The sequence below is a fragment of the Drosophila mojavensis genome, unplaced genomic scaffold (genome assembly GCF_018153725.1).
Source record: "Drosophila mojavensis isolate 15081-1352.22 unplaced genomic scaffold, ASM1815372v1 contig_19, whole genome shotgun sequence".
NCBI classification, from domain to species: domain Eukaryota; kingdom Metazoa; phylum Arthropoda; class Insecta; order Diptera; family Drosophilidae; genus Drosophila; species Drosophila mojavensis.
In genome coordinates this window covers 5592-149770 of record NW_025318726.1, presented here as the reverse complement: position 1 = coordinate 149770, position 144179 = coordinate 5592, and the positions used below count along the sequence as shown (strand labels likewise).

Sequence of the window (144179 nt, the reverse complement as noted above, 5' to 3'; positions counted from 1 at the left end):
TCGAGTACTGCGGGGCCGATAACTAGCAGATACCCTGTAGAAAATAAAAGTTGCAGGAAATATAAAATAATATAATATATATGCATAATAATAATATACTTAACTATATATAATATTTATATATGCAAAATGTAACGAAAGAGGTCTTAGTTTCCCAAGCTCATCATACCCATTGTTTGGGCTATAGGGTATAACAATAACGCAAGAGAGACTGAAGAAGTTGATGGGACAGAGCGCAGGACAGTCATTCAGGTAATACTAGCTCCTCATATGGCAGTCCTTCCGGGTGGAGCCAGGCCAATAGTCCTCAGTCAAATTGGCCCACTTGTGAGCTGTCGTCTCACACACACACCCACGCACACCTACACAAGTAAAGAGTAAATGTATATAAATAAATATACAAAGGGGAGTTGGAGCTGCGTAGCGAATATAATAACAATGCCCGCTACAACAACAACAACAACAACAAACAAACAAATATCAATTCAATAACAATTCGATTACTGACAATTGAAATACTTAAAGCAACTGCAACCACAAGCCTCACCTGAGCATTTCCAAACAATTTGATAAAGGTTTTCCATTTCCGCAATGTCAGTTAATAAACCTGAAATTAAAGCCGAATATATATTTATTTAAATTAAACACTCTCAGCTGCGTGTGGCAAAGATTAATTATATGGGAGATTTCCGCTTGGATTTTTATTTATTTTTATAAAAAAATATATATATATAAATTATATAATTATATATTTGTTAAATTCAGCAATCAATGTTATCGATATATATGGATTATAACAACATAGAATTATTCATGTAGCTGAAATTAAAAAATGAAAATAAATTTTAAATAGCTTTTCACCCTTCTTTTCCTTGTAATAACTTTTCTGCTGGCTTGTGGGACTCATCTAATGTTTATATATATCAAGAGCTGTATTCATTTAATTAATTTACTTTTACCAATTCCACTTTGAGGTTTTTCCCTCGATTATAAGCTGATGGCAATGATAATGACTTCATCAGGAGAATTGCAATTCGAAAATCATCATTAGAATAACCATTAATGGCCATTTAATAACCGACTTAATGCCTTAGCATTAAATTAGAGTCTCTTATCAACTTGAGCTCGATCTTAGCAATGTGCTGTCGAGCAATCACTCTCACGGCTGGAATTCTGCAGAGTCCGGTTCAACATTGCCCAAAAACAATCAACGGAGCTGGCCAAAATTGTATGCATCTATTTAATTTATGGACCTTCACGCAGAGAGTTGCGGTGTTAAAAATCAGCGCCAAATAATTTGCATAATTTGCAGATGTATCAGCTGTGCGAGGCGAAACTGGAGACGAGGCTCAGCAAGATGGTGAATTAATGTGGCTAAATATAGACCTAAATAGAAAGCACTCAAGTACTAATTTACGGACTCCACAATTTACATATATGCAAATGGGGCAGCTCACTTGTAAGCAAAGAAAATTATTTTTATACATAATGTAAGAAAAGTTTATATTGATAAATGTATACATATATATATATATATTATCTACAATAATTATACAATATGTATATTTGTTTAAGCAATAGAACCTGTTCAAACATCAATTAGTCCATTCCTAAAATCGATCTTAAAATTTGCACCTTTGTGATATCAGGTAGCGAATAGGAAGTTGTCTGCTCTAATTTAAAACCAGATACAAAGTGTGACAGCATCCATTTATTTTAGGTCCATATGCATATTTAAATTACATCCGCTCACACTACAACCGCTCAACAATCAGTGGAACGTGCTGTGTGGATATTGACACAGATGAAAATACAAAGACAGATACCGATTAGATATGCTTATTGATTAATAGGAATATACAGCTATATAAACAGATATAGATTGATATTGATATCGATGCAAATTTAAATATACAAATGCAGATGCAGATGCCGAGACAATACATATACAAACCTACAGACAGATATATAGAAAGTGAAAGAACAAGTTTAGATACAGGTGCAAAGGTCATAGAAGAACAGATAGAAATAGTAATGCAGATACCGATACTAAATGAAATGTAGCTAACATATATTTATTAAAAAAATATGCAGATACAGATACATTTACAGATACAGATACAGATACAGATACAGATACAGATACAGATACAGATACAGATACAGATACAGATACAGATACAGATACAGATACAGATACAGATACAGATACAGATACAGATACAGATACAGATACAGATACAGATACAGATACAGATACAGATACAGATACAGATACAGATACAGATACAGATACAGATACAGATACAGATACAGATACAGATACAGATACAGATACAGATACAGATACAGATACAGATACAGATACAGATACAGATACAGATACAGATACAGATACAGATACAGATACAGATACAGATACAGATACAGATACAGATACAGATACAGATACAGATACAGATACAGATACAGATACAGATACAGATACAGATACAGATACAGATACAGATACAGATACAGATACAGATACAGATACAGATACAGATACAGATACAGATACAGATACAGATACAGATACAGATACAGATACAGATACAGATACAGATACAGATACAGATACAGATACAGATACAGATACAGATACAGATACAGATACAGATACAGATACAGATACAGATACAGATACAGATACAGATACAGATACAGATACAGATACAGATACAGATATAGATATAGATACAGATACAGATACAGATACAGATACAGATACAGATACAGATACAGATACAGATACAGATACAGATACAGATACAGATACAGATGCAGATGCAGATACAGATACAGATACAGATACAGATACAGATACAGATACAGATACAGATACAGATACAGATACAGATACAGATACAGATACAGATACAGATACAGATACAGATACAGATACAGATACAGATACAGATACAGATACAGATACAGATACAGATACAGATACAGATACAGATACAGATACAGATACAGATACAGATACAGATACAGATACAGATACAGATACAGATACAGATACAGATACAGATACAGATACAGATACAGATACAGATACAGATACAGATACAGATACAGATACAGATACAGATACAGATACAGATACAGATACAGATACAGATACAGATACAGATACAGATACAGATACAGATACAGATACAGATACAGATACAGATACAGATACAGATACAGATACAGATACAGATACAGATACAGATACAGATACAGATACAGATACAGATACAGATACAGATACAGATACAGATACAGATACAGATACATATATATATATATATATATATATAGTTAATTTATCAAGTTTAATTATTGGAGAGAAATACGTTAAAGTTATATTCGCAGTCTGTAAACTTAAATATTTGGTCGCAAATAAAAGTATACATACACATATAGTTGCAAATACATAAACAAATACGTCAATCAAATATTGTTCATTCGATCATATTATATCATATCATCATATTATCATTCAGCTGCAGATACATCTATCATATATCAGCTGTGACCGTGAACCGACAGAGTTCAAATCCATCTGCAACTGCGACCCGAGGCATACCTCAACGAAAACAAAAGTTGCCTCTGTCCCCTAATTGGTCCGCAGCAACAACAACCATAGCAACAACAACAAGAACTACAGCAACTGCAAAACCCGTTACTAAACGTGGCCTAATCCGGTTATTAAACTTTACATTTGCCTGCTGCTCACTGACGTCGCATTGGCTCTGCGTAAATTCTCGCTCTTTAGATGTGCTTCAATTCTTTTCTCAACGGAGATCATTTCTCAGCTTTTGCTTTGTTTTAGTGTTTTAGCTTAGTGTGTTTTATAAAAGCGAGGCGCATGCGCAGCGCATCTTTTAGTCAACCTCAATTCTTCACGCACGCCAGCTCGAAATTCGTTGATAAACTATGTCGCTTCGCATTGTGAGTGTTGAGCATTTGGAATGCAGTTCCGACTTTGTGTAAAGTTTAAACAAATTGAACTAAAAGTGGATTTTATTTTAATGTGTGCTACGAAAACTAGGCCAAGTAGGAATATCCTAAAGATTATAGAAATGATTGGATAACAAACATACAAAATATACTCTATTTTATTGCTGAAGTATTTTTAAGAAATGTTGTATATATTAGGGTAAAATACTGACTATAGTGAAAAATGTATAATTTGGAGTTTAGTTCTTGTTAATATTATGCTTAAATATCATTTTGTTTTTATTTACATTTTCCAACTATCTGACGAACTTTTGACAACTCAAATTTTCGATAGGCAAATATCAAAAACTTGAATTTTCACCTTGCACTGCAAGTCACAAACATCTTAAATTATATCAATTTGCATAGCAGCAGGTATTTTGACAAGCAAAACAGCAATCTAATAGTGAGTTATTTCTTAATGAACTGTAGCAGCAGCTGAGAGCAAAACTCAAAGAGCACGATTCGCCTAAATTAGGCATAACAAGTTATTCAGCCAAGCATCTTGATAAGAACCGACTATAATGGAAAAATGTCAAAAATTCATCTGCATTGCTCAATTTGCATAGCATGCTAAAATAATTTTATATAGCTGCCTAAAAATACGTCAAACAAATGGAAAAACTATGCAGGAATCCAAAACATGGACATAGACCTCGATGTCCAGGCCATTTGCATTTATCAAATCATATATATGTGTATATTATTAAGATCAATTAATTTGAAATGTGAATCCAGTCCATAATAAACAATAATCATATTTTGGCTAATGTTCTGAAACAGGCTGAAAGATTTGTTGCATAATTATGCAAAAACCCGTTGGCCCAAAATATACAAAACGAAGCTAATTTGTGTTAATTTATAGCTAATTTGCTAGGCAATGCCAAAAACTATGCAGTCCATTTTAGACAATATTTCTCTTGAGTTATGGTCTGGCCTAAGAGCATGCTCGGTGTTCTTATTAGGGAGCATGTGATCAATTGTTATCATACAATGCAAGGTCACAGATTTTTCCCCTTCACATGCGTGGAGGTCAGCTGTCCACACAGCGAGCTGAAAACTACTAATCTAGAGCATAACCAAATGAGCTGTGCCATAAAAGAGCAGACTGCATAATTTGTGCCCAAGAGCAAGCAAAGTTAATTATGTTATGTAAACACAAATGGGAAGCAACAAAATCGAGAGAGAGACGAGACGAGCCAAAGACCATCGATCATTTCTATCGCATCGTTTGAGTTAAGAGCATTTCCCAACTATTTTACAGTTATTAATCGCAGCTGCCGCATTGATTTGCCACTGCGCCGCCGATGTGGCGCACATAAATCAAGCGGCGCCTAAGGACGTATTGGTGCCGTTCAATGATTTATTGCCACCGCCGCTGGAAGAGTCCACCACGGAGGCAGCCGCCCCAGCGACAAAGCCAACCAAAAAGTCCTTCCATCAGCAGCAGCAGCAGCAGGCCAGGGGCAAGGTCTCTGATATCAGTGCCGAGAAGCCGGCGGTGCTGCAGCTCGCTACGGACTTGTTGCCACCATTCGTTGATGCTGATAGTGGCAGCAGCACCACCACCACCACCACTCGACAACCACTTGTCAGCATTAAGGCAGCCTCAACTATCGCGACACATGTTGCACAGCCGGTGCAGCAGCACGCACGCGTGGCCGCCCGCCCCAACAGCCTGGCCAGCGAAACTTCCGCCTCCTCCCGCTTCTCAGCTGAGCTGATCCGTCAGTATGCCACGTACTTTCAGTCCACGACGCCGCGCCCGCCCCGTGGACCGCTGCCAACGCTGACGCCCTTTCCGCGTTTCATTAAAAACTAGCAAATTAATTAAATTAGTTAAGCGCACAACAATAAAAAATTAAATTAAATTAAAACAGCACAAAGACAAGAAAAATGTATAGCATTTTTAGCCTTTACTTTTTTTTAACGTTAACCAACAATTTAATTTATATTTTGCACAAAAGCCAAGAGTTAATCGAGCTGAATTTGTAAAGGGCGAAAGAAGTGGGATATATCGAAATTTATGGGGGATACTGTTGGGGCTTTTATTTCATATGTATATGTATATATATATATATATATATATATATATATATATATATATATTATATATATATATATATATGATAAATCAATCATCATTGAATTGAATCAAAGAATGCTCAGAAAGTTCACATTAAAGAGATAACTAATTGATCTCTTTATTAATAACTGTCGGAAAACTAATAATAATAATGATGAAAGCTATGAGAAATCAGATATATGGATAATTTATGAGCTGAATGTTGAATTAATAAGAGAGTTGTATGGATACATATGAATAATTTTTGAGATAAAGTAAAAAAAAAAAAAAAAAGAGAGAGACAGAAACAGATAAATAAAAAATAACAAATAAAATAGTATTTATCATGATATGTCAAGCGACTAATTGCATTTCCCATCTCCGACTAGTTTTAAAGCCAGTTTATTAATGTGATGCTGCGGGAGAACAGTTCACTTGACATATAAAAATAGATAGATTAGAACAGCAGCACATATACTGGATATTAACTGTTATACTGAAGCAAATTATTATCAGATATATTTGAAGACTTACTTAATACACTATCTTTGCTACAGAAACTTTTTGCTAAGCATTTCTAAATACTAGATGATGTATCTAAACATATACATGCATAACATATCTAATACATACATATATACTTTCAAGCTAATAAGATATATTGTTTAGCACTATCTATACACAACACACGTATAAACATACATAGATGCCTTGTAGAACATCTCTAGTACATATGTATAGCTAATTTCAAGCAAATTTCAAATTTAAGCAAATAATATTCTACTCATATACCTATTCCTCCGCCTATATATCACTACTCAGCAGCTTTAATTATGGGCAGCTATAAATTGTTGCCAAAGAACATTCAAATGCCTAACAAATTTGTTAATAAGCCAAGCGCGTGCTTGGCTAACTGAAGCTACTATCTCACATGGCCCATCGAGCCGCCTGGCGGCATTCAAAATTTTTTTTTGGCACTGCGTTTAATTAATTGCTCGGGGCAAATAACTTGGCGCCGCTGTTCGACACTGAAAACCTTTCTGGCTACAGCCAAAAATATGCACAAACAGATACAGATACAGATACAGATGCATATAGAGAGATACAAAATACAGATACAGATACAAGATGCTTGCAGCTGCACAGTGCTCGACATGCTGTCAAGTGCTAATTATGGCCCGCACCCAGCGTGTTCAATGTTGTTGTTGTTGATGATGTTGCTGTTGTTGTTGATGATGTTGCTGACATTCGAGCTACCGCAAATATGTCGCATTTGCATCGCTTTGCAGGCGCTAGACCTGAGCTGAATGGCAAATGCTTGCGCTCTAATCAAATCATTGCCAGACAGATTAGCCATATTTATGGCCAACGTTCGTCACTCGGACGCCTCGCTGTTGTTATTGTTATTGCTATGGTTGCTATGGTTGTTATTGTTCAGTTAACCACGTTAATTACACAGCTGATTGACATTAATGCGTTACTGCAGTCAATTTAACAGCCGATTTAAAATCATTTCTGCCTCTGGCCTCTGGCAAATGCTGCCAACAGTTTTTTCGTTGATTGATGACGTTAACACAAATTTAAACTGGCTTAATATGCATTTCAGTAATATGGCCTTGAAATATATATGCTTTAGCTTAGTGTGAAATCTATGAAATCTTCAAGAAAAGAGATTTCCTATTCGTATGTGTTGCCTGGGCGTGCTAGAAGATTAAGCAATTATCATAAATTTCAAATGTAAAACTGCATGCAATAGTTGTAGCTAAATTTAAGAGACTTTAAATCTAATCCCATTGCCTTTTGCTGGCTAGTTAATCAACTCTTTCACTTGACATTCCTTGCGAAATGCTGCGCAAATTTGACAAATTCATTTGGTTGTGCGAACTATTTCGAATTTGCCATTTCGAATTGCTGTAAATTATTTATTTAATTCGTATGCAAAAATATCATCGTAAAATTGCAATTTTATTTATTTATATTTGCTGCAGCATGCAGCATGCAGCATGCAGCACGCATAAGCCGACAAGTTTTTAAATGCTTTGTCGTTTGTTTGTTATTTATCATTTATGATTCCTGTTTGGCATGGCACAAACTAGCATGAAATTGAAATATTTATGCATTTACTGGGGCTGGTAAAAATCATTTACAAGGCAACGGGCAGCGAGCACTTGATTCAATTTTAGATATGCCCTGGGTAAACAGGCTGTTTAGTTTCAATTTTATTTTAGTTTAGTTTTTAATTAAAGTGCCAGTGCAGCACTTGAAACAATCAAATTGATTCAGCACCAGCAAACTCTTTAATCCGCTCTCACATTCAGCTACACTCCCCGCCCATGGCCAGCTGTGACAAAAATTATTTAATTCTGCTCAAGTGGGCTTCAGCTAATTATGGGACCAGTTCAGCAGCTCTAACAATCTCCCCCGGATTAAACTGGCAATCAGATTAAACATGCTAAACATCGCCAAAAGCGAAAACACTCACAGCAATTGTCAACTTGAGGTCATAGCGAATGTTAGATGCTCTCAAATCTGATTATGAATAAATATCTCATGCAATTTCATATTTGATAAATAAATAAATAATATTTCTGAAAAGCTGATGAAAGCTTCATACTCCCATTGAAACCTACAATCGAAACCGAATCGGAACTTCCATCGGCATTTATTGATTACCCTTCTCTAGAGTATTCCAAATAATGTGTGCTCATTATAAAACGCAAACTTTTGCTTCTAATGCGTGCAAAGGCATTAGATGTGTCAGCGTTAGCTTTGGGCTGCCGAACCCCCCAAATGTGTGTGGGTTTTGGCTGTGAGGGTTGAGTTTTTGAAGCTGCATTAAAAATCGCTTTTAACAAATGGCGCCATAAGCTCTTAGGCAAACTTTTAATGTGCACGCACCCACACACACATACGCAGTGCTTGTGCTGGTATGTGCGTATGTATGTAAGCAAGATTTATGTGGGCAACGCTGCGTATGAGTGTTTTCAACTATAACACGCCGTCTGCAGGGGCCGACAAGGAGCGTAATTCACATGTGCCCAAGGCCAAAGTATTTATAAGTGCATATTAAAAGTGTCTAGACATAGCCACATTATAAAAAACAAGTCAAGCATTCCCTTATTTTATTTATTTCATTTCAAATGCAAACAACTAAGCAACTCTAACAAAATGCCAACGGTAATGAAAACAATAAAAATAACTTCCATTTAATGAGAGCATTGCACAGATAGAGTTAAATTCAAAAAGAAAAGCACAAGCGAAAAAATTAATAGCCGACTTTAATTAATTTGAATTACAATTAGTCCTTTAAGCCTTCGCCAGTAAGATCCACTCCCATAAAATCAACAGCGCACAAAAGTAGGCAATGCAAATTATGAAGCAGAACTATTTTGGTGCTGCGCATAAAAGTATGCAATACTTTTCAACTTCGACCATATGAAAAATTCCCTTTTCATTTTCAGATCTGATATTATTTGATTTCCAACCGCTTGGCATACATCGCTCTCAGTTGATCCACCTTCACTCCATGTCCTCTCAAAGGCGTGTTCCTTCCTTTGTTTGCCCGCAAATAAGTGCTGCCGGAGCAGAGTTTATTCCGCTGGCATTTAAAGTACAATTAAATGAAAATACACCCGACAGCTGCTATGTTAATTTGCTACTAGCCGTTGAAGGCGAAGGCGGGCGCTCGGGCATTGTCCTGCATTGGCCTGCAGGAATAAGCCAAACAGTCGCATCCACAGGACACTTGCGCAAAATTGATTGTAAATACGCGAAAATACCTAGATACATACACACACACATACACACATACGTTAAAGCGTCGACTGAAATGCCATATCCAGCTGCTTTGCGCACGCTTTAAAATGCAATTTTCAGCAACTTTTTTCATTCCGCACATTTTTGCCTTTTTCCTTTCTCCTTTTGGCTGCCACGCCCACTTTCATTTTGCAAGCATATGCAAAAATAATTTTTAATATGTGCATGTTGGATGCCAAGCAAGGACACAGCGGCTGCTCTTCCTGCAGCTCCAGCTCCAACTTTTGATGATAATCACGAAGATAGTTATCATAATGATAACGTTGATGAGCGTGCAGAGCTGCTAGAGTCTGGCCACCTACATATCACTTTAATTACGTACAGACAATAGCAGACAGCATAAGTTAAAAATATGATAGATGCCAGAGCTCGAAAAAGAGATATCCTGTAAAGAGTAGAAAGAGAGGCAAATCTCAGCAATTTTTATCATTGAAGATCTAAGAGATTGAGATGAGAATATTCAATTATGATAAACTACATAAAGAACAAGAGAGTTTCCATGGTACGACCCTAGTTTCAACTGCCCCTGTGTACAGGGTATATAAGCCAGAGTAAAATTGTGCATGCCAAAAGCAGAAAGAGGGAAACAATATTGAGCAGGCGATTGAAGTATTGATTGTTTAATCAACGTTGCGTCAATATTGTTTGCTGGCCATTAACTGACAGCCCTCATAGATGTTTGCCGGATGTGGCCGGGCGTTAATGTCTCGCTTCAATTACAATAACGGAAACGGGTTTTAATGTGAAAATAATTGCATATCATTACAGTGAGCGTGGACGAAAATAAACCAGACCACGCCCCAAAAGAAGCCGAATAAAAACAATGGAGCAAATTGATAAAATAGCATTCAATTTGGATTCATTTGAATTCATTTTCAGTCACGTCTTTAATATTATTAAATTGATTCACTCATATAGCAAAGTTTTCCTTTGATTGGCCATATTTTACGTTTGATTTTCCTTTGTGCGCTTTGTTAATTGAAAAGCGAAAACCGCTAATCCATTGAATTGCATTTCCCTTCGTCGGCTGCCCCTCTCGCCTGCTGCTCTTGACATATTCAAATTAAAGCCTCACCTCTGTGCCTGATGCATATTAACTAATATAACTGAAAATGTATCGAAGCTGCATGTGGGTCGAATATCTCTGAAAAATGCCAGGCATCAGTCAGCTCTCAACTTTGGAACGAATCCGGCAAATGACGAAATAGTTTGTCATTCGATAAGGGAAATGGCTGCAAAAGAAATGAGTTAGCCGAGGGACGGCAATCGGTTAGCAATCGCAGTGGCAGCTTAGCCAAAATGTTTGCCATTAAAATAAATAATTCATAGCAAGTCTGGGGGCCTCTGGGGGGATCTGCCTGGACGCGTCATAGAAATTATTAATAATTTATTTTAGCACATTTCAGGGATTCGGGCGCACCGGCCACACGTTTCGGCAATTTCCGGACAACAAAACCGGAAAAATACTCGAAAATGTAATAAATTTTCAAAGCGATGAATCTGCCACACCCAACCATGAGCCAACCGAGACTTGCGGCCAAGCACCCAGACGGACGAAGGTCAACTGCACTAAGTGCTCGACAAACTGTTGCCTGTTGCCTGATGTCTGTTGCCTGATGCCTGACGCCTGATGCCTGATGCCTGGGCGGGTCAAGTCAATGACAAAAATTACACACGAACGGTTTGCGTTAGCTTAGCTGATGTTTCGGGGCGGGCGTTTTAATTTGAATGCCAGCAAGGAAATGAATTTTCGGCTGGTAATTTTATGTTTACAAACGTTTTGCATAATCGATTTGTTTGCCAAACCCGAAACACTAATGAATGAAGATAAGCCTCGGCAACTGGCGAGATATTGAAGGAAATGCTTTTATGCGACGCAGCTTATGTCACACTCTTTCGTAACTTGAATTAATTAAATTCAAAACTCTTAAGCGCGAAAATTCTTCTTTTTTTCTTCTACTTTTAAATAAGCTCTAACTACGTAATCAGCTTATTTAAACTAAAAAAGTTTTCTAGTCGTAATGAGAGCTGATATAATGCACAAATTTCTGGCTCTTTAGCTATATATGGGGAAGAAAAGTCTCTCGGCTGGCGAAACAATAATGAGTATTTAACAAAATCAACATATCAAAGAAGCGGAGTCGTGGGATAACAACTTTCCGTTCCGCTTTTTCCGCTAGCCCATTAAATATCGCATTGTAACAAAGGCAAATGAAATCAACGGCAGCTTTGTATAAATTATTTTACGCATCGCAGAAGAGCAGACAAAGAAGAAATATATATATAAATATATATGTATGTTTATGTATGTGTAAAAAGTCCTTCTGCAGGACTGGGACAAATCAAAAAGCTTCTCAATTTTCAATGCCGCGCTTTGTGGGTCAAAAAAAAAAAAAAAAAAAAAAAAAAGTGAGCAAAATTTCAATGGTTGGTCGCAATGGAAGGTACAGCGCGACGAGGGGCGTGGCTGGGGGACGCGTGCGACTGACAAGCTTAGCTGAAAAAGACCATTAACAAAGTAAACAGCTGCAAGAGCGCCGTCGAGTAACTGTAAATAGGGGCCAAGAAACCAGTCGAGTCAGCCAAAAAAAAAAAAATACGCGGAAAAAAAATGTGAAGAAATTTTCTTTGTTTTGACACCTCATTGTTATTTGGTGGGCTTGGCGCGGAGCCTGTCAGGCCAACATTTTTTTCATGGTAAATTAAAGCGCACTTTTAAACACAAACTGAATGTGTCTGAGTGCGTGTCGAGGCACTTCAGACCAAAGCAACCAAAGCATAGCAATAACAGAATGATAAACAAAATAAAATATGCAAATTACCAAAACCCAAAGTATTTCCTTTTGTATTGCGAAATATTCTACGCAGTTAGGCAGCTGATCTAATTAAAATTAAATATTTAACATTTTTAATGCAAGTAATTAAATCTACATATATACTATATATGCTATATGCAGTGCACCCTCGGATAACGAACACATTTTTTGCGAAAATAAGTTCTCCTTAACGAACAACAAAAACTTTGAGAACATTTATTATATGCAAAAATTTGGTGTTAAGCAACAAAATAGGGGAAACTCAAAATACACATTGTATTTTTAGCATGTTTTGGCACTGTTTTGCATGCAGTTTAGGTGCAACATTTGTGGTTGCGTTGCAACGCTTCGTTCCGGTATTTTATTTGTTAACCGTGGGTCTACTGTATACTGATCTATTTATAATGAGAGAATCAAACTGAAACCAATTAATATAATTTTAAACAGTTCTGATATAAAATACAGAAATATTTGGAAAGCACACAAAGCTTGGTCTGTATCGTTAGCCATACAGCACATGGATTCAGGAACTACAACAAACTTTGTATATTTTGTACCATTTAAATTTGTATTTACATACAGGCGTGAGCACAAAAATCGGGGTTTATATGGATGCATTGCCATAGGCATAGATAAATGCCCAATGTGTGGACTAAATATAGGCAGATGAACGCTGACCCTTAAATCCACAGCGATAGAATAAGAACATGTAAAAGTCGCACAAGACCTTCCAGTTCTACAATCACAGCACTTTGTACTCTATGCTTGTAAGTTTATAAATTACTCTCTGTTTACAATTTATAGACAATTATTATTATACTTATTATTATTATACTAATACTGCATATTTTCTTATACTATAATACTTATTATTAAAATTAATAATTAATTAATAGTTTAATAATTATAATTTAATTGATTTTGGCTACACATAAGTCATATTAATAAATGGAATCAAAGCGTGATATTATTCTGGAGGTCAACCAACTGTCTTTATCTTATTCCACAACTTTTCTCCACATCATATCCTACTCATACTACTACTTTTAATTCCACTCATAATACTATGAATAATAGGAACTAGCAAAAAACTTTAGCTCTCTCTCTCTCTCTCTCTCTCTCTCTCTCTGTGAAGTTCATTTGTCAGCTATGTCGTAACCTTTCCAGGTCCTATATATGTATATACATACATATATGTATGTATGCATAAGCACACAAATTGAGGTACTATTTGTCTCTTCTAAGAAAAGAATATGCCAAAATCATGACAGAGTTATCCGTGCTCCTTTTTTGCGAGGAGTATGCAAACACATTAAGATTTTTTTTTTTTTTTTTTTTTTTTTAGGCATATATAAGTAAGTGTTTATGTGCAAGTGAGCGAAACTCCAGCTGTCTGTGGAAATTGTAGAAGGCTAAGTGTGCACTTAGTCAGTCTTATGGGTTACTTATATTTCCACCTTACCATATTAGATCCCAGTGTTATATTTAGAATAGAGATTACTTTGGTGAAATATATAGAGAGAATATTTATATTATGCAAGATATTAATATTTTATTATTTGAAACAATTTTCAAAATATTTAAATCTTGCTTTTATTTTGTATATACTTTTTATATTAAAGAAAAATAATATATTTACTAAGTATTTTTTTTTTTTTTACTTTTTTTCAATATTTACTGCGAATAGCGTATTACACTCTGTAGAACTTTAAACACTGCTGTTTTATGCTGTGGCGCTGCTATAGAAAACGAAATTATGCAAAGTCAGCTCCAAGCCTGTTTAACCATTTGACTCACGCGAACGAGTCTAAGTTCTATCGGCAACAATGTTGCGCATACGCCTCGTGTACACAGTTCAGGCGCATAAATAAAAGCGGGGCCATCATCGATTACGTGGAGAGCCACCGCAGGTAGTTGGCCAGGGGGATTCACAGACCCCAAAACGGCACATATTGGTTATTGAAATTGTCTCGCAGGTGTCATTAACGTCTCTCGCAATTCGCGTGGCAGACGGAAGCCAGCAGCAGCAGCAGCAGCAGTGGCCGCAGGAGGTGGAGCAGCAGGTGCGTCCATTTGTGGTCGCTCGTAAACGAAGGCAGCAGACAGCAGGCAGCAGGAGCAGGAGTCCGCGAGCTGTTCTGGCTCTGGTAGTGGCCTATAGCCGGGGATTGGCCAGCGACAGCGTTTGACAGTGTCATTAATTTCGATTTATGGTCATTAAGTTGAGGCGCTGCCTTTCTATATAATATGAAAATATTTAATGAGCGCTTTTAATTTATGCGCAATTTGCAGCGAGCGCTTTTCCAAACGTTTTCCTGCTGTCGATTTGTGTTTGCACTTTTAATTAATGCCCGCCCAACGGCACCGCCCCCTATTGACTTTAATTTTATGCTTAAAGCAGCACATCATTTGCACCCACTGTTCGCGTAAGTGTGTGCAAACTTTTCTTTCATTCCAAAGGGCAAAGACCAAAAAATAAATAAAACAAAAAGAATGTAGCTTCGTTGAGGAAAATTATGAAAGAGTCGCAACATATTTTCTTGCATACTTTTTCCTTTGCTGAAATAACAAACCATAAATAATGTCATACGCTCACAAATGGCAGCCAATGTTTGCCCTAACGCAGCCACGCCCCTAGCGTCCATTTCTTCATGCTATTCCATGCACATATATAAATATATATGTATATATATACTTTTTTTACTCGCTTCGGCTTTGGGCCAAAGTTTTTGAACTACTTGCACGTTCTTCTTTTTGTGCACGGCGACGTTTTTTGGTTTTTTCTTTTATTTTCTTGGCTTTCTTCTTTTTTGGGTTTTTGGCTATCCTGCTGTTTTGTGTCTTCGCCTGGGCAGCGCGCCTTCTGCTTATGGCTGCCACGCCTACTCGGCCTCGTGCCAGGCACTGCCTCCCGCTGCTGTCGCTGCTTTATGTCGCCGTCGCCGTCGTCGTCGACGCGAGACTGAAACTTCAATAGGGCGAAAATGATAAATGGCCACGCTGCGATTTCTCTATGTGTGTGTGCATGTGTGTTTGAGTCAGCGCGCGCACGTGTGTGTGTGCGTGTGTGTGAAAAGCGTAAGAAGCGCCGCATATTGTGTGAAAATAAAAATGACCCAAAATTTGTAAATAAACTTATTTTTTGCCTGCAGCACATTAGCGACACAACTTTGCCAGCCAAACAAAAATTGACAACAAAAAATATATAAATAAATACATATATATTTATTTTTAAATACCAAAAACGAAGCACTGAAAGTTGTATTAAAAATATATATTTCTCTATTTAAAAAGTGCAGAATTGCATTCAATTAATATAATATCTAATCGAAGATACTAACAGCTAATAAACTCACAAAGAGGTTACCCCGTATGGCTTTAATTATTAAAAATAAAAAATAAAAAAATAAATAAAATGGAGATGGGAATATAAGAAATTCTGCTGCTGTTTGACTATTAAAAAAAATAATAATAATAAATCAAAAGTCAAAAAGAATTAATTAAACATAATCATATAATAATAAATTTATATTTACATTCCTTGATAAAATATAACATTTATATTTTTAATTTTTATTATTTATATATATCATTAGAAAATATTTATTACTAATCCTAAAAAGATTTTAAATATTTAAATCATTTTTGTAAGTAAATAAAAAATCTAAAAAGAGCTGGAAATAAAGTATTACAGGGTATCTTAATCCCGCATACACCCTATATTTATACGCTACACATCAAAAATTACATACAATTAATTGCTAAGGATTATTTAATTAAACTCAGTTCTGCCATTTCAAGTCTAGGCGATGCTTAAACGGTTAAATGCGAGCTGCAAAAATAAGCTCAACTCTTGCAATGTGCGAGTGTGTGTGTATGTGCATACGTCTGTATGCGTGTAGCAGCGAGTTGAAAATCCATCCAAGCATTTGCCCGCAATGTTTACACAATTCAACCGCAAAATCCTTTTGCTTGCCAAATATGCGTCGAGTATGTGTGTGTGTGTGTGAGAGAGAGAGAGAGAGAGAGTGTGTGTGAGAGAGAGAGACTGAAAGAGAGAAGGTAAGGGAATTTGCTGAGTTGCATTGTTGGCCTCACCTTCATATGTTTATGTGTGTGTGTGTGTGTGTGTGTGTGTGTGTGTGTACGTCTGTGTGTGTGTGTGTATACCTTGTACCAGTCTTAGCGATAATGATGTTTATTTAATGCATTCCAGGTGCAAGACGTTGTTTGCTATTTGACGTTCCGTACTTAGGATTTCGAGCCACATCTTCATCCACATCCTGCCATACTACATGGCCTGGCACGCTAATGCTCCACACGGCGAGCAGCAAGCTGCAAGCTGCATGTGGCATGGATGCGAGCGTCGCTCGCTCATTATGCCAAACAGGGCGTCATTCCAGTTGCCATTCGCTGGAGCAGCAACTGCGACGTGCATGCGATAAGCGCCAGAGCAAGCGTCGCTCAATGTCATCCTGCGCTGCGTATACGTAATGCCCGCCTGCACTTTAAATGCGGCACACGTTTTTCTGGCGCCGCACTTAACTTGCTCTGCCCCTTGGCCGCGCAGCTCGTAAATAATGCGCATAATCACATTTAAATAAGTAATTTAATTTGTGATTTTCACATACATATGTAGCATTAAGTGCTTAAGCCACAAATCGAGCTGCTGTCGCTGCAGCTGCATGCAAACTTCAGCTCTCCCTTTGACATATCCGCTGCAATACATTTGCATTACAGCACAGCTTATTAGCCTTTCAGCTGTGTGAATAAATGTGCTAGATGCTGAAAACATTTGCAACTACTCTAAGCTGCTACAACTCGGTTGATTTCTGCATTTTGGAATGATAATACTTTAGGATATGAATTATAATGTTTATAAATTCAATCTTTCTTATTTTCGACTCTTTTTTTCTTCATTTTTTTACTCTAAAGAATTTTTAAATAATTATGGCACTACATTTAAGATTATATACACATATCTATATACAAATATTTTTATACATAGTTTGATATCTGTGCAGCTCAAATTTTCTTGTTTTAGCTTGCGCGCTCAGGTAGTTTCCGTAGTGTAGCGGTTATCACGTGTGCTTCACACGCACAAGGTCCCCGGTTCGAACCCGGGCGGGAACATCTTTTGTTTTTTATACATTTTGCCTTAATAAATATTATTTATTCTCATTTTTCTAATTGATTAATTTAATTTTATTTTTTTCATCAATTATTATTCTAAAATTTATTATTATATCACAGCCAATTTATTTTTATTTTTTCTTTCGCAATCGATTAGTTCTTATTAATTATTCAATATTAAAATATTATTTCTTTATTATTAGTTTCATATTTATTTTTAAATTTAGTAGCAATTATATATTTATTTTTATTTCTTTTTTTTTCAAACGATCAAATGTTTATTATTTTCAAATTTTATTAATTTTAATTATTTATTATTATATGTTAACTTATTTAAAATTTAAATTTAAAAACTTATTTTTTTATTTTTTTTTTTTTATTAAATAAATGCATTTTAACTATTTATTATTTGTTTATTTATAAAATAACTTTAATAAATAGGTTAATTTTAGTATCAAATTAATGAAAAGTAATGCTTTATTAAATTAATTTTATTATTATTGGTTTTTTGGTTATTGACTATATCATTTTATTTTTGGCTAAATGCTAACCCACACTTTAATGCATACATATATACTTCTATCTATATTTATATTACTATTAAAACCATAGAGCTTTGCATATTCTATAATATTCACCGTTTGTTGAAGCCGCATCTCTTTCACTTATCATTTAAAGCCTGCATTGCTGCTGGCAAACCTTATCCCAATGTACTCAGCAGCAAGCAGAGGCAGCCAACGCATTTCGGCCATTCAGCTCTGGCATTGGGGAGAAACTTTTGCATACTTTGCATTTTTATTGCACAACATCCGGTAACAAGCACTTTTGCCAGTAAGCATTCAACTCTGATCCCCCAAGCACGCAGCAGCCAGTCAGCCAGGCAACCAGCAAGCCAACCAGCAAGCCAGCCCTCTTAGCCACGAGACCCAACCGCAATATCAGGGCCTGTTGTCCTGTTGGCTGCAATTACAAACAGTTGTTTAACTGCTTGACTTAAAATGCAGCCGCAGTCAGGATCCCAAACCGAAGCCAGCAAACTTGTAGCTGCGGCTGCAGTATCTATAGCTACAGCTATGGCTGTATCTGTAACTGATGCCAAGAGCGTGTGGCTTACAGATTAAAGCGCGTACATCCGTGGCGACGGCGGTAAGCCGGATGATGAAGCAGCCCACAATGGCGCGCATGCGTTCCAGCTAACGGCACCGGGACCGGGACCGGGACCTGCTCTCGGGCCCGGTCAATGGCGTCCGGTGTCATTGCGTTTCCGTTTGAGCTGGCAATTTATACAGTTATTCGGTGGGCGCGGTTCCTCGCTGCCTCGCTGCCTCGCAATGGCAACTTGTCCGCGCATTTACTTATGCGCCTCGCACTTTTGTGGCTCTGCCTGTGTGTGTGTGTGTGTGTGTGTGTGTGTGTGTGTGTGTGTGTGTATGTTGCCAATGTTAAATTGATTTATAATTTTCCAGCGTCGCATTTTAACTTTTCCTGTTGCCAGCCCCGCGTCCTGTTTGCTTTTACCTACCGCCCCGGCCCCGCCCAGCTCGACCCAGTTCGACCCTTTCATCGAGCCACACGCACAAACTATGTATACGCATTTTTCTCATGGCTTTTGTGGTTGTATGTATGTGTGTGTGTGTGTGTGCTTTAAGCCAAATTGCCAACGGAGCACAGTTGCAAGTCGCTGGGCGTATATTGTCTGTGCGCGCTTTTTAATTAAAAGTCATGAATTCAGCAATTGATACTGTAATCAATTTATGCATTCGCAATTTTTGTTTACTGACTTCACTCATTATTTTAATCCGAGTTAAGCGCATCAGTAGCCCCCTCAATCCTTGCCTTGAAAATAAATTTCAATTGAAATAAGGCGAAGCACTCAATAATGAGAAAAATATTGTAAAGCAAATTAATATGTCGCTTTATTAAAATTATCATATGATAATTTCAAATAAAGAGAAGAAACTGCTCTTACAACTCTCTCTTTTTTTTTTTTTTTTTTTTTGGTACCCAAGACCTTATTGTTTTCATTTTATTAGTACTCTAAGCCTCTTGAATAGCAAAATTTACGCGTCAATAAACTGGTTGAGTTATCGCCCAAGCTTAATTAATATACTGATAGCCAAATAGAAAAACAAAGAAAGCAAAAAAATGAAGTGCTCCACATCAATAACAGATATTTTCCGGCTAAGCCGAAGTCATGAATATTTGTGAGCCATTAAAATAATCTGCGGGCTATGTAAATCACAGCCAAACACTGAATTGGGACAAACGCAAACGCCAAAAGCAAGTACTACACGATGTTGGTTATTAGAGGCGCCTCGGACGGAACGAAACTGTAAATGAAAAGCGCCATCAAAATATCAACGAGTCGGAGTCGCAGCATAATGTGCTGAAAGCGTCCATTTACAAGGGAAGTCACAAATAATCAAAATAATGCAAGCTAGCGAAGTGATCAGGGTGTGTTATGGAACGGGGGGGAGCGGGTGTAGGGGCAGCAGGACAAGGAGCTAAGTAAATGACAATAATGACATAATAAAAAGCGCTCTTAAAATACACAACAAACATGATGGCGAACAGCGAGTGGCTGTGGCAGGACACGCAGTGCCGAGCAGCAGGACAATAAAACGAACGTTAATAATGATAAGATAAAAGCGAAGACAACGCCAAGCGGGTCTGCAAAATGTTAAAACAATAACCAGCTAAATGTGAGCAGCACACAGCTAGGGCATGATTGCTGCCAGGAGTTTGCCATTGACATTTTACGCTGCTCCCAGCCAGAATAGCCCTGTGTATGTGTATGTGTGTATGTGTGTGTGTGTGTATCGTGTCATCCAAAGCCATTTCAGCTCTAATAAATTAATGATAATGCGAATAATTGCTAAAATGGCAGCACTACAGCTCAGCTTAGTGCAGCACGGGTACTTTCAGCAGAGTGATACATTTTTACCGCTTGCTCTTCTTCAGCATTGTAATTCCATCAGCCCGCATTGTAAATAACCAAGAACTGGAGCAGCAGGTGTAAATGCGCTGCTAGCGTTATGAGCATCAATAATTTACAATTTGAAAAATTCATTTAATTTTCCTATTTGCATTTAAAGCGAGTGCGAAACTTGGCTATAAAATAACTCCTAAATACATGTGGCAAATCGAAAAGTTTTATTTTTGTCAGCGCCGCACACACACACACACACTCACACACGCACGCACACACAACACAACTTTGAGCTACACTCGAATGATTTTATTTCTGGTTGGGTCGTTGCTTGGTTTAAGCTACGTAAAACTTTGTTTGCTGTTGCTACGGATTTAAAGTTTATGGCGCAGGTGTTTGTTCTGGATTAGGGTGACCAAAAATAAAGGAAAAACCCCGAAAAGGTAGCGCGACACCTTACCCAATCTGTCTCGCTCTCACTCTCACTCTCTCCCTCCCTCTAACTCCCCTTATCCCTTTTAGCTTTGCATAAAATCGATTAAGTGTTGCCTGAAAATATGAAAATATATATGCTTGTATTTACAGCTGTATCCATCTGTATACGTATCGCTCTCTGTATTCCGAGTCCATCTCAATTTACCTCAGTGTCTCTAAATCTATCTGTAGCTGTCTCTATACGTTCTATTCATCTGGAGTGCTTATATCTCAATCGCTTCTATGCTGGCATCGCCGCCTTTTGGAGCCCACACATATTCTTTGGCACTCTCTGGCCAAAGACTTACGCATTTGCCCATCTGCAGCTGTATCGAGTACGCAGCCGCTTGGCAGCTCAGCCGAAACCGCACTATTCATTTGTCGGCTTTTCAGCAGGACAACCGCAACAAACAGTCCGCATGCCTTGCACAGACACCGACAGAGCCGGTCGCACTCTCGCCCGCCCTCAACGGGGGCCACTCGTGTGGACAACCGCACACGTGCAAACAAACTCAGAATGTTGACGACATAAATGCATCACAAACATTAAAATTGTTTTTAAATTGATGTCGAAAAACAAAGCCCGTTGTCAAAGTGTCACTTCAGTTCAATGGCAAATACATAATACACATATATCTGTCCCTCTGTCTGTCTGTCCTTCTGGCAAATAAGCAAACAATTTCGAAAATGTATTTATTGAGAAAAACAATAGCAGCAAGACAGATAATTTCACAGCGGAGAATGCTTAAATGGTGAAAACAGAGAAACTTTAATATTTGATGTCATTTATTTTATTCACAATATTTCTGTTGATCCGCTTATAAAAGTTATTTCATTGTTCCGTTTATCGCACACATTAATTTCGCACACATCATTTGCTCATCCTTTTATTGACTTTAAGCCATTTGCGGTCCCTTTCATGTATTCCATTCCATTTCATTTCATTTTTCATATTAATATATTTCGCTTGTTTGTTAAGAAACACGCATTAAATATAATTTATGTACAATTGCATTTGCATGCGCTGCTCCTCGTAGATTTATTTATGACTTTGGGGGCTTGTTAATAATTTTTACGTCATAAATAATTAATTAAAAAATACAATCGCTCCGCAATGCGCAGATGAAGTGTGCTGAGCGCCAGAGCAGAGCATTACAAATATCCGATTAACTATACATATAAATACGTATATATGTGGCAGTGAGAATACCCCAATATTTATATTAAAATAATTAATAAATTCAAATGAATATGTGGAAAAAATAATATATATATAAAAAAAATAAATAAAATGAATATTTGAAATAAAATAATAAATAATAATATAAAAAAAAACCTTGAAATTTGAAATAAAATATATATAAAATATACTGTGTTGTAAGAATTTTATTATATATTTTTTATTTTTTTTATATTGTGTTTTAACCTTAAATATAGAAATAATTAAATAATACGACAATACATTTGATGATTTATTTATTAAATATATTGTATACAATTTTTAATTTTTATTTATTATTTTTTATTAAATTTTTCATCATTTTTACATAATATATTAGTTTGAAAATATTTTAAATATTAACATTCACATATATTACATTGAAATTAATATATATATATCATAATATAATTTGCCAATATTTTATATAGCAAATTTCACATATTTATATGCATATATATTCCATCAGTTCAGTCGGACAGCTTATTAATATTATTAATGGCCTTATATGCATTTGCTTGTACACTTTTGCTGGTTTAATCTTTTTAATTAATAACAGTTTATGTAAATTTAAATGTATGATTAACCTGAATTCAATAAGGGACCGAATTGTTATACTTAATTAATAGTGACATGTGTGCGTGCTGGCAGCCTGTTATTAATATTAATCATACTTTATATAAATATGCCAACTTATTATTACTATTATATATATTTATCAAGCTACCGTTTTAATGGATATCTTCGGGCAATGCAGCTCGCCATGCAATTGCAGCTCCAATTCAATTTTTATTGACCCGCATTAAGCGAGCATCGTTTGCATTAATTACTTCATTTAACAAATTACTGCTCAATTGTCATCGAAAAGCACTTGAGCTGACCCGAAGATCGCTTAAATATTCAATGAGTTTAGCTCCGGTCTCTGGCTACGTGAATAAACTTGCAAAAAAATGTTTTGACATCTGCTCGTTATTTGTATACCCTGTATGAATGTGTGAATGAGTCAAAGTAGGGTATTAGAGTTGAAAGATTGTCAGCTGCAATGGAGTTGATTGGTTTAAGTGTCCTTCAAGTATAATTGGACAGCTTTCACTCAGCTCTAACTAGTATTATTTACTCAGCATTATTATTATTTACTCATTATTGTTTTTAATAGTTCAAAAAAATTCCAAATATTATTATAAGTTCACAGGATTGAGCTAAAAAGAGGGTAACTTCTAGCTGCTATAATTCAGGTTCGCGTCTAACTCTTGCAGCAATTTTTTAGTTGTGCTGCCAGCAAACTGAGAAGAAAAATATACGAAGAAATAATGCATAAAAATGCTTTTATTGACAGTTTTTATCGTTCCAGAAATCGTTTTGTAGCTACTTTCTCAATGAATGCACAAAAAGCAGCCTGCATTTGACAGCAGCACAAAACTGATGCAAAGACAATGGATTAAGAAAGAAGGAGAGAGAGATAGACCTGAAACAGTTGATGAGGCTTTGGTAGAGAGAGAAAGAGAGGGAGAATAAAATGCAATTGGCAAACAGCCTCAAGGCAAATGCGAACACAAAACTAAAGAGCCATCCAAGATTTTATACTATCCATTCTAATGCGATTGTCTGTTGACATGCCGGGCCAATCTTTAGCTTAAGCCCAGCGCCCGCTCATATTCGATTTGATTATTTTTGCATTCGTGTTGGCAAACTTTTTAATTGCACTTTATTATTGTGGACTTGTGAACTTTTGCACAAAAGCTGCTATTTTTTGGGGCAAAGGTGAATGGCTATAAAAGTCAAATGCATTGCATGCATTGTCCCTGTCATCGGCTTTATCAGCGACTTCGTAATCATTATCATTGCCATGATGAGCTCGCTCATCATCGCCAATGTTGCAGTGCTCAAGCGCATGGCACAAGTTTGTGCAACACTTAAATTTTAATTGTGCAAAGTTTTGGCCATGTCGCCAGCATGTCCTCTGTGCCACCACTCTCTCTCACACACTCTCCCTCTCTCTCTCTCTGTCTCCCTATTCATGTTTGTGTGCGTGCTGATAGATGGTATTCTAAATTTGGTGAATGGGGTCAGTCTCTGTCTGGGGCACAAAATGCATAAAGGATTAGAGCCACACACAGACACACCGAAAAATGTGCGCGTGTGTGTGTGAGTATGTGTGCATCTGTGTGCGTAGCAGTTGCTGTCTTCAGTTTGCCAAATGACTTAGCACACTTATTGGGTGCCAGCCACAAATTCAATTTAGCCGATAAGAGAGAGCTGGAGTGCTTCACTTGCTTGTCCAAAAAGAAAGGTACAAAAACACAAAGGCCTCAACCAGTTGCTGTGTATAAATAGCAAAAAAGTCCAGCTATAATCTAATGTTAAAGTCGAAGCGAACCTTTCACAAGTGCCCTTTGCATAGTCAAACAAAGAGAAGTTCGCTTTACATGAAATCAAATTAGACAGAGCTCAAGTAAGTTCAGCTTTCATTTATTTATTTCTGGAAGACTTCCAATTAGCCGTATATATGTTTATAAGTAATGTATAATAGTAAGTGAATATATATTCACCTGGCAGGTAGACTAAATATTAAATATAAATATATTTTCAGGAAAACTTCCATAAAACTCCCTTATACTTTCAAATAAATAGAATATAAATTTATGCATTTTATATTGACATAGTTTGAGTTAACTACGCCTTCATACCAGACTTAAAAAGTTTTTCTATTACGTTTCAGCTAAACGCATTTTACTAAAGTGAATAATGAAGCACAAATATTTTAATGACACAACCAATCACTTACACACACACACACACACACACATGACCACATGCAGGCCATAAGTTCATTTATTTAAACAGCTTTTCGCCCACGCCCCACGCACGGGTGGGACGTTTGGTTCCCAAGTGAGAAATATTGTTTTAGTTTATCATGACAGCACTTTTACAACTTTTAACTGCTCATACATTAATTAAAAACTTAATAAAACTAAAACGGAAACGAAAGCGAGCAAAAAGAAAAAAAAGTCCCGGACTCTCGCAGCTGGGCAAAAGCTGTTGCAGCACTTGAATATGGGGCGTATGAGCAATATGCAGCTTAGCGCATTTGCGTGCGAGTGTATGTGTAAACGTATATGTGAAGGTGTAAGTGTGTGTGTGTGTGTGTGGGCGTGTGCTTGTATGTGTGCTAAATTGGCAGTCCACTCGGTTGGCCAGTGCATGATTCTCATATGATAAGGGACAGAGGAGAAATTTGTAATCATATTTCCGAGCGTATTGCTAATTGCGACGCGCAGTTGTTGACACTTTTTTTGCAGGCAAACGGCAGCAGCAACAACGTAAACAACAACAACAACAGCAAAGGCAAACAAACACAAATTGTTATGGCCCGAGCAGTGTCAGCAAAAGAAGCCAACAGAAACTGCTGAGCGAACCAAAGCGGAAAGCCAAAATTTCACTTTTGTGCATTTTTCCCAAAATGTTTTCACACGGGAAAAGGAAAGTAGTTAAAAGTACAAGCCAAAGGGAAGCAAATGCTGCCAAAAGTATTTTAAATGGCTAAGCATAGAGTAGGAGACTTTAATGCTTATATACAATGAAAAGTATTATTATTATTATTATTTTTTTTTTTTATCTAAATTTGGTAATTGTGAATAAAATAAAAATAATATTAAATTCATTGACATATGTATAAATTGCAAAATTAATTAAAATAATTGGCTTATAAATTTCATAGATATATCAATTCCAGCATCACTAAATTTCATTCTGAATATTCAGTAAAATCTACATAAATCATAGCTTGATTGGTCTCCCATTGATCTCATTAAGTTGAAATATTCATCTGACTCTCATTTCACGAACATTGTTTAGAGAAAAATTTGATCGACGCGACGCACAGTGGGGCCTTTGCCCATTTTGCGTTGCAAAAATCATAACTTTTGAACCAAGAAAGATATTTCAAAAATTTAAAAAGCATTCGACAGAGAATTCTTAAAGCTATAAATAGGCCAAAATACAGGGTGATGCGTTAATAGGGTGCTTCACAGTTTTACCTCAAACCAGAAAAATGTGATTTTTGTCCTAAAATGTATGTTTTTGTATGAAAAACTACAATTTTTTTTGTTGAAATTGATTTTATTTAAATTATATGCAATAAATATAACAAAACAAAAAAAAATTTAACAAAAAAAAATTTTTTTTTTAAATTATTTTTTTTTTTATTTTCTATAAAGTAGTTATCTGCATGCAAATTTGACCTGTTTTAGTACATTTTGTGCGGTTTTATGCCGACTTTGGGTTAGTTTTTTGCTATAGAAACTCAGGGTGGCACCTAGGGGCAGCAAAAGTTTTATTTATATTAAAGAGGACATATTCAGCAACACGTGTGTATAAATCGATGCTCGGAACTCGGCGGAACTCAAAAGATATAGACTACTTTAGGTAAAAAAAATGGTCAAATTTAGAGGTTTAGTAAATTTAAACCAGCTCTGCAATGAAAAGGCGTATTAACATAATTTTGTATTCTATTAGTAATAATCCATTCTTTAAATCGCAACCAACACTGCAAAAATTGGTGCAAGATTTTTTTTCACAAAAACTCGCTGCATTTCACAACTTTGCGACTTTCCCAAATTTTGAAGGGCTATAACTACCCTAAAAATTGACCGATTTTCAAAAATCTTTCGGCTACAAACCAGTAGATCGATTTATTTTCATATGATTTTTGATTTTTGCCACGCTCTGCCGGCAGAGGCCCCACTGTGCGACGCTTGTAAACCGAGATTCAAGGCAAACGGTGCTCACACACACATACACATAGTCCATTTACGTACGCTATTGATATTTCTAGCGAATGCAAGCCTCGCATACATACATATGCATACACACTTATGCGCATTAAGCTCAACCAAAAAGGTTTAAGAAACACCATAACGGGAAAAATAGCTCTCTGGCCGATACTAAATGAACTTATTATAGAATCGACTCAAGTGCTTGTTCTCTTAATTTTTGGTCGAAGTGGGAGTGCAAGAGAATCATTTGCAGATATTGAGCTATTTGCGTGCTATGATAGAAATACAAAATATAATAAAAATAATATTTGTAAAATTTTTATAATAATAATATTATATACAATATATAAAGCATATGATAGATGTCAGCAAAAATGAATGTTAAGGAAATTACTATTATGCATGAATTATTTAAGCTTAAGCGTTAAGGATTAAGAAATTGTCATAAGCGATATACCGACTAGTTAGAAACTTTTCTGCATTTAATAAATAGTTTTTACTTATTTAAGGTACATATATGTATATAATGCATTTCAATCATTAAAAAAATATATATATTTTTTTTTTCTGCTTTAAAGTAATTAATAGTTTTTACAGTAATGCTCAGATGTGACATCGAAATAATATTGGAAAAAATTTGGTAAATAAATTGGCTTTTATACATAAAGCATAAATTAATTTGACTTGTTCAAAGAAAATAATAGCTTTTTGTAATATTTAATTTATGCCAGAAAAACTCTGTATTAAAATTGATTTTGCAGCAGACTTTTTTATTTAGATTTTAATTAATTACAGCACTTCTTTTGCATTTGCTTAGGCCACATATGGGATTTCTCTCATTTCTTTTTTTGCTTCTTATCAGAAATTTGTCGGCAACAAAAACAGTTTCTAATCTGCACACGCACAATAATTGCAAAAATCTTTGCATTCAACTGAATTGTTTTTTTTTTTTTTTTCACATTAAGTATGTGCGTGATGAATTACGTCCTAGCGTGTTGACAAAGAGCAGCTCCTTGAAAAGGGTTCGCCTGCAGATTGTTTTCCTGTCCAACGGGGCACAGCTGAATGGGAGGAGGATGCTCTTGATTTATTGGGAAATGCAAAAGTGTTTTGTGTGCTCGTTGCGTGTTATTGTTTTCAGATGCGGACTTAAGATGACAACTTTGAGTTATGAGCTGTGCCACATGGAGTTCAATGCACCCCAAGCAGCCAGCAAAGAGTGCAAAGGCAAAAGAAATACCTAGCAGGCACAGACGGCACAGATGGTATGATATGTGAGCAGCAGTCGGGCTGACAAATTTCTAATTTGTCTGGCAATAAGTTTTCGGTCAGCCCTGATGAGATTATGATCTGGACATATTTCTAAATGCGATGCATGCACATGACAAACTCCAGCAGGAAAATCGTTCAGCTGCATACTCCGAGGCCAACGATCCGAGTGCCGGCACTCAGCCTTTGACTCCATGCGCTTCCTTCTTTCGACATGCGTATCTGTGCATGTCAAGCGCTCGACTTGCTTCCGTTGCCAAACACACACGGACTAACATCCAGGCTAGTGGCTGCTCGTCTTGGACTGCATTTATCATGCAGCCACGCCCACGTTTGGCTACATTTTTATTACAAATTGGTCATTTCCGATCATTTTTGCAATTTTCATTTGTCGCTCGACTGCCTCCGCTTTAACTCCGCCTGTCTCCTGTCTCCTGTTGCCTATCTCTCCAGGGCATGCCCTCCATCATGCAAGTGACTCGAAAAGCTGTTTCCGCTTGGCATTTCGGTATGCACATATATCCAAATGTATATATGTATATTTTCATATTTATTTGTCTGTGTGCATGCGCTCAAAACAAAAGCGATTTTCCGGAATTTGAGTTTTCTTGGCTTGGCTTTGCTTTTAACGAGTCTTCAAGTCACATATGCAAGTTTCTTTTTATTTTATTTATCTGTATTTTTTTTCCCGTTTTCATTTTTGCCCGAGCTCTGCCCACTCCACACATTTGCGCTGTTTAATTTGCATTTTTATCGATTTCGAAAAGTATAAAAATACAGCTTAGCTTTGTCTTTGCCACATTCGCTCGTTACCCACATAAAATTGCCATAAAAATGTCAGCGCATAAGTAACCCAAAGAGCATCAACTTTCCCCTAAGCCGCACTCTCAAAGTGCAGCAATCTTTTACGAGTATGCGTGTATGCCACACAGACACTCTGCACAGGTTCCATTCCATTCCATTCCATTCTACTGCGTCTTAAAACACAATCAATTTTATTAAGCAAATAAATGCTGCTCGGCAGCAGCATGTGTTTATGCTCTGCTATGATGCTACATGCTTATGTATATGAGCGAAAGAGAATAAACTTAATATACTTATTATAAAAGGGAGGAATATCCTGAGCATGCTTTAAGGGTAAACAGCAACAAAAACTCTTTTTAAGTTATTAATAATGCTGCATGAATGAATGAATATTGTGTGTATGCAAAATTTGCCAAGCAAAAGCAAACTAAAACGAAGGCTTTATAATATAAATTATTTTATATATCATATGCACAAATTTTACTAGCTTTATATGTATATTGCCGCAAAGTTTTACAAAACTAGCCTCAACTACTATCCATAATATTTAAAAAATATGTATATAAAATAAAAAGTTAAATAAAAAATATTTAAATGGGAAATATTCCACTTTAATATTTAAATAAAATATGTGAAGCATATTTAGTTTTATTGCAAATGCATCAGTACTTTATATATATGTTACATATATAGGTAATTAAATTTAAACAAACTTCCATTGTGTTATCGCTGTTTTGAGCACTCATCGATAAATATTGACAAATGCCAGCACAAAGCAAATAATTGCTTGGGTCCGTAACTTATTTATGCAGCAGCCAATATACGGACTATGTCACAATGGAAAAGAGCTGGGCTGGGCAATGACAAACTGGGCGACGGACAAAGAGACACAGGCAAACAGAGAGACAGGAGGCAGGGGCAGAGGCGTGGTCAGACAAAATAGTCAAACAATACGCATGCATATTTCACTAGCATATAAAGATTGCATGCGAAAAACAATCATAAACTTTTTGATTTCAATTAAATATAAAGCAAAGTCAGCTAGAGAATGCTCTGTGCGTGTGTGTATGTGTGTGTGTGAGTGGTTGCTTTTGGTGCAAACATTGAAATGACTTTTGTGCTGCGGCTCACAGAGTAGAGGCTGAGGGCAAGTCAGTGGCTTTAAATGAATAAACAGAACAAAATAAAATGGAAGCCCAAGCCCAGATAATGTCAGTACATACGGTTAGCATCCATTAGCAGCAGCTGTTATTCAGTAGCTCCTCGTATCGCTCTGTGGCTGTCTGGCTGCCAGAGGCTTAAGCAAAGCCACTTCCGGCTAAAATGCATTTAAAGCAATTAGCATTTGTCTGCGCCAACAACAGCAACAATCACAATATGACAAGGAAAACGTGCAACAAGCTCAAGGCAATGCAATTATGAATGCGCCCGAAACACACGTTCAGTACAGTGGAAAACAATTTGATTATGCTTTAAAGCGCCCCAAATGGAGAGTTACAGGATATATGAATGTACTACATGGAAGCCAATGCCTGAAAGCAATTGAATAAATCTACTTGCATGTATAGGTGTTACTGGCAACTGTCGAAAAGAACTGCAAGCACAAATTGGGCAAACAGCATCAATGCCGTTGCTTACATTTGTTGCGCGAGCAGCCGAGAATCTTGCAACTGCCACAGCAACTGCAACTGCAACACCCACAGCACAACAAAAAGCCAAACAACTGGCAACAGACCAGCCAAAACGCTGGCAATTATAATAAGCTGAGCAAACCGGCAGCCCAGCACTATAAAGAACTTGTTCTACCACTCAGATAGCACTTACCTCACACACACAGCCAAAGAGAGAGAGAGAGAGAGAGAGAGAGAGAGAGCGAGTGAGAGAGGGAGAGAAATATATACACACTTGGACTTAGTTGGGCAACGTATCTCCTCGCTTGTATTTGTCTTTGGCAACATTTTTGTTTACTTTTGCACATTTCAGCTGCAGCAGCAGCCAAGCAGAATACCAAAAAGTCTATGAATTCCTTAAAAGGATTTCTGCGACAAATCTCACAAATATGCTGTAGACTAGTTGAGGATACTTTGGCAGCGATGACTATTGGCTTATATATTTTTGAAATATATATTTAAATAATAATAATTTTTTTTTTATTTAAGGTTATGTTTTATTTGCAGTCTATATCAACAAATAATAAAATTAATTTTTTGGCATTTTGATAGTATCAGATATCTCTATAGTTTGACCTTGAGTAAGCTCAATCGATATATTTATAAGTCTTGGCTGTTTATATTTAGTAGAAAATAAAAGTTTATAAGAATTTTTATTAATATTAATATTTAATTTACCTTCTATAAGACATTTCTTAAGTCATTTTAACTTACATAGACTCTACAAAGACTTGTGCGCAAGTTGTCTTTAATTATTTTCTATAAGACTTTTCTTAAGTCAGCTTAACTTGCAGAGATACGCAACTCTTCAGAGAATAAAGTGAAGGAATCAGAAGGAAATAGAGCTGTCATAAAGTAAGTTATTGAGAATCCACTCTGACTCTCTTTGTGATGCTATAAACTGTGTGAAAAACTTGCAATATCAATTTCAATATTTGCTTTAATAAAATTTAGAGCTCAATTTAATAGCTGCCATTGAGAGATATTGTTTTTTGGAACATAAAACACCCAGTTGCTGGCCAATTTTTTGGCATGTGCATGGAAATTCAGCGAAAGGCGTGTGTACTGGGCATCCACAGGCGCACAATTATGTGGAAAAGTGCAAGCCGAGACGGACGGACAACTGGGAGTGCAGCAGCAGCAGCAGCAACAGCAGCAGCAATGCACAAGGACAGCCATTGTAATAACAATTACAACAACTACAACTACAACAACAAGAACAGTTACAGTTAGAACAGACAGCCAATGCACTTGTGTATCCTTGAAGTTGTCCATTGCTTGCAAGGACTTCAGCCAGCATTCTGCTCAGCTCTTCACACCATTTTGGCTTAGAGTCTGGCTGCATCGTTTGCTGCCAGTTTGTTGCTATTCAAGTTTAATTAACCTAAAAGTGCTTGCATTATTTAATTTTATTTTGTTGGCATCGCTGTTGCCGCTGCCGCTGCCGCTGCTTCCATTGTTGCTGTTGTTGCCTTTCTGCTGAGATGGACACTAATTTAGTTGAAAGCAAAATTTCATTAGCACTGAAAATGTCGCGTGTGAAAATATTTATCTTAATTCCATTGTTTTTGTGCAGCGCAAATTATACTCAGACCCATTGTTCGCTAACGGAACAATATATACATAACTATCATAGTATATATATAGATATCTATAAAATATTTTATCTATTCAAATCTATGCGCAGCAGAGTTTCTATACTTAATATGCATCAAATTTTCAGCGATTAAAGGAAGGTAAATTGAATACAAAATGAATTAAAGAGAGGAGAGGAGAGAGAGAGAGAGAGAGAGAGAGAGAGAGAGAGAGACAGATAGCCGTAAAGGAACAATGTGTAATAATGTGTAAACATAATTTATTGAAATACTTTTCACTCATCAAAGCATAACATAATGGAAAATGATATTGAAGAGCGCTTATACCTACATACGATATAAAATATCAAGTTGAATAAAGCTTTTGAAACAGTTTAAAATAGTCAACAAACTAATAAAGTTTAAATATTAAAATGATAAATTTAATATCCTCTCGCTGTGACAGAAAGGGAGGCAGAACTAAAACCATCCATAGTACGATAATAAAATTGATATTATACATAGTATAAATGAAAACCAAAGTAATTATTATTGATTATTTTTAATTTCCAACTCGTTTGAGTCGCTCGAGTAACAATCTAAAGCAGAAATTTAAAGTAATATAAATGGATTTATATAGTTGGCCCTGCCACTGCCCCGGCAGACGGGCCGGCAGACCGACCGCCCGACCGCTGAGTCGACGCTTCACTTGCTCCATCAGCAACTCCGGAGTCCGCGTGTTAACTTATATATAAACCCTTTTATCTGTTTCTTATTTTCAAGTTTGATTTCACTTATAGCTATACAATTTTACTAAGCCTCACGAATGTATTGAGTCTCAGCAATTTACTCAGAAATTTACTTCGGCTACTTAGTTAGCTGCAGCCTGGGGAGTGTCCTTTAATCAGGCAACAAAGTGCTGCGTGTCCTTTAAGCAGGACAAATTGATACACTTGATAAAAGTTTGATTTCCCCCATGAGCAGGCGCTGTCTGTTGCCAGCAGTCGCCCCCAGTAGCTGCATTTGTATCTATTTCAGCAACATGTAAATTATATTTTCGCGCTGGCGCTTAAGAAGGAAATGAAATCAGCAAAAGTTGCACTCAAAATTGGCATCAAGTCAGAGTGCGTTCCGGGCCGTATTGCTTGACTGATACAAAATAGCAACCAATTGGCATGCATACATATATACATACATACACGAAGCTGCATTCAATTGCAGTATTGGTAGGGCATGGAAAATACACGTACGTATTGTATGTGTGTGTGTGTGTGTGTGTGTGTGTCTACTCGAAACGATGGCACTTTCATGCTGCTTGGCTGCTCAATCATAAAAAATTTGATTTTCATGCGGCACTTGCCACACTTCACTCCAGCTGCTACAGGAAGTGGGAGTGGAGAGTGCGGGGCGTGCAGGGCGTGCTGGGAGCACGCTGGGGCCAAGGCATGCAGAAGTGGTAAAATTTTCATATACAAGGCAGCGCATACGCACATTTTGATGACGAGCACACTGCATGGCACTGGGTCTTGTCAATTGGCAAGCTACTTGGCATCGTGCATTGCGAGGGGGCCACAAGGAAATGGGCTCATAAAAGCCAACGCCGAAATATTTGGCTATAATTCCCTTAAGGACTTATTGCACACCAACAACAAAACTATTTAAAGAAACATTGAAACACAAACGTCATTTAAGAGAGAACTGAAGAGTCACTGTGCAGAGCTATGGGGAAGCTAAAAATGTAGCATACTTTTATGGGCTTACAAAAGAGAATGCAATTTGAGATTAACTGTGAGATTATATACAACAATTTTAAAGGCGAATTAAATAAGAAGATTGTTTATTCTCTTAGCTCCAATAATAAGCCAATACAGTAAAATATTTGAATAAATAATATTTATAACGAGCAAATTAATAAGCAATTATTTTCAAAGAATTGTTATACAAGCAATGATTATCATCCCATTAACCCAATAAAAAGCCTGTATGATGATCTTAAATCTTTTTTTCTTTCAGCATTTCCAATATTATTGTTTACTACACATAGAGCTATTCATTATATTTATTGTTTGCCCCTTTTATCCGCTAGCATATGGCGCAGGGAATGCAAAAATTAATAAATATTTTATGCAGCAATCAACATTAGACATAACGACCTCAACAAACAACGTGGCTTGGCGCTCCCTTAATCACAGATACAGATACTCGGATGCTCGCGGATGCTTCAGCTGCAGCAACAGTCGCATTAGCAATAAGCAGAAATGGCTATAAAGCTGTGCACACTCAAATACACACCGAGAGAGAGAGAGAGAGAGAGAGAGAGAGAGAGAGAGAGTCATACACGCACACAGCAAGCAGACACATGCTGCATGCAATCTAGAAACGATTCTAAACAAAAGAAATCCGCTTTCATAATTTCCCTGTGGAATGCACATTCTTTTTATTGCCACTAAGCGACCGACGTTGAAATAACAATGCAAACAGACTTGGCACACGCACACAATCAGACCCAGACCCAGACACACACACACACACACACACACACGCACACAGACATAGCTCCAGTCCGACTCTCGGCTCAATTACAATTGCAATTGTTTGCCTGAATGCGTTTTGGTTTCGCGCTGTTCGCCGCACGGCCGCATTCGCAAATGCTGAGCAGAGCTGAAGCCATTTGAAAAAATGATGTTCTGATGCTCTGGCTTACCCGCTCCACTTGCGCCTTGCATCCATAGCCATAGCCATAGCCATAGCCACTGCCATGGCCCGTTCCAATTTCAGCTGTTCACTCATGTCGCTGCTCTTGCGTCACTTTGCTACGATTTGACTTTAATCAATGTGCACGAAGGCTGAAATCGGTCGGAATATTCCATTTGTTGTTGTTGCTGTCGATTGCATTAGATTCCCATGACAACAACACAAACTGTTAGACATTCTGCTCATAATTATCTATTTAAATGAACAGTTCGATTGCCTTAACTAATTAAATTTTTTTAGTATTAATTATTTGTTCCCAATCAAAAAGAAGTTTCTGAATTTTAATACTTGTTATTGGCAGACAAATGTAAATAGAATAAAATCTCACACTTAGCTCTGTTTTATAATATTTCAGCTGACGCAATGACATATCTTGTGATTTATGCGCAGTGACGCAGACATCAAAGTGCATATGAAAATATTGCGCATACGTCGCGTTGTCAATCAAATGTTACTGTATTGACGCTGCGCTGTAATTTATGCAAATGCAAAAATGTTATAAATTGCACGTCTATGTCAGACGCACACGCACACACACACACACACACTCACACTCAAATACACACATTTTTATTTAAAAACAAACAGGCAGCATCCAATAAATCAATTGGCTGCGTATACGCAATGCAAAAGCTGATTAGGAGCAGCAAATAGCAATCGAAGTGCGTCTGTGTGTGTGTGTGGGTGGGTGGGTGAATTTTTATCATTAGACGCCGTCGACTGTCGTTCAGTGACCCAATGGGAATATCTGTGCCGCAGCACATATTACTCAATTGCAGCAACTCAGAGGCAGGCACTCAGCGTGTGCGTGTGGGTGTGTGTGTGTGTGTGTTAAGTGTGTTAGTCTAATAACTCTTTGGCTGCAGCTCCAGTTATTAATAATCAACCCACTCGAGTCGAGTGCGGCTCAGAGAACTGCTGCTCCTGTATATACATAGGCAGCTGGCTGGGCGTTTTTAATTTTCCACAACGCTGCACAAAGAAATAGTTTCGGCTTTTCCGCTTTTCTTTCGGCATTTCTCTTGTTTTTTTTTTTCTTCATTCTACGGGCAACTAGTTAAGTCGCTGCCAGTTGTTGTTGTTGTTGTTGTTGTAGTCAGTCAAGTGTCTCCCCGGGGACTAAGAGGTTGTTGTTTTCTTTTTCTGAACTTCTTTATGAAGCTTTTGATGTTTGCGTAACCGAAAGGAAACACAAAAACAAATCTTAAAACCTCAACACAAAATTTTTGCATAGTTTCGCTTTACCTTATTATATATATATATATATATGTATATATATTAATTTATTCGCTGTTGTTGTGCTCATTGGACCGTCAATTTATTATTAACTGGTTCGCTGATGCATTCAATTTGTTTTTCAGCCCATTAATAAATATTAAAATATCCCACACATAAAATAGACCCGCCCACCCGCTCCACTTGAGTATTCTTTTGAGACGCATATAGATAATCAGCCTAAGTTCAGTTTGTGGTTTCCTATGCATATGTGGCTTTTGTGGCTTGGCCACTCGCACACTAAGAAAACTCTTTGTTGCCTCTGATTGAATTGAAAATTGTATAATTCCGAATCCGTCTGCTTGATCGCCCTTTGTCGAAATTGTGGCTGTGCATGCTGCACGTAATCAATGGGAATTGCAATTGTTGACCATTTGCCATTATAATTGTTTAAACAACAATTCAATTTATTGCACATGTTTGCCAGATCTATTTGTGCCTGTGTCTCTGTGTGTGTGTTTGTGTGTGTGTGTGTGTGTGTGTGTGTGTGTGTGGAGAGCCAGAGCCATTGCAGCTCTTGCAGTCGCTGAAAATGCCGCTTCATTTAACCAGCAATCGAGCAACGCGCATAATTTAATAAGGCACACCAACTGTGCGACCTCGCCTCAACCACTCATGACGATGATAACGATGATGATGATGATGATGATGAACTAGTCAACTGCAGTCGTCCGGTGACGGGCAGACAATGTATGTGGCTGACAGCTGCTGGCATTGTCTGCCGCTTGTCTAGTCACAAAGTAAGCGCAATTGTTCTGCATTTTCCCCCAAAAAGGTTTTGTTCGGCCATAATGCAGCAACAGCGGGATGTTGATTAAAAAATACCAGCTCAGAGGTTAAACAACTCCAAAACAGCAGCAAAAGTCACTTGAACATGCATTAAGAATAGAAACGAAAATTTATTTAAACTTACAATGTAGAGTATTTCTGGTGTGTTGTATTTTAATTATACCCTGAACTCATTGAAAATGGGAAATCAGGGTATATTGGTTTCGTTAAAAGTATGTAACAGGCAGAAGGAGGCGTGGCAGACCCCACAAAGTATATATATTCTTGATCAGGGCTGCAAGCGGAGTCGATATAACCCTGTCCGTCTGTCTGTCTGTCCGTCCGTCCGTCTGTACGAGCGCGTCGATTACAGAATGTATAAGAGCTAGAGACTTGAAATTTTTTCTATCATGCGCATATAGAGTTTTGTTCTAAATATCGATAAAGACTCCCCATATTTTATTATCGATTAAAACCCTTATCGAAAGCTAGTTATTTAATTATATCTCCTACAGCTTTAGAGCTATTGTTAATGAATATCATCTGTTACAATGCGACACGATATATCGATAAACGTGGGTACCATATCTAGCTGATAGGTACCACCTCTAAGTAGTTAGTCACAAATAAATCTTTGCTACGAAAGCATACAAGCACGGATTTTTTTTTTCTATATTTCAATTAAATAACTTCCAGCAACTTGGATAGAGAAGAATCTCCATCATACAGCTATATCTTAAAAATTTTTAATGTAGACTTATATGTATTTTATATAATTTCGATATTTGTTGTTATTTACCCATATACCCATATATCAACCCCCTCACCATCACTTTTGTAATGTATTTCAAATACGAGAGAATTGTACTTTGGCATTGACAAGCACTTCAATGTTATGAAAGTTTTATGAGCATAGCTCATCAACAAGAAAAGTTATTAAACAATTAAATTTCCATAGTAAGCCCACACTGCTCCCAATGTGTAAATTCTTTGAAATATAGATTTGCACTAATGCAGATTAACGAAGCTAACAATCAGTTTCCACGAATTTTTATTTATGAGTGCTCTGTTCTCTTGTAGGCAACTTTATTTAAACAGAAATTAAATTAAAAAAAAAAAATAAAAATTATTTGTAAGTATATGAAAGATGAATACATAATATATAAGCCTAAGGTAAGAAAGAGTTTACGGTTGTAACTATCACAGATGAATTTTAAGGTATATTTGGTATAACTTAGGTGAACACCCTCTCAATTAGATACTGAGTACAGCAACATATCAAGCTGTAATGTCAATGTCATTGTTGCTTTCTTTACTCTAGCAATAACTCCTTCGCCCATCAGCTGGCCATCTCTAGTACCACTGTGAAATATCCCTATTTATCCTCCATATGTCAGCAATTCGGGCCAAACAATTAAAGTACTTAAGGCGTCAGCAGTTACACACAACCCTCTAAATATTCACAGAACAACTTGTCACTCACACACCGCACAACAGAGCGAACCCCCCACCGTGCCACCTACCCTGTAGTTATTCATACTGTTTGTTTTGTTTGCGGTGCACATGTGTTTTATGTGCGTCTGCCTGTCGGCTTGTCACTTACTTTTGATTTCCTTCCCGTCTCGACGCGAGTTTTTGCTGCCCTAAATACCCTGTTAACACAATGCTAAAGGGAATGCAGAAATATATCGAATATGATATGGAATAGAGTACATATATAATAGATATTTAATTTGATTGAGATTCTTGGAATATTACTGATAAAGCTCTCGAGCTCTCGATTTTATAAAGTATATATCAATATATTCAAGGGGTATTTCAAGTGCTTCTCCTTGTAGTATGCAGAAACATATTGAATATTATATTGAATAGACTCGACATAATAAATAATCCATTAGGCAGCGTAAAGATACTTGGGATATCACTGATTAATGTAGAGCTCTCACGTTTGATAAGCATACACAAAGAGTCTTTCAATTATTCTAAGGAAATATACCCAAATGTATTTATATAAAAATATTTATGTATACAAGTGTACATTATTATATTCACAGGGTATTTCTAGTGCCTCACCTTGCAGTCTAATTTTTTCAATTTCATTCGGTTTTTTTTTTTTTTTTTTTTGCAGCTCTTATGTTTTGCAGCTTGTGTTTTCCCTTGCCAAAATTGTCTAGCTTTGATTTATACCACACACATGCATTGCATACTTTCTGGGGCGCAACTGCCAGGCGCTCTTCTTCTGGTTTATGGTCGATTATTATTTTTTTCAGAAGTCTTGCTCGCATTTCTTTTGCTTTTTTTGTCATTCTGTTTGTTTCTTTTTTGTGTTAGAAATTAGATTTGCAACTGCCTTGTGTCTTTTGAGATTAAACAAACAACGACAGCACGACGACTGGGAATTAAAAACGTGTTTCCCATTGCTCACGCACACACGTAAGCAGCGTTGCATGTCTATGTGTGTGTCTCAAAGACGAAGAGAGCAAGAGATTATGCAAATTGGGCTTTTATGAGCGAAACAGTTAAACGATTTAACTAAAGCGTTTGCCGCATAGACCAGGCCTCAATTTGGCACATTTCGACTGTTTATTTAATAGCTGGCAATGATTGCGTGTGCTCTTAGCCATTTCAAAGCCGTTTAAAATTTTCACCACTCACAAAGGAATACGTAAAATATATGCAAAGCTTTGACACAAGTGCATGAAGCATTTGTCATAAACAAAGTCAAAAGAGTTATCAAAGTTTCAGCTCACAGATGCTTAGGCTAAGTAAAGCATTAACAAAATGTTATCTCATTAATAAGGAAATGTTCTCATAAAAATATATATAAAATACATAAATATAATTTTAAAATATTAAAAAAATAATAATAGTAATAATAATTTAATATATATTTAAAATTGAATTTGATTAATAAGGAAATGTTCTCTCATAAACGAATATATAAATTAATAAATATAATTTAAAAATATTAAGAAAAATAATAATAGTTTAATATATATTTAAAATTGAATTTCATTAATTATATTCTCTCATAAAAGGATATACAAAATTAATAAATATAATTTAAAAATATTAAAAAAGTTATATTAATAATTTAATATATATTTAAAATTGAAACTTTAATAATTTAAATTTTATTTTACTTCGAGAGGAACTCAGAAACAGACTTTGAATCTAACGAAATGGAAAATTATAAATAAAATTGTAGGAACAGAGAACAGGGAATAGAACTAGTGGAGCTGGGATCGCAGAAAGCAGAACGAAAATGGCAACAACAGAGATAGAACGCATTCAGATAACAATTAAATTACAACAATGATAGCAGCAACAGCAACAAGAGCAACAACAACAACAACAACAACAGCAACAAATGCAGAGGGAAAAGAAATCTGAACAAGTGTTAACTGCAGCAAATGTGCAATAACTTTGGGAAAATAACGAGGCATTGTTTTAGAGCTCCCAGTGAAGCGATTTTGAAAATGGAGCACGTCTTCAATGCAATCGCTAACCGCCCCCCACCCCAAATACGCCCAGCTCTAAGCTTCCATATTACGTATACGCCCGGCTGGCAATGTGCTAAAATGTAGGGGCGGGGGCTGAGGGGCTGGGGCTCAAACGATTCGAGCAATTAGCGTGTGCCACAATCTCGGCAAAAGGCTAAAAGGAAGCTGCAAATGCCAGCTCGAGATGCACACATGTACACACACACACACACACACACACATGCAAGCCGAGCAAATGAATTGCCAATGCTGCATGTGTATATACTATATATATATTTGTGTGTGTGTGAGCGATTGTGATTCCAAATGAATGTTGCTGTACTTGACTGTGTGTGTGTGTGTATCGTACTGAGTGCAGCTAATGCAAAAGCAGCTTGTGTTAAATGCTTGAATAACAAAAATAATTTAAAGCGGTTTCAGATATACGAAATTTGTTGTCTTTTAATTCATGGGTCGTGAGTCGTGAGTCGTGAGTAACGAAATTAAAGTTTAAATATGAAAATATTTTCAGAGAAAATGTAGCGAGAGAAAAATGTAAATTTGTCTTATTATCTTTTATTAATTTTATAATCATGCATATACCCCATAGAGCTATCAGCCCTTACAGTGGCATTCCCTAGAAAATTGCTACAAGCTGCATTCATGTTCTATGGCAAAAAGAAAAGCATCAAAGGCACGCACCCACAGTAATAGCAGTGAAGCCACAGTTGGTTGTGGCTGCTTCATAATGAAATTCAAGCCACATTGCATAACAGCAAACACACACACACACACACACGCACAGCGATGTGGCATTAACTTTTTCGTTATATTAATTGCCAACATTTGAACTTTTATTCAATTTACGAGCCAAAGCAGCAACTGCAAAAGCCAATTGCTGCTGCCTTGCAGAAGACAATGTGTATATGTATGTGTGTGTGTGTGTGTGTATGTGTGTGTGAACTGCAGTGGCAGGCATTTGGCTTCGCTTGCAGTCAAGTCTTGACACTCGAGCGTCTAACTGAGCGTGTGTGTGTGTGTGTGTGTGTGTGAGTGTGTGTAGAACAAAGCCGGGCTGGCAGCATGCTATTTTAGCCATATATGCTCAGGCGAGGTCTACGGCCAGCTATAAATACATGTCATGTCTGCCAACTGCTCGACACCCCAAATCCTTTGTGAAATTTATGTGGATCCGTTCGGGTTACGCGGGTTATTCGAAGAGACTCGTGATTTTAATTTTAGCCACGCGAAAAGGTTAATTGCCATTAAACTTAAAATGTTTTATGTGAAGGAGGCATTGGGGCGGAGTCTGGATAGGGATGGGTTTGGGCTAAATGCTTTATGCATAACTAGTTTTTATGTTCGGTGCGGGAATTGTCAAGATTTTATGTGCATTCGGGGTGCCATAAAACTTGGCTAGGCCGCAAGAACATCAGCTCAACTACAGCTACTTCAGCTGCCGGAGAACATCAGGTCCCAGGGCCGAAAGCCACATTTTCTTAATATTATTTCATATTTGCTTGTTCGCAGCACAAACTGAAATAATAACAAATATTCAAACTTATAAATAAACAGCGCACAATATGAAGACGGCTTATTTATTAATTTCAACTGCTGCTACAACTGCAGGCGTAATTAAAGTGCTGCCAAGTGGTGTGCAGAAAGGACTTTCGTAAAGCCTTCAAGGACCATTATATCGAAGAACGAACTGACATTGTTAAGATGCAGCAGAAAACATATGTGAATTTCGCTTGCTGCAAAATAAATGGAATTTCTGGATGGAAATTGCATTAAATATTACATTAAGCAAATTGAAACTTATTGTAGAACGTCAGAGCGGCAGTTCGCCTACAATGATAATGCTGATGAAATATTTATAATTGATTGAAAACACGAAAGAAATGCGAACCTTTTCATAAAAGTGCACATGACTGAATCAAATGCGTATTTCAGTTAATCCCATAAAGAGAATCGTAATTGCGATCGAGTAAGGTGTGAAATGTCACTTCACAGCTGCTGAAGTGGCGATTAATGAAGTATAATTATGTATCATGCGGAGGGGCGTAGTGCTTACATTCTGGCTCATGCATCTGTCATTTAAATGAAATCAAGTTTGCTTTACTCAGGTTCTCATATAATTGAATTGTGCTGATGCGAGCTCGTATCTCGCAGAGGAAATTAATAAAGCCGATCAACTGTAGTGCAAAGAATGTTGTCGAATGGTAAAAGCTGTGCATTCTTGGTATCTTTTATTTACCAGAGTACCAGAGTAAATCAAGTTTGTTCTTTATATACAGCTGATTCATTAAATATGTTTTCACGCTTGAGCCCGCATCAAACATATTTGTGATATGACAACTTTTGTTTTATCCTCATTCACGAATGTAAAATAAGTATATTGGTATTGTGCAAAGTCCGTTGCCATTGAAACAAACGACTTGAAGTTTGGAGAATATATATGTCTATATTCTTAAATATATGTAATGACAGCATAAATAGAATACTTATAGCGGATAAATTTACGTCCATTGGGGACGTACCTAAACGGAAAATTGATCCCAAAGCACTTAGGCCGTGAGTGAGTATACCGCAGTCGGTAACACCCAACTGTTCTTATTTTATTTTTAGAGCTACTATCAAAGCAAAATTTTAATGGCTTTATTTGCAAATATATACATTTTTATTGTATTATTTAAAGGCAATTTTATGACACAACACAAAAAAAAATCAAATAAATTAAATATATTTATATAAAAGCGTGAACTGTCATCGCTTTTTGTTTAAATATATTGTATTAAATTTAATTTCAATGTGAAAGAGTCAAATATGTATTTTTTTATTATACCCTGAACCCATTGAAAATGGGAAATCAGGGTATAATGGTTTTGTGAAAAGTATGTAACAGACAGAAGGAGGCGTGGCAGACCCCACAAAGTATATATATTCTTGATCAGGGCGACGAGCTAAGTCGATTTGGCCCTGTCCGTCTGTCTGTCCGTCCGTCCGTCCGTCCGTCCGTCCGTCCGTCCGTCCGTCCGTATGTATGAACGCGTCGATTTCAGAAGATATAAGAGCTAGAGACTTGAAATTTTTTTTCCTAGGTCCGTGTATATCACGCGCATATCAAGTTTTTCTTTTTATATCGATAACTACTCCCGATAATTTATTATCGATCAAAAACCTTATCGAAAGCTAGTTATTTAATTATACCTCCTACACCTTTAGAGCTAGAGCTTCCAAATTTTAAATGTAGACTTATATGTATTTTATATAATTTCGATTTTTGTTGTAATTTACCCCCCACCCCTATATCCACCCCCTCACCCTCACCTTTGTAAAAGGCGTATTTCAAGTACTAGAGACTTGTGCTTTGGAATGTACATACATTTTCACTATATAATTTCGCCCTGAAACTTTCATTAAGATTGTACGTCTAGAAATTAAAATATTCAACAAATAAATCCTTATAATGTTGCCCACACTGCAGCGCAGCACAAGCGCAGTCGCTGCTTACTGCGCAGCTAGCAGAGCGCGTTCTAATACGTGGATGTGTATGTACGTGTGCCGAAAAGAAGTGCAGAGTGATTAGAATATCAGATTAGAGGGTTCAGGGTATCTCCTAGTCGAGCAGTCTCGACTAGAGTCTTCTTACTTGTTTTTTTTTATTTCATTATAATTTAATTGTGACCACGCACATTCTAGCGGTTGTCTTTTTGGAATATAATTAAACTAGATTCCAAATCGTGACGACTTTTTACAATGAATGCACAGTCAATGTTCAGATAATTAAATTTTATAGAGTACAACAAAGTGTCCACGAGGCTAATCAGGCCAATTTTCATAGACTTCTGAACACATTCTGGATTCATAATTAAATTCGATTCGATGCGCATGGCCATCAAATACAAGAATACAAATTCCCCATTTAATGTGAATTCACAGAATGCCATAAAAATGCATTTAATTGCACATTGCATTACGATCATTTTGTGCATATCTATTGAGCTGTCCGTTAATGGCCAGCGCAAGAGTTATTTATTATAGTTAATAAAATTAATGCAAAGCCACTCAATGGCTTTTGCTGTTATTGCTGCTGCTGCCTTTATTCACAGCCAATCAAAGTTAATGCGCTAGTAATAAATAGCTAAACACCTAAATTAATGCAAAGTGTTTAATGCCCATTAACGTATAAGTTTTCATTGTTCATTTAACACTAATTGAACAAAAATTCAATTATTGAGCATTAAATTATAATATAACAATAACTTTAAGTGTTTATCGAGTATTAAAAGCCCTAACATTAATTTATATTATATTATTTTATTTTATTTTATTTTTTTTTTTTAAATAACAATGTTTGTCATAAATTTAAAGCTAAATATAAATACAACGTGAGCTTTAAAAAAAAAAAAAAATAAATAAATAAATAAACAGGAAGTGGAAGAAAACAAACGAATTTTCTTCAAAGGAAAATGTGTGTTTGTATAATATTCATGTATATATATTCTTAATTTTAATAATTCAAATAAAAATAATAATAATAAATTATAAGAAAAATAAATATATTAGATAAAGGACGCTCAGCGTCATCAAATAATAAATAATAAATAAATTGCAATAAAATAAAATTGATGAAGATATTGTGTTGCACTCATATTTATTTAAAAAAAAAAAAAAAAAAACATATATAATACACATATAGAATATCATTTAAGTGGTCAGCAAATCCTGAAGCTCAAACTCTAGTTAGAATCATAATCCCTAGCTAGCCAGCCACAAATTTGCCTCAAGCATTGTCATACTAAAACCATTTTTACGAAAAGAAAATGATATAGTGAGAGAGTAGATTTCCATAATATACAATTCCTACCACTTTTGGCCTTTTTAGGTAACTTTATCGAAGCCATTACCTGCAAACTATAGGAAGACGACATTTTGGTCACTATTCGCCTTCAGCTGTGGGTGGGAGCCCACGTAAATCCAAGCTTAAATGTGTGTAATAAACAAGAAGCCGTTATTGCTTGTAGCTGGGCGGTTGGACGCCAGCTCAAGTCAGGGAAAAGAACTTTCACCTCCGCCACGCCCACTAACTTTGTTTTCGCATTGTTTTTTAGCTTGCTTTTTTCTCGCTTTTAAATAACAGCGAGAAAAGAGCTTGCAATAAAGTTTGTTTCAGGCTCGCCCACAACAGCAGCGAAATGGGGGCAGGAGTGTTTGCAGAGACGCCTAAGCAAACATTGCATACTTTTAGGCGTGGGCCCGGCCCACACGTTTACCGTTAAGCTCATGTTGTGTTAACGCTGTGGCAACGCCGTGTTTGCCCTGCCTGTTGACACACACACAGGAAGAGAGAGAGAGAGAGAGAGAGAAACACAAGGGTAAGCAGTATCTGCGGCCATGTTAAAAGTATTTTGATTTAGAAAATGTAAATTTCCACTGACTTATGCACAGTTAACAATACCTGGGCACAAGGGCCAGCTCCTGCTTAGCTGAGCTGTGCTGGGCCCAAACATTGTTAGTCTGGCAACAAGTTCCGTTTTTATTGCTTACCAAATGAGCTGCAGCTATGCTCGAGCGGCTCCTATCAGAATGCAGTCTTTCTTTTTCGCCTGGCTACGCCCACTCGCACACACGCCCACACGCCCACATGCGAACAAGGTGCGTGCGCCCAACGAGTGTTTATCAAAAACGCAAAGCGCGCATTTCGATTTTCCAGACGTTACGTGATTTGCGCTTTTCCAATTGTTGCCGAGCGTTAAAAATAAAGTTTCGCTCGTAACAAGACATTCAAATGCGGTTGTCCAGAAACGAAAGAAGCGAGCGGTGCAAAAGGCGAATAAGAGCGTTTCCTATTTGATTTTTTAGCTATTTTATTTGATTCCCAAACACATTGCCACAGTGATTGCTGGCTAAGAAAACTAGTTCTAATATATAGCCAGGAAAATAATTATAATACAAAATGTATTATACACATTCTATTCTACTGTATAAAGAGATTCGCTTTGGTTTTTTGTTTATATTGAACAGGTTAATCTTGCAATATTTCTGATGAGCATACGCCCAAAATTCTTACAATAAAAAAATAAATAAATAAATAAATATAAAAAAGAAAAATATCTAGAAGGTGTATATATTGAACTTGTTAAGGCCGAAACAGAAAAAAAAGAATAAATTCATTTTAAGCTCATTTTTATTAATATAATTGGCATTTAAATTATAAAAATTATAAAAATTAGTAAAGATTTTTACTTAATGACAAGATAAGGTATGTATTTGAAATTTACCAAAACTGAAGTTTTCCATGATATATACGAATGGGTAATAAGCCGATCATTATTTCATCTTTATAAATTATCTTGATTAAGCTGAAATTTTAGTATAGTTCTTTACATATAATAATTTAATAATAAATTAAGAAATAATCATTGCTTAAAGATTATTTATTATTAATTTATACATAATATATAGTTATTAATAAAATAATACAAATTTTTTAAATATTTATTATTGAAATTTTTTTTTATTTATTTAATTAAATTATACCTTTATTTAATTAATTAAATTTTTATTTTTATTTTTTTTTTTTTTTTTTTTTTTTTTTTTTTTTTTTTTGAATTTGAACATATAAATATAATAATAAAATAATAAATAATTATTCATAGATTTATTTCAATTATATTTCTATTACACTTAAATAAATACACAAAAACTACTTTTTTATTATAAATTTGATTTTTTAGTTGAACTTAGCGTGTGTGCACTGTACCGCTGTCAGCTGATTTGGTAGCAGTTTTTCTGGCTTGTTTGCACGCTGGCAGCGCGCATTTGTATTGCATTTTATTTACGAGCTGCTAGCAATTTTGTTGCTCAGCGTCCCGTCTTCCTTGCTGTTGTTGTTGTTGCTGTTGTTTTTGTTGTTGCTGCTGCATTTTCTATGCGCGATATGCACTTCCTGTTCTGATACCTCAACTTTGTATATCCGTTATTTCTTTAGCATTTCTTGAGCATTTCCTTAGCTCTGATTTCTATTTTAGCAGCTGCCAGCGCTCCGCTGCTAGCCAATAAATATTTTTCGCGTAGCACGCTATTTTCCTAACGTCTTCCCCACCACCTGCCCTTCCACTCCACTCCCCGTCCATTCACTCGCCGCACGAGCCATTCGTCCTGCCTGCGCGGCTGTACGTGTTTGTGCTCGTGTCTGCCGCCATTGTCTGGCACACAATTTAATGTGTTTACCAGATAATCGAAAGCTCGCTGGAAAGCAAGACGCTTTCTCCGGTTTTATTTGTTGCATCCAGCCCGAATGCAGCTCTGCTCAAGACATTGTTGGCCGCATCTTAAAGGCTTTATATGCATATATATATATATATATTGCAACTTATATTTAGAGTATATATCTACGTGTGCTCTTTCAAATATTCACTGCGAAATGAAGTTTTCACAAATTGCTAACTTTTATAATTTATAGTCAGCCTGCTGAGCTATTAATTAAGCCCAGGAAATGTAAATGTTGCAGGCAATTTACAGCTTTTTAGCAATGAAAGAATATATTGTATAAGGTTGCCATAATGCTCTATAAACGACCAAGTTGGCTGATAGATAGATCTTATGCTGACAATAATTATCATAACTATTATGGTCTTATTTAATTTTATGAACAGCCACTGGCTTGACTTTCACTAGCTGAGCTGATTCAGAATGAGTCATCGGAAATTACTCTTATAGCAATATAAATTATTGTACATATTAAAAATTAAAAATTATGTGAATAACCTTTACTGCATTATGATCTTGATTAAGCTGATAGTCAGCTCGCTTGAGTTGTTTCATGAGATTTTAAACACTGACTAGGGCATTTAATATTCGTCATGCCCAGCCTCGCATTTCTCTATGATTAACCTACAAATTTGCAGTTGCAATTGCCAACTGGCAGCAGGCGAATAATTAGCAGAAGGCGTAATAAAGTAGCACCTGCTGCAGACACTCAGGTGTGAATGTGTGATTCGGTTAGCTTTATCGCAGCTGAGAAGTTGGGGCAACAGGCAAAAGGAAATTGCTGCTGTCTGCACAAATGAAAGGCTCACGAAAAAAGAAAGAGAAAACCAGCGGGAGAAAATGAAAGTTAAAGCACGCCACGTTGCATTCAATGCAGCTGGCAAATGGTACAGTTAAAAAGCGTTGCCGAAACGGAAACGGAAATGCCACAGCATTTGGCTAATTTGATTGCACAATGTCAGCGCTACCCATGGCATGCATAAGTATATATCTGTATGTATGTATGTATTTATGTATGTTTGTGTGTAGCTATAAATAAAGGCTCTGCTTGGGGTCTGTGGGGTGCTACAACTTTTATCATATGGCAAATATTTTGCTTGCACTTTTATTGTTTACCATTTGTTTGCTAGCAAAAGTTGGCACTTCAAATGAAAATGGGCTAAAACAAAAAAAAAACAAAAAAAAAAAGACAAAAGAGGGGAGGGTGCGAGGGGTAGCGGAATAAACCAACTATTGAGCATTGTTTTACTTTTGTTTAAATGCTTGCTTGTTGCATTTTAGCATTGAGCAGGGGCAGGCGCGTCGTGCCAACATTTTCGTAATGGGAAAAGTTTTGGGCATGAGCAAAAGAAGAACGAAAAAAAAAACGGAAAAAGCCGACTTCTTTCTGTTGTCTGCTGGCTTGTTAGCATTTGTCCTTTGACTGAGCCTCAATTCGAGGAATTTCACTTTTAATTAGACTAGAAGCCAAATTGCTGTCGAGCCCATGTGTTGGCAAAGTAATGAAAGCATAGCTTTAAATGTAAATATGGGTGGAATTTTAGAGCTATTTATAAATTGAACTATGGATGGAGACACTGGCAGTCAAATATAATGATGGCAAAAAAAAAAAAATATATATATATATATATATTAATCGATTATTGAATCAAATTAGCAATTTAAGCTACTAATTTCAAATTTAGGATCAAAATAATCGATTAAGTGAATTAATTCTTTTAGTTTTTTTTTTTTTTATTATTATTTTGAAATATATTGTATTGCTTAAAATAAAAAAAAATGCTATTATTTATTTATTGTTTATATATATTTTTTATTATTATTTATATATTGTTTCTAAATAGAAACAATAACTCCGAAAGATGTGTAGTGCTTAAACAATTTCTCTTTTCCTTAACAGTAGCACCTGCTTTAGAGAAAAGGTGCTCTGCAGATATTGAAGTGCCTGGTGCTTCAAATCGAAAATACTTCAACGCGATTTTTTTTCGCCTATGAAAACAAAGTAATCGATTATTGTGAATCAGGTGATTAAACGTGCCACACTCATCAAATATATCCTTTACCTTGAGCTCAACTGCTCAACTTTAAACTTACCTGTTCATATGAATATACATATATATTATATTATATTACAGCAATTGACAATTGATGCATCAAAGCAAAATGCCAGCAACTTTATTCAATTAGCTGCTCGCATCTTTTCTAGATTTTACAATTTATAAATAAGTTGAGTACGTTTTATTGCCAGAGCTATCCGCCCCAACGAGTCACGGCAGGTGTGAACGTGCGTCAGTTGCTTGACGTCTGCCGTCAAACTGCCTGCAACTTAATTAACATGCAACCTGTTTGTTGTTGTTGCTGCCAGCAAAAGTTATGCGTGTGAGAGCGGGCAACTCGGCACGGGACGGCCAGGCCATTTTAATATTGCGCATACGCGCCGTTGCCGTGGGCCACAGTTGCCACATTTTGAGTTGCAAATGAACACAAGTTGCGCTACTTTGAAGCTGCAATGCTGAAGCGAAAATTAATTTGCAGCCAGCAAGGCTTGAGCGAGTGGAGAGAGGAGAGTGGCAAGGCGGCTGCTGTTCGGCAGGCCAGGCACAAGGACTTGGCAGCCAAAACAAGCCGCATTAATTAGTGGCCAAGGACACGCTGCTGCACATTTTTCTTGCTGCCAGGCGCCATGACAAATTAGATATGCGCTCGAGAGTGTCCAAGGCGAGTCCTTTGGCTGCCTTCGCTGCTGCTGTCCCGCTGCTGCTTCTGCTGCTGCTGCGTGTCCTTTTTTGGTCTGCTGTCTGCTGTTTTACGACATTTCCGCCCACAAAAGCATACAGCATGCGGCGCTAAGCCAACTGCTGATATGCATTGAGTGCATGTGCATTACGCTGCGACTGTGTGTGTGTGTGCGTGTGTGTGTGTGCGAGAGTGTGTGCTATGTATTTTGCGCTGACACTAAAAGCTATTTGTAAATTTCGTGGTTGCAATTATGTTTACTGTGTTGTTAGCTAACCGGCACGCCTTTAGTCACCCAACAGTTCCTTCCTCTCCTTCCACTCCACCTCCACACTGCCACCCTCTCTGCACTTTTTTTTTACCCTATTTTCCATGTGGCTTTGCTGGTTATTATTAGTTTGAAGCGGTTTGCTGGCTGGCTCTGGCCGTTTTGCCTCATGCACTCTCAACTGCCCGCTAGCCCCGACTTCGGCGCCTGTTTATAGTGTTTTCTGACCACAGCACACACGTACACACAAACACACACTTTTGCATATATGTGTGTGTGTATGTGCATATAAATATTTCCACTATCATTTATAATGCGTGTATATATTTTTTGGCTTTTATATTCTCTTTGCTGGCACATTAAAGTTTCGCTTTTGGGTTCATTTTTTGGCACGATTTTTATCATAAAACGAAAATTATTCGGTTGCATTTATTACCAACACGTTAGTAAGTGCCCTGGGTCACATTATTGCCCCACTTGCTGCACGCTGCCAAAAAGTCGAAGAGGTCAAATACGCTCGTTGAATAAAACTAAAACTAATTTGAATATTCGACTTTTTGGCTAAAATAGTGATATACATTTTGGTTTTAAATATAAATATATATGTGCTATTGCAAACATATTAGAGAAAATAGTAAATAATTAATTGCAGAGTCTGTTTGCCAGTTTTCCCAATTCCCTTCAATTTTAATGAGTGCCTGAGAACCTGATGTGCTGTGATCTTGAGGCTACTCATATTGAGCTTAAAGAGACAGGGATAGAGAGATAGATTATAGCTGCTCTCAAGTACATATTATGATACATTAGCACGATGCCTAGTGAGCTCATTCCGACAGGGCCGATGTCAATGAAGAAAGAGAAGATGGCTAGAAATTGGCGATCTGAACAAGCTGACTGTAACAGACATAAGGAAATGGTTAAAGGATGGAATGGAATATGGCCACTGTAATATGATTGCAAGCCAAATAATTAATAATTAATTCAAAGATTTGTTTTAACTATAATGATTTATTTTAATATATATTTAGTATGTATGTGTTCATATCAAAGCTTACTCAATCTGAGCTAGCCTAAGGCCAGACTTGCCCTTTAAATTTCATGTAAAAAGAAGAGAGAGATATATTTGATATTTCTCTTTTCGCCTTGCGCCTTGAAACTGAGGCATTGTCGACTCATTCGCTTCTCTTCAGCTAGACACCAAGAGAGCAATCTCATCTAGCTTATTTTCAGTCAAGTAATAATAGCCGAGCCTAAGAGCGAGCTGCAGTTAATCACTGAACTCGATCTTGCATCAGCTGCAAATTATTCCCTTTTCTGTCAAAGGACATGGCGAATTGAATAATTTCAAGTCTTGTAAAGACGATTGGATTACAAATTTTAATATTGTAGTAAATGAATTTAATTTCTACCTAACTCAAGCCTATCGTATTTGTAAATGAATTTATTTTCTACCTAACTCAAGCCCATCGTATTTGTTTATATGTAATTACTTTTTCTATGACGCTGTCCAGCGACTTATATAGAAAACGTACAAGAACGAATACTTAAAAAAGAACAACTTCACATACATTTGCCGTCCATAATTTCAGTATTTTCAATGCCAGCTCACATCATTATTAAGCATTCAGACATTTGCCATCCACATAATAATATAGTTAAATTCTTATTTATTTAGGCTTTTTGTGAGTAAATAAGCCAAAAATATCGAATAATTTAGGTACTCGACAGCTGCTACGCAAAAACAAAAACAAAAACAAAGAAAAATATGGCCCAAAGTTCACTTTTACCTTAAAATATGCCAACGAGCACTTGAAATATTCAGGCTTCGATGCTGGGCAGCCGGGCTGCTGGGTCCGTTCGATGGTTACTCTCCACTGTGTAGGTTGCGGTGGCTTCCACAAATCATTCAGTGGCATGAATTATTGCTGGCGCTTAGAACGTGCTCACAGCGCTAAAGTGTCATTACTGCAGGCTTAATGAGTCTGCCAACAGCATACACAAAAAAAAGTAAAATAATAATAAAAATAAAAAAATAAAAAAAAAAAAAAAAAAAACTCCTAAAGTGTGGGCGAAGCGCTGAAAAAATGTGTAGAAGGCCGGCAGGCGCAGTACTTTGTTCTTTGTCTGCGTCTTATTTATGTAGGTCCCTCGGTCAGACAATGTAAATAAATAATAGTTGCAAATACCCTGTACAACTGCCAATAAGAGAAGGAAAATTAAAGCCGACGCTTTGCTTAGAAAATGTATATATATGAATGTATAATTATAGTTATAAATATAGTAAAAATTAAAAATATATATATGAAAAAAATCAATATGCTTAAAATAAATAAATAAAATGTAATAAAATAAATAGATAAAAAATAAAGAAAAAATATTAACTCATTCAAAATAAATAAATAAAATTTAATAAAATAAATAGATAAAAAATAATAAAGAAACAAAAATTAATAAAATAAAAAACATTATAGATGTATTTATAAATAAAATTCATTTATTCCATAAATATAGTGTGTATTTAGTATATACTAATAAGAAGAGAAATTAAATAAGAATATGTTAAATTTAATATATATAAAATATATAAATGAATAACATATATGATATAGTTAATAATTAATTTACAGCAAAAATATAAGCAGAAATTTCGACAAATAGTAATATAAATAAAAATATAAAAATATAAAATAAATAACAAACTTAAAAAAATAAATATATTCGATAAATGGCAAATATAGAAAGAGCCGTTAATCTAAATACATGATTTATGATAAACTGATAAATTGAGCAACAAAATTAATAACTTTCAAGTATTAAAATATATATATTACACTCTATATATGTAAGAAAATATATTTAAATAGAAATAAATATTTTAATAGCATAGAAATAAATATATTAATAAAATAAAAAAATAAAAATTTGATTACAACATAATATATATAGTTAATAATTAAAAGCTCACAAAGAGGTTATTTAAAAATTAAAATTAAAAAAAAAAATTAATAATTAAGTATTTAATGCAACTAATATTTATATGTTGTACATATTCGATTTTATTTGTTAATATTGACTATATTCAACGAGGGCAAATGCTGTTTACCTAATAGAGTCTACCACCTAAATACCGTTGCAGTGTAACAAAGAGTATTTGGAATCTATATAAAATAAGCAATTAGTTACAAAGTTGCAACTAGTACATGAAATACTTTTGCAGTCTGTTACTGCTGCTGTTGCTGCTGATTAGTTTTGAGGCTGACATGCTGGAAGTTATTAACGCTCATACGTCACGTCGCCTTCTGGCAATGCGATATGCTAAGCAGAAAAGAGCTGCTACTCCTGCTGCTGCTCCTGCTGCTGCTACTGCTGCTCCTGCTGCTGCTCCTGCTGCTGCAGTTGGCTACAAGGCAGTGGCCTTTAGCTCAGAGCCTGTAGCTCAGGCCTTGGCTCTGGCTGTGGCTTTGGCTGCAGCAGTGGGCACCGCATAAATCGTGGCACCCAAAAAGCATAAAGCAAGCATGTCGCGCAATCATTTTCAGCTGCCACGTGCCTGGGCATACATTTTGCGCATTTTATGGGGCAAGCAGTGTGCTGCAGCTACGGCGGCCAGCTACTGCTGTGTGGCCAAAGAAACAAACAACTGCCACGCCCCCACTAAGACCCCTTTGTGCTGAAGCTAGTTGAGAGTTTTAAAGCTGATTACTCAATAACTTTACTGGCGAGTGCATAAAATGCGAGTCGTATCCTTGGAGTGCATAATTCCCTGCCAAGTGCTTGGGTGTGTGTGTGTGCGTGTGTTTGTGTGTCGAAGACAGCAGCAAGGGGGCGTGGTATATTTCAGCCATTTTATGTGCACTTAAATTGTGTTTGTTATTAAAGCTGTGGCTCCCAGTTCACTTTCGTGTTGCTGTTATTGTTGAAACGAAATTTACGCTCAAATTGAGCTGCCTCGAAGTGATTTTGCAGGTGCAGCTCGCCGGCAGTTGCCTTTCTGCAGGTAATTCAAGACACTCAGCTAAATAATTTATGCCTGCAGCATAATAAAATCACATTGGCAGTGCACTTAAGACCGTTAGCACGGCTCCCGTCAGGGTCAGCTAGGTGGTGAAGAATAACGGCGCGTTCAGCAGGATATATGAGACTGTTCAGGCGTTGCCTTTCAGTGCGCCAGCTGACAGCTAAGTATGCATCCATTTAGCATTTCTATATATACATATATATTTAATTTTAATCCACTTTGTGCTGCTGACACTTATGCAATTTGACGTTTGCCAACACTGACACAAAGCGCTGTCGCCATCATTCAATTAATTTAACTACAACAAACAATATTGCAATATAGAGTATATAAATCCAAATTGTTTTCTAGTCCCAATTGTTTTGCATTCTTCATTTTTTATTTATTCAAATGTGCTGCAAATTCAATTAAGCCGCAGCGCTAACAAAATACCAGAATACAACAACAACAATATAGTGAACACGCTGGAGTATTGCACTTTTATAGCTGAAATTCAATTACAACCGCTAATGCCACTTGTTTCGCCCGCTTGCCCTAACCGCAGACAGTTCAGCTCTAAATACCTGTAATCCGGCAAATTTAATTTGATAAAAGTTGAACTTCAATAAATGCCAAAGCCGGCATGGCCATTATAATTGTGGTTGCGCCCGTGTGTGTCCGTGTATGTGTGTGCAGTTTTTGTTAAGCGGCGACCGCAACGAAAAGCCACAAACAAATATGATCAGACATCAAGCAGGACTTTGTCCAGACCAAAAAAAAAACTACAGTAGCTGCAACTGCAACTGCAACTACAGCGAACGTCAGCAAGTGCTAACAGGCGGATGAATATGGCTTATGCATGCACAGCAACACATACAACATCGTGCAACAACAACAACAGCGACAGCTATATTGGCGACATCTGCCAGCCGCGGAGTGCCAGCGAAAAAGCGTTGCATACTTTTGTGCGCCCGCAAAAAATCGCTCAACCAGCATCAGCCAAAATGTGGCAGCATTTAAATATATTCACAATGCTTAAATAATATGGATGCATGTCCAAGGGCACATATTTAAATGTTTCAATTAACCGCTATCATGTGTAAAAAATAAATAAGAATTCAAATATAACGGATCTGCACAGCTTATAGAATCTGCTGTAAAAAAGTTAAGTAAATTTACGGATATGTAAAAAAAATTATCTGTGTAAATATATTTTTGGCATATATGAAATTTATTTAATATTAAAAAAATTAAATAATATTAATAAAACAAATTAAAAATACATACAAAACTTTCAAAATAACATTTAACTAAAAAAAATAATATAAAAAAGAGATCTAAAAAAAATACAATTAAAAAATACATAAATTCATGTTAAGCCGAATGAATGCAATAATATTGAATTAAAATTAAAACAAAAAAAATGAAGAAAATAGGAAGAATAAAATTATAAAAATGTAGGAAAAAAGAATTAAAAAAAAATAAAATAAAAAATTAAGAGTTAAAATTTTAAAAAATAATATTTAATAATAGTAAAAAAAAAATAACATAAAAATTACTCTTCAATTTATCAACTTAAATTTAAGGAAATCGCAAACGCTAAAACTTCAACTATTTATGCAAATGTTTTTCATTTAAGATTAATCTTTTTTAATAACATTTCGAGCTCTGCAAAAACAGCTTCCGCATCATTTACTCATAGTGCAGACGTCTTAAATAATAAAGAGCTCGCAGAAATATTTAATCAAAGAGCGCAGCATTAAACATTTATATAAATGCAGCAGCGAAACGATTCTGGGAAAAAGTGAAAATAAAAAATACACGAAAATCTGCCACTAAAAAATTCTAATTTATTGAGTTCACGCCCATTTTTACACGCTGCGCACATGACCAACATGCGGGGAACACACCCAGTGGCATGTCCCAACCATAACCCGGATCTAGAGAGCTCGCCGAAAATAAAAAAAAATTGGTTAAAAAATATGTAAAGCACGAAAAATAATAAAAACTGTGCTGCAGCTACGACTTGCTGCACGACGCGTCGACAAATGAAATTTTCACGTCGTGCAGGATACGCGCCAGGAACCTGGGTCGACGTGAGCAGCCCTTTTGGATTTACCACACAAACATTTTGGCATGTCCTAAAAATAACGGGGGAAAAAAAAAAAAACAGATTAAAAACTTGCAAAAATTTTAATGGAATTTTATTTTTGCCCAGTTCCACTCACTCTCTGGGGTCGTTGTTGGCGGTCGCGTTGCGGAAATTGTTGCCGTTGTGTTGTACCCTTTGATTGTCAAGCATCGGCTTACACACATAAATGTGTGACACACGAGAGAGCAGGTGGGTGTGTGTGCATGTGTGTAAGTGCGGGTATAGGTATGTGTGAAGACACATAACAGCAGCAAACGGTGCACGCAGTCGGGCCAAATAACAGACAGTTGACGAAAAACTTAGTTGTCAGCTTGGGTGAAAAGTCGTTCTAACCACTGAAAATTAAAGGCAGCAGACAAATTTCAATTAAATGACTAACGAATTAGTCAGCTAAACGAGATGAATTTAAATTAACAAACTTTCGTATCAGCTTACCTGAGGACCTTAGTTAAAATGGACCTCAGTTGAAATGGGACTTTGCTTTTCAAGGTAAAATTGTTGTGCCAGAATTGTCAACTAAGAAGTTAAAATTTATACTTAACAGTTACTTTACAGTGACCCAACAGCCAGTTAACAGAATGGCATTGCTATACTAGAACGGTTTAATAAGTTAAGCTCAAGTTATTTTTAATTCTTATACATTTACAGTCAGTTAACAGTCAATTAACATTAACCAGTTTAAATACTTGATTGAAGCTAGTTAACGTCGGTTCACTACATGTCTACTACATTAGTTCATTTACTAAATTGCATATTAAACTTAGCATTTAGTTCACAGTGACCCAACTACCAATTAATAGATTGGAGGTAATTAAAATTGCTGTACTAGAACTGATCGCTAAGTTCAATTCAAGTAATTTTGCATTCTACCTTGCATATTAAGCTTAACAGTTGCTTAACATAGTTAACATATTCGAGCTAGTTAACATTGTATTACTAGAACTGCAAAGTGGAGTTAAGGATATATTTCATTTCATTGCATATTTTGCTTAACAGTTGGTTTACAGTCACCAAACATAACGAAGTTTAAATAATATATTCCACCTAGTTAACATTGTGTTACTAGAACTGTCTGCTTAGGTGATTTAATTCTACCGCATTGCATCTTAAACTTAACACTTACACTACAGTCGCGTAACAGTCAGTTAACATAGCCCACTTTAAGTTGATTTTCAAGTTTGCTCTTTAATTCATAGAAAACTTAAAGCAAAACTACAAATTACATATGAAGATGTCATATTACAATTTCGCCTGCCTTTGCTTGAAGCAAACCAAGCTTAATTAAGCACAACTCATTAAAAAAAAAAAAAAATAAAACACTAATTCTCGTAGGATGTATTACATATACGTATATATACACAAGATATTTACATGCGTTAAAAGCAAGACCTTAAATTCATGTTAGCTAAAGCTATAAAACCAATTACGACCCACAACTAGACGAGAGCTCAAAGGATGTTCCTAGCATAGAAGCCATCCCAGAGGTGTAATTTCGGCAGCTCGGGCAGCATTTTCACTTCGAAGTCCTGCCCAATGTTCAGGCACTCGACCTTCGTCTCATCCTGCAGGGGCGCAAATTTGAGCTGCTTGATGCTCTCGCAGTTGGGATCCCCATTTGCCGCAAAGCTCGTCCAGATATCTATCATGCCGCTGATGATTTTGTGCTCGGGTGAGCCCGCCGCTGCCTGATTGGACAGCATGCTGTGGAAGATGTAGCAGAGATCGTCGCCATGGCAAACGCCACGCATCTCATTGCCGCAGAGCACAATGCGTATGCCATTGCAGTGCTTGGAGTCGTGGTCGAAGCGGTACAGGTAGGTGGGAGCGCTGCCCGTACGCAGTCGGGAGAGCACGGCCCGGTAGATGGGGTGCCAGAACTCACGATGGGACTCCAGTTCGAGGAACTTCATCATGTTGGCCTGGTTGCACGGCTCATCGCCAAAGTAGGCGCGCTTCAGCTGCAACGCATAGCTCTCGCGCAGCTTCGGGTCCAGATTCTCGCCCAGATCAATGGGCAGCACATTCTGGCAGTCGCCGACCTCATCCAAGGTGGCGGGACGACGCATGACCTCTGCAAGGCAAAGATTGGGTTAAGCTGAAGTCACATCTAAACTCATTCGACGCACCTGGATAGAAGAGCAGCCCCTCGAAGCTGGTGCCGCCAAACATCATGGGAATACGCCGGCTCCAGGTCTGCTGCATCAGCTCGTAGGGCGGCTGCGCGATCAGCGTGTGCTTCGTCTTGTAGGGCTCCACGACGGGGCCGAAGGCGAACAGAACGCGGTGGTGCTTCTCCTCCTTGTTGAGCACCTGGGCCGTTGCCTTGACAATGTCCCCGCCCTTGGCGGCGCGCAAGAACTGGAAAATTTCCCGATCCTTCTGCTCGCCCGTGTAGCCCAGCTTCTGTGCCAGCCGATATGTCCACTGGTTGTTCGGAGGCTGTGTCCAAGGACACAGCGCGCTCCCCGACATGATGATGGCCTTGTGCACAAGACCCTCCGTCAGGGGGCTGAGCGAAAGCAGATGTGTGGATGCGCCGCCCGCGCTCTCGCCGAACAGCGTCACATTGTTGGGATCGCCGCCGAAGGCTTCGATGTTGTCGTGCACCCAGCGCAGGCCCATCAGCTGATCCTTGAGGCCGGCATTGCCGGGCACATCGAGCGCCGGATCTTCGAGGCTGAGGAAGCCCAGCGCACCCACCCGATAGGATATGCTCACCAGCACCACATCCTTGGACATGAAGAAGTCCGGGCTGTACATGTCCCGCGACGCCTCGCCCACCTGATAGCCACCCCCATAGATCCAGACCATCACGGGACGCAGCTTGTTGGGCTGCAGCTGTTAAATAAAAAGTTAAAAGACAAAATATAAATTAGCAGCTGCTGACTGAATCGAGACATCCTCCTCCTCTACTCACATCCTTGGCGTACACATTCAGGTACAGGCAATCCTCAGAGCCAGCGAACTTGCGAAAGAACGGATGTGTCTGCAGCGGCTTATCGCCCGGTGAGGTGCAGTCCAGCTCACGCTCCCACGGCTCCACCGGCTCCGGCGCCTTGAAGCGCAGCTCGCCCAGCGGCGGCTTGGCGAAGGGTATTTTCTCGAAGCTGTAATAGCTGCCGCCCCATATCGTGTTCCGCTTCACCCCGCGCACTGAGCCCAGCTGCGTCTTCACCACCGAGTAGATGGCTGTGGTCAGGCGACGCTGTTCGTACTTAAAGCTGAGCACCCTATAAAAGGGAGCAGAGTGTGAGTCAAGTGTGAATGTATGTGTGAGTGAAAATCATATTAAATTCTGGAGATATTTAGCTCGCTCCAACTGCAACTCAATTTATACCAAGACATAAAAAAAATAAGTTCAAACTAGTTGCGGCACATTGAATGAATTTGATTAAGGAATTTATATGCGGAATATTACATATTCAATAGAATCATCAATAGGAATTTCTAAGAGCGGACAGACTCAGCAAACTCTTCATTTATGAGGCCATAATAAGCACACTTTGAATCTGAAATTCAAGGCGATCGATAGAGATTTTATTTGAGCCAAATCAGACGGAAGAAGAGGCAGACGAAAGCCAAGAGCAATATTTAGCTTAAGCAATTATTATCTATTTTTTTATTTATTTATTTATTTTTTTTTTTTTTTTTATTTATTTTTTTTTTTTTTTTTTAGTTTTACATAGTTAAAATATTAAGCAAAGGGTGTTTCATATTATAAATCAAAAGACATCAATGGAAACTGAAGTATGTTCATTTCGCATAGCCATGCCAAACAAAAAATTGTATTCATTACTCAAATATGCAAATTTTGTTTATTTCAAGCATTTTTTAGTGAGTGAATTTTGAGCTTCAAAATTTTAGCACTTACAATTTAAATTGTTTTTATTATTAATAGTCTGTTAAAATGGTCTTTAACTGAAAAGTAAAAAATCACTAATGCTATTAATCTATATGAGCTTTAGTTAGCCCTAACCTTTGCATGTTATTAAAAAATAGGTTTTGTCGAGAAACAAAATACTGTTAAAAAAAGTCTTGACTTGTTATGCTGGAAAAATCAAGCATTCCTAAACAATAAAAGCAATGCCAGCAGTGGAAGTCCCAAAAAGACTAATCAAAAACACAGCTCCGCAAAAAAAAAAAATGCTGGTTGACCACAAAGTAAAGTTAATCAAGATTACTAAGACTCATAGGAGATCAAAGAACCCTTTTGAATATGGGCAATTCTACAGAAAAGTCAACTTTTTGTAGTACTTTGTAATAATCTTGCGCTTCGTATTGCTTTCTCCTCCATAGACAGTATTCATAAGACCTGGCCCAATGTGACTTATGCCTGTTCTCATATCTAATCTTGCCTGTTGATAAAATGGTATCGTCAATATATCATCTTCGTATTATCTATATTAATCATCTATATTAAATATAAAAATAAAAATAAAAATTAAAATTAAAAAAAAAAAAATAAAAAAAAAATTATATTCTATGTTCCCCAGATTGTCAATCCAACCATTACGCCTAAGAACTAGCGAAGTAACCATTTAAAAGAATTGATTCCACCTCTTTGCAGAGGGGGTTTCATTTAATTTGCCAAAAAACTAGCCAAAAGTCAGTCTTAACATTTCCCATAGTCAATTTTCCATCACTTCATAGAGTATTTGCGCATTCGACTTGTATTCATAGTGTTTAGGGCTCGTTAATTGTTGGCTAAATATTTTCACTCGCTTTGGCCTGGAAATCAGTCACGCACCCAACAAATTGCCGGCTTGCTGGTGGTTGGGTGGCTGAGTGGTTGGGTGGTTCGCTTTCAATGCCACTGTGGTTGCGTTACCGTATGTTTTGTATTTTATTATTATATTTCTATTTACATATATATTTTCGTGTTTTGAAAGTCGCGCCTTATGACCAACCTCAACGCAGCTCGCTTAATATGCACGACCAGATTTCTATTTACTGTTTATTTATTTGTATTTTCATTTTTTTTTGTTTTTGTTTTTGTTTTTGTTTTTCAAATCTATTTCGTTGTTGCTTTGTTTCTAGTTTATTTTTGCATTTAACTTTTATTACTGCGCTCTGGGCGGTGGGTGTGTGGTTAATGCACCTTATGGCACTTTTTTTCACGCTACCTGTCAATTGCGCAGTTCGAAAATTAATCACACATTTTATATTTAACACGCATTGCCCCAATGCACTGACATAGTTTAAATTTAACAACGACCACGAACTTGCATACAAATTGCTAATTTCAGAGAAAGGAGCCAGGCAAAGAGAAAGAGAGATCAGATCGGCCAGATTATATGTAGTATGGGTACGTGTTGGAGCAGCCTATGGAAGTAATCAAAGCACATGGAGTTGCAGTAATAATATGATATACAACACAATTGAATACCCTGCACAAGAGTAGTCTGAATTGAGTATAAGTCAGTGTTAATAAGTGAATACTATATATAGTTTCCTGCCCAATTTGTGTTGCAGTTCATTTCTTTCTAATTAAAAGTAAATAATATAATTCCATCTGTCTATCAATTAGAAAGGAATGCTTTTGTTGCAAATTTAATTGAACGACATGATAAGACCTCATATATACTAAATATAATAAGACAAAGCTTAACATAATTCATAATATTTCAATATTTCTCATATGAAATGAAACTTTGTTGATTGCGCTTCTCTCTTTATATACTATTTAATAGGAAATATTCAATAGATAGTCAATTGAACAGAATATAAATTATTATATTATATGTAGTATCAAATAGTGATAATATACTGCATCTAATATTAAGTATAGTTAAAGTACATTAAATTGTCAGTTCAGTTATTATCAAATAAATTTAAATGATTTACTAAATTATCTAAACAGTCTATTAATTGACAAGATGAGAACAGATCCAGAAAAGTCTATTTTATTTAATTATCTTAAGAATACCAAGAAACTTTTGCTTTGACAAATAGCGAATCTTCAATCTCTTGATAAGCTCCTCAGTTGGTGCGTTTAGATAATTTAAAAAAAAAATAAATAAAAAATAAAAATAAAACCTCAATATATTCTATAATATTTTAAGATATTCAAAGATTTTAATATAATTTATGTTAAGATTTTAACATAATTTATTAAGCTACTTTTACTTTACATATTTATTCAACTAAATATTTGTAAATATTTGAGCACCAATCGTTGCTGCAAAGCAATTAAAATCTTTGGATTCATCTTAGTCAAAGTATATATTCAAGTTTTTTAATTCAAATAGATTTACTTTTCATAAAAATTGGAATTTGCATCGAAAAATCGGCTCGCTGGCCCAATGTGCATTCTGCAAATGTCGAGCCATTTGTGCTTTTTGCTTGAATAGACCTTTAAAATCCAAATAAATATTTATGTAAGTAAAACTTTTACACAGCTATTTTATAAATTATGTAGCAAGAAATTTGAGCATTTACAGTCACAAAATTTGTAATTTATTTAGCTTAAAGTGATTCAGTAAACATTTAAGAGTATCTCAGCCACAATAATTTCTCGTAAGCGCAGTAATAACTGCATTTATTGCCAATTCCAATTGAGCTCGAGAATGACTTTCACAAAGTGAATAACATATATACATATGCACATCTCAGCCCGTTAGGTTTGTCTATAAAATGTTACTTAACTGGTTTCTCAATATTTCATATACCATATCTGATGTTAATATATGTCTACGATAATTATATTTGCTTAGCCGCTTCAGCGCGAATCTGCCTTGTCATTGTTTTGAGTGAGGCAACTTTTGAGGATTATTGCATTAGAATTCAATGCATTTTCAATATAGACAATTACTATCTAGATGTCATATATATCTACTATCATAGATAGCCATATTCCCTTTTCTTATATTATTTCTCTTACTTATATTCGAGTCCAGTCAATTGAGCGATAACAAATCACTGCAAATTCGTAATATAACACATAATATAAACCAATATCAATGCGCACAGCTGTTATCAAGCAGCTGATAAGGCGTAAGTTTACGAAAACTTGTGCAAAAACTCAAAGGTTGAGCAGAATTCGAAATGCCCCAGAACACGAACAATTAACTAGATACAACATTCATATACAATGCAATTTGCCGGCCTTAGATTACCGTGGCATTTGAACTGAATAATCGCGATATAATGAAAAACTGCCAACTCACGCTTATTTAGCTATTTGTATTTGCACCTGAAAGCGCATTGAACTGTGTACCTGGCGGGCCTCATCAATCTGTTGTCATATTGCTAATTAGACTTGAAAAAATATATGTTTTCACTTTTATTGCCGTTGAGCTTATTTGCTCGACTGGGCGCCTTTCCTTTGTTAAATTAACAATTAACTGGGCTCCAGACAGTTGTCCAAAATCTAATGAATCGCCCACACGAGATGTGGAGTGGGTTCAAAAGTGGGTAGCAAAGTGGGTTCAAATGTAGGTAAGTAATGCTAGACCTCTTTAAGATATAAACTCTTGAGCTATATACTTAATTTCTCACAATTCCAGACTTTTTATGCCTCACGTGTATCCCAAAGTGCTCAGAAATATATTTGTATGTACTTTTTTATGTATATAAAAAAAGCATTAAAAAAAGTGATCTTTAGACTTTTAGTCCACTGCTGCTAGTGACTTAATAAGCTAAACAAGCTCAACAGCTTTTTTTTAAATAGAATTTCTTATCTGGAATATTTGGTATACAACAGCTGATTTCTTGTCAATTATCGATCTAAAAAGTTGGGTTTTAATCAACCAGAGATGGATTTAATCAGTAATTTGTATTTGAAATATGTTACGACGCCATCGACTCATTGCATTTCAGCTTATGCAATATAACATCCAAGTTTAACCAAATGATATTTTAAAGCTGTTGTAATAGCTGGTCATTATAGCCCAAAGAAAAAAAAAATCGCGAAAAACAACAAAAAACAAATTAAAATGTGAGAAAAAACGTGCAAAAAATATAAAAAACAAAAACAAAAACAAACTAATGAATCAGAAATGAAGAAAACAAAAGGCATTGATAAATTTATGCGAAAGGCAACTGCAGAACTTGCGCAACAATTTCACCAACGCAACACCAACACCAACCAAAACACGCTCGCACACAAACACAACATATATGTGCATATGTAAGAGCAAGCGAGAGCAACTATTAAAGCCACTAACGATCGAACAAGAAATCTGCTTTTGCTGCTGCAACATTCTCTGACATGTTTTTGCTTTTGTTTACAGTTAGAAAAAGAAACTTACTTAAAGGTGAGTTTTAGCATATCCATAAATCGCACAGCCATTGCAACGAACTAGTCCACAACTGAACTGAGTAAAACAAACACCTGAGTTTCACGGCCCTATGCTTTATTTCAGGCGCGGCTCTGTAAGTGGGACGGGCAGCGAAAGTAAATATTAAAGACTAATTGATCAAATATCACGCACGCAAAACACCTCCACTACGAACACGAACCGCTCTGCCCGAGAGTGCGACAGCAACTGAGTGAAGTCGTGCGATCGTCCTCTCTTTTTGTTGAGAGGCAGAACTTACTCCAAGTTAGTAGTTCGGCATTAATGAAAGCGGCTCTCATATAAAACTCACACGCGTGCTGACTCTCTCTCTCCCTCTCACTCACTCACTGTATGGCACGCGTTCAACAGGTTTTTACTCACAGCGAAACAGTTGCCGCCAGTGGCACTGTTATTTTTGCCTGCACTGTAGAATTGTTTGGCTGCGAGCTTTTATTTTGAATTCCGATAAACAACTGAAGCAAAGCACAGTTCGCATTGAGCTTTAAGCACAGCACAGCTGCAGATCGCCCGTTTTAAGCTTTGTATTAACATTATTAGCTTTGCGTTAAGAACTTTAGCAGCTAAAAAGAAATAAAAGGAGATTATATTCGAATTCGGCATAAAATATTAATTATAATACATAATTAATTATAATATTTATATATATTTCAAATTCATAGTCTCTTTGAATTGACATTCAAATTGAAATCAACATTAAATATCAATTCAAGTAGCCAAACAAACTAAACACATTTAAAAAAAACGCACAAAAGAAATAAAAAACCGCCTCGACCGTAACGAACGCCCCGCGCTTATTAAAGCCGAGCTAAAGTACTTTCATAACGCTGAGTGCAAAGACCCCAGAAATTAACTGATATACGTAGAGTCAAGTTCGCAGCTGTTTAATTACAGTTAGAAGTTGGTATTGAACTTGAATTTGCACAAATTGCAATCGTATTTAGTCAGGCCAATTAAACCGGATCTCAATGCGGTCGAATGAAAGAAACGTAAGAGACCTGAATAAATGCAAATCAGAGACGCGTATCAGCTGGCTTGTTGTTCCAATTAGCATTATTTGAGACGTATACATACATATATATATATATATATATATATATATATATATATATATATATATATATATATATATATATATATTTTTTTTTTTTTTTTTTTTTTCATTTTATTGGCCAAGCAATTAAGATTCGTAGTCGCTGTTAAAATTATTGGCCGAAAGTTCGATTTTAATACTGTGAGTCGTCTGGCGTCGGGTGTTTGGGTTCCCTTTCAGTTATGAGTTCATTCTCGTCTTGGTTCATGGCCAAATGAATGCAAATAGCCAAAATACTGTGTAAATTATAGATATTATATTGAAGTATAATTCGTATAATAGATATACATATGTACATATGCGATCTATACAACCTGAGCAGAAATAAAGTTCGCAGACTGGAACACATCTTAACTTCCCACTTTGGTTTCAGATTCACTACTAACTGAATAATTGAAATTGAAAAGGCTAAGCTCACTTATATACAAGTCGTACTGTTTAGTTTATGCATTAGCAATAACTTAACGATTCCAGTAATTTTCAGTAATTAATTGGCATATGCACTATGACTAGTGCAGTGGAAATTGCTCAGTTAAGAGTTGACAATTTTCTGAAAACTTAGTTAAGATATATTTATGATATAGCTTTCCATATTGGGAAGTACTTAAAAAGCAAGAGAAATTTTCCTTATACAGTTGCATATTTCAATACATTTCCATTTTGTGGTTCACAAGATAGATTTCATATGAACGAACAGACTGTCGGACAAACATGGTTCGATTTGACTCATCATTATAATCAAGTATATATATTTTATATACCCTGACATCCCATTATAAATATTTTCAGGGTATAGAGTTTATTCCGTAAACATTCTCGGTTCCAATAAAAAATCATAATTATTTGACTATCTTTTTTGGCCTTGATAAAGTCTTGACAAGTTGTAAAGCTTTACCAGGGCAGGGCAGTCAAAGTGTATCAAACTCTATATCTCTATTACAGCTGTTCTATGCGCAAAGACAGAAGATAAAACAGATAACATATGCGGAGATAATGTTGATAAGTGATATTTCTGAGTATTTTTTATGTGTTCAAAAATATTTCGCAAAAATATGAAAGCAAAAATTTAGATATAAGCAATAGAAGTCAAATATAATAACAATATAAATATATATTTATATAGGCATATAAATGTTATATAGTATAAATATATATTTATATATAAAAATATCAAGTAGTATATCTATAGAAATATCAAGAAATATACTCAATGTGTATAACATCGAATTTAATGTAGACTTGCTCTAACAAGCCCTTCAGCTGACCTAGCAAAGCATAATCCATGCCAATTATATGTTGTAAATTTGTATAACTTGAATAATTCGATACATTCAGATTTTAATTCTCTGTAATAGCCTCGATTAAGCAATCTAATGGAATATAATTTATGTTTTATTTGCACTATATAACAGTGAGTAATTGCGCTTTATATGAGGTACCCAATTAACGGCCCACCGTGCGCACTTGAGTTAGTCACGCGACGCTAAGAGTTGAGGTTTTGATTAGGTTTATCTCTAAAGTTCCATGTGGCCCACAAGTGATACGCGCTTTGTTTGAACAAATAAGGTGCAAAAGAGAGGAATGGAGAGAGAGAGAGAGAAAGGGAGAGAGCAGACCCAGACGAGTTTATGATTCAGATTCTGCTAAGCGATAAGTAGCAGCACCCCAAAACCGAAAGAGTAGAGCGGAGCTCTATGACGTCAATGCGCCCACATATTAACGCGTCTCGAGTTGAATTTGATAATTTTTTTACTTACTTGCTTATATAATCGTAGTTGGTGTGAATGCCTGAGTTTTGAGTGGACAAACTTCTCAACTTCCTTAAAGCAATTAGGTATTTTCTCATTATTACGTTTTGATAGCTCTCGCAATGAAATACTGGATGTGTGAAATATTTTAAAATTGTTTGCTTTATTTGAAATACATTTAGTTTGTCTTTGTTTTTCTTTTGTTAGACTTTCTTATTAAAATATGGATTTTAAATTTCTTACTTTTTTTTTTTTCTTGTGGCATCACATTTTTTTGAAGCTTTTAGGAATTAAATTACTTAATCTTTGTTTATAGAGCTCGTCTTAGTTGTGGCTCAATGTGGTTTCCATAAAAACGAATTCGAAACATTTAAGATTAGCGTTTCGTTTGTGCATTCTTAATAACATTGTTTAAAGGTGTTTTTAGTCAACAGACACTTAATTCAATTCAAATTCATGTTGTCCCATGTAAATATACACATGTAAATACATATTTATATAATAGATACTAACAAGAATCATATTCCTAAATATGTAAAACCTGGACTGGTTGTTATATTGTACGCTTATACAAAATAAAACACAATATGAACAAATACGTATCCAAAAATTAGATGATCTTTGTAAAATTGTCACAAATTCAAAGAGCTAAGCAAAAAATAGACTAATATGTAATATATTACTGGATGGGTGAGTGTACTTTGTGCACGGAAGAGAGCCGAACGCCGGATAATACAAGAAAAATTATAGCGTATGGGGCGTCTGGGCAGCCTTTTACATGCACATATTTAAATGGTTAAATATATGATATAACTAGGAATAAAAGGAACATTAGTTCATGCACATATCGACTATTCCTTGGCTGTACGAATCCATTAAAAAGGTACTTCAGTTGCGACTTTTATCATTCCTTAGAACAAATCTCAATTCGTAGCATATACATATACATATATAAAGATAGATAGATAGATAAATAGAATCTGAATCTACTGATCAGTGATCTATAGACATCTGACAGTTTCGGTTCAAACTTGAACAAGCTTAAATAGAATCTCGATTTGTGGACAAACTTAACAACACGCACATACACATAGAAATATATTAATATATATATATAGATGGGTTCTATCTAGGCTTTAAAGCTACGCTTTGCATTGTTTTCAACATAAAGCTAATGCTAATGCTAACGCTAGGCGGAGACCTTGGGTAAGGCCTTCGTATTCACAGCAGCTCGTCGCGCCGGAAGAAACTCTCCCAGACCATTAACTTGCGCAGATCCGGCACATCGATGATCTTCAGATCATCGGAAATATTAAGGCACTTCAGCTGATGCTTCTCGAGTGCACTGGGCGACACGGGCTGCCAGAGGTCCGGCTGCTCGGGATCGTAGTTGGGATTGCCGTAGGTGGCAAAGTGCGTCCAGAGGCCCACCAAGCGCTCGATGCACTTGTACTCCCTCGTGTGGTTCTTCAGCTTGCGCGCCAGCGAGTTGTAGAACAGATAGGACAGATCGTCGCCGTGACAGGTGCCACGCACCTTCTTGCCGCAGCTGAGTATGCGCAGATGATTAAAGTGCTTCGAGTCGAAGTCGAAGCGGTACAGATAGGTGGGTGCGCTCGACGCGTGCTCCAAGCGTGACAATACTGTCCGATAGATGGGGAACCAGAAATACTCGTGCGAGACCATCTACAAGCCAGACAAAGATGGGGCAAACAAAAGATTAGTTCAGCAATTTAGCAGCAGCAGACTTGTATCATTAAATATGCTAAGCTGCCTAGCTGAGTAAACCATGCGAACTGGCTTCTTGAAATAATTATGCGAACAACTTGTTGTGAGCTTACTTCATCGCCAGTCGAATTCTATAACTACATAAGAGAGCTGCTTGCGTGAGCAATGGAGAAGAAACACGCGAATTTTTCGAGTAAAACTTCCTCTCTAATGCTTACACAAGTCCTTCTTATAAAGACATATTTTATTTGTAATATCCACTTACACCCGCTACTATTAAGCCCAACATATCATCCATAATCTAATCCCTTCATTTAAGACAGTACCACTATTCCCAATTCCACTGTTGCATCTCACTCTCACTTGACTGCAGTCATCCTTCATCTGACTTTCACTATTTCTACAATCATTATATATAAACTCTACACTGATTTCCAATGTATATTTCCAAAATGGTTTCAAACCAGAATGGTTTAAAACCTAATTAAATTCTTTATATAATATATAATAATATATTATAATAGAAAAGTTATTCGCTTTAAACCTTTTCGTAGTAAACTAACTCAATAAAATTATAATCTATGAAAAGTAATTTTGATTAAAAATATCTTTGTCTATCTTCATATTGATTCTTATCAAGATTTCAGTCTTATGCAATCTATTTTATTCGAGTTTTCAGATTCTGGTCTACGCCGAATTTTTAATTCCGTGAAAAATTCCCCAGCTCTTACATCAACAATACATTCCCTAATATCCGGTAACAATATCGCTTAAGCGCCATATTCTATGTATGTAGTCATCTGAGGTACTCGAAAGATAACTGTGCCGTATTTCCCTCTACAACACACACACACACATACACACCTGCAGATACTCGTGAAGCGTGTCTAGACTGGGCGTCTTATCGCCATAGTAACACTGGCGCAGCTTTTCGCCGTACTCCTTGCACAGCTCACTGCCCCGATCCATGTTCAGCTCGATGGGCACTACGTAGCGACAGTCGCCGAGCTCGTTGAGACACTTGGGATTCGTCTTGGTTTCGGAGTAGAGCAGCAGGCCCTCGTTCGAGACGCCTCCGAGGATCAGGGGTATGCTATTGCTCCAGGCAGTACGCATCATTATGATGGGCTTGGTGGTCACGACGCTGTGGCTGGTCAGGTAGGGCTCGATGACGGGGCCGAAGGAGAAGCCGATGCGCTCCTTCTTCTCCTCGTCGATGCACAGCTCGCCATTGGCCTTGATTATGTCCGAGCCCTTGGCATTCTTCAGAAACTCCCAGACATCACGCTCCGTATTCTCGCCCGTGTAGCCCGCCTGCACGGCCAGCCGGTAGGGCCAGTTGCGCTGCGGCGTCACGGCCCAGGGCGAGAGCGTGTTTCCCGACATGCAGATGGCCTTGTGGAAGAGTCCGCGCGTCTGCTCCGTGATCATCATGTAGTGCACTGAGGCGCTGCCGGCGCTATCACCAAAGATTGTTATGTTATTCGAATCTCCGCCGAAGCGCGAGCAGTTGGCCTTGACCCAGCGCAGAGCCAAGACCTGATCCTTCAGGCCCGCATTGCCGGGCACATCGAATTCGGGATCTTGCAGGCACAAGAAGCCTAACGATATGGATATCAAGTGTTGCATTTTAAACATTACCAAATATGCATGCAGCTCAACACCTACCCAGTGGTCCCAGGCGATAGTTGATGGATATTACGACGACATCCTCCCGCAACAAGTAGTCCGGACTGTAGCATTCGCGTGAGGCCTCGCCAAACTGGAAGCCACCCCCATAGATCCAGACCATCACAGGCATGGGCTTGATGGGATACAACTATCGAAACAGATATATATTATTTACTGCGAACGACCTTCTCCTATTCTTCTTCCCACTCACATTCTTCGTGTACACATTGAGGTAGAGGCAGTCCTCGGAGCCGTCCGTCATCTCGAATACAAAATGCTTCTGCAGCGGTTTGGGACCCTGCGATGTGCAGCTCTTGACCTCGGTCCAAATATCTGGCGGCTGTGGCGCCTTGTACCGCAGCTCCCCGAGGGGAGGCTTGGCGAAGGGTATGCGCTCGAAGCTGAAATACGATTGGCCATAGATCGACTTCCGCTTGACTCCCTTAATGGGACCGTATGTGGTGCTGACAACGGTCTTCTCGCTGGTGCGGTAGCGACGCTGCTGCACCTTGAAGTCGACCATTCTGCAAGGATAAGAAGAAGAGTGAAAGGATATTCTTTTAGTAGACTTCAAAACATTAATGTTTCTTTTGCTTATATGAGGTATGTTACCTAAGGGATAAACGTCTACTTATTTGTATTAACAGGGTTTGCTTTAAGTCAGAGCTTACAGGGTATATTGCAGTCAAATATGGCTGAAAATTGTCAAGCCACTTGTTGCCTTTCACCTTTTGTTAACATTTAAATTTAAAAATTAATAGTCTCACCTTAATGCAAACGAATAAATAAATATTTAATATATGTATACAAATAATATAAATATTAATTTATAAATAAAGAAAATAAATATATATTATATACACTTCGCGTCATCAGGTTAGCGCCCCCCCTTACACTAATTTTCTTTTACGTTTTTCTCTTTGCCTATTGCACACAACTTCTTGGTTTTTTTTTTATTTCATTATCATCATATGAGATGTCTCTCATACCAAAAAAAAGCGCGAGTGAAAACCCGTTATGTTTTATTTTCTATTCTGCTCTATTTTCGCAAAAAATGTGTGCACTTATTTTGCGTCATCAGGTTAGCGCCCCCAAATGCAATTGTAATTATCTTGCTTATTTTCGCAATTACACTCACCAAATTTTTTGTGAAGTTAAAAGTATTCAATATATTTATAGTATGGGTAAAGAAACAGTTTTATCTTTGGTTGAAAATCAAAGATTGAGGCATACTTTGAATCTAGACTATTCAACCATAAAATTGCTGAAAAATCAGGAAAAAACAGAAAACTAAGTGGCAATTTTCTTACAAATAGGGAAAACTATGGAAAAAACTATATAAGCGGCAATAATCAAGTGATTTCAGAAGGAAATAGAAGAGCATTAGTTCGAGAAGCTTCGAATTCCCACGAATCGACCACCAAGATTAGGGTTAAAATCAGTGTTAGGACGAGCTTATCAACGGTCTAAAGAGCAATTAAGAAAGTTAATTACTTAAAGAAACAGAATGTAAAAAAAAAGACACCAGTCGATATGCTGAGAAAAGAAATACGCATTAATTTTGGCCGGGCGAATATGACGTGGTCTACCCAATGGCAGCATGTTGTCTTTTCTGATGACAAAAAATTGAATTTGGAAGGAACTGATGGATATAATTATTATATCCATGACCTACTCATAGAAGAACATTATTTGGAACGGTTTCCAAGCCGCTGCGGCGGGGGTGGTGTGGCATTTGTGTAGGTATCAATATCTTACTACAGCACTTGCAAGCTTCAATTTTTGACATCGCGCATGAACGCATAGGACCATAATATCGTGTTTAAAACTGCTGTTCCGCATTTCTATAACCTGTCTGAAAACCGGCATTAGATTTTCCAGCATGATAATGCCCCAATTCAGACCGCCCGATCCCTGAAGTCCTGGATTCAGGGCCAAAAAATTGATCTCATGGAGTGGCCACCATACTCACTCGACCTTAATATCATTGGAAACGTCTGGGGATGGTTGGTCAGGAAAGTATATGAGTCCGGAAAGCATTATAGTACAAAGACAGAGTTAATCGAAGGTACTGAACACGCTTAATCAACCATATCCTTGAATAATATTGAACAACTTTATAATTCCATTCCTAATCGAATTTTTAAAGTAATTTCAAACAAAAAACGGCACTACGCACTACTAATATTACTTAAAAATAACAATAGCTTAAAATACAGGTGTTATTTTTGGTAATTAACTTAAATAAATTGAATTTAGCGCAGGGGGCGCTAATCTGATGACCAAATTTTTGTTACATGTTTTTTGTACATTTTACAAAAAAAATTATTAAAAAATAATCCTTATTGTTACAGTAGCCATTCTTTTTGTATTTTAAAGAGAAATAAATGGAGTATAATGTAAAAAAATTTCAAAGATGGAGCTCTGCTGGTTTAGATTTTATTTAGCTTTGAGCTTGAGTGTAAAGGGGGGCGCTAACCTGATGACACGCAGTGTACATATATTCAAATGAATATTTATAAATAAATATGCAAATATGATAATATTATTAATAAATGGTTAAAGAAGATCTATCAATAATAAAAACATAGATATCTGAAAGGTACTCTAACTAAGTTACACTATGCAACCCTGCAATAAAATAAACTTTAAGCTATAAATGTATATAAAATAGATTAATAATAAATAATGATAAGGCAATTTCCTTATCAGGGCGTCGTGTCGTGTCGTGCCAGGTGTTTGGCCATTTATAAGGTCTCTAGCCAAGAAAGCTCAGACGCCTCGACGGCCTCTAGAGCCATAAGAAAGATTATAATTTTCATCTTAGCAATTTTTCTAAATACACGAAAAATATGTTTTAAATGAATTTTTTAAAAATACAATAAATAAATGGAGAAAAAGTTTTGGCCAAAATTAAATAAGAGTTATGTAAAAATAAAAACATATATTTTTATTTATTTTATTTTATTTTTCATTATAATTTTTTTTTTTTTTTTTTTTTTTACCAGAAAAAAAACTCGCTAAATTGCAAAACATGAAATAGTTCAAAACAAATGTAAACATTTTCAAGTGAAAATAGTTGACAATATTTGGGGCCCCAGAAATATGTCATTAGGCAACTATACTAGGTATAATAAAATGTCGTCTGCTCTTTCAAGAACCATAGAGATTAATAATAGAGCTCAAGGTTGGCGCATAATCTGACATATTAGAAATATTTCAGCAAACATATATAAAACTTTTATAACGCGCCAATTGCATTTTGCTTGGCTTAAGATTTACACATACATTCATATTTTTTCATTCAATTTATATAAATGTACATTTATATTTATGTACATATATATATATATTTACCATTTTCAATTGAATTTTAGACCTGTATAAAATATATTATTTATGTTATCAGCTGCGGTCAACTATGTTATGTGAGCTCATTTAGCGAAACGTGATTCGATTCGTGGGCGAACTTTAAGTATTCGGCGCTATAAAGCAACAAAAGTCTACGCATAATATTTGTTGTTTCCTCGTGACTTTGTGTTTCGCAAATGAAAGCAAAAGCTACAAAATAAAATATTTGTCATATTTTGGTTTATTTTTAGCCCCTCGAGCTGCTGTAGTTTTCTTTTTGTTGCGTCTATGTAAGGCAATGTTTTCTATTATTATTATTATTATTATTCTTTTTTCTTTCTTTTCTTGTCGATTTCAGCTTTGTCCCTGAACTTTGCCATAGCTGCACATAATAAAAAAAAGAGATCAATAAAAAAAGCTCATGGGAAAAAAGGTAAAAAACGAAATTTCTAATGCTGACATTGCGTGTGGCAAATTAATTTGCCTCAAGCGCTAGAAACACACCTAAAGTTCGCATTTAGCTTCTTTTTTTCTATTTCACTAATTGTTACGAGCAGCTAAAGAACTCAAAACAATCTACAGCTAATTAAGGGCAACATGCCCTGGCATGGAGCAAATAAAATCAATTTGATTCATTACCTTTGAATTATGTCCAAAAATAAATGATCGAAATGTGTGAAAAAATAAACAAAGTCTTGCTAGCTGATGCTGACGACAGCGAAACGAAAACAAAAATTAAATACAGAAAAGAGAATGAACTGGCAAATCAAAGACAAATAAACTATGGACCAGGCCAGGCAGGCAAAAACATTGAAACAGCTTGAACATTTCTGTTTCAGATTTCTGCAATTCAGACATTCCTGCCCATCTCAGACATATATCTACTATATCTATATATATATATATACTCTACTACTACTACTATATACGTAAGATATGCACTCAAGTTCATTTGCATCCCACAATTGGACGAATTTCCAGTTTCAGCTGCATTTGTTCAGGCTAAAACTAGTTTTATGCAATTTGTTGTGAGATTGTCAACTAATTTGGCAAAAGCATATTATAAATAAATTAGGTTTGTTTCTTGGTCAGATCAAATTGCATACGAGCAGAAGTTTTTACTGAAGGTTGGCCAGACCAAAAATGGCAAAAAAAAAAAAAAAAAATATATATATATATATATATATATATATATATATATATATATATATAAACATAACATATATAAAAAAATATATTTGTATGCTGAAACGAATCTTAAACCAAACAAGTTGTCCACATACAACAGAACTGTGAAACCTGAATCGCAATTTTATGCTCCTCAAATTGACAAACATTTTGAGCGAGATTTATATCATAAAGTTCAGCTAAATTTTCAACAGAGTGCAGTTGTGATGTAGAAAATATTATTAGTCAGTAAATTGTACCCAAATATAAATATATATAAATTATAAATATATAAGCAGGTTTTATTCAAATATACATATTTTTTGCATTTACGTTTGTGCAACATCAAAATTTAGGAAACGAACCTTAAGCTAACAGCATATAATAATAATATAAGTGTGAATATAATAATAATATAAGTGTGATTTCCCATTCGAATTTTGCTTATATATCATAGAAGTTTCGTCATTCAAAACTAGAGTCCGTTTGCCTCTCGTCTCAAAATAAATTACTTTAATTTGTACAAAAGCATAATTCTGGGTAAATCGAATTGCACAGATTAGTGTATAAACATATACATATATATTTCTTCGTAAGACTCTACGAAATGCTCTTGGCTCGTTTAGCGCATCTCGTCTCCGGGCGCTCGGCCAGGTTGCTCTGCAAGGCGCCCCTCAGCTGCTCCCAGGGACTGTGGAAATCGGCGCAGCAAGCGCCGAAATGCAGGTTCAGCGCAATGCCCTTCCAGGCGCTCAAGCCGAGGAGGGGGCAGCTGCTGCAGCCGAAGCTGAGACGCAACTACACGGAGGAGCACGGCAATCGTAATCGCTCCCATTTGGAGCACCGGAGCAAAGCGCCCACACTCAAGGAGCGAATGATGGGACCGCCCACCGAGAACGCCTACTCCATGGGCAAGGGCGCGGCAGCGGGCGCCGCTCTGATGGGCATCGTCGCGTTGTGCTACTACGGCCTGGGCCTGGCCAATCAGCCGAGCATCTACGACCATTCGTACATGTGGCCGCAATACGTGAGGGATCGCATCCACGCCACCTACGCCTACTTTGGCGCCTCCTGCGCCGTGACGGCCGCCTCCGCAACAGCCGTCTTCCAGTCGGAGCCGCTGCTCAATCTAATCATGCGCAGCGGCTGGCTGGCCACGTTGGTCACCATGGGCCTGGTCATGGGCACCGGAGCCCTGACCCAGGCGCTGGACTACGAGCCGGGAATCGGCATGAAGCAATTGGCCTGGGCACTGCACTGCGGCGTCATGGGCGCCGTCATTGCGCCCATGTGCTTCATGGGTGGCCCCGTTTTGGTGCGCGCCCTGCTCTACACGTCCGGCATTGTGGGCGCCCTCTCCACGGTGGCCGCGTGCGCGCCCAGCGACCGATTCCTGCACATGGGCGGACCCCTGGCCATTGGCTTGGGCATAATCTTCGCCTCGTCGCTGGCCAACATGTGGCTGCCGCCAACGACAGCCATTGGCGCCGGCCTCGCCTCAATGTCCCTGTATGGCGGCTTGATTCTGTTCAGCGGATTTCTGCTCTACGACACTCAGCGCATTGTCAAGGCAGCTGAGAGCTATCCCGAGCATGGCTATGCCCGCTACGATCCGATCAACCATGCCCTGGCCATCTACATGGATGCCCTCAACATATTCATACGTATTGCCATCATTTTGGCCTCTGGAGACCAGCGCAAGAAGAAGTGAGCGAAACGGCAGTCAGATGAAGAGAGACATTCCAAATTGCATTAGTATTTTATTTCTGGTTGAGGTTTATTACAAAATTGTGCATATTTCGATTTAATCAGTACAGGAACTTTAACATCAATGTCTGAGCAGTTTGATTTCAACATGCCTAATCGATGGTTGCTTGCGAAGAGGAAGAGAAATATTAGAATAATCAATCAGATTTATAGTTTCAGCTACAAGGCTCAATTAGAACTTTTATTCAGTAAAGCTTTTTATAGTTGCCATAAACTTCAGACTTAAGTGTGACTTTCAGTACTTTCAAAAGCTTAAGTATATTATTACAAAGAGACTTTCATTGTTAGATTCATTTGGGTTCACCTCAGCTCGTGTCATTACTAGAACGAATTGAACGATAACCACCTTTAGCTTCCCGGACAAGCGGAATCTTTGTAATGTGTCTAATAATTCATTATTTTGATCTCTATGATTTTCACGTCTAGCAATGGAATATGGACCCTGGTGATAAGCAACTCGTGTAACAGATTATGTCGCATTGATTGCATTCATATTCCACAGCCAGACGAGCTGACAGCGCCAGCTCCCCTAATAGCCCCCGCCACATAGTTATCAGGCATGTGTGCGAGCAAGCGAATCCAGCACGCAGTCTAGGCCGCATTACATATATACATTTTATTATAATAGAAAAAAACACAATGTCTGAAGCAGACACGATTTCCATGAAAAAATATTCCCCACGCACACATTCTCATAATTCCCGTGGAAACAAAAAAGTTGGACAATGTTAGTTTAGCGCTTACATGTCCATTTGGCTGGTTATTAACGCGTTTTCGTTGACCTTGGCAGGACTGACACGCAACGATGCCAGGCGAAAGCTTTCATTGAGAGCTTTCCGCGCACAGCCGCTCATGAATGAATCGCCCGAAAAAGCTCTCAAGTGGCGCAAGGATAAAACACAAGGTAAGCGTTACTTGCATTTTCAGCCCTGATGTCGGCCAGGTCAAGGAGTGTTTACAGCGCCAACTGCTGTTGGTTTTTAGTATATGACTAACTGAAATTATAACACTGCTCGAAATACATACATAGTAAATGTATATAAAATTACATTGTAATATAAAAAATAAATATTTAAAAAATACTTATATTTTATTAAAAATATATTTTGTATTAATATAAAAAATAATTATTTTTAAATATTATTATATTGTGTACATATAATCACTACTTAAGAGAAATATTAATTACAGCTGGTTTCTGTTCCTTTTCTTCTTTTTTGTCAGCTCATGATTAGTTTTTAATCTAATAAACGAAAAGTTAAGTAATGTAAGAGCTGATAAGAATCGCATCTATATCGATATAATGCTCACAATACACTTTAGGTATATACGTCATATAATTTTTTTATAGATTGCTGTGGAGTCATTAAAAGGCTTAAATGAAGGCAATGTTCGTAAAGCATAAATTATAATATAAATTATAAATTATAATGTAAATAACAAAGATTTCTTTTTAATTTTTGACCACGTTGAATAATGATTTTTTTGCATTTTTATTTTTGTTAGTCCAAATTATATAATAAATTATTATCATACAGTTTTATGTTAAAATATGTCTTGTTTTGTTTCTTTTTATACCCTGAACCCATTTTCAATGGGAAATCAGGGTATAATGGTTTTGTTGAAATGTATGTAACAGGGAGAAGGAGGCGTGGCAGACCCCACAAAGTATATATATTCTTGATCAGGGTGACGAGCTGAGTTGATTTGGCCCTGTCCGTCTGTCTGTCCGTCTGTCCGTCTGTCCGTCTGTCCGTCTGTCCGTATGTATGAACGCGTCGATTTCAGAAGATATAAGAGCTAGAGACTTCAAATTTTTTTTAAAATGTCCGTAATTACAGCGCGCATATCAAGTTTATCATTAAAAATCGATAACTCATCCCGATCTTTTTTATCGATAAAAAACCTTATCGAAACCCAGTCATAAAATTATATCTTCTACACCTTTATTGCTAGAGTCTCCAAATTTTTAATGTATGCTTATATGCAATTTATACAATTTCGGTTTTTGTTAAAATTTACCCCCCACCTCTAAATTCACCCCCTCACCCTCACTTTTGTAAAAAGCGTATTTCAAATACTAGAGACTTGTGCTTTGGCAAGTACATGCATATTCATGTTATAATCATAATCTAAAAGTTTCATGAAGATCGTACGTCCATAAAAAAAGTTATTAAACAATTAAGTTCTCATAGTAAGCGCACACTGCAGCCCATGCGTGTTTATGCGTGGTTGCTTGTATGTGTATGTGTGTGTGTGTATGCGTTTGTGTCTGTATGCGTGTGTGTGTGTATGTGTGTCTATATGCGTGTGTGTGTATGTTTACCTGTGTGTGCGTACGTGCGTGTGTGTGTGTGTGTGTGTGTGTGTTTCTTGTGTAAGCTGAAAGTCGCGAAAAAGTATTGAAATATCTATTGCTCCAAGGGTTCAGGGGATCTCGTAGTCGAGCAGTCTCGACTAGAGCTTTCTTACTTGTTTTTTTATTTTTTTTTTTTATACACGTTTTGCCAGCTGACTTAAAACCTTGGAATTAATATCAAAGTTATGTATTGTTATCTCTGTATTCCTAGTCATTTTCTCAGACTGCGCGTGTGTAGAAAACATTGATAATAATATTAGCAATCACATAAAACTTAGGCACTCAAATAGTTCGAGTATAGAAAATAATTTATAGACTGATCTTCAATTAATAAACCATTTCCTTAAAATACTCCAGAACGAACATAAAGATTTCATTCAATAGCTATAATTTATCTGTCGCCGTCAAAATGCTATGAGCTAATGTAAGATTTTGCACATATTTAATATATATGTATTATAATGATAGATATAAAATAGAATACCAAAATGGCCAGGGTGTCAGGCAATAAAACTCATTTACGCATTAGCAAGCGAAAGATATCAATGGATATACGGAACAAGTTTTATATAAAATATTGTTGCTGTGCCTATGCTCTTTTATTTTCTTCATTCAAGCGACTTTTTTTTGCGCTGCCTACAAAATATACAAAACGCTACAAAAATTAAATAAAATTGACGGTGTGTTTGTGTTTGTGTGTGTAGCGTGGGCGAGCAGCTCGAGCGACAGCGACAAATGCACGTAAAGTGTTGCCGTGGAACGCAATACGCGGCGAATGAGCAATATTGAATAGCCCAAAAATGTGATGAGAAAAGAAAAATACAGAGATGGCAGCAATAATATATATATAAATCTCTCTATATATAAAAGATTTTTTAGCCAACGCAAATATGGGAAAATTTGCGTTCGTTTAACGTTTAGAATGAACAAAATCACAGAGAATTAAACAATAAACCAAACAAAATGCAAATATGTCGCTGCACAGTGGCACACATCAAATATTTTGTCATTGACGAAGGCCAATTTCTAAGTTATTTTATTGCCAAGCTGGCAAACATTTAATTCGATTTGATCAAGTGCCAAACGTGCGCCCAGAATCGTGTGAGAAATTCAATAAAACTGAAGGTTAATAAGTGTAAGTGATGATGGCTCTCATACAAATATATATATATATATATATATACTACATCGCATATATACTCTACATACTATTGTCGCATAGCAAAATTGAACGAATTAAATTATTGCCACAAGCTAAAAATATATCAAATTTGCGTTCAAATTGACAATTTGAAGTTTTACAGTTGCGTTTTTTCAGTGACGAGAATTGAATGCTTTATGAATATAAATGAGTGAGTGCTCTGCTCAGATGCAATGGCATAAATCACAGCAAAACAATAAATATGCAAATTCATTCTAAAGTGAAATAAAAGCCGCTCAACAAAATGTTGTACTTAGCTACAAAGTAAAAAAAAAAAAAAACTGAACGAGCGAAAAGAAATTAAAAGAGAATATTTAAAATAATATTTCACGATTTTTTGACGAATGCCTAAAATGAAAATAGCTTTTGTTTCTTTCATTTAATATTGTATTTATAAACACGACAAAGTGAAGATAATTGATAGCATAGCAAGTGGGAACCACACTGAATTCATAGCTGCCACAACTCTTTGGGAATTCCAAGCCAAGATCTTTTTTTTTTTTTTATGTCAACAGTTTGATGAGCTCAGCTAAAAGAAGAAGCTTTTATTCAAGTACTGTGAGTAAAAAAAAAAATCACTTTGTAATTAGTGCCACAACAATTACAGTTATATCTGCACTCCTTAGGGCACACAGTGAGGCTTCATGATAACGAACTTGTTAGTCATCTATGCCATGTGAGTGAATGAAAAGTGTTTCACTCACATTCAAGTAGTAGCTCTGCTTCTATTTCATCAGAGTGGTCCTCCCTCCATATATAGCGTGTTCTTCGTTATCTTTCATTTAGAGAGAAATTTTTTATCAAATTAGGCAAACCTGTTGCTGATCTCATGGCACAATCTCTTTACTCGTTCTCTCAAACAGTTCGCTTTGACACAAATGACTCAGCTTGACGTTTCGTACAATAGGCAAAATTTGCATAAATAGGTTGCTCTTGTAGTTGTTGTAACATACCCTATATAACACTTGAGGAGGGTAATTAGAGTGCATAGAAGATGTTGTTCTGAACTAATTATTTCATAAAGATTACATGACCTGTATTCTTTTTATAAGAACTAATCGGTTTCAGTTAACATATTTCGCTTATATTTATAGTATTATTGATAATATATTATTATGAATACCTGTATATATAACTTATCTATATATAAACTTTTTCCTATCATCCTAAGATAATTCTTATCAATAAAAAAGCACACACACACTCATTTTTCATAATAGAAACCAAATGAGAATCTTGCCGAATGAGTTAAGTTACAGGGTATTTGTTAGTCAGTCGGACCATATAACGTTTTTTCCTTCTATGTTTTTGCCCTAGCTGCGAGGCGCTTGTAGAGCATTTCTCTACCTAATTATTTGCGTAGTTAAAGTGCCAGCAGCGGCAGACAATGGACGCCTCTAATGACAGCCGTGCGATGAGCGATAGCAGGCACTGTCATGCGCCGTGTTTACGTTAGCTCGTTATGTAGACAAATTACAGAGTTCCCGGGAATCAATAGAGTGCTTCTAGCTGTGCGAACAATATGGACACAGGTAGCACGGACATAAGCTGTCAGATAATTGGAGGCCCTGGCGTAAACATATTGTTGTTAACGGCTAACGCACAGCATAACTCACTTGCCTTTGTCCTGGCCAAGGGACATGGGCTGCAGAAGCCGAGCGCACAAATTGCAGCAATTTGCTTAAAAAATTCATTTTTGTTGCTGTTGAAGCCCATTCGCGGACACACCCACGCGAAGCCGTCTTTGTTTACTATATAAATATTTTATCTTCAGGGATTTGCTCGACTTATATTTGCCCCGCTTATCTGAGCAAATGTGTGCGCATATACTATATACACGGCTACCGATTTGCCTTAATTAAGTTGATTTATTTAAACTATCGTTTAGCTGACGTGAATCAAGCCGAATCGTATAATATATATAAACAGACCGTTTCTGTTTATAAACTGTCTGAAGGAACTCGGAGTCTATGAAAGTCAGAGATTGTAAATTTGGTAGATATGCAAGAGTAGGTGATACTCTTTTAGAAACCATTCGAAATTTTCGAAAAAATCGATAAGATAACTAGATCTGGCACCACTCTCAATACCAATAAAACAGATTAATAACACAATATTTTTAGATAATGTAGTTCTGGGTAGATAGACAATAGCAGGTTTACCAAATTAATATCGATGATATATCGCATTTTTATAGATCTACGTAGATTGTAAACTGTTGAGTTAAAATGATATGTGCATTATTTAGGTATTGTATGTATGTATGTATGACACAATTGGTTGATGTCATTCGACTGACTGTAAAAGGCGGCCATAATTAAATGGTCTAATGCACCAAAGTCTATTAATTACGTCAAGTACTAGACAATAGTTTTGTGCCAAAATCAGAAAATGAATCTAGCGATGATCTAAACAATTTGAATTGGTTAAGCCTGCAGCTGATTTATGCTGATTAATCGTAAAAATCGGAAACTTTACTCACAAATCTCTTTATGATTAACGAATGTTTCTTTGCGGTTTTATATGGGGGTTTTATTGTGCTACTTACTTGAGCCCAATTTTGATTTGATCAAACGCAGCCATGGAAGACATTTTGTTGTGAGTTTTGTTGTACTTTTTTTTTTTTTTTTTTTTTGTCAAGTTCAATAAAAAATATTTCTTTTATAAAAAATCAATTGGAAAGCTTGGCTAACTATTGTTTATTTAACCATGAAAGTGAATTTGTGCTTGCTTTGTTTCCCTTTCAATCCTTTGCCAGCTGTTGGCTTGACCTTGTTATGCGCCTGATGATAGCCACGAAATCATAACAGGCTGCTGCGGGCAGCAGCTACAGACGCTGATAAGCAGCTTTCGCTGGAGCACGTCCTGCGCAGTTGGACACACACACGCACGCACGAGCACACGCACAGGATAATTGTACTGCGAAAAAAGCGCACAGACAGATTCACACACATGCACACACACAGAGACAATTATGCTTTTTGCTTATCACATAACTTTCGCTTTCAAAGACACACGCGAGAAACGTTTGTTGTTGTTACCAGGCGGCCCGAATTTAAATAAATTCTATTATAGTTTAGTTTATATTGAGTTGATGTTGTTGCTGTTGCTACTGCTGCTGCGTCTGCTGCTATTATATTATTAGCAAGCTGTTGATTTTATTCAAACAGTTAGTCTCTCAGCTATGCCTCGTGCCACGTCCGTTTGACTTGAAGGCAGCTCATCAACTGTTTTCAAAGCACACGAACGAAAAGCTACGCGCGAAAGTTCTAAGCGCATGGCACATGCGAAAGCTCTATCATTGAGCATAAAGAGCGTGCGAAGCTAGTTGCTCTATCTTGCTTGCTCTTATTGTTGTTATCTGTTCTTCTTCTTGCACTTGTAGCTGCTGCGTTGCGCTTGCTCTTATTGCTATTACTATTACGAGCTCATTTTCTTGCTCTTTCTTGTAGCTGCTATGCTGAGATTACTGTTCTTATTGTTGATGTTATTATGTGGTCTGCTTATTCTTTCAGCGGCTGTGTTAGGCTGGCTCACATTGTTGTTGCTGTGCTTACCAAATAGGCTGCTTGTTGAGCTTCTAGCAGCTGTTATTGTGCGTGCTTCACCCTATTCGTCTTGTTCTCCCAACTTCTTCTGGTTTGATCTTCTTTTTGTTGCGTAAGCCTACTAATCCTCTTTTTAGTGGATCTTGTTGCTGTACGCAGCTGAGTAAATCTCAAGGAGAGCGCAGCACGAGAGTTAGCTGCCATTTCTGTAATCAGTGCAATCAGCTTTTTCCCTCTCGACTCTATCGTACTACTATCTCTCCTAATTCTCTTTATGATTGAGATAGTGTTGAGTTTTACAGCTCCGTTTTGCATAGGTCATTGCGTACTGAATCATAGGTTATTAGTTGACTCACGGCTACGATGCAATTAAGCTTCAATCAGTGCGCCTTATTGTACTCGCCTTATCAGAACATATTGATAAATGCTGAAGATTATTTTCGCACGACGGCAAGTGCCAGCCCACTGAAATTTCGCTTGTTCCACTGACATGCCTTCATAATATTTCTGAAAAAATAATGATTCGAAACAAAAAAAATACTTATTGTAGGTACACAAATACATACATATGATGTACATGTATATAAATCATATAGATAAGTTTGTTCAACTGTGCCTTACTAACTTCGAGTAAAAATGAATCATAGCCGTCAAAGGGAATACCGCTCGAGAAAGCTCACTGATATTTATTGCTGGTAATAAGGCAAAGTTCATGTTTACAATAGATAATTATTGAAATCTACATAACACAGTACTAGAAATATTTATCTTATCGAGCCGTGTCGTTAAATATCATTTGCGTCTAATGTAAGCTGAAAATGAAGTCATCAATTTGACCACTTAGCGCTTTTTATGCTTGGAATGGAGCTTTCTTACCGTAGGGTAAGGGTATACGCATGACTCTCGCTACTCTACGGCTAACCAAAGGACTGGGCTATTGGGCATAGACGGTGGCTGCACGCCGGAACTTTAGTCGCGCTTAAAGTTCGCTGCGGAGCTTTAGCCGTGCTGCGCTTTTGAACGTACGTATTAATTTTGAAAATGGGGCCAGTCGTTTGCGCTGACCGGGCAATTATAGTTAGTTATGGCCTGTTGCCGTTAGTTAGTGTTACTTAGTCGCAGACATGCAAATTGAGAGCTAATCGCAACAATCGCTCGATATGTGGCACTCACACGCGATTTGCACGCGGACTGCCTTAAATCAAATTTGATTAAACTTAATCAAAACAATGATGTACCGCAATATTCTCTGTTCGGTTATGTTTCGTTGTCGCTTCCCCCCATCCTCCCCCTTATTTTTTTTTATATACATATAACTATTTGACCTTGAGCAAAAAAGCGCCGGCTATGGCGAACCATAAACTCTCGTGACTTATGTTGCCTCAAATGCTTTGCAGCTGTCGCACTCGGAGCTTTTAAGAACTGAACTTGATCGTACTCTCTGTCTCTCTCTTGCTCTCACTCTCTCGTCAACATTTGCTGTGGCTCTCTTAGCGATCGCGTGCTCAGTACTTGTTCACATTTTTTTTTTTTTTTTTTTTTTTTTTTTTTTTATTTTTTTTTTTTTTTTTTTTTTTTTGCTGTAATTCATTTAAATCAATTGAAAATTTGCGTCTATTTCTGGCTCATTTGCACTTTGTTGAATTCAAAATGATTTTGATTAATGGAAATTAAAGCTCTTCATGTACTTTCATGGATTTACACATTTATGGTTGTGTGTGTGTGTTCTTGTTAGCTGATCGTTGCCATCTGTTAACGTTTTACACATTAAAAAATAACAATTTCTTTGCAGACAAATAGCTTTGCGTACAATATTTAATGGATAATTTGGTTGAATCATTTGAACTTTGCACATTTCACGTCAGATGAACTAATAAAATAAACAATAAATTTTATAAGAAACAAACAGAACAACAAAATTGTTTTTCAGTAGAAGCGAATAAGAGAATATACTCATCAAATTATTTCATTTAATTTTCATTTCAGAACTTAAATGGCCCAAGTCTCGTTTTTTATGCTAAAATGTTGAAATAAATAAAGTAATTGTTCATAGGCTAAAAAAAAATATAATATATAAAATAATAAATAATAAAATTAAAAAATATTAAAATAAAATAAGTAAATAATAATAATAATAATAATAATAATAATTTTATTAATAATATATAAAGAAAAATATATATTTTTATTTTTATTTTTAAATTTATGTTTTATTTGCGATCTGTATTATATTAACAATAATAATTTCACGTATAATAATAAATAAACTTAATTCATAGACAGTTAATAATGTTAATCATTAAATGTAAATGTAATGTAATGATATTGTTTGCAGATTTTCAGTCCGGTAAGCTGTAATACCTCAACATCTGGTAGCCTTTCTGCCTGTTCCATCCTCAGAGCTGCAACATGTAAGTTCATACTGGCTTTATCGCGGCCGATAGACTTACTTCATTCTCAAGGCTTAGCTGCTAATGCAGTCCTAAGAGCCAGTGCACTTTATAGGTCTTATACTTGTGCCACCAAGCAAACCTCCGATGCAAATATTCCATCTGTTTTGCTGACTGGAATTGAATCAGCCATAGAATGAATCAGTTGGACACTTCCTGCATATTCAAAAGATACCAAGTTCTTATAGAAAGAGGTTGGATACAAAAGTAAAGAAAATACATTAAAAAAAAAAAAAATTATGAGATTCTGTTTACACTCGAAATAATTTTTTAAGATACAATTGAATATATATATTTTGTACTTAACTTAATCCTTTCATCATCATAAAAGCATTTACTATTTTACCATAATTTGTTTAATCATTTGTTTACTGATCAGAAAATTTCTAGCTATTTTGAGTAGAGTTTCAATTCATTCAAGGAACTGTTTTTACACAGAATTGTTGAATATTAAACCGTTTATTGGAATATTAAATCGTTATTTGGTATTTACTTCCGTCAAAGACTGTCACTCAGAAAAGTATGTACATGGCCACAGTTTGCTTTTATATGTCAATCACATTGATAAAAAGTGTCAGAAATGGTTAAAGCCCAATAACCAAATATTTGCAGCTGAATTGAATAAAATGTGGGTAGAAATTACCGCAAGTCTCTTAAAATATTCATAAGAATTGAGACTTAAATGTCAAATTTCTTCGTAATTAAATGTTGTGCATTTCATACTGAACCACACATCCAGGAGGCCAGATAAGGGGGCGAAGCCGTAAATGCCAGCTGTCACACAGTAAACAGCGTGACAGTTGTTCATAATTTTGACAGGGGGCGGGGGCTGGCAGTTGGGGTCTCCCGGAGGGTCGCAACTTTTTTCGCGCACTCGCTCAATGTTGGACTCATGAATTTTTCAAAATCAAATCAAAAGTCCGGCCCGCCACGCCCCCTTGTGAATAGCAATGGCTAACCCCGACAGCCATAATTTTCAGACAGTTCAACAATCTCGCGTGACTTTTTTCAAGCCATTCCGTGACTCGATTATGGCACACGGGACACATGCGTCTTCCTGTTGCCCCTGCGGGCTGCGACGCCAGACGCCGACGCCAGAGCAGCAATGTGGAGCATGGCTTACGGCTTGCAAGTGTGTCTACGAGTGTTGCTGTGTGCGTGTGAGTGTGGGTGTGTGTGCGAGTATCATCCGCTACGCCCACACGCACACACACGTGACAATAAAACAAAAAGTTGAAAAAAAAAACTATTGTCTGGGATTTTAAAAATTTATAAGCTTTTGACATAGTTAAAGCCTGTTTAACTTGGATGACGAGGCAGCTTAAGCCGAGTGACTTCAATCTCATCGTAATATGAAAATTAAAGTTGTCTATATTATAATTTAGTATATATTAAATATAAATAGTTGCTTTAGCTTAGTCTTCAGTAGTCAAAGCACCTGTTTGCCTAGTTAAAAGCTACAGAGAACACTAAACAGAAATGTAAACAGCAATTAGCTCTATTAGTCAACTCCTATTATCATATGTATATCGCTTTGCCAAAACAATGGGTATACAATAAATATTATTATTATTATTTTCTTTTTTCTCAGTCCTCACAAATTGAGTGAGGTTTGGCTCTAATTTTATGTATATATATGTGTTGTTAAAGTACTATATGTGATTGTACAGTTTCTACACTTAATAAACCAAAATTTAAAAAAAAAAAAAAAAAAAAAAAAATCATATGTATATCAAGCCACGCTCAAATTCGCATTAGCAAAAAGTTTGTCAAAAAGCGCTGCATACTTTCAGGCGGTCGCAGCTATACAGCGAATGGCATTCAATCAGCGCCTAAGAGCGCGCCACGCCCATTGAAATTTTTGGCAATTTGCAAAGCAACTGTAAATAATAATTACAAGGAAATATACATGACACAAATATGTATATGAGCACCATTTTTGGAGGCCGAATGTCGGCCGGCTTAGTGCATGTGTAGCACGTGTAAGTTGTTAATTACAATTAATGCCGGCAGACGGCGCGCCGTCCAGGTAGCAAATGTGGCCCGTGTGTTGAATTTAAGCCAGACAAAACAACTTTTCAAATTGCCACAGAGAGACAACGCAGCACAAACAAATTACAAAATGTTGCTTCGGTAGAGAGGAGAGAGAAAATGAGCCAATAATTAATCATTTTATCGAGTAACAGGACTTTGCTGTATGCTGTGCTTTGGCAGAAAAAAAAGAACGTATATAATACCAATTTTTTAAGAAGAGACTCACTTTTATGAATTTTTATAATTAAAAAAAAAAAAAAAAAAAAAAAACAGTCATGAACAATACAATCGAAAAAAATAATAATAATAAAAGTAATTTTAATAGTTATTGATGGATGATGATAAAAACAAATTTTTTTATTTTTTTATTTTTATTTAATTTAATTATTATTATTATTATTTTTTTTTTTTAATTAATTTTATTATTTCTATTTTTTTTAATATTTTAATTTTATTTATTTATTGTGTATTTATTTATTTATTTATCTATTTATTTGTTTATATAGTATGCCTAATAAGACATACAGGGTACTCCGAAAACCCCTTTGTGCTTTGATAGAGCATAGAAATATCGTTAAAATCCAACTGCGTTTAAATGTAAGAAGTGAATATATATTAATGAATGTAAGTAAGAGTGTGTGTGTGTGTGTGAAAAAGGAATATGTAAGCTTTGGCCTGTCAACAGCTAAAGTGTGTATTCAGTGTGTATGTGTGTGTGTGTGTAGGTGTCTGAAAATGTTAGGAATTTTTAATAAAATAATGCGCTGCATAGTTTACGCTTGGGTTTTTCCAATTGATTGGACTGAAGCGACTGAAGAGTCATATGTGTATGTACGTTTCGCTCAGCAAATAAAAAATTCAAACTGCAAAACATAATTATATATATATATATATTCGATTTATTCGTATACGACGCATTAATGTGATATTAAAAAATATAATAAAGTAATAAAGTCTAAACAATCTAGATGCATAAATAATTACTTATATACACAAATTTAAAGCTTAAACATTGATTATTTGTTTCTATTTGGTTAAATGGACTTGTGTTTACACTAAAATGCCATTCGATAATAACTCAATCGGAATATAAATAGCCAAAAGGACTTTATAAAAAATATGCTCATATTTACAAACACACACGCATGAATGTATCTCTGAGTGTGTGCGTGTGCTAGTGTGTGAGTGTGTATAAAAATATGTATATATATAAATTTACATTTGCTGCCAAAGCAAACAGTTTTGCTGTGCATTTAGGGCCAAGCCGAGGGCCATGACTTAAAGCTACATACGTAAATATTAGGTTGGTGTGGAGCGGAGAGTGGAGAGTGGAGAGCGGGCTGGATGGGGGCGATGTTTGGTCTCTAGTACAATAGTTGCTTGTCGGCGTACATGCTGTCCCAGAGCCAGAGCTTGTCGGCCTCAGGTAAGTCAATCACGTGCACATCTTTTGAAATATTCAGGCACTTGAAGACCGCATCCTGCCGGGATATGGGCAGCCAGACCTCTGGCTGTACGCTAGTCGTGTTGCCGTCCGGCTCCTCCTGCGGATAGAGCGCAATGCTGGGCTTGCCGGTCGCCGCGAAGTGCACCAGCATGGACACCAGACGCTTTATCGTCCTGAACTCGTCCGAGTGCGTCTTTAGCTTTTTGGCGGCCGCATTGTAGAACAAATAGGATAAATCATCGGCATGGCACGTGCCGCGCACCTTGCGGCCGCAGGTAATAATTCGCATTATGTTGAAGTGCTCCGAGTCAAAATCGAATCGATACAGAAATGTGGGCGCTTGCGGCGCGTGCCGTCTGCGCGACAGCAGGGTGCGATGGATGCCGTGCCAGAAATATTTATACGAGCAGAGCTGTAATAAATTCAGTGCATGGATTAAAGCCAGACATCTTAATACTTCAGTATGGGTAAATATATATATATATAGAGAGAGAGAGGGAGATTGGAGGTGAGCTGTATATATTCCTACCTGTTCTATGCACAGTATCTATCAAAGAGCAGTAAAATGAATTTATAAATTCATGTTTATACGTATCTATGCTTTAATGTTGTGATTTATTGTATTTATTATTTATATTTATATATTTTTACTGCTCTTTGATAGCTACTGCGCATACAACAGGTAGGACAGGTGGAAATATATACAGCTTAATTCTCGTCATTTATTTTGTATGCTTGGCTGCCGCACTCAAGTTGATTTATATTTAAATATCATCAAGTCACTCTTCTAGTTCTATTTCTTTTGAACCAATTGCAATATACAAATATTGGGCTATGAAACGTGTCCAACATGTTTAAGCATTAACATGAAATTTACGACCAGCCCCAATGTGAAAGCGATTGAGTCTGGGGACATGCGATTAACACTTGTGTCCTTTGCTTCAATCACACGCCATGGGAGCAATTGGCAATTTAGATTAATTGTTTATGAGAAAATAAATGTTCACCTGTTCCTATAACAGGAAACGGACATTCAAACAATTCTCTAGCTCTTAAATCTTCAGAGATCGACGCGTTCATATATAAGGACGGACGGACAGGCGAACAGACAAGCTGACTGCGGGACAGGTCGCCTTGATCAAGAATGTTTATACTTTATGGGGTCTGTCACGCCTCCTCCTGTTATATAGTTTTGTGAAATATATTATACCATGATTTCCCATTTTCAATATGTTCAAAAGGCATCGCCCTTACCAACAGATCAGCTAAAGTGGAAATAGCTCACTCATCGATATATACCTGAAGCATAGATGATTCCTCAAACCGCTCTCAATGTTACGAGACTCAGAGAAAGACAGCAGCTCAGCATAAAGACTTACTTATATTTAAATTATCAGACTCATCTGCTCATCTGTGTGAGGCATTGATGGCACAAGCTCACTCATCTGAGTTTAGCATAGCTGACACATCCGCATTGACTTTTATATCTTAATCATCTGAATACAGCACTCATCTTAATTTTGCGTCAGTGGCTATCGTTCCACCATCTAGTTCTTTGAGCCACTCTGAGTATTCCTCATCAAAGGCAAACATACTCAAAAGAAGAGAGTGACCCAGAATAAATTATTGTCCCTCATTATTATATCTCAATCAGCTGTGTATAGCATAGGTCTATGTAGCTCATTCACATCACACACTCTGTATCATACACGACTGTATATCAACATTCGGGTTCATTGAGCTGCGCTGAGTATCCCCAGTATCGGAAATGTTCATTTTATGGGATAACCTCTTCATAAAGAGCTACAGACTTGAGTATAGTAGAACTTGGAATATATCTTTAATAAGACTACTCTTATGTGGCCAACTCTATTCTACTATGCCGCAAATTCCATTTATACGGCATCCCAATTTATTTATAACTTGGTAAACAAATCAGCGAAAGAGCACAAGCTATTCCATAACAATCAAGTAACTTTTTTTTCCAACTGTATCACATCTACCAATCTATATTTCACCTTCGCCTTTTACATTTCTTCCACCGATTTCCTATTGATCTTTAGCCATTTATGTCTATACTCTCCTACTATATATATATTATCTAGATATAGATCTAGATCTACTATATATTAATATATTTTCTAGATCTACTTACATCACAGTATTGTAGTATTGTCTTTGGGCTGGGCTCGTTGTCTCCAAAGTACGAGGACTTCAGCTTCCTGCCAAAGGCTCGTCGCTGGTCCGCATCGAGGCCGGCATCCTCGGGCGTGAGGAACTCGCAGTCGCCCAGCTCGCAGAGCAGATCGGGCCACTTGCGCACCTCGGGAAAGACGAGCAGCCCCTCGAAGGAGTTGCCGCCCACGACCAGGGGTATGTCGTTGCCCCAGCAGTTGCGCATCATCTCCAGCGGGTGCTTTGGTATCACACAGTGCTTGGACTCGTACGGCTCGACGGTGGGTGCAAAGCAGAACATGACCTTGCGCTGATGCCGCTCCTCCATGGTGACAATGTGCTCGGCCATGCGCAACATGCTGCTCGCCTTGCACTGTTGCAGATGCTTGAATATCTCCCGGTCGATCGGCTCGCCCGTATAGCCCGTGGCCTTGGCCAGGCGGTACGCCCAGTCGTTCTTGGGCGTGACGGCCCAGGGCGACAGAGCCGAGCCGGACATCATCACAGCCTTGTGAAAGAGATTCCGTGTCTGCTCCGTGAGCATCATGTAGTGCGTGGAGGCGCCTCCTGCGCTCTCGCCAAAGACGGTTATGTTATTCGGATCGCCGCCAAAGAATTGACAATTTCGTTTGACCCAGCGCAGGGCGAGCACCTGATCCTTGAGGCCCGCATTGCCGGGCACATCCAGCTCGGGGTCGTCTAGCGTGAGAAAGCCCAGTACGCCCAGGCGATATGTAACGGTCACCAGCACCACGTGCTCCATCATGATGTAGTCAGGACTGTAGAGATCTCGCGAGGCTTCGCCCATCTGGAAGCCTCCGCCATAGATCCAGACGAGCACGGGCAGCGGCTTTTGCGGCTTCAGCTGTAAAAGAATAAATGCCAATGAAATCTAGCTTCACCTTGAAGTAAACTATTCATTAGACCCACCTCCCTGGTATACACGTTCAGGTACAGGCAGTCCTCGCTGCCCTGCACCTGCTTCAGCACCAGATTCACCTGGCAGGGCTTTGTGCGTACGCGCGTGCACCGCCTCACCTCCGTCCAGGCATCCGGCTCGACGGGCGCCTTAAAGCGCAAATCCCCCACCGGGGGCTTGGCAAAGGGTATGCCCTCAAAGCTGTAGTAGTGCGGGCCGTACACCGAGCGCCACTTCACGCCCTTCACCCGGCCATAGACCGTGTCCGCAACGACCTTATCGTTGCTGCGCAAATGTTGTTGCTTTGTCTTAAACTTGACATAGCTAGAAGCAAGAGATAAACAAAGGTGAGCATCATTAATGCAATTCTCATCCGACAGGTGAGTGCACTTCCAGCCAATCAAACTGACCAAGTGTTTGAAAAAACATTCGCCTGCTTTGTTTGTAAACATTCAATAGACACTTTACGCGGGCCTCCATAGCCCGCAGTAGCCAAACCACATGAACAAATTCAAATGATTTCATCAGCGGGTGGCATACAAATGGGACTTAGAATAACTAAACAATATTATAATAATTTACTTTATATCTTATATATACTATATATCGATGTGAGTTGCTTCATCTATTATTATAATAATTTACTCTATATCTTAAATATATTAATCTAATCTAATCTAATCTTAATCTACAGCCCTAGGTTAGTTACATACATATGTACTTAATATATAGAATAAATATATTTAAATAAAACAGATGAATATAATTCAATATACATATAATTCAAAACAGATTATATTTTATCAATTTTATTTAAAGACATTGTCAAAATATAATTTTTAATAAATTTAAAAAAAATTCATAGGTACTTCACATATAGGAATAAATATGTTTAAATAAAACAGATGCTTAATATAATTCAATATATAATTCAAAACAGATTGTATTTTATCAATTTAAGTAAATAATAATAATAATAATAATAATAATAATAATAATAATAATAATAATAATAATAATAATAATAATAATAATAATAATAATAATAATAATAATAATAATAATAATAATAATAATAATAATAATAATAATAATAATAATAATAATAATTTAAAGACATTGTCGAAATATAATTTTTAATAAATTAAAAAAATACTACAAAAAATCCTCTTTACTTGCAATTAAAAATAAATATTTAATGAAAAACAATTCCATGCTTCATACAATTTGTCTTGAATATTAAATAATATTAAACCTGATTAACTTTATGGAAGACAAACAGATATTTTTGAATATAAAAATTTATTATTATTATCTACCTTTTCTCTTAAAATACTTTTAAAGAAAATTCTAAAATTAACCTTAATATTTATTAATTTAATTCCTATCTTAAAATACTATTTAGACTTCCACTAATTATTTTCCTTTAAAATTAATTCTTTTAAATATTTAAATTTACATTTAACTAATAACAAATAATTGCATTCATAAATTAGTTCATTTATCATTAATTAGACAAACTTAAATAATTTACTAGACCTTTATAAAACTATGAAAGATCTCATTTTCTAATTTTGTAAATTAAATAAAGGAATTTTCAATAATTTCGAAATAAATTGTTTTTAATTATTAATGAGTTTGCTCTTAATTCCTTTCCCTCTTCGCTCTGTCCCACTCTCAGTGCAATTTTGTTGATATTTAATGAACAAAGCAAAAATTTAGCGTCTTATCAATGCTATCAAACACAACCTTAAATTCTAATCAAAATAAAACCAATTATCAAATCTACTGAAAATAACAAATTCACTGCAAAGCAAGTAAAACACCGTCTAACGCTTTACTTGTTGTCGTTGTTGTTGTTTTAGAACAGGGTATTACGCGTACGTGAACGCCAGAGAGCGAGCGCCCCCATTAAGTATTTCAAGTGCGTTTCCATTTAGAAAACGTGCCAACCAAACGATGCGTGAGTCGAGCCACAGCAGGCCGCGGCGCCTCGATAGAGATTTTCAGATATGGAAATATTAAAAAAATTTGCTGCTCACACAAATCACTCGTAAGCAACAAATTAATTAGCAGCCGGCGAAGTTTATCATCTTCTTCTACTATTTTTACAGAGCAGAGTGCAACCTTGAGGGTATTTTCATAATTCAAGCACTCTTCTTAGCACTTTGTGTGAATTGTACAACACTTATACAGTGCGCGCTAATTGCAAGCATTAATTCTAGAATTTCACCAGGCTCAAGGTCAGCGTAGGCTACATAAACGAGCTCACAGCTATAAACTAACCTGCGCTAGACTATAGAACTGGTTATTCCAAGCTGAGCAACATATAGCCCCGATACATGTATGCCTGTTATATATATGTAAATATATATATTCATATAACTTTTATTTTTATGACCGTCTGAAATGAAAACAATCATGCGGCAGACGCAATATCCCATAGCCGGGCCGCATCTGCTTCTGGGTCTGCTGGCGATTTGCATGCCGATTGAAATTGAAATCACAAAGCAACGACGCTCGCAGAAATCTCTGACATTGACTTTGCATACGAAACTAACCACATAAATTATTTACAGTGTGCTAATCAGACGTGCATACAACATATCTAAAATAGATATACCCGAGCAGCAGCAGCGGAAGTCTTTATGTCAACAGCATTAGTTGGTTGCTGTCTGAGCGTTTGGCAGGTGCGAAATGTCTGTGATTATTAACGCAAATTTAGAGTTTCAAATGATGAATACCCTTGTAATAAAGTTAATTTATATATACATATGAAAATATGAACAACCTCAACAACCTCGTCTGCTGCCATCTAAACAAGCTTAACGACCATCGCTGAGAATTAGCAAATTCCTTGTCAATTAGCTGGCAATGCGTTAGCTTTTTAGAAAATGCATGCCTCAATTAAAATAAGTGTGCCATAACTCAAACGAAGCAAACATAGTGGAAGAGATCCGAAATCAATCAATATTTCAATTCATCATTTCGACTGCAGCGCACTGCAGGTCAACGACATTTTGGCCCAGCACATTTTATTTTGGCTGCCAAAAATGTGGCTGAACAAATTTGTAGCCATTTATCAAATTCGTGCAGCGATGTGTAAAGTAATGCAAATGCAAAGTCTGAAATCGCTTGCAATTTTAGCAGCCATTGATGGATTTCATTTCGCCAAAGAACGATTCCAGACACAATACGCTCCACTATAATATTCAATTTATTATTTTTATTTTTATTAATGGATGTGTGATTCCGTTTTATTGCGATAGAAACAGGTCGACAGCAAGAGAAAATAATTAACAAATAAAATATACAATATAAACCTATCAAAATTTTGGTTAAGCTGCGAATTTTGCTGTTCAAATCGAAAATCAAAATTTAGCTTGAATTTGCCACTGCAGTCACTTAGCTTCCTATAATATTTCAAGTAAAGACGCTGCAGTCGGGCATTACCGAAGACAGAATACTCATTCACTGCCCAAACGCCCCCATTTGGTATTTATGTATTATTTCAATACCAATAGAGTATGTCAACCGTATTTTAGTTGTTTTTACCTCTAAGACTATAGAAAATAAAGTTTTTCCCGGTTTGCCACGCCCATAATGGGCTGTCAGTCCGAGTAAGTTTTTCAACTCTCTAGCATTTTAACTAGCATGGTTTCAGAGATACCGGAAAATGCATGTTCGATTTGTCATGCCCATAATGGCTCAAGAAAATCTTGACAATCTTACAAATCTTGAGTATATAACTCAACGGCATAAATGAGTAAATGCTACAAATTTCAAATCTCCAAGTTCAATTGCGGCAAAATGCTTTGCATTCAGACAGACAGATGGACGGCCAAAGGGACGGACAAATGGATGGATAGAAGGACACACAGCAGGATGGACATTACATAACACCAATATGCCCATTTCTCTTTCGTGAATGTGTACAACTTTTAGTTCACTTGCATTTAAAGCCAAAATATTGAGTAAACTTTATTACGATTCAGATAAAATTTCTAAGTTTCATGAAAAGCTATTTCCCTATATTAATAATGAATATTAAGAGTGTTTCATTAATGACTCGACTCGAATTATTTTACTTGCATTTATTATTCAAATTGCTTGACTAATTAATTATTTATACAACAAACACAGGCCTGCACAGAAAATGTTCAGCTTTAAGCAAGCCAATTAAATAAATGTATTACTAAAACGAATACAATTCAATTTAATGGCACTGAGACTAGGTGTAAAAATTAGTTCTGCTGTTCGCAGCTGTTGTTTTTTTTTACTATACGAATACCTGGAATAATTACCCAAGCGTTAATTCTCAATTATTTCCTAAGCGTCGCTACCATCTGAAATTGTATTCAAGTCTTGCGAAATAAAAAACTCGACGGAGCCCCGGCCAAAACTCCGCCAAAGACTCGTTTTTTGTTGTTGCTTTTTTTTTTTTATGCATCTACGCAAACAGTTTGTTGACATTTCGAGCTGCTGACACAGTTTGGCGAGTCGGCAGAATTTTTACAAAAATAACGCTAAGCTAACCCTGACATTTTGAAGAAGTAAGCCAAACGTGTGCATAGCAAATTTTCGCTTTGATCTTGACTTTGGCCAGTTAGTCAGAAGGTATTCAACTGCTGTTCGATTCCACATAAATTGGCTTAAGGCAGCGTTGATAATAGAATGGGCCGTGTCACTTGATAAGCTAACTAAACTTTGATTTATGTAGCGAAGTGTTCAAGCAAAACTTACTCGGCCACAGTGACTGCGCCCTTATCAACCGATTTCGCATTGCTATACATATTCTATAATAGTAACATTAAATTAGGCAGACAGCTGATAAAAACTACGTACAAGAAACATTGGTAAACCTTTTCAAATTACGTTTACTCATTCTGACTGGTCACTGGGAACAAAGTTCACTGTAGTACAGTCAGACTAGACATAGTGACGATCTTATCGGTCGCTCGCTCCGGCTCAAGATCAGCCGGATCATCAAGGTGAAACGTAAGTGCAGACAATGCGGATGCAGATTTATATAGAAAGACCTCCAGCTGTATGTATATGAACCGGATTCACAGTGCTCGATGAGTCCAGCCTCTGTGGCAGCTCTGCGATTGCTACGGCTGCTACGGTAGGCTAACTGATGATAAGCTCAATATTCCAAGCTCTGACGCAGTAATCTCATACAAATTTATATTTATAGTTATTTTTATTTTTATTTTTAATTTTTTTTTTTTTTTTTTTTTTTACTGATGGGCGATAAGCCGTACTCATGCGAGTGAGAAAGGTTCAACCGGCACTTGAACTATTCGATAGATTCCTATTAGGCCAATCAGACGGCAATTTTCATTTGCGAATCGATTGCAAATGTCACAGGGCACGAATGTTTCTATTATATAATAAGTGTGCAATAATCAAGACTAATGTCGTAAAGACTAATGAATGTGACCTAGATTAGTTGTAATATTTTCTGGGTATGACTAAATTATTATTTTCTATTATATGACTAAATACAATTGAAATTATTTTATAATTAAGCTACGATAAAATTCTTATCTATAAATATACACAGCAAATTGAAGTCACCTTTGCAAATCGCCTATTTAATTTATTTATTATAAAAAAAAAAAAAAAAAAAAAAAAAAAAACGAAAAAAAAATTGAACCAAATTGAAAGAAGTCGGAATTTTCTTAATGATCGAATATACAAAATTATAATTATTTTTAGTAACTAAAATTGTGAATTTAAATATAAATGTAAAAATGTTTTAATATTAAACATCTAAATATATTTAAATTTATATACTAAATATTTATTATTTTATTAATAAATACAAAAAACTCTTAAAATTCTTAACTTAATACTTTTAATTTGAAATATTAGTAGACAACTTTTGTATTATGAAAATTCGAATATTATGATATTTTTAATAAGTTTAACCCATTAATAAAATGGTTTTTTTTTTTTTTTTAACAAAAATATACATTTTTTTAACTTGATTTACTTTTGATCAAAATATCTGTAGAGAGATATTTTATTTCTATTTAAAATGTATAAATGAGTTTTGGAAAACCAATTAACTTATAAGAAATAATATTTTATCACTTTAAAAAATTAACCAAATATTTTATTACCAATATTTTAATACATATATATTTTTAATTTATATATTTGAAATTTAAATATTTACAGATAAATTTTGTAATTTTATGATATGTACATAACATCAAAAAATAAATAAAATCAAAAACAATTTATTTATAATACATAAATTAAAGATGTGTTCATTTGAATTGAAATATTTGTAGCTAGCGTTAGAATAGTGTTATGTAAATAACATGTATTTGTAAATATAAATTTAATATTATTTACCGAAGCTTTACTTGAAAATGTATGCATTTCATGTCATATATAAATATTTGTATTCACTTACTTCAATGCAATGCGCATCTGATCGGCGATGGCAATATCGAATGACATGTTCTCTTGTGGCTTTGCAGCAGCTCGCCAATGCAGCGCAATTTGATTCCTTGCCTCTGGGCAATTAGACACACTCACACACACACACACACGCACGCGCGCACACACAAACAGGAAAAACAATTCTAAATCACAATAGATATCAGCGTGACAGGTCAAATTGTTTTAAGTGGCAAATGGCAAATTGCAAGCGGCAAGTGGCATAGAAAAAATATGAAACGCCTACGCGGCGTATGCGTAACGTGGCCTTTTTGCAGGCTTTCGTCTTGGTTTGAAATGCCCGATTGATTTGTCGTTTCACTTATTTTCTTTACAAAGGCTTTCGAATTTGCTACTTGATTGAAATTTGCACTCGTTCGGATTTTGTCGTTTCTCGCTTAATTAGCTGTGCTGCTGCGCCTCATTGATTGAGATTGATTGAACGCCGGCTTTGGGGCCTCGGGCTTGACTTGCGTTATACTCAGGGGCTGCGCGTCTACTGAAGCATTTGAAGTAGGCGCTGTTTAAGTTTAGTGGTCGAGCGCTCGACGCTGACGCTCGACGCTCGACGCTCGAATGCTCGAGCGCTCGGACGTATGTACGTAGCGCACGCACACACACAGAGAACCGCAATTTTTACACTCATTTAGTCTGGCCGGTCGTACGAGTGATATTCTCAATGTGTATGCTTGTGTGCGAGTGTGACTGGGTGTGAGTGTGAGTGTGCGCTGCCTGGTTTCGCACTCAAATGCCCATGGCATTGTCTGCTCGAGTGAGTTCGCTTGCTGTCTCTGCTGGACGCCGTTGTTTTGTTTAAACGTTATCGTTCTTGTTGTTGCCTTTTGTTTATGGTTTATAGCATGTGCACACACATACACACATACGTACACACAATAAAACACACACAAGCACGAGCACACAAAATAGTTTTCACTGCAGTTGCCTTTTTGTTGTTGATTTGTTTGAGTTTTGGTTTTAAAGTTATTTTATTTTGTTTATGCACATATTTCACTGTGTTTGCACTTTATATATTGTCGCACGGGGCGTATGTGCAACAATTTGTAGTACATTGTTTTCGGAGCGGAAGCCATGTTAATCAACAGTTTGCGACAAGTTTAGAGCTCAAAATGTGTGCCAAAATAATATGCACACATATGTATGTATTTATGTATGTATGTCTGTATATATTAACTATATTTATTTTTGTCAAACTGATGCGAGTGACATTCCGTTCGGGTAAGCCTCACATTATATTTATAAACTCTAATGTGGCCAGTGCGCTCGCATAGAAACTCGTTTGAGTCCTGCCTCACTAATTTTAGCATAGTTTTCAAGCCCTCAACAAAGTAAAGAGCAGACTATCCGCCACGATTAGGCTCACAGCAGTGCAAAGCAGTTTCTCTCGCTCCCATTGAGTGATTTCCAAGTAACAAGTGCTCAATTTATTCATTTTGCACTCGATTGGAAACTGTTGCATGTGCTGCTCATTGTATTAGGATATTAGGGCTCAGGCGCATCATTAGCGCAGGCAATTAGTGTTATTAAAGCAGTCCACTCGTTTCAATTAGCTCGCCACTGAACGTCAGCTGAGGTGCATATAATTAATTTAATAAACTGCCCATCAAGGAATATAGATTTAATATTCAATCTACGATTACTGGCGCATGAGAGGGAATGCAGGTAATGTAGTATACGTATGCATATAAGTGGACTATTGACTTGTCTGACCTGTTTTCGATATTCCACGGCATATTTTAAAAGCGAACTTTATTTAATTAATTATAAAGCCAACCGGCTTACAATCAAATGGCCCACGTAATTGTTGACTGATATATGACGAGTGATATTATATTTGAGATAAGGCCTCGTCAATAAAACAATTACAGCGTTTAAAAGCTATGATTAGTTATAAGATTATATAAACTGTCAATATAAACTACAGGTATTACAGCTTTCCACATATTTCAAATTACAATGTGAATATTATTTCAAGGTTCTACTATTTATTTGTATGTTTTAGATACAACTAATATCGTGTAGCGTGTATTCAATTGAAACAGCAAATTATAGTAGTACCTGTTGAGGAGGTATGATAGCGTCACGCTACATATGTGTACATATATGATGGCCAAATTATGGAATACAACACAATCCCAAAGGGGAAGTCCATTTGCGCACTGTGTGGGTGTTTAATTGAATGCTGATAATTAGATATTATTAAGTCAAATATGATACAAGCCAATAATGGTAATAGTAATAAGAGTAAATATTCAATTATTGATTTTAACGCATCATATTAACATAACATAATATGTATACTAATACTAGAATTAATGTAGTGAACAGTAATTCCATCAATGATACATGAATTCAAACTAATGATAACAATAATAATACGAAAACATATATTAAGAGTAATACTAACACTAATACTAATGCTAGTGCTAATACTAATAACAATTATAATAAATATGATGGCAAGTGTTGACAGACGGATGCCAGGAAAACAAAGACTCCAGATGGAATCGACAAATACAATCATAATATATGGTAGCGAAGTATAAGAGAACTCTTTAAAATCTGAAGCAAATGCTAACCATGCAAAGAAGATCAGCCGTAAGGATAGCTTCACCATACCGCACAGTCTCTGGAACTGCCGTGATAGCGATAGCAGCAGTCAGTCTAGTTGACATGCTTGCGCCAGTAAAGTCGAGAGTTCATGAAGTAAACAGCAAAGATCATTCGACAGCTCAGTACAGCCTCATAGAAGGCATGATGCTCATACGAAAGGTACTGAAGATGGACTGCAAAAATCATTCCAGTTCTCTGAGTAGTAGATAGCACGGCGAAACATGCCCGTATTCCACAGAAACGCTCTCGCTCATGAAAAGCTATCATTTAGAAATCTAAAATAAAATGGGGAAAACTGCATGCTAAATTTACTGTGAAAATGCAATGGACGATGAGCACACCTTCTTTAGCTGCGAAAAATGGCCAGAAGAAAGAATCAACTTGGCAGAAGCTTGATGAATATAGTAGAGACTATAGAGAAATTAATGTGCAGCAGCATAGATACTTGGAAATAAGTCTGCGACTTCGCCAAAAAGATTCTGCGGCAGAAAAAGTATTACCAGGACACAGGTAAACATGTGACATTGCTCAATAAGAGCAAGAGCTCCACCTTGAAGGTTAATGCGGAATAGCTCCTGAATCTAAGATTGGAAACAGCCCTAAAATAAGAGAATTTTAGCCGGTAAAACAGTATGACACAATAGCCAGAGTGACGACCTGACTGATGCTGCAAAATGTATATTTACTTACCTCTACCACACACACACACAAAACTAATAATTACGTATGAAAAGATTAACAAGTGTAGTAGGAATCATACTAATACTAGCACTAGCACTAGTACTAGTGGAATCATTACACTTATACTAATTCTAATATTTAAGTAAAAGCAGTATCTGAACAAATAATCATACGAATCTAATACTTACTGTAATCTTGTATTAAAAGTATTTGTTCTTATACAAATGCTGAAACTTAGCCTGATAATATTACAATACTAATAGTACTAGTACTTATTTTAGCTTAGATGCGAATTCCAATTAACAACCAATTCTTATGTTACGTTATACCTAATAAAATACTTAACTTACTTAAAAATAGTAGTAGAATCATACTAATATAGACTAGTACTTATTCTTAATATATGCTAATACGAATAAGATAGACAATTTAAATGAATTAAACCACATAATTAAGCCACACAGACAGGCATAGCGCTTGGCATTAAATTCAGGTAACTCTGCCTGGCAGATGCTGTGCCAAGCAGAGAACTCGACAATTGTCAGAGCTCGCAGACGGTGAATAATGTAGTACTAGCCTGGCTGGCCGGCTCTAGGCATATAAATAACTGGACAAGCGGAGCACGTTCGGACTGAGGCACAGTTGAATACGTTGAGCTGTATCCAGGTAATAGCTCAGCTTGTATTTGTGGGATTATGTGCGTCGAGCAGCTTGTAAATTTAATTGAATCGCCAACAAAGGACAGGAATAATTATTTGGGATACCACATATATATATAAATATATATGGAATTTAGGTTAAACGAAAAGTGAGTGTGTGTCGCCCAGGCCAGGCCTATATGTATTTCAATTTATTGGGGACGCTTTTCGGCATTCTTTTTGGTAAACTCCTCTGCGGACTTCATGAACTTCTTGTGATCTTTGACAAACTCCTCGGCCAAATCGGAGCGCAACGGATGCTCTGGTTGGGGATTGTGCACAATGTCGATGAGAGCCTGAAACACCTGCTCGGTGCGCGTTGTTGGCTTCCAGTTATCGGCCGTTATTATGGACAGGCACACCTGGCCCTTCTCATCGACGTTGGGATGATAGATCTGGGTCTTGAACAGTATTCTCGGCGGCATGAACGGATACTGGGCAGGGAAGCTAACTTCGATGCGAAAGGCACCCTTGTTGTACGGCGCCTTCTCCGGCACCAACAGTCCGGTCCACAGCAGCAAGGATTCATCTGAGGCTTCCACATTGCGCAGGACCTTCGACTTGGCGGCCATGATATCGCTAAGCTCGCGACTTAAACGATGCGACGCGGACATAGTTTTAATTTATTATATATATATTTTTTTTTGTATTTTTAGTTATTTTTTGGGGAGCTATAGAATTTCTAAATGCAAATAATTTCGGACTATTGTTGAGTGAATTTTGAAAGCCTACATTGTAAAATATTGTTATTCTATTTAATTGTTAAAACAATCCACCAATTGTTTATTTCGATCAACTCAATACAGCCGGATTTATGTACAAATTCGTATAACAGCAATTACATAGTTTAGTTAAGGCATTCGTCTATTAGAACAGCAGCGCCCTGTTATCATCGTAGAGACTCTCCCAGATCTTCAGCTTCGGCCATTCGGGCAGCTCAATAAACTTCAATTCATCGCTAATGTTTAGGCATTTGATGCTCTCATCGCTCTTCCGCACCGGATCCCAGGTAATCATGTCCAGGCCATTGATCTCCGAGCTGTACGGGTTGCCGGTCCTCGCAAACTGTGTCCAGATGCCCACCGTGCGCTCAATGTTGCGGTACTCCCGACTCTCCTTCGGCATGCGGTGTGCCAGGAGAGTGGCGAACTGATACGTCAAATCGTCCGCATGACTGACGCCCTTGACACCACGGCCGTAACGCATGATACGGTAGGGGAATATCAACTCCTCCGAATCGAAGTCGTAGCGATAGAAGTATACGGGCGAGCCAGCAGCATGGGCGTGTCTCGAGCGGACCACGCGCAGAGCAGGAAAGACAAAATAATAAATGGAACAGAGCTGTATGAGAAAGGGAGAGAGAGACAAATATAGTATATGAATATGAGAGAGATCTGTAAGCTGCTGTGGTTCAAGCTACATCAGAAAATCTGTCAGTAGAGCGGTCATATATTAAACGGAAGGCTCAAGTTGTCAGTGACTAAGCTTTAAGTTAGTCTTAATTATAATATATATTAATTCTAATCTCTAATACGCAAACAAAATAAGTTTATTGCTCAATCACTGGCCGGTAATATAGTGGGTCTATCAATCAAATCATGTATTCATCTATTCATTAATGAAATATTTAATTAGTCAATCAATCATTTGAATAGCACAACAAACAATCAGGCCATCAGGCAATACCAATACAATAATGGACTCTATCAATCAAGCAGTAATGTGAGTTTTTGTCACTCAGACAATCATTGAATCAATCAAAGCAGCCATTCAATTATATCTGTCTCTCATGCAATCTATCAGAGTCAATCAATTAAGTAACTAGATATTATTCAACCAATCTATTGAAGGACTAGCCAATCTTTATTACATCATATAAATATAAGGCTTTAATTCAATCAATCAGTCAGTTACTTGTTATATTGAACTAGGCAATAGCTTCAGCCAATCAATCATTCAACAAATCTGGGATCAGCAAAAGTTTCTATGTATGATATTTAAATTTAAATAAGATCACGAAATGACCAGAGATGTAGAAAAATAATCAGTCAATCTAATCAATCATTTTAGCATAACAATCAGTCAGTCAATCATAAAGTCCGACTGCTAAATCAATCACTCCGTTAATCAATCAATAAGTCGGAGCCCATCAGTCAATCAGTCAAGTCCCTTTTCTCGCTCAATCAAATTGATTGAAGCAACTTACATCCATATAATTATCAGGTGTAGCCTTCTCGCCTGTCAAATGAGCGCTGCGTATCTTCTGACCCCAGCTGCTGACCTTTTCGCTGTTGATCGCTGCCAGCTCGCGGGGAACGAAGGGCGTGCCTGAGTCCACCTGCTGCACCACCTGGGGCATCAGTTTGATCTCTGCATAAGCAAATTTTCAGCTTGTGCTCCAGCGGGAAAATGAATTGCCCACTCACCTGGCACCCAGAGCAAACCCTCGTACGAGGTGTTGCCTATCATCATGGGTATCGAGTTGCTCCACGCGGTCTTCATCATCTCGAGCGGATGCTTCGGCAGGACGCACTCGGGCGTGGTATATGGCTCCAGCGCGGGGCCAAAGGCAAACATCACCTTGTTCGCATGCTCCTCGGGCGTCAGCACCTGCTCCTCCACGCGTATCAGGTCCCTGGCACGCACTGTCTGCAGAAACTGTAGCACATCCTTCTCGTTGTCCTCGCCCTTGTAGCCCGCCAGCTTGGCAATCCGGAAGGCGCGCGACGTAATGTCGCCATTGAAGGCCCAAGGCGCAATGGCGCTGCCCGACTGCAGGATGCCACGATGGAAGAGTCCCTGCGTTTGGTCCGTCAGCATCATGTAGTGGGTGGAGGCAGCTCCAGCACTCTCGCCAAACACCGTTATGCAATCGGGATCGCCGCCAAAGCTGGCGCAATTGTTCTTAATCCACTTCAGAGCCATCACCTGATCCTTGAGACCTGCATTGCCCGGCACATTCAAGCCAGGAGTTTTCAAGCTGAGGAAGCCTTAAAGTAATGCATCATTAGACTGGAACCAGGTGAGATTCAGGTATTCAGTTTTCGAATTTACCCAGAGCACCCAAACGATACTGAATGGTGACCAGCACAACATCCTCCTTCATGAAGTAGTCCGGGCCGTACCAGTCGCGATTGGCCTCGCCAATGATGAAGCCGCCGCCATGTATCCAGACCAGAACTGGGCGTGGCTTGGCTGGACTGAGCTGTTTAGCAGGGTAGATCGAATGTAATTGCCGTTTCTATTTATTCGAGCACTCACTCACATTATTCGTGTAGACATTCAGATAGAGGCAATCCTCGGAGCCCTCGACCTTGTCGAAGACGAAATTCACCTGCACTGCTATGTCCTTGGGCTGGGTGCAGTCCCGTACGCCCTCCCAGGGCGTGGGTCGCTGCGGGGCACGGAAACGCAGCTCCCCAACGGGCGGCTGTGCATAGGGTATGCCCTCAAAACTAAAGTAGGGCAGATCGTAGATGGTCAAGCGCTTAACGCCCCGCACTTTGCCATATTCCGTGTCGGTGACGACCGACTCATTTGTGGTCAGACGATATTGTTGGAGTTTATGCTCGATTGTTCTGTAAAATATGACAAATTTACATAATAATAATAATGGAGTGCGCATTATATTTGCATGTACATATATATTGTATATGTGTAAGCCTAGATAATTTGATATTTTGGTCGCCCCTGAGCTCATTTTAATTATGATACCCTGCATACGCAGCGAGAGGCTAAGTGGAGTGTTTTGAAATGGTAATAGTAAATTTATTGATATATAAATGGTTTCTATCTTCATTTAATACAATTAGTCTTTAATTTGTTTGATGTAAGGAAGGGTATTCCCTTTTCGACGCACAAGCCTCAGCTTTCTTTCTTTTGTTCACACCTTTCACACTTTTCGTTTGCCTACAGGGCATCGCTGTGTCGCTCCTACTCGCCCCTTGAGCACTCTTATTTGCTTTAATTAGCATTAAATTGAAATTATTTTGCTGATGCGGCTGCTGTGGCTACCGTTGCTGCTATTTACCATATCGTCAGCCCATCAACTAGACAACAGCCTCCACATCCGCCTCTGCCGCCGCCTCAGCTGCAGCTTGTGGAGCTAACTGGAGCATTGGCATGCACATCCAGTTAACCGGGCACGTCTGTCAGTGATAAATGAACACCGGCTGACAGGCCAACTGCTCGGTCACGCTACAATGCACTCAACTGCCACTGGACACTGGGCATGTGGCGTGTGCCCCTCCCATACCCAACCATCCCCACTCGGCGAGAGTGGCTCTTAAGGCCGAGCCCACACTTCAGGCTGAACTTTGTGTCGTCAAGTAGCTCTCAGCTATCAGCGGGACACAAAATCTAGTATAAAGAAACGTGCCTCGAGATAAGGCACAGCAGCATCTACGGCCTGTGTATGGAGCCAAGGCGAGATTATTTATATAACGATTGTAAAAGTAATTGCACTTATCACACGGGCATAACTCCCATGCCAAAGGTCGACAAAATAGTAGAATTTATATAAATTTTAATATGTTTATTGTGTCTATTATTGGAACAATTCTCATTTGGAGCAAAGCAAGAGATTGCTGCAAAGCCAGACCGAATGTACAGGCTAAATTCTCAAGATCTTCATTTGCTTTGTCTGTTAGTAAATATATGTTTAAGATATGGTCAGTACAAGTCAATACATTCAAGATTTTTGTTGTATTTGTCAAACAGTGAACTCATTTATTATGTTTGATATTATTAAGTTGATATTTATAAGTATGTATATATATAGATAGATAGATAGAGAGAGAGAGAGAAAGTATAGGCCAAATTCTTTCCTTAAAATATTATATAATATTATTGCAATAATACAGTTCTAGCATAAGTTAGGGTTATCGCAACGAAAATTCCCCAGACAAACTTATATGATAATAGTCGTCATGTCTGGACTCTACTGTATTTTATTGTGAAATCACATACGCTTTCTTTTAATTATAATTAAACAATAAATTAACAAAAATGTCAAACTATTTATATTTTCTACAAAAAAAAAAAAAAAAAAAAACATAAATAAATAAATAAATAAAATTTAAAAAATTTAAATTAATTTAAATTAAATTATATATTATATTATCATAAACATACATTGAAAAAAAAAGCTAAAAACCAAAAAAAAATATTTATTTTATATAACATTATTCTTAATTAGAACCAACATAAGAGCTTAGCTCATCTATCCGTCTGTTTGACCACATGTGCATAATTATATCGAATCTTGGAACTTTAATACTTCCACGTACAGCAAACAGCTGGCCCTCAAATTTGTTTCAACTTAGTGAAAACCTCTTTTCATTTTTACAAAACATTATTATTATTATTATATAATACAACAAATATTTCTTATTTAGACTCTGGACACAGAGGGCCTTAGGATATATTCGTAATAAGCAGCCCTGTGGACTTCTTTGTACTTTGCTCTCTGTGCTCTTTATCTATATATCTATATCGGTAATGTATATATTTCAATCTGAAATATAACAAAATTTATATTTCATGAGACAAAATCTTTTGTACTCGATCACTGCTAATCAGCTCAGGTATTTATGATAAGATAGATCATTTGTCGACTTTAAGTTGGCACATCATCATGTAAAGCATTATATAAATGCAGTTGCATTCAAGCAAGTAATTAAATATAATTGCATTTATTAAACAAATAAAATATCTTGCGTTTATTTGATAAACGAATCGCAATTGTAAAGTTAATTGAATAATTACCTTCATTGTGCTTTACAGCTTGAACTTGAGAGAACAGAAATATACATATAATAATAGTATATGGAATTGAAATGTGAGATTCGAAATTCGAATGGGAAGGGTGCATGACAGGCATGACGGTTTCTGAGGCGGGGGCCCCCGATAGGCCTCGTCGCACTATCGTATTCAATGCGCATTTCGAGCCACATCCCATTGCAACTCAACGCCTTTGGCATATTTAGAGAAAAGTTCTAATAATACATTGAATGTGAATATCAAGTGCAATAGAGTAAGTATAAACAACAGAACGCAAACACACAGGCATAACGTTTAACAATGTCAACAAATTGTGTTTATATCTATGTACATACATATATGTATGTATAGATTTCTATATATCTTCGACTGGGGCAAACTGAGCGCTAATGACAGGCCGTAAATACGAAATATGCTACTCATTAAACTGATTAAGCGATTAATTTGCAAACGTATGAAATAATTGAGAGGTTATAAATTAAGGGATTATGTGACATTTTAATGGTTAACATAAAAACTTTATTGATTTACTATCAAACTGCATTTTATCGGCGGCAACAAAGAGTCAACCTTGTTGTGCGAAACATGATATCTTAAGCTATTCATTAAACGAATCAATATTTATTTATTAGTCAGTTATTAACAACAATTTCACTGCAATTTATCAAAGGAAAATACTTACTTATTATACCCTGAACCCATTTTCAATGGGAAATCAGGGTATAATGGTTTTGTTGAAATGTATGTAACAGGCAGAAGGAGGCGTGGCAGACCCCACAAAGTATATATATTCTTGATCAGGGCGACGAGCTGAGTTGATTTGGCCCTGTCCGTCTGTCTGTCCGTCTGTCCGTCTGTCCGTCTGTCCGTATGTATGAACGCGTCGATTTCAGAAGATATAAGAGCTAGAGACTTCAAATTTTTTTTAAAATGTCCGTAATTACAGCGCGCATATCAAGTTTATCATTAAAAATCGATAACTCATCTCGATCTTTTTTATCGATAAAAAACCTTATCGAAACCCTGTTATAAAATTATATCTTCTACACCTTTATTGCTAGAGACTCCAAATTTTTAATGTAAGCTTATATGCAATTTATACAATTTCGGTTTTTGTTAAAATTTACCCCCCACCTCTAAATTCTCCCCCTCACCCTCACTTTTGTAAAAAGCGTATTTCAAATACTAGAGACTTGTGCTTTGGCAATTACATGCATATTCATGTTATAATCATAATCTAAAAGTTTCATGAAGATCGTACGTCCATAAAAAAAGTTATTAAACAATTAAGTTCTCATAGTAAGCGCACACTGCAGCCCATGCGTGTTTATGCGTGGTTGCTTGTGTGTGTATGTGTTTGTGTATGTGTGTGTGTATGTGTGTGTGTGTGTATGCGTTTGTGTATGTATGCGTGTGTGTGTGTATGTGTGTCTGTATGCGTGTGTGTGTATGTGTGCCTGTGTTTGCGTACGTGTGTGTGTGTGTGTGCGTGTTTCTTGTGTAAGCTGAAAGTCGCGAAAAAGTATTGAAATATCTATTGCTCCAAGGGTTCAGGGGATCTCGTAGTCGAGCAGTCTCGACTAGAGCTTTCTTACTTGTATATAAATATATTTGTGTATCATGGATGAAATTCATACAGATGATATATGGAAAATGTGCCTAGCTTGCAGAGTTCTTTATGATATTAAAACTAAATTCGAATCAAATTATTTATCAACTGGTTCCATGTGTAAATAAACAATAAGTGAATAAATATAGTATCTATATTTGAAACGAAATAAACCTGATATAACAACACTTCATATACCTATATACGTTTATTGATTATCAAGGTGCTGTTGGCATCATATTCCACAGAAATAAATGTTGACATGTTCAAAGAAAAATGTTGATTGAGTCAGACAGACAAGTAAGTTAGTGAGCTAATGAATAGAGCAACCGATGGCCAGAACTTAAACAAGCGAGGTACTTGATCTATTAATAATGAAATAAATTAATCTAGATTAATTGTAGTTCACACAGTCGCACTCACTTCAAACGCCAGCGCAGCCGCTCAACAAAGCCGATGTTTTTGTTCATCTTCAAAATATCAGACACCAACTATATGTAGTATATGCTGTATTAGCTATTTATATATGTATGTGCGTTTGTGTTTATGAATATAATTTCGTTTTCACCGATCGCTTGGACTGTTGCGCGCCAGCACCGAACTGAAACTGAAATTAACAATAATTTTTTATTCCATATTGAGTTCAGTTGTTGACGCGAACAAAACAGGCGAGTAGAGCTCGTCAAAGAGATATAAGCACAGGCACACACTCGCATGCATATATGTACATACATACATATGTAAGTAGTACTATATACCAAGTTGAATAAAGCAAACAACTGAATAAAAACAGAACAAAACATAGAAAAAATACAGCACACAATAAAAAATAGCGAAAACACAACAAAAATTATATATTCTTTTCAAGTGCACAGATACACAGAGGCACAGCTGGGAGCTGGGAGCTGAGAGCTGAGAGCTGAAGCTGGAGCGGTTGCTGTAAAAGGCGTGGGCGGGCGAGTGAGGCTGGGGCCACTTGTTAGCAAAGCGGCTGTATAATTAATCAATTGATTTGCCAATTGCTCTGCCGGCCCAATATCGTTTTTAGCAACTTTTCTATCACCTCTAAACAACACACGCCTCGAATAGGTATTAAAAACTTTACGCTGAGCTAAGGCAAATGCTGGTTGAGGCATTCCCCCACCCGCTCCCTTCCCTCACACCGGCTTACTTGATCGCGCCGGCAGTGTAAACAAAAATTAAAAAATTGTTGTTGCTGCTGCTGTAGCCGGCACATTGTTAACAAGTTTCGCGCGTCGAGGGTAGAAGCTTTCTGGCAAAGCTTTAAGCTTACGCTTTAAGCTCAAAGCACAACACACTGGAGGATCGCAAAAGTGATGCAGCTGTCGATTGGAGCAGATTCAGTCGTTACTTAAAATTGTTTATATTTGTTTATAATTATATTTATAATTTTATGGACTATAAATTAACTCGTAGGGAAAAGTGTTAGGTTTATATGTATAATAAATGATAAAAAAAATAATAATAAAATAGATAATAGAAAAAAATCTTTATAGATATATATAATCTGAATTTAGTAACTAGTTCACTATCCAGGTAATAAATTCTATATACAGTAGTAGTAGGCCAATGAGAGATTCGAGGAATCAGCATTATGGTGAACACATCTATATATAATTTAAATACCACAATTTGAAATTAGTTCACTTGGTCACCAAAGTAACAAACTTTATTCATTGTAAATTGACTCATAAGGAAAAATCTATTCTAAAAAAAAAAGTCACCTTTATTATATTAAATATATATGATTGGAATTTAGATACCACAATTTGGAACTAGCTCTCTTAGAAGAGTTGTCAGCCACCATAAAGCAAGCGCTTGTCATTATCGTACAGCTTATTCCACACTTGAAGCCCTTCCTCCTCGAACAGCCGGTCGAAGGTTAAGTCGTAACTGATGTTCATGGCATGAAAGGGTGTCTTTTTAGTCACGGGCTTCCACTCTTCTGGCTTAGTTTCGGCACAGTTTGGATCTCCGGTTTTCGCAAATGCCGTTAAAATGCCCACCAATCGATTGATAGTGAGGCATTCCGGCGCATTCAGTTCATTTCTGAACTTAAGCTCCCTAGGAAAGATGTAGCCCAGCTCGTCGGCATGGCAGACACCGCGCCGAATGTCGCCTCCGCACAAATTGATTCTCATCAAGTTATGTTGGCTCGAGTCGAAATCGAATCTGTAAAGATAGGTGGGAGCCTCGGCAAAAGCCAGACGGGAGAGCACAATCCGGTGTATTCCATGCCAGAAGAGCTTATAGCTGAATAGCTGGAAGCAGGAAAGCCAACTTGATTTAAGCCCATACAGCGTCTGCATTTCTTTTACTCACATCCAAAAGTTGCACAATATTGTTAGTATGGATTTGTCTAGGCCCAAAATGAAAGCGTACCAGCTGCGCAGCTCGCTCAGTCAGTTCGCGTACCGAAAGCGTCCGGTACAGATCGTAAGGAAGCACTAGGGTTGGCTCTTCCTTGAGTAGATTTAGAATATGACCATTGTTGAGCTTGCTGTAGGGATACATGATCAGGCCTTCGAAGGAGGTGCCGCCCAGCAGCAAGGGCACATTCTTAGCCCAAGCGTCCCGCATCAGTTGCAGAAAAGGACGCTTGAGCAGGCCTTCGCTACCGTCATGGTGCTCCAAAGTGGGCACGAACGGATACAGGTGCCCAAATATAAGTTCCCTCGACCCGAATAGCTTATTTTGCACCAGATCCTCAGCGGGCTGCGAGCGAAGGAACTCCAAGACGCACTCCTCCGTCATTTTACCTCTGTAACCCTTTTCGTTCGCCAGGCGACAGGACAATGTATCCGTATTCGGTACATGCACCCAGGGACAGGTCATACCACCAGACATCATAATGGCTCGGTGGAACAAACCACAAGCCTCCGGCAGACACATCATAAAGTGCACCGAGGCAGCTCCCGCACTCGTGCCCATTATGGTTATATTTTCGGGGTCCCCGTTGAAGTGCGAGATGTACTGCTTGATCCAGCGCAGTGCCAGCACCGTATCGTGCAAGCCCGCATTGCCGGGTACGCCCAGCTTCGCGTTGGACATGCTAAGAAAGCCCATCACACACAGGCGATAGCTGAACTGCGCATAGACGATGTCCTCGCGCATCAAATAGTCCGGCCCATATTTGGTCCTGGTAGCACCGCCTGTCTTGAAGCCGCCCCCGTGTATATAAACCAGCACGGGAAGCGGCTTACCCGAATCAAACTTCATTTAAGTACATATAATAAGCATAAGCAAGTTTTCTGATATTTGAATTCCACACACTCACATGCTTAGTGAAGACGTTCAGGTATAGACAATCCTCAGAGCCTATTGTGGTCACCGTATCCGGCTCCCTATCTTCCTGCTGAACTGGTACAGCACGCTCCTTCAGGCAATCAAGAACCTTGCCAGTCCAAGGCTCCGCCGGCTGAGGTAGGCAAAACCGGAGCTTCCCAATAGGCGGCTTGCCATAGGGTATGCCCTCAAAACTATAGAATCCATGTCCGGTGTTGCCAATCTGATGCTTGCCCTTAACCTTGCCCACTGGCAGCTCGACAATTTTCGTCTCGACATTAGTTTTCTGAGAGAAGTTTGACTTTCTGGCTCCCAACAGAGGTCTAAGTTTTCTCAGCCTTCCAAATTTCAACATATCCTGGCCGTGAATTAAGCATACTAAAGCAAAGCCCACATGGATGCATTACCTATTACCGAGGCGAGACCAATCTTAATTTAAACATTAAAATTTCTGGAAACTTTCTATAAATGCTAAAAGCTTGTTAATATCTATGCCTGCTGAGATGAAATGTATTTTTAGATTTTTCTTATACGCTTTAAAGGAGACTATTTGGCTTATAAATATGTCGGATATTTCTGGAGATTAGATAATTTTGTGGAGTGCAGCGTGTTCCTGCACTGTTGCCCTTCTTTCTCTTGCTAATCAACTGTCCGATTTTCACTAGTACGTTTGATTACATCCATCGTAACCAACTGGCAACCTGGTCAGGACCACACTCGATATTAGTGTTAATTAACATCTCACTCTATCAATATTACCCAATACTATGCATGAACCGATATATCGATAAGATATTCTATTCGAATAATACTGTCATCTCCGACACGGCCATTCTGACGTTCACACGTCCTCGTGTGTTACAAACTAAAGACTAATAAGATAAACTAAACAGCAATATGCATAGCTCAACTTAAAAGACAAATGAAACCAAACCTATTACTTTAAATAAAAATCCAGTTAATTTCAATTTTCTCAAGTAGGTCATTCAACGTCTCTTTCAACGCCGTCTCTACAACTTTCCAACTCAATGGGAATCCCCTCCGCCGGCATACGTCTCAACGACTCACAACGGTCTCCATCGAGAACCTCTGTTACTAAGAACGCACCTTTAAAATTGGGATATAATTTAGTTTGGTGTCTTTCCTCATTCTTGAGCAGTGCATAATCGCCAACCTTAAATCTTACAATTTTTGACTTATATCTGTCGAATCGGTCTTTCTCAAAAGAAGCGTTCTGTTATACTGTCTCTTATTCTTTAGGTCTATCAACATATATCTCTCGTTTTCTGAAATTTAAAAATACCCTCTAACTTTGTCTGATGCCTCTTACAATTATTAACCAGTACAAAATCACACATTTTAAACCTGACTACTTTAGCATTATTTATCCACTTTTTTTTTTTTTTACTTAGCTTTTATGCAAATCTGTCTTTAATTCACCACAGTCAAATGTAATTGGAAAGATTTAACCTCGGAACAGCATACTTATCTTCGGTGTAATGGTCAAAGAATATATGTAGTGATAATAAATAATTGCAGTTCATATCATTCGCGACAATTTTGTCGCCTGCACTGCAATACCAGCTGATCTTGCAAAAGCTTACATTGCGAGAGCAAGCCTTTGCAAGAACCTTCAAAGCTTGAGACACAGCTGGTAAATTGCACCCATCTTCGCTTGGGCCTATAAAAAGAGCCACATGGGTCAAATCGTTCTTTTTCCGGCATCACGAGATCATCAAGTCAAAATTTGGTTGTGCTGAAAATTTAAAAGTATAAACCTATATAATTAAACCAAATAAAAAAAAATTTTTTTGACAAAATAAAACCCACGGACCCAAAGATTAAGAAAGTGCAAGCAATCGCGTTTGCTTTTTGCATTGAATTGAATTGAATTTGCAGCGCGCAGCTGCCGGTCTCAAAATATATGTTAGATATATATACATTTATATATATATATATATATATCAGGTATGTGAAAAAGACTGTTCAGAGAAAAAAAAAGAATTCAAGTAATTAAGAAAGATTTTCCATTTTCAGTGGACTTTTGTCCATTTTTCTCTTATTAGATACCCTAACTTCACGCCAGCAAGGGTCACCTTGAAGAACGGAGGTTAGGGTACGAAATGCCGGCAGAGCAGCATAACGCCTAAGCGACGGGGGAGAGGAAGGGCAGCATCAAAAGAAAAAAACCGAAGAAAAAAAAACCAACAAAATAAAAGAAACTTTAGTGCGTGAAAAAAACAACCATATGAGTTTCTGAAAACGTGAAAAAATGTAACTAATGAAATAGAAATTTTACAATAGAGTAGTATTTGCATATAGAAAAAAAAACTGCGAAATATAAAGAAAAGAACTTAAAATTAAAAATAAAAAAAAGAATTTGTGCAAGACATTTAAATTGCCGACGGCAAGTGAGAAGTTATTTTTTTGTCGAGAGAAAAGTTAAAGAAAACAGAAAAATTAGTGGTTTAACAGCTCAATCATAAAATCTATAATTACTATATATATAATTAACCCACAAAAACGAAACCAATAAATAAATAAATATATATCAATAAATAGATATATATGAATAAATACATAAAAATGAATAAATAAGAAACATAAAGCAAAGTACAGCACATCAAAAGAAAAAAATGTATCCACACACAGTTAATACCCTATAAAGAAAACTTGAAGAGAGAAAAAAAAAATTCAAAAAAATAACTAACAAAAATAACGCCAGAAAAAAAAAGTTAAAGATTGTGTTGTTCCTCCCCTCCCGCCAATATACCCCATTTCTACACTTAACAGCTGACACCACCACGCAGGCCTTTCGTCGCGGGAGTAAAAGCAAACTGTAAGTGATTAACCCCAATGTGCCCTTGTCCCCAAAAATTTGAAAAAAAAAATAAAAAAAATAAAAATTTTTTTTTAATACAACAATGAATAAAAATTTGGGTTTCTTGCGTTTTTCTATTTTTTTATATTATTATATTATTTCTGTGAATTGATTTGTTTTTTTTTTGATGCAGCAAATATAAACATAAATGTAAAGAAAAAAAAATTTTAATTACACTGAAAAAAATAAATAAATAAATTTAAATGAGATTCAATAAATAAATAAATAATAAGTAGTACTATAATAAATAAAATTAATAATGCTAGAACAAAAAAATTAATAACAATAAAAGATAAAAATAAAAACAAACAAAACAATATAGAAAAATTTTTTTTGTAAATCAAAAATTAAAATAAATCAATAAGTATTAGACAAAGAGAAAGGGAGAAAAGAGAAATAATGATTTAGATAAATAAAAACAGCAGAAAAATAGTAAACGTATAATTCTAAGTGAAGTAAAAATTATTATTTGAATGAAAAAATAACAGTAGCAATGATAAAGTTTATATATAAGTCTTGAATATTAGTTGTAAGAACTTTGTTTTTTTTTTTTTTTTTTTTTTTGAGTCTGCGAACTCAACAATAAATTTGAAAAAAAAAAAGAAATTCAACAAGTTACATCAGTTATTGAAAGGAATCATGCAATTTTAAAAGTCCAGTAAATTTGGTTATATAATGGGGTAGGAAGTCGTCCGATTTTTCTCGTTGGGGGTTTTTACCAATTTTAAATAAAAAACCATGGCAGGGTTGGGTGGAGAAGCGGGTGCCAATCGTCACCTAAGGCCTCGCCTCTTCATATTTTTTTTGTCTGGTATATGTACAAACTCTGTGTTCGTCTTCCCCCCCTTCCCCTTCACTGCGGTCATGTGGACCATCTTTAGGGATCTTAACAATTAAAATTTGTGTTCGGAGATTTGAGAGGTAACAAAGAACCCCCTACACTCCCGAATGAGCTAAGGGACCAGGAGATCCCGCCCGTTATCTATAAATCTATGGCTAGCTCTATGCATTATATGAATGTTGGCGCCCGACCAGGGACAGGGAATGCATAGAGCCATATAGCACTCGTCGGCCTTCACACCGCCAACTCACTACATCGGTTCATCTGCCACACATATTTCAGTCTCACAATTTCACTCTACACAATTCAGATGTTGGTTCTCCACTAGTGCCCGTACATGTTAAGCCATATTTGTAAGCAAAAAGTTGATCCCACTTCTGATGTCGGATATTTCTGCAGATTAGATGATTTTGTGGAGTGCATCGTGTTCCTGCACTGTTGTCCTTCTTCCTCTTGCTAATCAACTGTCTGATTTTCACTAGTACGTTCGATTACATCCATCGTAACCAACTGGCAACCTGGTCAGGACCACACTCGATATTAGTGTTAATTAACATCTCACTCTATCAATATTACCCAATACTATGCATGAACCGATATATCGATAAGATATTCTATTCGAATAATACTGTCATCTCCGACAAATACATATGTAAAGGAGAACTACCACTATTAGAAATTTCTGAGCTGAAATTGAAATTTTAATGATTATCAACCAAAATAGGATATAAAATCGTCGATATCCTAAGATATATTTCACATATTGGAGCTTCCCATTTCAAACTGAATGCCAAAATTCAGCCTAGCTCAACTAAGCTCAACCGCAGACTGAGTCCTTAACAGTTCTATTATAGTATATATATTCCAGCATTTACAATGTTGCGTAAAGGGCAAAGGCTTAGCACTATTAACTACATAGTAGTAAATTAAGTTCTATTAATATTTATTAATTTTCTAAATTGTTGTTATTCATTCCAAAGAGCTGTATAATTTAGGTTTATCAACTATTTATATTGCACTTATAGAGCAACTGTGTAGTATAATTGCGCCAGATCTTTTGCAATTAGAGTACCAAGCTTATTAAAACTTGCCTAGCTCTAATGACCATCATCCCTGTGTAGTTACGATCAAATTTTAATATAACCGAGAGGAATGTTGCTTTAGTAGTTGTTCAGCTGATCGTAAAATCTGGTCGCATCACCAGTCACAGCAAACAACAAGCAGTTGTGCCCGATCATGCCGACCGACCTCTGCCAGTAATCGAAGATCGAGTATACGATATTCAAAGCCGATGGGGTTACAGAGTAAAGTATAGCTATAGCTGGCAGCTCATTGTTGTCCTTACAAATGTAAAATAATACTGGAATTAGGCAATAGACGAAACAAGTTTTTAAACTATAAATAAACTTATTTTATACTATAAATATGAAGTTAAAGATTACGAGGTCAAAAAGACATTAGAGCGTATAACGTAAAACGCACAACAATGTATTGAATGTATAAGTCGCAATAGATTTCATTTCTTAAATTTTTATTTCAATATAAAAATAACGAATTACACTAAATTTAAAGCCGTTGTTAAAGCATTTTCCTTAAATTTGTGCTGCCTATTTTATTTTTACAAGTCCTTAAAAAGTGGTGAAGAAAATGATTGGACCTTTATGATTATTCCTAGATTTTTTTTGAAATAATATAAGACCTAAAACTGTTACAGCTCTGTTAACAAGCAACGCCTGTGCAAAGTCTGGCAGCGCCAAACATTTACAGCCGTTAAGGCTGTTACGACTTCAAAAAGGCAGTTCAAGTCTCAAGCTGAATTTTCAACTAGAATAAAGTTGATTCAATGCACTCAACTGTGTAAGTTATGTATGAATCAACGCAACATTGGATGATGTCAAATATGATCTTTCAGCCGGGGTGAGTGTAAAAGTCCACAGTATTGTCGAATGGGTTCCGGCGGTTCGCGCATTAAGCGCTAATAACACGAACAGCTGTCTACAGTGTATGTAGCTGCAGTTGAGCTTTATGTGCGGCCACGGCCCGGTACAACGAGCATTATCAATAAAGTTTTCATGCTCCCATTGCCATATGTTTTTCAATAAGAGCTACAACAACAACAACAACAGCAACAACAGTGTAATCGTCTATAGAGATAAGCGCTCGCTTGTGTCGTTCGTGATTAAAACATCAACAGAGACTCGGAACGATTCGTAGATTGTAATAACTACGTACAGTGGCTACTGAGAATGACAAATACATCCAAAAATAAAAAGCATTTTTGATTAAATAATTCTTCCTACATTAACCTAATATGCTTAGCTGAACACTATTAAGATTTTATAATGTTGTATAAATAAATTGTTTCTCCTATCAATACAAACTCAGCATAAAATAAACATCAATAATAGATAGCAACCTTTGTGAATTATTTCTTAAATCGCTCACTTAGTGAGTGTTTACTGTACATCAGAGTTGGGTGCGCATACGAGCAATTGTAGATTGCTCTATTCTAGTAGAACGTTCAGTTGCAGCTCGTCAATTGGCTGGGACGGAAGTGAAAGCGCCGATAGTACTTAAAGCGGCACACAAGGAGGACTAGTATCCCAGCCAAGATGAATATGCAAATGAGTCTTGGGGATCTGATCAAGCTGGGTGCCAGGTAGGTGACATAAGTCTTTGCAATTAATCGCTGTCAATGGAGTCGTAAATGCCACGGTCTGGCAAATATTGCGTGATAAGATAAGAGCACATCATTAAAGCAAATTCCGACTGTTCTACACTAATCTAATTGCAGGCTCATCGGCCACAAAATCGAGCAGTACAATCTGGCCACAAAGGTCACAACGGTGGTAAATACCCAGCATGGTCAGGTACGAGGACTTCAACGTAAGACCCTCTATGATCACCTCCTCTACTTCGCCTTCGAGGGAATACCATTCGCCAAGCCTCCGCTGGGCGAGCTGCGTTTCCGAGCGCCTCAATCTCCAGATCCATGGACGGGCATCAGGGACTGTACGTTCACGCGTGCCAAGCCGGTGCAGCAGCACTTTGTGATGCATGTGGTGGAGGGCTCCGAGGATTGTCTCTACTTGAATGTTTACACGAAGACGCTTAAGTCAGACAGACCGCTGCCTGTCATGGTTTGGATCTTTGCTGGGGGCTTTCAGTTTGGCGAAGCCACGAGGGACACACACAGTCCAGATTACTTTATGCAAAAAGACGTCGTTCTAGTCACCATCAACTATAGATTGGGAGTACTAGGTGAGTGGACTGTTGAAAACTCGATGATTATGGGAGGTTCAGTGACAGTGAAAGTTATTTTAGGCTCGTGTTAGAGTCTGCGTTGCCATCAATGGAGCCTATACAAATTTTTATACTATATACAAAAATTGTAATAGCGTGCTATTAGCTGATTAGCTGCTCAGCTCGCGATTTTGAGCTGAAAACCGTTTCATTTATATTTGTTTGGCTTTGCTGCTAAAAAGATTAACATCTAATATAATGTAGAGCAAGCTGCTGTTAAGTTAACAGAATAGTTAACATTAGCATTCCGAGCATTGCGACGGTAGAGGCAATTGTGCTTTGAATATACATACATACATACTTACATACTTATACAAATGAGAGAGGGAGAAAGCGAAAGGAAGAGCCAGGGTGGGAGAGAGCCAGAAAGGAAGCAACAGATTCAATGAAATAGGTCAGGAGGAAAGAAGTGCGCTACAAAGAGAGATACAAAACAAAGAGAGAGCGAGACAGAAAGAGTATATGACTCAAAGTAAGCGATAATCAGAAAAACGAAATAAATTAAAATTTAAATACAATAATTAATAATAATTAAATAATTAAAATTTAAATTTACTTTAATAAAAGAAAAAAAAATGCCTCATAGACCAAGAGTTTAGCAAAGAACGACTATACAAATTTCTTTTCTAACTACAGGTTTTCTCAGTCTCTCCGATAGAGACTTGGATGTGCCCGGCAATGCTGGACTCAAGGATCAGGTAATGGCCCTTCGATGGGTGTACAATAACATCGCCAACTTCAACGGCGATCCGTCCAACATAACTGTGATGGGCTTAAGCGCAGGCGGTGCGTCCACTCATATAATGATGACAACGGAACAAACACGAGGTCTGTTCCATAAGGCGATCATCATGTCGGGCTCATCGCTGTGCGACTGGGCCAATTCGCCCAACCACCAGTGGGCCTATCGGCTGGCCTGTCACCTGGGCTATAACGGCACCGACAACGAGAAGCAAGTGTTTCGTTTTCTGCAGCGTGCCTCGGCCAAGGAATTGATCGGCTGCTCGGCGCTGCCGAGTCAAGAGGAGGCACGTGATTATATACTGTTTCCCTTTGGACCTGTCGTCGAGCCGTACACGACCGCCAGCTGTGTTATCTCACAGCCGCCAGTGGAGGCGCTATCCGAGGCATGGGGCAATAGCATACCTCTGATGATTGGCGGCGCCTCGTTCGAGGGCTTATTCTCATACCAGTTCATAATGCGGGACACGGCGCATATGCTGAGTGCCTTCGAGGCCATAATACCCAGAGAGGTGCGCGAAGTGTCCACGCAAGCGGAGCTGAGAGAGCACATCAGACGCCTGAAGGTGAAGTTCTTCGAGGATGCCACTCGAGGCCGCATGGAGTTCAAGGAGTGCCTGCAATTGCTTTCCTTTAAGCACTTTTGGCACGGCATTCATCGCACAGTGCTCGCTCGCCTTGCCTATGCCCAAAACGCACCCACCTACCTCTACCGCTTCGATTTCGATTCGCCCACATTTAATCACTTTCGGATTATGAATTGCGGACGCCATGAACGAGGCGCCAGTCATGCTGATGATCACTTCTACCTCTTCTACTCCATCCCAGCCAGCAAACTGGACAAGTCCTCAGAGGAATACTGCACGATAGACCGTATGATTGGCATGTGGACGGCGTTCGCGGCCAACGATACGCCCCAGTGTCCTCAGTTGGGATCTGTCCAGTGGGATCCCGTCGACTGCAGCTGTGCTCTCAAGTGCCTCAACATTAGCCGACAATTGCAGTTCATAAAATTGCCAGAGAGCAAGCATCTGAGACTCTGGGATAGCTTCTATGAGAAACTGCAATTGTACTAGCTAATCGACAGTAAATGAGCAACGTAATGTATTGTTGAATATGATAAGAATTTTAAGAAAATTGACTAAATAAATAAGTGCTAGAGATCTGATGACTCTATATTTTCTTTAAGCAGGAAAGATATACCCAAGCTTCATCCAAAGTTAAGCTGATAAAAAAAGAAAATAGTTTTTATTCAGTATTCTTAAGTTCATTTTATAGCTTTAGATTGATTCTATTTTGTAATATTCCATTTGAACAATGCAAGTAAATTTGTCTCGAGATAAACGAGAGATTGCTAATTCTGGTTTCGTATACTTGAAGCGTTAATTCTCGGTATATATAATTTATATGTTTTTCTTTTCAAAATATACATATATATATATTATATATACATATATATCCAAATTTTGCAGTTAGGGTACTGTTAGCTCGTTTTAAGAACTGACCAAAAATGAGGTGTCTATGCCCATTAGGAACGTGGCAAATTGGGAAAAACTGCATTTTATACAGTATTAGAGCTTAATTTAGCTGTTAAATTGCTGATGGGATGTGAATGAGTATGCCGCAGTGGTAACACCCGACTGCAACGTTCTTACTTGTTTTTAATTGGGGGCGGAGGGGCGTGGTATCCAAAATCTGTGAATTACAAAACCTTCGTATCTATCAAATGTATATACATGGTAAATTTGAAGTCTCCAGGTCTAATAGTATTCAAATTAGGCTGAAAAAACAAGATCAACTCATTATCCTCGATAAAAAAGATATCGAATGAGTTATCGAAAAAATATGATAAACGTGTTCTGCAGTGTACACGAGTCTATATGCAAAAGCTCTTATAACTTCAGAGATTTAAGCGTTCATACGGACGGAGGGACGGGGCTATATCAACTCAGCTCGTCGCCCTGATCCAAAATATATATACTTTATGGAGTCTGCGATGCTTCCTTCTGCCTGTTACATACTCTTTCACAAAACCATTATACCCTGACTTCCCATTTTCAATGGGTTCAGGGTATACACATTGATATGCATAACACTTATTGATGGTCTGAAAAAACTGAATTTATAAATAAATCAGTATTTTACAACTGGCCGATTGACAGACCTCAAGAGGTACAAGAAATCGTTTTTAAATGAGCTGAATTGAACTCTTGGGACTTTAGCTATAGCAGAGCTTACGACATTATGTAAATTTATAAGTTCTGTTAAAATATTTATAATTATAAGACACTAGAACACAAGCTTGGTAGTGCATTACAGTTTATTTTAAAGCCCCTTTTTTAAGATAGTATTTAGTTCCGTCATCCCTGTGGATAAACCTAATATAGTTGTTCTTTCTTATAGAGACTATCCCAGACGAGCAGCTTGTCGTACTCGGGCAGATCGATGAGCTCCAACTCGTTGCCAATGTTGAGCACGCGCTGCGGTTGCTCCTGCTTAGCGGGCTGCCAATCGAGATGCGCAGTCGCAGCGCAGTTGGGATTGGAAGTAGCTGCAAAGGATGTCCAAATGTCGATCATCCGTTGGATGGTGCGATATTCAGCGGAGGCCTTGTCCAGCTTCCACGACTCCGCGTTGCGGAACAAATAGCTCAGCTCATCGGCATGGGCAACACCCTGCTTGATGTCATCGCCACAGAACTTCTTACGGTAGAAATTGAAGTCAGGCGAATCAAAATCAAAGCGATAGAAATAGGTGGGAGCCGTGGCGTACGCCAGGCGAGCTTGCAAAGTGCGATGGAATCCATGCCAGAAGATCCTATAGGAATAGTACTGAAAGTAGGAAGAAAGAAACAACAATTAGAGCTCCATTCTGGAAATAAAGCCAATTACTGGTTCGAACTCACGTCCAAGAAGTTCATGATGAGCGCGGAGCTGGGCGTCGCGTCACCAAAGTACAATTGCTTCAACTTCTTGCTAAACTCCAGATTCTGTTGCTGCGTATTGACCGCACGCACCTCATGGGGCGTCAATCGCAACAGATCTTGTGGCAAGCTATCCATGGCCTTGCGATTGACCAGCAAGGTCGGATACATGAAGAGGCCTTCGAAAGAGACGCCGCCCAGCATGACAGGCAGCTTATTGCTCCACGCCTCCCTCGCCATCTCCAGCTGCGGCTTGGGTGCCACACAGTCCGCCATCACGTACGGCTCCACGGTGGGCCCAAAGGCATAGATAAATCCATTGCGCCGATCCTCCAGGGTGAGCACGCTGTGGTCAACCAGCTTCTCCGCCGGCACCCTACGCAAATGCTCCAGCACCTGGCGATCGTTGTTGCCGCCCGTATAGCCATACAGCTTGGCCAGACGATAGGCGAAGTCCGCGGGCGGCGTATTGGACCAGTAGTTGTGCAAGGTGCCCGACATGGGAATGGCCTTGTGGAAGAGCCCACGCGTCTGTTCCGTGCACATCATGTAGTGCGTGGAGCAGCCGCCGGCGCTTTCTCCAAACACCGTTATGTTGTTCACATCACCATTGAAGTAGGAAATGTATTGATTGACCCATTTGATGGCCAAAACCTGATCCTTGAGTCCAGCATTACCGGGCACCTCCAAGCTCGGGTCTTTCAGACTAAGGAAACCTAAAAGAGAGAGAAAGAAAGAGAGAGTGAGAGAGAGAGCGAGAGTGCAAACAGCCAAAATTGCGATGAGTGCGAGAGCTTAACTAGGAGAATAAGAGAAAATGTGTTTCCCTTCAAAAATAGCTTAAAGCTAGCCCGAACTTTATACCCACATTGATAAGAGAAACTGGTTGAAAAATAAAACTAACTGATTTCAAAGATAATTCAACGATAAGGCTACAATCACTTACCTAGACAATCAACGCGATAGTTGAGCGTGACTAGAACAACATCTTTGGCCATAAAGTAATCGGGCGAGTAGAGGTTCCGTGTGGCCTCGCCTATGGAGAAGGCGCCTCCGTAAATATAGACCATAACAGGCAAGGGTTTAGCGCTCTTCAGCTGTTATCGGTAAATTCATTTGTCCATTTGAACAATCCATCACAGTGATATAGTAATTTATAGCAAGTCACCTGTTTGGCGTACACATTCAGATAGAGACAGTCCTCGCTGCCCTCGATGATGCCCGTCAGCAACCCCTTCTGCACGGGCTTATCGGCAAAGTGGGTGCAGTCCAGCACGCCGGACCAGGGCTCGGCGGGCACAGGAGCCTTAAAGCGCAGCTCGCCCACTGGCGGCTTGCCAAAGGGCAAGCGCTCGAAGCTGTAGTAGTCATCATCGTAAAAGCTGCGACGCTTAACGCCTCGGACTTGGCCAATGGGCAATGATATTTCACATTTCTCTAGACTATACAAAATGACAATTTCATGAGCTCACGAAAACAAAACTTTTACATATTGATTTATATTATAAGAGAATCAAACACCTTGCCGACATGATGTCCAATCGTCCGCTCGCGTCCAATGCCGCTTGTTAACTGACGAGCGAGTATAGTAAACAGACGTGGGAAAGCTTAACAAACAAACACTGGTGGCTATAATAACAGGCACACCGATCGCTTCAGCTGTCGACATTAAAGCAACAACGCAAACTGCTTAAATGTGCATTGCAAATTTGTTGCCTACGTTATCATACATTTATTTCATCTTTTAGTATATTTTCATTGTGAACCTAAAGTCTAAATACTCTTTCTGAGATAAACTTATGGGAATTAGGGCTTATCTATTTGAATTAGTAGTCATATCTTGTTTGAGTATAATTTTTTGTAATTACTTTATTATTATTATTATTTTTTTGCTTTTTATTTCCCTTGAACACTTTGTTTTTTTTTTTTTTTTTTTTTACAGTCATATAAAGCCTACAAAGTGCTACAAAGTGTTTAGCTATGACTTTTCAACTGATATATTTTAGGGCAATTATTTTAATTAAAATATTTTTATATATATACATATATCTCTTTAACTTGCTCAATTAATATTAGTTTAATAGGTTTTATTTAGATATAAAAACTGAAAAAAAAAGACACGTATGTTATACACTGTACATATATGTATGTACATATTTATTATAATGTATACATTTTAATCAGAATAATACTTATACATTATCGTACATATTTATAATTATACACTTTAATCTGAATAATACTTTTCGTTAATTTTTCATCCGGATTTTTCAATATCTTATCAAATTCATTAAATGAGCTCCATTTTAATATGTCTGTAAAGCTGATCATAAAAACGTAACTTGCAACGTTCTGGCTGTGGTATGAACTTTAGTTCCTCATTGATATTGAGGCACATTATTGGTTCTTCCTTTGTTACGGGCTGCCAGTCGACCAGCGACTTTGTGAGCGGTCCATTTGGATTGGAGTTGCGGGCAAACTCCGTTAACAGGGCTACAAAGCGGCAGATGGTCGTGTACTCCGGTCGAGACTTCTCTAGCTTAAATGTTTGGGGCAGTTTGAAGAGGTAGCACAGCTCATCTGCATGCTGAACGCCACGAGCTTCTGGTCCTTGGTAACGAATGCGATAGAAGTTAAAATCAGGAGAGTCAAAGTCGAACCGATAGAGATAGTTGACAGCCTGGCTGTAAGCCTGTCGAGCCCGGAGCATGCGCTGCTGATAGTGCAACAGGTTGTGGGTGAAAAGTTCAGCTATCGCAGCGTGATGCTCCTCAGTGATAAAAGTGCTATGGACACCACAAAATTTCTTCACTAGATTCTGTCCCTCGTGCCGACACGCGCTTGGCTCGCAGTGCCTGAGTAGGGAATACGGCAGCGTAAACTCTGGACGCTCCCGGCACGCTTTCAATATGTTCGGATCCTTTCTCATGTTCATCATAGGATTGAACAGACCCTCGTTGCTGGTGCAACCCATCATGAGAGGCACGCGGTTGGTCCACGCAGTGCGCTGCAGCACTCGCGGCTGGTCCAGTAGCACAGCAGTGGGCGTGGGATAGTACTCTATACGTGGCAAAAATAACGGATAACCTCCGCTCTGCAAGCGCTCGTATAAAGGCCGAAAGTCCGGTAGGACCAATTGCTTGGGATCTGCGGCATTTATGAAATTGAACACATCAACATCGTTGTTCTCGCCCTCATAACCCAAATGCTTGGCCATTTCATATTCCGCATTGGGCGCATTAGCTGTCTCGGGATAAAAACCACCCATCAGGATAGCCTTATCGAATAATCCCTCCGTCTGGGGAGTTACCATCAGCAAATGCACCGTAGAACTGCCCGAGCTGTGCCCAAAGAGCGTAATGTTGTTCGCATCCCCATTGAAGCTACCCACGTTTGCCTTGATCCATTTGAGTGCTAGAATAATATCCTTTAGTCCTGCATTACCGGGTATGCGCAGGGACGGATCAGCAAAGCTCAAAAAACCTGAGAATATTTAGTATTAGGTTTGCATCAGATATATTTTTCATAAACCAACCTAATGGACCCACGCGATAGCAAATGCTTATGTAGATCACCTGCTCGCGCATGATATAGTCTGGTCCAAACCCGAATTTGGTCGGATCTCCGTTCTTAAAGCCGCCTCCATGCACATATACCATCACAGGCAAAGGCTTTTCACTACTTAACTATGAATTATTTACATATGATGAAACGGATTTCTTCGATTAGCGAAAAGCTGACTCACACTTTTGACGGCTATATTGAGGTACAGGCAATCTTCGCTACCTTCAACTTGCTGGGTCAGACTGCTCACTTGCAGGCATTTGCTTCTTGGCTTGGAGCAGTCAAGTATTCCTTCCCAGGGCTTAGCATCCTGCGGCTCTCTAAATCGCAGCTCACCAAACGGCGGCTGGGCGTACGGTATGCCATCGAAGCTGTAGTAGAGCTCACCGTAGAGCGCGGTTTGTAGCGCTCCACGCACCTGACCATGAGTGGTTTTTACCACAGGCGAAGCTTCAGTGCTGCAAAGAATTCAATTTCAATTAGTCTTGGAATTTCTCTTATATCCAACGGAACTTACTAATCCGACCCCATTTCGCTTTTGAAGCCAACTGAATGCAAAGAGCCAAAGCTTCGAGCTTATAAGGGCGCTGTGGGGAAATAAGCTAAGTGGTGAAATTACACATGACGCACCGCCAGTGCTCCGATCGGTATACCTTTTTCTTGACTTGACAAAATTATTCTCTTAACTTTGTCTGCATGACACCAACTTTTCATAAATTCACTTTATACGAAGCGTAGACTTAACTAATCTCACAATGAAGATAATATTTTTAAAATACCTAATGAACATATTTAGTAAATCAGAAAAACAAATAGAGATAGTTATTTTCTTTTTATTATTATTTTTTTTTTTTTTTTTTTAGATAGTAGCACAAATTCTTTATGGTATAAACAAAAAACGCACATAAAAAGCTGTTAGAATCCCTATGAAGTCTGGATTAGTATTAAGGTAAAACCATGAGCATAAACAGTCATTAGATGATGTGCTGATTTTTTTATTTGTGGTCCAATGGGCTCTTCAGCCATATACATTCCATTATATCTTATCTTATCTTATGAAAAGTTCAGTTTTCATTAAATTAAATCCATTTCGGCACTCAAGTACAACTGCTCATAGAATTTCAATTTCAAAGATTCCGGCTGTGTGATAAACTTGAGTTGCTCATTTATGTTGAGGCACTTTGTGGGTTCTTCTTTAGTTACGGGCCGCCAGTCAACCAGCTGCTTGGTGAGCGGTCCATTTGGATTGGAGCTGCGAGCAAACTCCGTAAACAGAGCTACAAAACGGCAGATGACCGCGTACTCCGGTCGAGTCTTCTCTAGTTTGAATGCAGCCGGCAGTTTGAAGAGATAGCCCAGTTCATCAGCATGCACAGCACCATGGCTGTCCTTTCCGAAAAAGCGCACCCGATAAAAATTAAAGTCAGGGGAATCAACGTCGAAGCGATATAGGTAATTAGCAGCCTGGCTATATTTCAGTCGCGCCTTGAGCAGTCGGTCCTGATAGTGCAGCATGTGGTGGGTGAAGAGGTCAGCGATCGACTGGAAATGCCACTTGTTCACATACGTGATATTCACGCCACAGAACTTCTTGACCAGCATACCGCCAAGGTGGCGAGCAATGTCGGGGGCACAGCCATGCCGTATGTAGGCCGGCAGCATGAACTCTGGATGATCCTTATGAAACTTCAGCACTTCCGGATCCTTTTTAACAGTAAACATGGCCTGGATCAGTCCCTCGCTGCTGGTGCAACCCATCATGAAGGGCAGACGATTGCCCCAAGCACTGCCCTGCAGAGCACGCGGCTGTTCGAGTACCACAGCAGTGGGAGTGGCATAATACTCTACACGGGGTAAAAAGAGTATGGGACTCTGCGTTCGCTCATACAGAGACCGATAATCTGACCGAATCAACAGCTCTGGATCCGTAGCATTTATGAACTTGAATACATCAATATCGTTCTTCTCGCCCTCATAGCCCAAGTGCCTCGCCAACTTATACTCTACGTCTGGATCATTATATATTTCGAGCTGATGTCCAGCCATCAGTATGGCCTTGTGGAATAGGCCTTCTGCCTGGGGACTCATCGTCAGCAAATGCACTATACAGCTACCCGAGCTGTGCCCAAAGAGCGTAATGTTGTTCGCATCCCCATTGAAGCTACCCACGTTTGCCTTGATCCACTTCAGGGCTAGAATAATATCCTTTACCCCAGCATTACCGGGTATGCGCAGAGACGGATCCGCAAAGCTTAAAAAGCCTGAGAAGATTTAGCATTATGTTTGCATCACAAATGTGTCTTGTGTACCAACCAAATGGACCCAGGCGATAGCCAATGCTTACGTATATCACCTGCTCGCGCATCAAGTAGTCAGGTCCAAGGCTACGCCTGGTTGCGTCTCCGGTCCTAAACATGCCTCCATGTACATATACCATCACAGGCAAAGGCTTTTCGCTTCTCAACTGTTTAGCATAAATCATGATTAATTCGTTTTCCTATAGCTGATGGACTACTCACACTTTTCGCCGCGATATTCAGATAAAGGCAATCCTCGCTGCCCTCAATTTGCTGTGAAATACTTCCTACTTGGAAACATTTGTCCTTCGGAACAGTACAGTCAAGAGTGCCTCGCCAGGGCTTCGCGTCCTGTGGCTCTCTGAATCGTAGCTCACCCAATGGTGGTTCAGCGTAGGGTATGCCATCGAAGCTGTAGTACAGGTCATCGTAGAGCGTAGTTAACAGTGCTCCACGTACGTGGCCATGAGTGGTTTGCACCACGGGAGAAGATTCACTGCTGCAGAGAACAAATATGTGTCAATAATGGAACTTGAATCGCAACGAAACATGCTAATACCTTTCCATTTCGAGCTCTGAGTTAACTAACTGCAAAGAATGTATGATTAGCTCCTAAATAAACCATTTATAGTAGATTGAAATCCGTGAACGCATTCGATTAGATAGTATTTTACTTAAGTGATAAAGAAGTGATGATAAGCTAATCAAACTTTTGAAATATTATAACAGTTTTATACCAACTACATAAATAGTATGAAGCATATAAAATAACTGGTGAATTATATATACATATGTACATACAAGCCAGCCTAAAGAGCTCTCATAATTATGTCATTGGCTTAATCTTTAGCCAATCTCAATGACCTCGCCATACCTGACAGTGTTGGACTAACACTTGCACTAGACTAGCTAATCAATCTATTGATACACTTGATATATCGTGAAAAGTTCAATATACAGGTAATTTAATGACTGTCAATTTGGAAATCAGTGGAGAGTTATTTGGCCTTGGTCTTATAGACGTTATCCCACACTCTCAACTTGGCTATCTCCGGCAGCTCGATGATTCTCAAATGCTCTCCAATATTCAAGCATTTCATATTCTTTTGACTCAATGGCGCCCAGGTGGCTTTGGTTATGGCTTCCTCAACGCTCTTGCAATTCGGATCTGAGGTGCTGGCGAAGGTGGTCAGGATGTCGATCATGCGTTCGATAGTTTGGAACTCGGCCGTGTGCTTGTCCAGCTTCCAGGAGAAGTCGCCGTACCAAATATACGAGTGATCATCCACGTGGGCCACGCCACGCATCTTGTCGCCGCAATACTTCAGACGCTGATGATTGAATGTGGAGGAGTCGAAGTCGAACCGATATAGATAGGTGGGCGCCGTGGCTCTTTCTATGCGCGACCTTATAGTGCGCATGATGGGATGCCAAAAGACCTTGTAGCTGGCGTACTGAAAGGAATTATATTCACGTGAGAACATGCCTTGATATCGATCTCCATCTACACTCACCTCACAATACGCCGCCACGGTGTCTGGTAGCAGCTCCAGCGGCTTATCCCGGAAGTGCGTGAACTGTATTCGCTTGCCCAGCGTGCGGGCCAGTGATTGTGGCAGCGATCGCTTCAGCTCCAGCGGCAGCAGATGCTCCGGCTGGTTCTTGAGGCTGGTGAGCAAATACGGCGACATATGCACACGGCCGTACATCAGCAAGCCCTCGAAGGAGGTGCCGCTCATCAGCACTGGTATCTTATTGCCCCAGGCATCGGCGAGCAGCTCGACGGGCGGCTTGCTTATCATGCAGTGTTCGGTGGCATAGGGCTCTACGACGGGCCCAAACTGAAACACACAATCGTCCAAATTTTCTGCTTCGCTCAGGAGATACGGCTTCACCAGAGCATCGCCGGGCAGACCCTGCAGGAACTCCAAGACCTTGAAGTCTGACGCGTTCTCGATCTTCTTCATGCCCAAATGCTCGGCGAGACGTCGCGCCAAATTGGGCACCGAGCATTGCGCCCAGGAGCACAGCACATTGCCCGACTGCATAATGGCCTTGTGGAAGAGGCCCTCGGCTTGCGGATTCAACATCAGATAGTGTACAGAGGCGGCGCCAGCGCTCTCGCCAAATGCCGTTACATTCTTGGCGTCCGCATTGAAGCAGAGTGCATTCTCTGTGATCCACCTGAGCGCCATTAGCTGATCCTTTAGGCCCGCATTGCCAGGCGCACCCGCAGCGGGATCGTTGAGGCTGAGAAAGCCAAGTGGACCCACGCGATACGAGACGGTGACCACGACCACATTTCTCATCATAAAATAGTCGGGACTGTGCAGGTCCGTGGTGGGGTCGCCCTTCTCGAAGCCACCGCCAAAGAAGAAAACAATCATCGGCAACGGCGCCTCCGTCTTCATCTGTATGCAGGTGAATGCACAATTAGCGTTATTTCAATAACAGTATTAGATCACTCGAGTCACTCACAGACTTCACATAGACATTGAGGTACAGACAGTTCTCCACGCCCTCCAGCTGCTGCGTGTATTGATTGAACTGCAGCGGCTTCTCGCCCTTCTGCCTGCAGATGAGCGGCTGCTTCCACGCCACCACCGGCATCGGCGCCTTGAAGCGGAGCACCCCGAGCGGCGGACGCGCATACGGTATGCGCTCGAAGCTGACGTAATCATCGCCGTAGATGCTCGTACAGTGTTTGCCCACAACGGGCCCACTTTTGGTCTGTACAACGGTTTCAACTGGACTGCAAACGATATTAGAATATAACTTATATGTATTTATATTTACAGTTATTGTAATGGAACTGCGCCAGCTACTCACCGCGGCATGTTCTGCGCCTTTGCGAGCTTACGTCTAGTCTGCCTGGGTGACGTGTTGCTGGTTTTGTTTTTATTTATGGCGCACCTCTTGCTTTTATCTAGATAAAAGCATTTATTGCGATATATTGCAGACTCTCGACCGCCTAAAACACCTCATAAACTGGCTTGGCAATGAGTGCAAAGCAGAGCGCCAGTAAAAGAAATTATCTGTAATATGTACTTTTAAAATATTACACACAGCTGATTTTGAGTTAGCTGCTTTGTTTGTTCTCGTTAAAAACTACATTAAAATACTGACAAATTGTCTGCGACTCTGATCGTAACGGTTGTTGTCGTTGCTTTTGTTGCTGTTATTTATCAGCAATGCACGCGACGCTCTCTTTGGTGTATGCTTCGGCGAAATGAGCGACTGCTCATACCAGGGCTGCACTGCCATTGTTTACAATCAACTCAAAGTGGCCAGCGTGAAATGTGTATAAATTATTTATTTAATATACATTTTTTCAGTTAAATAATTTTATTAAAAACTATAGTTTACATTGCGTGTTAAATATATATTGGCAATACATTATTTTTATTATTTCAGCCCACACTTTCTGTGTTACTGCAGCCCTGGAGAGAGAGAATTTTTGCTGATTCAAATACACTTGAATGTCGACTACACTGTGAGATTACGGCTGTGCTCAGTTGCAGAAAGTATACGAATTTTATGAGTCAACATGATTTGTGGTTTAATTTTATATATCTTTATAACCACGTAAAGCTTTGTTTTTTTTTTTTAATTTAACTAAATATTGTGATATGACAGATATTTATATAATTTTTAACCACATCTCATTAAGATAATTCGTAAATAGATTTCAAATTGCTGAAATTGCTGCTTATAAAATGTTGTAATTTTATTTTTAATTCAGACTTTGTACATTTTATTTAATATCAAAATAAGCCACATATTATAATACTTGATAGCAAAACCAAACTTTTAGCGAACTGCTGCTAATGTAATAAAAAAGCACCAAAATAAATGCAAAAGCTTTATTAAGAAGCTAGAGGTATTTTAATTACAACAACAGTTTAGCTTGAATATAATAAGTAAAAATTCGAGTCTCCAACGCCAGTCGCTGTATTTGTATGTGTCATGAAAGCATAAAGCTCACGACAATGCACAAGCCACTGCAAATGGATTAACAGCTGTTAAGCTGCGAGCGCTGTTAATGCGATGATAAGGCGTCAATGTTAATCGCTCATCAGCCGAATCTATTTTTATTTCGCTGAAAGTAGGATTTTCTATTAGAAATGAGAGTCGGAGAGATAAGTTTCGACCAGACGTTCAGAGTACGCTGCACACATATGGGGGAAAAAGCATACAAACATATATACACATATATAAATTCATAGGCAGATCACTAGCAATGCTCAATTTGCCGGCAACGGCGCGAAATTGTTTTAATTGCATTGCAACGGCCGATAGAATTGAAACAAGCAGAGCAAACGATTCGAAATCTATCGAATTTCGAAAATATCAATACATAATATTCGAAACAGGCTAGATACAGGTGCATACATACATACATATGTACTTATGTGCATGCATGCATAGATACGCACGCATACATACAGACATCGAGGAGCAATAGCAATGGATGTCCACATCGGGTTTCCCAAGCTGCTGCAGATGAGCGCCAAGTGAGTACAGCGAATCAGAATATATACAGGGTATTCGGCAGTCGGTGATCGAGCGACAATTCGTATATCAGCATGAATCGGGCATACAGATTGCGACTTAATGATCTTGAACGTTGGACCTGGACCACAGCGAGGCAGCAATCAGTAACCCGGCGTGTCGCGTCGCATCCCATTCCACCTCTTTGACTCTGTTATCTACTGTGACCATTTGTAATCTCTTTGCCCGCCACTCCCCATAGATTTGTCGGCCACAAGGTGCAGCAATATCGCCTGTCCACCAGCCACACGGTCGTCGTGGCCACCAACTATGGCCGGGTGCGGGGCCTGCAGCGCAAGACCGTCTACGACCAGGAGCTGTACTATGCCTTCGAGGGCATACCCTATGCCAAGCCGCCGCTGGGTGAGCTGCGCTTTCGTGCACCCCAGCCGCCGGACCCGTGGAAGAATGTACGCAACTGTACCACGTACGCCGAGAAGCCGCTGCAGCGCAACATGGTGCTGGGCCTGATAGAGGGCTCCGAGGATTGCCTCTATCTGAATGTGTACGCAAAGAGTCTGCGATCGGAGAAGCCGCTGCCCGTCATGGTGTGGATCTATGGCGGCGGCTTTCAGAAGGGCGAGGCCTCCCGGGATATCTACAGTCCGGACTACTTTATGAAGCAGAACGTCGTGCTGGTCACCATAAGCTACAGGCTGGGCGCGCTGGGTAAGTGGGGACTGAGGACGAAGCCTATAAAATCCAAAGTCTATAAGCTCTACGTCGACAGGCTTTCTGAGCTTGAAGGACCCGAAGCTGGATGTGCCGGGCAACGCCGGACTGAAGGATCAGGTGCAAGCGCTGCGCTGGATCAGCCAGAACATTGCGCACTTCAACGGCGACCCGAACAACATAACACTCATGGGCGAGAGTGCGGGCGCCGCATCCACGCACATCATGATGACCACGGAGCAGTCGCGCGGCCTATTCCACAAGGCCATATTGCAGTCGGGGTGTGCGCTGTCCGCCTGGGCGGATACGCCGGATCGCAACTGGGCCTTGAGGCTGGCCCGCCAGATGGGCTACAAGGGCAGCGATGCGGAGGAGGATGTGCTGCGATACCTGACCAAGGCATCGGCACGGAAAATCGCCTCGCACGACCAGGCGGTTGTGACGCAGGATGAGTTGCGGAGCTTCTATCTGTACGCCTTCGGCCCCATAGTGGAGCCCTATGAGAGCGAGCACTGCGTGGTGCCCAAGCCGCACAAGGAGATGCTGGCCAGCGCCTGGGGCAATAGCTTGCCGCTGATTGTGGGCGGCAACTCGTTCGAGGGCCTCTTCTCGTACCAGCTGGTGCGCAACGATCCCTGGGTGATGACGAACTTCCACAATATTATTCCGCGCGAGGTGAGCGAGTCGAGCACGCCGGAGCAAGTGGAGCAGCTGGTGCGCAGGCTCAAGCAGCTCTACTTCGGGGACGAGCAGCGGCAAAGCATGAAGCTATTCGAGGCGCTCGACATATTCTCACATCGGCAAATCTGGCACGATCTGCATCGCATGGTAATGGCTCGGCTGACCTATGCGTCGGACACGCCCACCTACCTCTATCGCTTCGACTTCGACTCGCCGCACTTCAATCAGTTTCGCTGGCTCGTCTGCGGCGAGCGTGTGCGCGGCGTTTCTCACGGTGACGATCTCTCCTATCTCTTCTACAATGTGCTGGCCACCAAGCTGAGGAAATCCTCGCCGGAATATCTGACCATCCAGCGCATGGTGGGCATGTGGACAGCCTTTGCGGCCAACAGTGATCCCAACTGCTGGGCCACCGACTCCAGCAAGTGGATGCCAGTGCAGCTGACTCCGGATCGAGCTCACAACTGCCTGAACATCAGTGCCGAGATGGAAATGATGGCTCTGCCCGAGGCCCAGGCGCTGGCCATATGGGACACATTCTACGACAAAGACGCTCTCTATTGAGCTATTCCAGTACTAGAAATTCAAATCTCATGTGCGTAAATACCTAACCAACAGACGATAGTCTTCTAGACTATATCTCTGTATGTGTGTGTATGTATGTATGTACGAACTCGTCAAGTATCGTGCGATGGCAATGTTGTTACTAAGGTCTATCAAAATTCCCCGTTAAGCTAATACAAATTTTTAATATGAAAAAGTAACTCTTTGAATTTAAAACTAATGTATGACAATTTAAAAAGGTTAATCTAAATGTTTTATATTTAATGAATGGAGTTTATTAAAAATTTAAAAGTAAAATAATTATAAAAAAGCTTATATAAATATTACATAATATAAAATTAAAAAAAAAAAAATGTTAATAATATATATATCATAGGATATCAAGTATATCAAGTTCCAAAGGGTCAACATGGGTAATTCATATCACCACTAACCAGAGATATCACTAACCATATCTAATTCATATCTCTGGTTCGTGTTCATATCTAACAGTCGTAAAGCTTGATGCAATTCCTTCATTAGGGCTGCCCTACACGCTACGACATTTCGACATTTGCTGTGACGTGTGTGGACCGCTGTAAGCCCATTCTGATCGAAATTTGCTATAGTCGAATGCAACTCTGAAGTCGATTATTTTACGAACTTCCGGTTCTGCTTAAATTGTTCTTTTCCGTTTGGAAGTCAGAGTGAACAGATCAGCTTCTGGATATGGGAAATATGTGAAAAATAATTAACTAAAATATTATATATTAACTTTATTAGATTAGCTTGGAGCAGTGGAATAGAATCAACGAAAGGAATTGATGGAATTATTCGTAAGGGTAAGTGCAGAATTTGACTATTCAAGAACTTAACTGAGTTGATTCCTAATCAACTCGAGTGTAAATAAATTTGATCGGCCGCCTTATTTACTTTAATTGCTTTTGTTTAAAATCGTATGTGGCGTCTGCCGACTGGCATTGTAAATATTTTTGAAGAAGTCGCAATTGTGGGGCGTCTCACGTTTTCTTAGAAATGCGCGCAGACGCCGAAAAACAATTGTTTGTCTGTGTGTGTGAGTGAGTGAGTATGTGAGTGACTTGTGCTAGACAAATAAATTTTCTCGCATAATAAAAGGAAACCCAAGAACAGTCGAACAGATTTTGTTATTGTCTTTGCTACAATTAGAGGTGACAGCATAAAAAGACAAATTTGTGTGCAATTTAAATACAAATAAAATGTATTTAAAGTCTACATTTTATATTAATTTATTTCTATTCAATTTTCAATCATTTTACACATTTAAATGCTGCAAACACAGATGTTGATGTGTGTGTGCCTTACTAGCAATTGTATTTCTACCATAGTTTTATTCAAATAATTTTTTTTATTATTATTTGAATTATATTTGCATTATTTATTATAGCCTTCATAAATTTCTCAACTAAAAATTGTTTTATGGACTTTTTTCAATTTCTCATTATGTACATACAATGAATACACTTGCATGCGCAGCGTTGCCAACATACAAAAATGTTGAAGAGCTGGCTGGGCAATTAGAATATAAATGCAAGAGTAATAATTATATTATTCCGTTTATATTTATACGTCTAAAATGTGGACATGGCAGGCAATTCGAAATTTAATGAAATAGTTACATATTGAAATAAATTTATTGAGTGAGCACATAATAAATAGTTTAAGAAAATGTACTCTTATTTTGTTTATACTAATACGCATAATTGCTAGGAATTTTAATAGAATACCAAAGCCATTTAAAAGTGTTTCATTACATTCCCTTAATTCTCGCTTGATGTATCATGTGCAGCAAAGCAAGAATCAAACAAATGAGGAGCTGGCAACACAAGGTAATCCGAATTTTGATGCATACAATAATAATATTTAAATACACATGGCAATAAGCTTGTATTGATGGTCAATTTTATTTTTATTTATTTTTATATTATTTGATTATTATTTTTTTACTTTTAGGTTTATTAACAAGTGTTAATTATTTTATTATTATTTTTGGTAAATGATATTAATTAAAAAGTGTTAATTCAATAATTGAAATTTAAACGGTGCTACGACTAAAATCGACTATTGTATTTTGCTAGTGTGAAATGTTATAAAACACAGTGTGCTATTTATAACAAGTAAGAACGTTGCAGTCGGACGTTACCGACTGCGGAATACTCATTCACATCCCATCAACAATTTAGTAGTTAAGTTTCGCTCTAATACTGTAGAATATACAGGTTTTTCCGATTTGCCACGCCCCAACTGGGCGTAGACACCTCATTTTTGGTCAGTTTTTAGAAAGAGATAACGGTACCCTAACTGCAAAGTTTGAATGCTTACCCTCAAGAAATGTGAAAATTACAGGGTATTTTTCGATATGCCACGCCCCTAAAGAGACGTAAAAATTATTTTTGGGGAATCGATAGGGAAGGCTACCAGTAACTCAACTATCCAAATTTGAAGCTTCTAGCTATTATACTTTAGGAGATATAAACTTTTGCGGTTTGCCACGCCCCCTGTGGGCGGACATATATCCGACAAAACTTTTTGGTCTTGGGTGATCAGTTCGAGTATATATACAAAATTTGAGGTCTCTGCCATCAATAGTGTCCAAAATATAGGACAATTTAAAAAATCACTATATCTTCAGGTCCGATTTGCCACGCCCCCAATGTGCGTAGACTTATAATTTATCTTTAGACTTTATAGAATCATACCATTAGCTGACGTGCAAAATTTCAGCATTCTAGGTTTACAACTTTAAGAGATACAGTTTTATCCGATTTGCCACGCCCCCAATGGGCGTAGATATATCCGCCATAGCTCGTGATCTTGGGTGGTCAACGCGGACCTACATACCAAATTTCAGCTTTCTAGCTCTTCAACAAACATGATTTCTGGTATATCGGAAAATGCATTTTCCGATTTGCCACGCCCCTAGTGGGCGGATCGGGAAAATTTTAACACTTTATAAATCGGAGATATACACGAGTATGTGTTCCAAATTTCAAGTCTCTAGCTTCAATAGCGCCGAAATAGATTGCGTTCATACGGACAGACGGACAGACGGACAGACGGACGGACAGCAAGACGGACATTGCACAAAACCAATATACTAATTCACTTTCGTGAATGAGTATAAAAAGTATATTCCTTAAGAACATTTTTTAATATACATGTGTAAGTATTCTCTCTATTATCGCATTGCCAACACATATTCAACTTATTTTCAGCCCTGGCAGCACAACCACATATACACAGTCAAAGACATTCAAAAGCTAACGAATGCAAATGATATCATATGAGTGTCAGCATTGCCAGCATCAAATAAATCAGTGCACACGTGTCACGGCAATGCCATTGGAAGGTTGTTCTGCTTCACTCTTAATTTGCGTGCAGTTCAACTTTTTGCACTTATCAATTATGGCTGTTTGTTGTCAACTTTTCAACTTTTACCTCACAATTTTACAACAACAACAAATCCCAATCAATGCGAAAAATGTGCGTGCGTGTGAGCGCCAATAAAAGTTTGCCGAGTGCCGCCAACGAATGCCAAAAATGTGAGAGCAAAAAATGTTAACAATGTCGATACAAATTGCTGAACTTTCCAGCTCCCAAAATGAAAGCGAAATTCAAATTATGAAAATTGCAAACAAGTGAAATTTTGATGACCTATCAAATAAATAAGGTCTTTATTTTTTTTTGCATTTATTTTAGTTAAAAATGTTTGCATTCTGCGCTTTAAGCTTTGAGCTTCGACTGTTAATTAAAAATTGTCATAAATCCTTATGGAGTTTAACCCATTTACAGTCGACTGGGCTGGTGAGAAATGGCAATAAGCATTTTGGGTTAATGCTTGCCAGAGTCCTTTTTATTTGCTCTCCCACTCGCAAGGATTTTGCGTATTGCTCAAGTACTTAATTACACTTGCGCGCACTTTAATTTTCAGCTAAAAGAGCGAAAGAGTGCGATGTAGAGAGAGAGAGAGAGAGAGAGAGGGTTGGTGAGGGGTAGGTCCTTATATAAAGAAATGTAAATTAGGCTGCCAAGTCAAAGTGAGCCGAAACCTTGTAAATTATAGGCTTAAGCTGCTGTCGGGACCAACTCCTCCTCATTTGGGTTACATGCTGCTCAGCTCAAGCTTCTCGTTTGGAGCTGAAGCAGTCTCAAGAGCCTGTCTGCCCGAAAGGCTTATTAAATTATGCGCATATAACGACGGGCAGGCATACTCCAGTCAAGCTTTGGAATCTAATCTCGCTCTAAGCCAGATGCCCCTCAAAATTTGACACTCGCTCGCAAGTAAATTGAATGTCGCTGGGGTTAAGCGAGAGTATCCCGAGCAGCCGATGCCTGATATATGCAGCACTCATAACTGCCTCGCCATAAAATCAAAGTACAGAAAGTCCAGCTCCAGATTGGGCATCAAAATACGACTGCAGTGCATAAAAATAATTTGGGTACGATTCAACTTTATGTTTTTCTTTTCGTTTTTTGCTTTCATTTTTATTGCAGCCAGGGGAATTCGCTCTATGAATTTGAGGTTTAGATGTTTTCATATATATGTATGTATATATGTATATTTTTTTGCAAACTATTTGGAAGTCGAAATTGAAGACAAATTTCAATGCGTTCGCATTATGCGTATTTTGTTGTGGGTGCGTTCAAGTTTTCAGGACTAGCACAAAGGAAAAGATTAGAATTGAGCATTGATTTGTATGCCCAAGGGACGCGTCTCTTAGCAAATGCTATACAGCTTAAATGTGCACAGAGAGAAACGCTTTAGTTTAATTCGTTTAATGTCAAGCAAACGTTACATCATGTCGAAACACTTATAAATTAATCAATTAAAAAGTCCGTAGTAGAAATATATTTATCATAATTTGAGTTTCTATTATCAGCAGGGACATCAGCGCATAGCCTTGTTTTTTTTTTTTTCACAAATCAAATTGAAGTCCGTTCATAATTAAAGAACGGAGGAAACCCCAAAACAATGCAGCTACCCTGGCAAAAAAGCCTATTAGCCGAGACCCAAAAGATTCAAACTTTATAACCAAATTTTGTTGTTTTCTATTTTCTATGCTCGTTCACGAAGTTGTAAAGGGTATATTCGTTTCTTCATGAATATAAAATCGGGAAATACTATATTCTTTGATGCGATATTAAGTATGGAGGATGAGAACTAATGCGTATTCGTCTATAGAGGTTCAGCTCAATTAGTTGGCGAATCAGGTTTAATTCTATTGTCTGTTCAGCTTTATGGAATTCTTTCGAGTTTGTTTGGCCATAAGCGATATATACACCATATGTATGATATACAATTTATGATGAATATTGAAATGGAATAATGTGTAACGTAAGGTATGATAAAAGATGAATTTATGATCTTTAATAAATGACAAGTTAAATAATATTTTCTCTATATGATATATGATGCTTAATCAATATTATTAGCGTATGATAAATAATAGATAATTTATGGACTCGAACTAGAAACTTAAAATTTGTTAATTAAGCTCCATCTAATGAATGCTATAAATGATAAATCCAAGTAGACCTATAAGCTATAAAGAGACTTCATTGTGATTTTCTTGAAAATATTGATATCCCCTTTAAATATTATAGGACTGTTTTTCAATCGTGAACGGGTGTTAGGCAGTCAGGCATCCACGACTGCACTGTTCTCATTTTGTTTATTCTATGCTTTTGTCATATTTCCCAGAAAGCAATTTGGTTAAAAGCAAATGAGTAATTATTAAACAGCTGAAGT

At 37.7% G+C, this 144179-nt stretch overlaps 12 protein-coding genes, 2 long non-coding RNA genes and 1 other non-coding gene across 19 annotated transcripts; 6 read left to right on the top strand and 9 right to left on the bottom strand.

Annotated features, from left to right (window-relative positions):
- The first annotated feature begins 3875 nt into the window (after nucleotides 1-3875).
- LOC6572605 lies at nucleotides 3876-5917 on the top strand. The gene is made up of 2 exons (XM_001998676.4): nucleotides 3876-3981; nucleotides 5294-5917. The coding sequence occupies exons 1-2, from the start codon at nucleotides 3967-3969 to the stop codon at nucleotides 5849-5851; spliced, it is 573 nt and encodes a 190-aa protein (XP_001998712.1). The 5' UTR covers nucleotides 3876-3966; the 3' UTR covers nucleotides 5852-5917.
- Nucleotides 5918-17786: 11869 nt separating this feature from the next.
- On the top strand, nucleotides 17787-17859 carry Trnav-cac. Its single transcript has one exon. It is a non-coding gene; the product is annotated as a tRNA-Val (tRNA).
- A 40750-nt stretch (nucleotides 17860-58609) lies between these two features.
- On the bottom strand, nucleotides 58610-68531 carry LOC6572607 (esterase B1). 3 transcript variants are annotated; one of them, XM_015166520.3, is made up of 5 exons: nucleotides 65713-65744; nucleotides 65530-65651; nucleotides 60198-60510; nucleotides 59407-60118; nucleotides 58610-59351 (listed from the first exon to the last, which is right to left on the bottom strand). In XM_015166520.3, exons 2-5 carry the CDS (start codon nucleotides 65568-65570, stop codon nucleotides 58729-58731), a joined length of 1689 nt encoding a protein of 562 aa, XP_015022006.1. In that variant the 5' UTR covers nucleotides 65571-65651; nucleotides 65713-65744; the 3' UTR covers nucleotides 58610-58728. The 3 variants fall into 3 exon arrangements, with proteins under 3 accessions (XP_015022006.1, XP_032589500.1, XP_032589501.1); XM_032733609.2 differs by lacking the exons at nucleotides 65530-65651; nucleotides 65713-65744 and adding an exon at nucleotides 68428-68531; XM_032733610.2 differs by having other exon boundaries at nucleotides 65530-65769.
- A 236-nt stretch (nucleotides 68532-68767) lies between these two features.
- LOC6572608 (esterase B1) lies at nucleotides 68768-84890 on the bottom strand. The gene is made up of 5 exons (XM_001998678.4): nucleotides 84211-84890; nucleotides 72029-72341; nucleotides 71815-71965; nucleotides 71011-71747; nucleotides 68768-70104 (listed from the first exon to the last, which is right to left on the bottom strand). The coding sequence occupies exons 1-5, from the start codon at nucleotides 84252-84254 to the stop codon at nucleotides 69640-69642; spliced, it is 1710 nt and encodes a 569-aa protein (XP_001998714.2). The 5' UTR covers nucleotides 84255-84890; the 3' UTR covers nucleotides 68768-69639.
- Nucleotides 76772-78167, top strand: LOC6572609 (growth hormone-inducible transmembrane protein). The gene is made up of 2 exons (XM_001998679.4): nucleotides 76772-76875; nucleotides 76933-78167. The coding sequence occupies exon 2, from the start codon at nucleotides 76943-76945 to the stop codon at nucleotides 78044-78046; it is 1104 nt and encodes a 367-aa protein (XP_001998715.1). The 5' UTR covers nucleotides 76772-76875; nucleotides 76933-76942; the 3' UTR covers nucleotides 78047-78167.
- Nucleotides 84891-90570: 5680 nt separating the features above from the next.
- LOC6572610 (esterase B1) lies at nucleotides 90571-101202 on the bottom strand. Its single transcript, XM_001998680.4, has 4 exons — nucleotides 100663-101202; nucleotides 94247-94559; nucleotides 93297-94181; nucleotides 90571-91553 (listed from the first exon to the last, which is right to left on the bottom strand). The coding sequence occupies exons 1-4, from the start codon at nucleotides 100707-100709 to the stop codon at nucleotides 91059-91061; spliced, it is 1740 nt and encodes a 579-aa protein (XP_001998716.1). The 5' UTR covers nucleotides 100710-101202; the 3' UTR covers nucleotides 90571-91058.
- Nucleotides 101203-104813: 3611 nt separating this feature from the next.
- Nucleotides 104814-105393, bottom strand: LOC6572611 (ubiquitin-conjugating enzyme E2-18 kDa). Its single transcript, XM_001998681.4, has one exon. The coding sequence runs from the start codon at nucleotides 105310-105312 to the stop codon at nucleotides 104851-104853; it is 462 nt and encodes a 153-aa protein (XP_001998717.1). The 5' UTR covers nucleotides 105313-105393; the 3' UTR covers nucleotides 104814-104850.
- Nucleotides 105394-105452: 59 nt separating this feature from the next.
- Nucleotides 105453-115900, bottom strand: LOC6572612. The gene is made up of 9 exons (XM_044007701.1): nucleotides 115387-115900; nucleotides 114432-115322; nucleotides 113908-114370; nucleotides 113383-113431; nucleotides 107964-108276; nucleotides 107753-107903; nucleotides 107125-107688; nucleotides 106905-107068; nucleotides 105453-106039 (listed from the first exon to the last, which is right to left on the bottom strand). The coding sequence occupies exons 1-9, from the start codon at nucleotides 115747-115749 to the stop codon at nucleotides 105566-105568; spliced, it is 3432 nt and encodes a 1143-aa protein (XP_043863636.1). The 5' UTR covers nucleotides 115750-115900; the 3' UTR covers nucleotides 105453-105565.
- Nucleotides 112225-112811, bottom strand: LOC116804866. Its single transcript, XR_004364885.2, has 2 exons — nucleotides 112512-112811; nucleotides 112225-112453 (listed from the first exon to the last, which is right to left on the bottom strand). It is a non-coding gene; the product is annotated as an uncharacterized LOC116804866 (long non-coding RNA).
- A 2163-nt stretch (nucleotides 115901-118063) lies between the features above and the next one.
- On the top strand, nucleotides 118064-124518 carry LOC6572614 (esterase B1). 2 transcript variants are annotated; one of them, XM_044007635.1, is made up of 3 exons: nucleotides 118064-118233; nucleotides 121911-122377; nucleotides 123056-124518. In XM_044007635.1, exons 2-3 carry the CDS (start codon nucleotides 122170-122172, stop codon nucleotides 124234-124236), a joined length of 1389 nt encoding a protein of 462 aa, XP_043863570.1. In that variant the 5' UTR covers nucleotides 118064-118233; nucleotides 121911-122169; the 3' UTR covers nucleotides 124237-124518. The 2 variants fall into 2 exon arrangements, with proteins under 2 accessions (XP_043863570.1, XP_001998720.1); XM_001998684.4 differs by lacking the exon at nucleotides 118064-118233 and adding an exon at nucleotides 121545-121775.
- Nucleotides 124519-125462: 944 nt separating this feature from the next.
- Nucleotides 125463-130270, bottom strand: LOC6572615. The gene is made up of 9 exons (XM_032727909.2): nucleotides 130165-130270; nucleotides 129829-130105; nucleotides 129619-129769; nucleotides 128376-129566; nucleotides 127605-127647; nucleotides 127252-127525; nucleotides 127030-127180; nucleotides 126066-126799; nucleotides 125463-125991 (listed from the first exon to the last, which is right to left on the bottom strand). The coding sequence occupies exons 1-9, from the start codon at nucleotides 130176-130178 to the stop codon at nucleotides 125539-125541; spliced, it is 3288 nt and encodes a 1095-aa protein (XP_032583800.1). The 5' UTR covers nucleotides 130179-130270; the 3' UTR covers nucleotides 125463-125538.
- Nucleotides 130271-130621: 351 nt separating this feature from the next.
- Nucleotides 130622-132775, bottom strand: LOC6572617 (esterase B1). Of its 2 annotated transcripts, none has more exons than XM_001998687.4 (4): nucleotides 132504-132775; nucleotides 132167-132443; nucleotides 131961-132111; nucleotides 130622-131908 (listed from the first exon to the last, which is right to left on the bottom strand). In XM_001998687.4, the coding sequence occupies exons 1-4, from the start codon at nucleotides 132509-132511 to the stop codon at nucleotides 130722-130724; spliced, it is 1623 nt and encodes a 540-aa protein (XP_001998723.1). In that variant the 5' UTR covers nucleotides 132512-132775; the 3' UTR covers nucleotides 130622-130721. The 2 variants fall into 2 exon arrangements, with proteins under 2 accessions (XP_001998723.1, XP_015022008.1); XM_015166522.3 differs by having other exon boundaries at nucleotides 132167-132440.
- Nucleotides 132776-132880: 105 nt separating this feature from the next.
- Nucleotides 132881-135059, bottom strand: LOC6572618 (esterase B1). The gene is made up of 4 exons (XM_001998688.4): nucleotides 134774-135059; nucleotides 134423-134696; nucleotides 133459-134355; nucleotides 132881-133398 (listed from the first exon to the last, which is right to left on the bottom strand). Exons 1-4 carry the CDS (start codon nucleotides 134779-134781, stop codon nucleotides 132943-132945), a joined length of 1635 nt encoding a protein of 544 aa, XP_001998724.1. The 5' UTR covers nucleotides 134782-135059; the 3' UTR covers nucleotides 132881-132942.
- Nucleotides 135060-136097: 1038 nt separating this feature from the next.
- Nucleotides 136098-138712, top strand: LOC6572619 (esterase B1). The gene is made up of 3 exons (XM_001998689.4): nucleotides 136098-136458; nucleotides 136698-137164; nucleotides 137226-138712. Exons 1-3 carry the CDS (start codon nucleotides 136412-136414, stop codon nucleotides 138410-138412), a joined length of 1701 nt encoding a protein of 566 aa, XP_001998725.1. The 5' UTR covers nucleotides 136098-136411; the 3' UTR covers nucleotides 138413-138712.
- A 2842-nt stretch (nucleotides 138713-141554) lies between these two features.
- LOC122756896 lies at nucleotides 141555-142201 on the top strand. The gene is made up of 2 exons (XR_006356752.1): nucleotides 141555-141592; nucleotides 141646-142201. It is a non-coding gene; the product is annotated as an uncharacterized LOC122756896 (long non-coding RNA).
- The last annotated feature ends 1978 nt before the right edge of the window (nucleotides 142202-144179 follow it).

Excerpts from the sequence above, each read along its gene's own strand:
- LOC6572617 (XM_001998687.4), bottom strand. Across the intron at positions 132,112-132,166 it reads TGAATATCGCGGCGAAAAGT|TTGAGAAGCGAAAAGCCTTT; the intron begins GTGAGTAGTCCA and ends TATGCTAAACAG. Across the intron at positions 131,909-131,960 it reads CTATCGCCTGGGTCCATTTG|GCTTTTTAAGCTTTGCGGAT; the intron begins GTTGGTACACAA and ends AAATCTTCTCAG.
- LOC6572615 (XM_032727909.2), bottom strand. Across the intron at positions 129,770-129,828 it reads TCAATATAGCCGTCAAAAGT|TTAAGTAGTGAAAAGCCTTT; the intron begins GTGAGTCAGCTT and ends AATAATTCATAG. Across the intron at positions 127,526-127,604 it reads TTGGACATCATGTCGGCAAG|TCTAGAGAAATGTGAAATAT; the intron begins GTGTTTGATTCT and ends CATTTTGTATAG.
- LOC6572611 (XM_001998681.4), bottom strand. The coding sequence starts at position 105,312 with ATGTCCGCGTCGCATCGTTTAAGTCGCGAGCTTAGCGATATCATGGCC.
- LOC6572618 (XM_001998688.4), bottom strand. Across the intron at positions 134,356-134,422 it reads TCAATGTCTATGTGAAGTCT|ATGAAGACGGAGGCGCCGTT; the intron begins GTGAGTGACTCG and ends ACCTGCATACAG. Across the intron at positions 133,399-133,458 it reads CCGTGGCGGCGTATTGTGAG|TACGCCAGCTACAAGGTCTT; the intron begins GTGAGTGTAGAT and ends AATTCCTTTCAG.
- LOC6572610 (XM_001998680.4), bottom strand. The coding sequence starts at position 100,709 with ATGTCATTCGATATTGCCATCGCCGATCAGATGCGCATTGCATTGAA. Across the intron at positions 94,182-94,246 it reads TGAACGTGTATACCAGGGAG|CTGAAGCCGCAAAAGCCGCT; the intron begins GTGGGTCTAATG and ends ATTCTTTTACAG. Across the intron at positions 91,554-93,296 it reads CAATACTACAATACTGTGAT|CTCTGCTCGTATAAATATTT; the intron begins GTAAGTAGATCT and ends AATTTATTACAG.
- LOC6572609 (XM_001998679.4), top strand. The coding sequence starts at position 76,943 with ATGCTCTTGGCTCGTTTAGCGCATCTCGTCTCCGGGCGCTCGGCCAGG.
- LOC6572614 (XM_001998684.4), top strand. The coding sequence starts at position 121,729 with ATGAATATGCAAATGAGTCTTGGGGATCTGATCAAGCTGGGTGCCAG. Across the intron at positions 121,776-121,910 it reads CTGATCAAGCTGGGTGCCAG|GCTCATCGGCCACAAAATCG; the intron begins GTAGGTGACATA and ends ATCTAATTGCAG. Across the intron at positions 122,378-123,055 it reads CTATAGATTGGGAGTACTAG|GTTTTCTCAGTCTCTCCGAT; the intron begins GTGAGTGGACTG and ends TTCTAACTACAG.
- LOC6572608 (XM_001998678.4), bottom strand. The coding sequence starts at position 84,254 with ATGTCTTCCATGGCTGCGTTTGATCAAATCAAAATTGGGCTCAA. Across the intron at positions 71,966-72,028 it reads TCAATGTGTACACGAAGAAT|TTGTATCCCATCAAGCCCAT; the intron begins GTGAGTGGGAAG and ends CTGTTTCGATAG. Across the intron at positions 70,105-71,010 it reads CGCTTCACGAGTATCTGCAG|ATGGTCTCGCACGAGTATTT; the intron begins GTGTGTATGTGT and ends TCTGGCTTGTAG.
- LOC6572612 (XM_044007701.1), bottom strand. The coding sequence starts at position 115,749 with ATGTTGAAATTTGGAAGGCTGAGAAAACTTAGACCTCTGTTGGGAGCC. Across the intron at positions 113,432-113,907 it reads GCGCTTGCTTTATGGTGGCT|CTGCATCACTTTTGCGATCC; the intron begins GACAACTCTTCT and ends TCCAATCGACAG. Across the intron at positions 107,069-107,124 it reads GGGTTTGCTCTGGGTGCCAG|AGATCAAACTGATGCCCCAG; the intron begins GTGAGTGGGCAA and ends TTGCTTATGCAG.
- LOC6572607 (XM_032733609.2), bottom strand. The coding sequence starts at position 68,516 with ATGAGAAAATACCTAATTGCTTTAAGGAAGTTGAGAAGTTTGTCCACT. Across the intron at positions 60,511-68,427 it reads AACTACGATTATATAAGCAA|GGTGCTCAGCTTTAAGTACG; the intron begins GTAAGTAAAAAA and ends TCCCTTTTATAG. Across the intron at positions 60,119-60,197 it reads TGAATGTGTACGCCAAGGAT|CTGCAGCCCAACAAGCTGCG; the intron begins GTGAGTAGAGGA and ends TTTATTTAACAG.
- LOC6572619 (XM_001998689.4), top strand. The coding sequence starts at position 136,412 with ATGGATGTCCACATCGGGTTTCCCAAGCTGCTGCAGATGAGCGCCAA. Across the intron at positions 136,459-136,697 it reads CTGCTGCAGATGAGCGCCAA|ATTTGTCGGCCACAAGGTGC; the intron begins GTGAGTACAGCG and ends CACTCCCCATAG. Across the intron at positions 137,165-137,225 it reads CTACAGGCTGGGCGCGCTGG|GCTTTCTGAGCTTGAAGGAC; the intron begins GTAAGTGGGGAC and ends CTACGTCGACAG.